At 42.9% G+C, this 144,179-nt stretch overlaps 3 protein-coding genes and 1 long non-coding RNA gene across 11 annotated transcripts; 1 reads left to right on the forward strand and 3 right to left on the reverse strand.

The window, feature by feature from the left end:
- Nucleotides 1-2,593: 2,593 nt before the first annotated feature.
- On the reverse strand, nt 2,594-32,515 carry LOC139530819 (G patch domain-containing protein 2-like). 5 transcript variants are annotated; one of them, XM_071327544.1, is made up of 10 exons: nt 31,861-32,515; nt 30,109-30,798; nt 23,128-23,189; nt 20,261-20,425; nt 19,888-19,967; nt 19,667-19,762; nt 19,476-19,567; nt 11,317-11,405; nt 10,663-10,865; nt 6,228-6,361 (listed from the first exon to the last, which is right to left on the reverse strand). In XM_071327544.1, exons 2-9 carry the CDS (start codon nt 30,792-30,794, stop codon nt 10,711-10,713), a joined length of 1,425 nt encoding a protein of 474 aa, XP_071183645.1. In that variant the 5' UTR covers nt 30,795-30,798; nt 31,861-32,515; the 3' UTR covers nt 6,228-6,361; nt 10,663-10,710. The 5 variants fall into 5 exon arrangements, with proteins under 5 accessions (XP_071183646.1, XP_071183643.1, XP_071183644.1 ...); XM_071327545.1 differs by lacking the exon at nt 10,663-10,865 and having other exon boundaries at nt 2,594-6,361; nt 11,317-11,401; XM_071327542.1 differs by lacking the exon at nt 10,663-10,865 and having other exon boundaries at nt 2,594-6,361.
- A 400-nt stretch (nt 32,516-32,915) lies between these two features.
- Nucleotides 32,916-52,571, reverse strand: LOC139530822 (uncharacterized). The gene is made up of 3 exons (XR_011666126.1): nt 52,457-52,571; nt 44,376-44,468; nt 32,916-33,555 (listed from the first exon to the last, which is right to left on the reverse strand). It is a non-coding gene; the product is annotated as an uncharacterized lncRNA (long non-coding RNA).
- A 1,677-nt stretch (nt 52,572-54,248) lies between these two features.
- Nucleotides 54,249-85,402, reverse strand: LOC139530820 (Intraflagellar transport protein 43 homolog). Of its 4 annotated transcripts, none has more exons than XM_071327548.1 (9): nt 85,290-85,402; nt 84,886-84,990; nt 71,909-71,979; nt 67,997-68,035; nt 66,712-66,758; nt 56,310-56,382; nt 55,247-55,322; nt 55,012-55,074; nt 54,249-54,538 (listed from the first exon to the last, which is right to left on the reverse strand). In XM_071327548.1, exons 1-9 carry the CDS (start codon nt 85,332-85,334, stop codon nt 54,428-54,430), a joined length of 630 nt encoding a protein of 209 aa, XP_071183649.1. In that variant the 5' UTR covers nt 85,335-85,402; the 3' UTR covers nt 54,249-54,427. The 4 variants fall into 4 exon arrangements, with proteins under 4 accessions (XP_071183649.1, XP_071183651.1, XP_071183648.1 ...); XM_071327550.1 differs by having other exon boundaries at nt 55,012-55,106; XM_071327547.1 differs by having other exon boundaries at nt 67,997-68,047.
- Nucleotides 85,403-98,434: 13,032 nt separating this feature from the next.
- On the forward strand, nt 98,435-112,690 carry LOC139530823 (transforming growth factor beta-3 proprotein-like). Its single transcript, XM_071327551.1, has 7 exons — nt 98,435-99,247; nt 107,859-108,022; nt 109,278-109,407; nt 109,555-109,662; nt 110,437-110,608; nt 111,069-111,222; nt 111,570-112,690. Exons 1-7 carry the CDS (start codon nt 98,902-98,904, stop codon nt 111,726-111,728), a joined length of 1,233 nt encoding a protein of 410 aa, XP_071183652.1. The 5' UTR covers nt 98,435-98,901; the 3' UTR covers nt 111,729-112,690.
- The last annotated feature ends 31,489 nt before the right edge of the window (nt 112,691-144,179 follow it).

The raw sequence follows: 144,179 nt of genomic DNA on the forward strand, positions 1-144,179 counted from the left end.
TTAAAAAATTGTCATTTTGCGTTTCTAAATGCCTGCGCAAGAGTGAAGGTTTCCCTCGAGAGAGTAATGGTTAATGTAATTGGATGTTAATTATTTGACGCTACCTGTATTTGACATTATGCTGTTATTTCGCTGAATACTAGATGGTTCAATTTTATTTTTGCCAGTGAAACGAGGCTACTCAGGCGAGAAAAAAACCTCACCCAAATGTATAGCCCCGTTGGAAAATATAAATGTACTGTTTGAAAATGTGAAGAAAATTATCATATTTTTTTTATTTTTATGTGAATCACATTTTTATTTGGCATACCCCTGATGGCAGTACCCCAGTTTGGGAACACCTGATGCACACTGATTGAAGTGGATTTAACAAGTGATATCAATAAGGGATCATAGCTTTCACCTGGTCAGACTATGTCATGGAAAGAGCAGGTGTTTCCCTTATGTTTTGTACACTCAGTGTGAACATGGGTGCCATGTTCTCAGAACATAATATATAAATTAATGGGAACATTTATGTGTCCGAAGAGAAATTCATTACACTTGTTCCTGAGTCAATCAAGGCCCTGATTGGTGAATAATTTATCCATTCATAGCTCTTTGTCTGTTGGCAAGGTGCTTCTAACTTAAATATTTGACATACATGAGTACATTTCTACAGTAATTATTATTCACCATGTCCTCAACTTGGATTTGAACTCACAACCTCTTGGTTCATGCTACTCTGATCTTCCTCCCATGCCCGTGTCAGGTATCAGTTAATTTGACTATTCTCATCATTCATTTGATTTACTTACTTCAGCAATTGAAGGGCTTTCTGTATAGTTGTCTAATGTTAGTGGGGCATATTAACCTGTTTTAATGATACTCCTGAATCACTATGATCAATCAAATATTTTAGTGTACTTTTAACAGAGAATCCCTGTGGAATGCTTGACACCTTGTAAAACCATGCCCTGATGAATTGAGGCTGTTCTGAGGGCAAAAGGGGGTGCAACTCAATATTAGGATGGTGTTCCTAATGTTTTGTACACTCAGTGTATATTGCTAAGAATGTGAGTAGGGTGATTCCTCTAGCAGGTCTCTAACCCAGTCCACCAACACCAATGACGAACACCCTAACCACTGTGCCAATAAGGGATATCTCTAGGGCATGTGCTTATTGGCCCAGGATAGTTAGGCCCTGTCCAGCAGAAACCCTAATCCTCCTCCATCAGCACTTATGTTGATCTGAAACAACTTAATAGGTGTAAGCAATAGGGTGCATGCACTTTGAAGTACATCTCAGCTCTGTTAAAAGTACACTCAAAATGTATTTTTATTGACCATTGTGAATCAGAAGTATCAGGTTAACATGCCCCACCAACTATACAGAAAGCCCTTACATTTTTTTTAATATATAAGTAAATTATTAAATCAATGATGAGAGAATAGTAAAATTATGCCAAATATGTACATTGAAAACACTATGTTAAAAGCACTTTGTGTGCTAACCTTGCCAACAGACAAAAAGGGCTGTGAATGGATCAGTGGTTCACCAATCAGGGCCTTGATGGGCTTGGCAACAGTAACAAGGCGTAAAAAAAAAACACAGAAATGTTCTGGGAATGTTCCCATGAAACATTAATATCGACCATTAATATCATCTAAAACATTAATATCTTACATTCTGAGAACATGGCAACCATGTTCGGTGTGTGTTTGATGCATCTGAATATTCTCCTAACCCACATAAAACTGGACACAGGAAGGTTCTTACAACTTTCTCATGAAATTCAAACATTTATGTTGTATATTTTGAGAACATTGTAACCACGTTCTAGATAAGTTCAGCTTGACATTAAGAAAATGTTTTCTTAACTTTAAACACCAAAACATGCTTAAAAGGCTCTCAGAAGATTTTTACTAACATAGATAGAATGTTCCACTAATGGAACACTGAACACTCAAACATTAGGGGAACATTATGGGTAAGACTACAGAAACATTCTCTCTCCCTAGAATTGTTAGCTGGGTTGGGAGAACGGAGAGAATCTACTTAGTCACTGTCAGTGTGTTCAAACACTACTTTCACTCCGAGAGCTGGGAGGAGAAAGCAGGATAGGGAAAACATCAAACTCCTAAACATGACAGAGCAGGAGAGGAAACCATTGATTTTTCCTCCATTTGGCCATGAATCTGCTGGAGAAGAGGTGGCTGTGGGTGCTCAGACAGCTGATGATGTGATTTGTAACACTGGACCACTGGTGAGCAGCAGAGAGAATTGCTCGACTCTCAACACATGGTAAAGTGGCTGCTGCGACTCTTTCACCATCCAGACAAGATTAACTAACAGCGGGGGACCTACAGTATCGATAAGCTCCACAACAATCCTACAGAGTTTTTCCTCTGTCACAGCAATCTAGGAGCCACTGTTCAATTAACAGTGACTAGAGCGATGGGCAGACTGGGGGGTTTACAAATAGTTAGTGCTTCCTGTTGTGACAAACATGTCAGAGATCAATAATAAGGACAGAAATATGTCCAAATATGTTTTTCAGAACCAAGTGAGTCATTTTGCTTCAGGTGAAAATGAATTCCCAGAGACATCATCCCAGATCCCAAACATTAAAATGCATGTATTGAACACACTCAGTTACAGCCTTTGGGATAAATATATTTGAAAGGCATGGACATTGAGTATTGAAGACACACAGTGATAAAAATACACATGGGTATATGATTAATGATTCATAATGTACTAATTTGTTTAACTTTCCTAATGTTAATTTAACATTAAATGAGTCATGGTATGGAAAGTTGGGCATAAATACTGTATACAATATTAGGTTTATCTATCAACTACATAAATACTGTAATGTATTTCTGACATCAACAGAACGACAAACACACAGTGCAGGCTTTCTAAGGACAGAATAAAAATAATCCTCCTTAGATCATTTGCAAAGCAATTACGAAAATATAAACATAACAGCTTACAAGATAAGATGCTATTAGTGCTATTTGTCATATGGGATAGCTGCCTACGACAATAGTTTAAAATCCTTGTAATAAAACTACAAATATAATCAAGACAGTTTCGTCATTCTGTCTATCACGGTATATCTAGCACTTAGCATAGAAGTCATGAAGATGCCATAATAAATGCATATCTATATACCAGGATCTATATCTATTGATGGACCTTTCGTCTTTTAAAGCATACAATATGTGTGCAATGTAATGAACATTATGTTTATGTTTAAGGTTTCATAGAGTATATCAACATTCTGACAATCCATGCAAAAAATATCAGTCTATTCAAGCAGCCAAGAAATACAGGACGGATAATGTACAATAGTATTGACCCTTGATAGTGCAGTACCATCATCACAAAGTCAGGAGATCCTGTGAACAGAGTGCTTGGAACTTATGGATAAGAGCGCCCAGACATACAGAAACAAAATATACAGTTGTTTTCTTTAACAGATTACCTCTGAATAGAACACTTCCTATTGACTGACTGGATCACTGATGTCATTGACATAGGTTATTTCACCAGAGCCAACCATTGTGACCCACAACATCTACATTTGTCAGCAGGGACTGAACTGCGGTAGCCAGATACCACAGATGTGTTAGCAATCAACACATGCTGTATCTGTGTTTCTGCCATCAACCATCTACAAATACAATTCATAACTAAAAAAATCTTTAAATAAAAAAGCGGCCCAAACAGCGAGTTCACAAATGACCTCTGACCTACAGGGATGAAGGAATGAGCCTTCCCTGCTTGTTCAGAGAGTAGGTTCATGCAGAGTTTATGACTACATTATCTCTCCTCATCCCCCCCAACCCGTCCCATCCACTGTTCAGTGGACACGGCCTGGAAGCCTCCCACTGGAGGAGACGGACTGGGCATCACTCATTCACTCGCCTCCTAGGTGCCTTTGTCAGGTGATTGCTGCCGGAAAAAGGAAAACAGATCAATACATCTCCCGTGGGCCTGACAGGTAATCTTTACCCAGGATGAAATATGAGTGGTACCAGCCCGCTGGATTCCTTAACTGTAACAGGGCAATTGACTGGGTGCACGTAACGCTCTCTCTCCCCACTTCCTGTCTGCATGGCCATTGGAAAATCATTTTGGAGAGGGGCTGGCTGAGACATCACATCATGGTGAACACGAATTACTATGGAGGAAGCCAGGTAAGGCATTCCCCCTGCAATTGACGAAACTTGATCTGAACATTCCTTTCTATCTGTCAATTCCTTTGGCACCAAAACACAGAGTGACGGATAAGGCATTAGGGAAAGGGAGCTCTCCAGGAAAGACCAAGCACTTGTTAAAACAGAGCTGATCTAGCAAAAGCTCTGACTCACAATATCCTTTAACATTAGCATATTTTTGTATGACATGTAATATTGTTATCCAACAGTGCTGTGGTTCCTTGAGAAGCTGAGTAGCCTCTCTTGTGTCCAGATACCCACTGGTGTGTTCTCTTCAGGATGGAGCTGGCGGTCTGAGGATGGAGGTTACTTCTGTCTGTCTGCAGACTGACAGATTCCTGTAGCAGGATGTCTTGGGAGAGGCATCCATTTAGATGAGTATACACACACAGCATTTATAAAACGTCAGCTAGTGCCGACATGATCACACAAAGCCTTCTCAAAAGGATCACTGCAGATCTATATATCTCACACTAAAACTGTGACTATTCCACAGAAGTGTTATCTGCACCTAATATTTATTAAATATTGTTTCTAAAGCGTTGAAAAATAGCTATGTATTTACTGTGCACAATGACCAATGAAAACGATCCAAGATTATAATCATACTGCATTAGTGACATAGTTATCTAGCCGAATATAGTTAATAAAGAGCGGGTCCTCTGTGATGAAACACCCCTCGGTTTCCTAAATCATACCACTGATAAATCAATGTATCACTTGATTCCTTTGCATAAAAATAAATTGTTCCACATAACTAACTACCTTGTCTCATCTCTGAAAAGCGTGCACAATGTTGGTTAGAGTGAGTGTGACTGGGCTCATGTGACTGGGCCGTGTGATATAAAACCACTGAGGGAGCGGAGTGTCAGTAGGGAAAGCTGTCCTTTCATTCTCTTACAGTTATTCATTATCACTGATCTCACTGGCATCCAGGAGTAAACCCTCTGCTCTCTAATGCAGGGACTCCTGAGCCCTGTACTGGATGGTGAGTGTATGCTATCATGATGCTACCACACTGATCTCTCTGTGCCCCTGGCACTGCCCATTTATCTGCTGCGGGCGGGCGGCCAGGGAATGCCAGGTAATGTCAGGGCAGACAGTCACAGCCCAGCCTCACAGCTAGCTAGAGACACCAGGGTTCCTCTTTGTGTCACTTAAAACACGGTGGAGATTACTGTTATTTACCCTCCTTTCCTGCTCCCCCATCCCTCTCCACCTGACTTTCAACACTCTCAACATTAGCCCAGTCAGTCACAAAACAACCGCTTTCCACAAAAGAAAATGGGTTTTGAAAACGGATTGTGCGACTTGCCTTGAACTTGAATGTGTTATGAAATTTGAATAAGGAAGGTGAGCTGAAGAGAACAAAGAGGCCCCTCCGAGGAGCGCAGCCACAGCCCCTCTCTGTTGTGCTAATGAGAGACGTTGTAGCCAGTGTAGCTTTTCAAATCCATGCTAATAGGAGACCTGTTCTTTGTGCCGCTCTCTCTCGGTGGTCACCTCTCTGAACCTTGTACCAGCATGAGGTAGCAGAACATTCTGATGCTCTCCTATCTGTCAGCTGCTACATACGCTGCAGAGCAGACCTGTTGGTCCCACTTCTCCCAGGCTTTCAGCAGAGCAGATCCCCAACCACTCAACCCTCCCTGACCATCATTTCAGTGTCCCTGCTGATAAATGCCAGGCAACTCAAAGAAGACATAATTGTTGGGCCTGAGTAATGGCCAGGTGGCCTGCAGACTGTGTATTGTAGAGACAGGAGGAGGTGCCTGGCTGATGCTGCAGTCTGGAGTAGCAAGACGAGGAGGCTCTTCAAGGAAATGGCTGGCTACGGAGTGATTAACTGGGCTTGATTGCATTAACATTATTCATCCTTTAAATGCTAGATGGAAAGACTTGATCCAGCAGCACAATGCTGATTCAGAGAGCAATGGCGTGCTCTCCCTCTCTCTCGCTCTCTCCCCCTCCCTCCCTCCCCCTCAGTCCTGCTCCTTCTCCCTTTGGGGGCTAGGTCTGAATAAAGTCCCAGGCTTGATGAAGTCCTGCTTGTCAGACGTGGAGGGCCCAGGGCCTGCAGACTCCATACTCAGAGAGGTGGAGGAGGTGGAGGTGTCCTCTCCCAGGTCATCTTTATGGAAGGGGATGCATGCTGTAGAGTAGAAGGACACACAAATAAATGTTAACTTGTCTTGATTTTAGAACTCAAAGACGGCTCTTCATTTTATCTACATTAATGCATTATCACTATAAATCTACAGTTATCATATGGCCTAATAGTTAATTATGTATTGTTCAAGCGATCTCAATCCTATTTGGCCTCATATGCCTAGTGGCCACGGTTGTTAGAAGGGCAATCTGATTCTCCTATGACTAAAACTCTCCCTTTGAACATGATCTACTTCAGTGAGACATTGTGTGGCTGTTATGTAGTACCATTTTACTGAAAATCTTGACTCAAAACAACTTCATTCTCACCATCTTCATCCTCCTCACTTTTTTAGCCATTCTGTCTCAATAGGCTCAAAGAGTTGGAGGGAGGGGAAATACCTGAAACACTTCTCGAGCCAATTTACACTGAAGTAAAAAGAACTCTAAAACAATTGCACTTTCTAATATCTGCTCTCCTTTCCTACTTTTCGTTAATAAATCAATCTGTGTTGGTCTCTCCAGTCACACAGACTTTTTGTGAGGCAGAGTAGGAGCAGAGGACACAGGAACTGGAAGTGACATTGTGGCTCTGGGTTGTCTCAAAGGATTAGGCATTACAGCATTCACTGGCATGTGCTTTTGCTCTTTCCCATTATATCTGCTTGTGCCTCTTTCCAGATGACTTCTTCCCCAAACTCATCCGGCGGGCTAGATAATTGATTAATATTTCTGGAGGGAATGATGACTAACTGTTGCTGTGGTTGAGCCCAAACACTTGGACATCTCAGGTTAAACACGGTCAAAGTTATGAATACAAATTCCGTTTTTTTTTCTTATTTGATAATGCCTTGGGAACAGATGACAGTGTATCCACTGAAAGATTGATCATGCGGAATACAATAGTATTTAATTGTAACTTTTATCAGTAGTGATATTTCATCAATATTTTTTTCCCAGTATTGTTTGTTTCATTAATAAAAACAAATCAGTGACCCCCATGAATAAATGTCTCAGTCCCCCTGAAATATACACTGTGAAATATGTTACCTAGATAACAACATCTAATATGACACATTCAACTGAGATACTGTGGTGGTCAATAAAAATGATACAAAGCAAAGATTTTGAGTCAATGTGAGAATTACATGCATTTGTTTTGTGCAATAATGGGTGGAGTGAATGGAACCATCTTGGCATCTTAACAACCTCTCATGTGAGGCTGTTCAAAAACAATCATTACAGCACTTCCTGGAGCCATTCCCTCCCCTCCCCTCCCCTGTTTATTAATCAGCTAATTACACATTGACAGTAATGGGTCTGCTGATTCCCACAGTTAAATGAACAGCACTGAATGGTCCTTTAATCATTAGCCTTTGTGCGTTTCTCCCATACACTCCAGGCTCCATCCATTTCACTGGACCACAGGAGGACATTCAAATCAAATCCCTCAGAAGAGGGCTGGAACACTTAAACACTACTAGCACCAGACTGTTCAAACCAGCTACTCTGTAATAGTGCAGTGTAGTCCTGTAATGCAGAACTGAACATAGTAGAACCAGTAAAGGATGGCAGCTCAATGAAGAAAACAATCATCCATATGATCACATTTTGTTTTCTGTGATACATGTGAAGCAACAGGAAAAAGTCCCCCACCAAAACACCTGTAACCAAACTGTGAGGACTCATGCATATTCACCCCCACACAGCAGCCAGCGACTCTACCCTGAAACATTGGTAGAGCGGTGCTAGTGGCAGGGGCAGGTGGGTTTTTGAAGGACACGACAGGGTAACTGAGGGGAGCAGAGTGGAGCGGTAGAGGGCGAAATAGTGCGCTGGGCTGCATTTCTGTCAGCAGAAGTGATGGCTGAGTGGTGGCGTTATTTGTCTTGTGCTGCCATACGGCCGTCGCACCAACCTGGGCATTAATGAGAGGGGGCCGGACCGGCGGGCAGGAACATGCAGGGTCTCAGACGCAGGTGATCTGTCACACAACAGCCCTGCTCCGGCTCCACCAAGGAGACACACAGAGATGGAGAGGCAGGGAGGTGGGCGCCACACAGGGAGGTTGGGGGGTGAACCCACCATGGGCATCCACTTGGGTCCCATGATAGAATGTAAAGTTGCTAAGTTACATGCCAAGCAGCTGCCAAGGTTGAAGGAGGGTGATATACACAAATGTTGGTTGCCGGCAAATTATGTAATAAATGGTTTGAGTAAACCAATCATTTACACAGATGTAAAATGGATAGAAAACAATACAACTTCAAATCAAACTGCGACGTACACAGTCAGGATACATGTACTAGCTTCTTTTAAAAAGTGCACTGTATGAGTGTGTGAGTTAGTGCTTATTATCAGCCCTCGTCCCTCATTTCAAATGAAGGGCACTGTGCAATACAGTGGGGGAGGGGGAAATTTGAATAATTAATTAGTCGGCATGTGAAACAAGCAGAGGGTATTAAAATCCATCAGGACCTTTATACTTACTGATTTATCCCTGCCAATGCATACAATGAATTCTCTTTTACTCTGAATGTAGATTAACCAAATGAAACTTGCCCAACATAGGTATATTTCTTGGAATAGTGTACATTGAAACCTTTTCTTAATTTTCTTTTTCAAAATGTATGTAGTAAAACGTCAATAAATCTCCCCCGCAATGATCCGCTTTCTTAAATCTAGAATTGAGGTTGAGATCTGAACACAGTATGCAGCTTAAAGGGCCAGTGTCTACATAATGTGAAAATGACACTTTTTTACGTTCTGTAGAACGGATCCTAAGCAAACTACTCCCTGTGATGTCTTTGGTCACACATTGAAACCAGGTATTTGCATTTTCCGTTCAGTTTTTGTTGGAAAGATGTGGTCTTCTTCTATTGTTGGATTGATGGTAGTGAGAAGTGTACTGAATGGCCAATTTGAGCCTGACAAGTGGAGTGGTCGTCCTATACAAACAGATACCTGGGTTGACAAGTTCTTTCACAGCCAGCTTCAACACTTGAGCTGGTAAGTGCTAAGCGTGTAAAGATGGAGGACACAGCAACAGCTGGGTACCATCTCAGCAATACCCTTAGGAACCCTGGGAGACACCTCCAGCTACAGGCCATGTTCACTACTTATTACAGAGTTTAAAATCAACCACAATACAAGAAACTCACTTCCCAAACTCTTCTACACTGGGGGGAAAAAGACCGACAAACTACACATGTATGTCTAAAGGAATTCTTGCAAATTCAAGGGAAAAAACGCATTTGAATGATAAACTATGAAAGAAAATAAATGTGTATGAAGAATAGTTCATTCCAGCTATAATGAGAATATCTATTACTATTTCTACAAATAAACTGCTAAATCATTTAGGAGCCGATGTGTATCTCCTGGCTTCTGTGGTATGACCAAGTAGAGGCATGGAATACTGTAGCAGGGCGCCAAAGTAAAGATTTATACAGAGCAGTAGGAGCCGCAGAAACTGCCATTGGATGACCATTCCCTGCATGATAAATCACTCTGGTAAGGGGGCATCAGACTCCAGAACCAGGAAAAACAACTTGGTACAGGGACATGGGGAGAGGAGGAAAATACTGTAAACTTAAGCATTAAACTTCAAAAAGGTTGTGAAAATATGTTAATAACTTTCATTAGGCCTATTAAGAGTTTTAAAAAATCTGCCTCTTAATAATAGTTATTATTTATTGAGAACGAGCAATCCGTTTTTCATTCCGGATCGAGTTGCCTGTTTGCACCTAGTCTACTTCTTTATATTGAGTGGGAAATGTATCCTTTGATGATTTTATTTGGCTTTTATGTTTACAATATTTTCTTCTGTTGAACATAAACCCCATGTTTCAGCTCCAGCAGCTGGTTGTGATGTTAACTGAATATCTCTCCTGGGGGGGATGTTGAGGGATCCCCATGCCTGCCTCTACATGGTGAATAACATGGAGAATATGAGGGGTCTTTAAAGGCCAGGGGTGAATCTTTTTGAATCTTTTTTTAGTTTTATGGGAAGTGGCTGAGCGCTGGAGAGGTGAAGGACGGAGTCGTTGGCCGTTCCATCACTCAGTGCAATAAATGGATGCAATCTGTATCCCAGTAAAGCATTGGCTGGTTTTAAATTCCACCTCTTTTATCCAAATGAATGATGGACCCCGGTACAGTGCACTGTGCGGCAATATCAATATACATCAAAGGCCAGCGCCCCTCACTAAATCAGGAAACCACCGGCATTTGTTATTTAAATGACAAACAGCGGCTGCATGAGCGGAGCAGGAAGAGGGGACTTTGGAGAAGAGGTGGACAAACCAATTCAAATTTCAATCCGGTAAAGACGCCAGGCCCGGAGCCATCAGTCTAATGAAAAAAGGCAGCTCTACGAGCCCAAACGGACAAGGGGGCTGCTGCAGGGTGCCACCTCCAATACGGTCTGCTTCCCATCACGCTTCCCTCAGACTCAGTCAGACCACTTCCACATGGGAGGACAGACAGGAGGCCCACAGAGCCCTGTTCTACCAACAAAACAGCACACACTAGTCAAGACTGAACTCTTCCCTCAGCTAATAAACAGTAAATATGTTGCTGTCTCACAAATACTGGAGACAATATTTGTAAGAAACTCAAGAATTCACATGTATCCTATATTCCTATATTAATGGATGTGATTCACATGCATCCTATATTGGTGGTTATAAAGGCTAATCTAAAGTAAAAGTTTAAAAAAAAAATATATTAAACATTTATTTGAATATAAATGTGACAAGCATTGTACATTTTTGTTGGGTAGTAGCACAATATTTTGGTCTGTTGTTTTAAAAAGGAAATATACTCTGTTAACCTGAAAGTGGTCTCGGGGATTAGTTACTGTATTGTCAGCAGGATGTGTAATAAAGTAAGCGCCCCGATGAGAGGTTAGGTGAATGTTAAACAGGTCAAAGGTGCAGTAGTCATGGCGACAGGTACCTGATGTTGTGGTGACAGAGACAGCAGTGGTCTTCCTCCTCCTTTTGATGTCCCCTGTGCACAGCAGTCCCAGATGGACGTTAGTCTGCCTAGGTCAGAGACACAGAGCTGTAACATTAATCTCAGACAAAATCATTCAAACACCATCCTTTTCTAATTTCTATGGATCTGTATCCTGAAATGTGAGGAGAAAATAAAATAAAAATACTTTGTTTCAAATCATTATTCATTTATCTTTTCTGTTTGAGTCTAAAAGAAAAATACGAGTGTTGAACCTTTCTGCTATGGCTTTTCCATAGGCAGTTAGAAGTTTCTAGAACACTGCTGCAAGGGAATATCCAACCCTGGACCCAAAAGGAGTTAAAAATACTACAAACTGTTTTTCTTTACTGGAGGGAATCACCAGAATTTTGTTCCATTTTGTTCAGAGTTTTGTTGAAACGTGGACAAAAAATATCAGCGGAAGAAGGAGTTGTAGGGGTTGTGCGTCTGTCGCTGCCGGGTCCAGTTAAACAAATTACCCCTGCTGTGGACCTCCTGTGTCATATGTCAGTAGCCTCCAAACGGGGAGGGCCCCCACAGCCCCCCACAGCCCCTCCTAGCCATGATTACTGGGATGTAAAGTTAAGGTCAAGGTCCCCGCCATGGCTGGGGGGGAGGGACTGACGTTACCAAGAGCAGGCGATGTGATGAGTTGACTCAGTGTGTGTGTGTCTGCGCTCATATGGTGCCAGTGCATGATATCACCCACGAAATGGTGTATCATCTCACACGTTTCACAACACTATATCCACTTTGACAACAGTGTTTATTGGTTGAAAGCACCTGTAAAGACGCATCTATAAAAAGAAGAAATCTCTGCAGTGCAAAACAACAAAGGAAGACCATAATACAGCAGACCCCTGTTAACCGTGGTGTTTCATCCTGAGCAGTCAGCTACATAAACCTCCCTGGTCAAACATGTGCTGAGATAGGATAGGGTCCTGTCATGGCAGCCTTTTAACAGCCTGCATGTTCCATCCATGACCTCAACACCCATTAATCACATGACGGCACTGCAGGAGAGGGTGCAGAAAGCTGTGTATGGAACGCTTTGAGCCAAGTCTATGTTGTATAATCAATAGGTATAAAAATAAATGTCTTGACTGTTATTCTCTCCCTGCTGCCCCACTAATAAAATCCCAGTAATGCATATTTCATTTACTTTTATACTTATTGATTACCTGTACTCCAGTTAGTAAATCACGCGCCTATCGATCCCTCAATCGTACCTCTGTCGGACAGCACATAACCAGCCATTTGTGCCCCTGATAAAGAGCTCAGACATTGAACTCCCCACAGTAAATCTTTGCAAACTAACTTTTTAATTCCAAAATCGATCCGTGCTTAAACGTCGCATTATTTCACGAGGCACGCCCGCGGTATTAAAAGTAATACCCTGATGCATTTGGTCTTTATGCATGGTAGTCCATCCTTCCATCGCTCCCCTCATTACACAGAGTCCTGATCGGGCAGGTGCTCTGGGGCCCAGGCTGCAGCCTGGCGGGAGAGATCCTGTGGAGGGGAGGCTGTCTGGCCTCTCCCCTCCAAGGCCCAGACTACAGGCTGAGCAGGGAACACTCATGGGCCACAAGGAGCCCACAGAGACACTCAGTCACACGCTAATAAAACATTAGAATACCATTAGCTGGCTCATTAAGGAAGGCTAAACGGGACAACTCGTTTAAAAAATGGAACCAAAAGGCCTCTGGTAACAGGCTTGTTATGCATCGTTTGTAGCTGTTTGAGTAGCTCGCTGCAGGATAACACATTTACAATTTTACTCAAAGGTGTAATAAAAAGCTATTTTGGAAATTGGTTTGCAATAGAGTGGGTTTAAGATGTGATAAAGGGAAGCAGTTTGACAGATAAAACACACAATACATGTGAGTGATCTTCCTGCAAGATTTATATGGCAACATTACAAAATGAGCAGCTAAAAAGTCAGGTGAAAAGTTATGTTTCCTTGCACATGGGAACGTTTAACATTTCAATGTAATGTAACGGTAAACTAGAAGAGTCCCACAGAAAGAAGGGAAAGTCATTTAATTAGGGATCACCAACAAAAAATAGCAGAGCTGTATTGAGCCATGGAAAAATAACCCAATATCCAATAAAGAAGACGAACAAGAACTAAATTCTCGCAAAGACACATCAAGGACATTCAAGAAAATGTCTGAGCGATACATTTTACATGTCACATGGGTCATACAACAAAAAATACACTCTTAAAAGCAGCGTGGTCCCTTAGGTAAAGAATAAAACAAAAGTGACACAGGGTCAATTATAATTCAGGTGCCCACAACCAAAAGCAGATATATCAACTAAAAAGAACACCTCAAAAGAAGAGGAGCAGCGGTAACAAAATGGCCACCTATTTTCATTAGGGTACACAGTACTTCAGGTGTGAACAGGATCTCAAGATGAATAGAGGTATTCAAATGAATCAGAAAGGATTAAAGTCTCCTGGGAAGCCGATCAATAGCCCCATATCAATAATCAATAGGCCACTCACACCAATATACTTACTGCTGACACCGAGATCTCACAATTAAAATTAAAACTGGGAGAGGAGTGGCGTAAGAATATGATTTATCTTGCGCCGCAAATGTCATTTATAAATGAAAAAAGTCAATAGATATAACCGAAGTGCGGGCGGCTCAGGTGGGAGGCAGTTATGCATTTTAACATGGCCACAATCCCAAAACATTAGATCCAAATCCTACTGTTCACTGTGCCCATTCACACGGCCATACTAGGACAAATAACATGGAGTCCTATACAGCCTTTAGCCCTTCCTATCAAATCCCTGATGGTTGCCTCAACTCTACCAAAACAGGAGATGACAGGTTTTATTAACACAGTATTATTTCAACCTCTGCAAGATACAAGATTAATGTTTATACTTTCCTTACAGACCAAAACACTTTTCTTTCAAGGGTGATCAGTGAGAGCTCAGTGATAAGAACTGATCATTTGAATAAGTTCCTCAAAATAAATGAAAATATAGTGAAGCCAATTATGCGAAGTGTAAACTTTGCGATGAGCAAGGTGTTATTTAATACATTTTCTGAATCTGAGTATCGATGCTCTGTGTTAGAGACACAGCACTATTATCCCCACCCTGTCAGTACCATGCTGATGCCCTATATAAGAATATTGATGAAATGTTAGCGCGTACACCAGTAAGCGTACACCAGTAAGCGTACACCAGTAAGCGTACACCAGTAAGCGTGTGTCATGTACAGTGCCTTCAGAAAGTATTTACACCCCTTTACTTTTTCCACATTTTGTTATTTTACAACCTGAATTTAAAATTGATTACATTTAGATTTTGTGTCAATGATCTACACACAATGCCCCATAATGTCAAAGTGGAATGTTGTTTGACGATATTTAAAAAAATGTATTTAAAACATTTTAAAGCTTAAATGTTTTCAGTCAATAAGCATTCTTATGGCACGCCTAAATAAGTTCAGGAGTAAAAATATGCTTAACAAATCACATAATAAGATGCCTGGACTCATTCTGAGTTCAATAATAGTGGTTACCATGATTTTTGAATAACTACCTCATCTCTGTACCCCACACATTGTCTGAACTGTCTCTGCTTCTCCTTCCAATAGGACACTTCCCCTTTAATTCCCAATTAAATAGCCAGCATCAGCTGCGCAAAAGGGGGTTATGATGGTGGTGTGAATGAGGGTGTGTTCAACCCTCAGTTCCGAAGCTTCTTTACTCTGTTTGTTTTGTTGTATTTAAAAGTGTGCTTTGTCTCAAGTTTAACCAGGATCGGATCCACTCATTTCTTCCTTTGGACTACACATCTCATTTGGTCTCCGCAGTTTTGTCGTGGCCTTTCTCCGCTGGAGATCTGTTGGCGGATTGTCTGACAACTTTTTTTGCAAACTTGTTTGAGTGTGATTTATACCGTCAGTTGTAGTTGAAGACTACTGAGATTTGATACTGTTTATGGTTGTTTGATATTTTGATTGTATGATTGAGACTGGGTTTACGCTACACTTTTATGAACGGACAAACATTGCGTGACTAAAGTCACTTGAGTTCACTGAACTCCTTTACCGGGCTGGACTCTTTTAGGCCAGAGGTATGGGACTTTTCTTGAGGAACCAGAGCTCATTGTTTGTTATGTGTGTGATCATTTATGTTGGTAATACAACCCACGCAAAATAAGTAGTTTTTTTGTTATTTCCAATGTTTTAAGGGTTTATGAAAAGTGTATGTCCATACTGACTTTTACATAAGTCTTCGTATTGGTGTAGACTTGACGGACCAGACAGGACTCATTCCCTCCCAAACAAAAAGGAGAAATCAATATTTTCTCTGGTAGGCAAGACCTATCTGGCACCCCTACAAACAATAACTGCAAGTCAAAACCGTTACAACATACAGCTAATTGTAAGGTCCCTCAATTGAGAATGAATTTCAAGCAAAGATTCAACCAAAAAGATGAGGAATGTTTTTCAATGCCTTGGAAAGAAGGGCACCGATTTGGAAAAAAAGCAGACATTGAAATATCCCTTTGAGCATGATGAAGGTATTAATTAGGCTTTGGATGGTGTATCAATACACCCAATCACTACAAAGATACAGGTGTCCTTCCTAACTCAGTTGCCAGAGAGAAAGGAAACCACTCAGGGATTTCACCATGAGGCCAATGGTGATTTTAAAACAGTTGCAGAGTTTAATGGTTGTGATATGAGAACTGAGGATGAATAAACAACATTGTAGTTACTCCATAATATAAAAAAAATTGTCTGAGAAACCTTTTTTTCCTGAATACAAAGCTTTATGTTTGGGGCAAATCCAACACAATACATCACTGGGTACCACTCTTCATATTTTCAAGCATGGTCGTGCAGCATCATGTTATAGGTATGCTGCTCATCGGCAATGACTAGGGAGAATATTTAATTTTCTAATAAAATGAAACAGAATACAAAAAAATCCTAGAGGAAAATCTGGTTCGGTCTTCTTTCCAACAGACAGTGGGTGACAAATTCACCTTTCAGCAGGACAATGACCTAAAACACAAGGCCAAATATACACTGGAGTTGCTTGCCAAGACGACAGTGAATGTTCCTGAGTGGCCCAGTCAAGTTACCTTTTTGACTTAAAAATCGGCTTGAACACATATGGCAAGACTTGAAAATAGCTTTCTAGCAATGAGCAACAACGAGCCACCCCAAAGTAGTGGTAGGAAACATCACCTCCACTTCGCTGATCCTCAACACAGGGGCCCCACAAGGGTGCGTGTTCAGCCCACTCCTGTACTCCCTGTTCACCCATGACTGTGTGGCCACAAACGCCTCCAACTCAATCATCAAGTTTGCAGACGACAACAGTAGTAGGCCTGATTGGCAACAATGACGAGACAGCCTACAGGGAGGAGGTGAGGGCCCTGGCAGAGAGGGGCCAGGGAAATAACCGATCCTCTCAACGTCAACAAAACGAAGGAGCTGATCGTGGACTTCGGTAAACAGCAGAGGGAGCACGCCCCTATCCACATAGATGGGACTGCAGTGGAGAAGGTGGAAAGCTTCAAGTTCCTCAGCATACACATCACTGACAATCTGAAATGGTCCACCCACACAGTGTGGTGAAGGTGCAACAGTGCCTCTGTAACCTCAGGAGGCTGAAGAAATTTGGTTTGGCCCCTAAGACCCTCTGAAACTTTTACAGATGCACAATTGAGAACATCCTGTGAGGCTGTATCACCGACTGGTAAGGCAACTGCACCGCCCGCCACTGCAGGAGTCTCCAGAGGGTGGTACGGTCCGCCCAACTCATTACTGGGGGCACACTGCCTGCCCTCCAGGACACCTACAGCACCCGATGTCTCAGGAAGGCCAAACAGATCATCAAGGACATCCTTGACATGGTCCTTGCTGTTGTTCTGGGATTGATTTGCACTTTTCGCACCAAAGTACGTTCATCTCCAGGAAACAGAACGCGTCTCCTTCCTGAGCAGTATGACGGCTGCCTGGTCCCATGGTGTTTATACTTGCGTACTATTGTTTGTACAGATGAACGTGGTACCTTCAGGCGTTTGGAAATTGTTCCAAAGGATGAACCAGACTTGTGGAGGTCTACAATTTTCTTTCTGAGGTCTTGGCTGATTTCTTTCGATTTCCCATGATGTCAAGCAAAGAAGCACTGAGTTTGAAGGTCGGCCTTGAAATGCATCCACAGGTACACCTCCAATTGACTGATGATGTCAATTAGCCTATCAGAAGCTTCTAAAGCCATGACGAAATTTTCTGAAATTTTATAAGCTGTTTAAAGGCACAGTCAACTTAGTGTATGTAAACTTCTGACCCACTGGAATTGTGATACAGTGAAATAAACTGTCTGTAAACAATTGTTGGAAAAATGACTTGTCATGCACAAAGTAGATGTCCTAACCGACTTGTCAAAACTATAGTTTGTTAACAAGAAATTTGTGGAGGGGTTGAAAAACGAGTATTAATGACTCCAACCTAAGTGTATGTAAACTTCCGACTTCAACTGTATGTATATACTGTATTTAGTCAGTGCCACCCGACATTGTTCATCCTAATATTTATATATTTCTTAATTCCATTCTTTTACTTTTAGATTTGTGTATTGTTGTGAATTGTTAGATACTACTGCACTGTTGGAGCTAGGAACACAAGCATTTCAATACACCTGCAATAACATTTGCTAAATATGTGGATGTGACCAATAAAATTTGATTTGAAGGCACTGTATGTGTTGGGTGACTTGTTTAGGGGTGTGACTGTGGAGGGGGGTGACCTCCAGTGACTGTCCAGGGTAAGTCTGGACAGTCACTAGAGGATGGATTTGAGCTGCTTGGGGAGATGGATTCAGGCTTGTGCCGTCCGACGGGATACATCTGAAGCACCACTCGTCAATCCCCCTCTCTCCCTCGTTCATTTGGGAGTATGATTTATACTTTTTGAAGTGAAGGGTCTTGAATCCCTCTATAAAGGAATTAAGAGGCTTCCCCTGAGACGGCATTCAAATGAGAGCATGGTAGGGATATGAGGGCTTTTTAATAGATAGAAATTAGTATTCACAATGCCTCAAACTGGAATCTGAAGGAACCTTTCAGGTGGAGAAGAAAGAGCCAGTTAAGAAAATAAATCTAAGAAGTTTAGCCTTTTCATTGCATTCGTGTTTTTGCCCATCAAGAAATGGTGGAGGGCTTTCTGAACTAGCCCAGGAGAGAGAGCGAGAGAACTTGAAACAGAATAAAAAATGCTCTGTAAATAGGCACTGTGGAACTGGAAACAATGCAAGGAAGAGTCTCAGACTGAGGGCTGTTCAGCTCCTCAACAATCCCCATGCCATGCAGATCCAGCAGTACAGGGGCTGACTTGGAGCTAGAGGCTTTGAGAAAAACTCGTTAGATAAACTTCTGCAATTATTTATATATTTTTTTGCGTTTTCAGAAACACTGGAAACCAAAGATTCTACAAGAATATATTCTATGTTCGAGAAAGACAACCTTGGAAAAATACATCAGTTATTATTCAGCGGAGTCTTATATCCCAGTGAGGAGTTGTCTGTTGTATAGACCAGGGGTCAAGCTTGCGCCATATACAGTACCTGACTGTGCTAGCTAGTCTCACAGGAGGCTGTGATGGGGATGTGGCTAATATCACACAAGTCTTTCTACAGCCTTACCCATGTCCTCATCCTAACATGACCTTCTATGACACCACTCCTCTCATTCACTCTAAAGACCATGAAAGCCCACGCCAATAGCACCAAAGCACAACTTTAACATGTTAGCCCAGCTGCTTGATGTGATGTCATCTGTATGCCCACCCGAGTCTGGAGGTCACGATGTCACACTTTGAGCTCCTGTCTCTGAGGAGTTGGTCAATGTTCTCACCCTCGCACATACTGAACATGTCTCTGAGGTACAAACTTTGATGTAGCATGCATTGGTTAAATCACGACTTGTGTTTAGCGACTGGTTCATTTAAGAGTTAACCATGTCTGTCAATATATTGAGCTTCAGAATGGAATGGGCTGAATGGCTCCAATAGGCCCAGGAGAGGTGGAGTTTAACCATGCCAACAATAATGAGTGCTGTGTGCATCCCCTACCTGGTTTTGCAGATGGAAGAGGAGCATCTCCGATGGGAGCTGTCTGGCACCATGTCAATGGGATAAACAGGTAACGGACACAGAGGGTTGAACTGGAACACATTTACAAGATGTTAGGAGTTCACCCAGACGCATCACAAATAGGGCTAGAGAGCTGAAATGTCTTATTCAATAATTCAACACAAATATACCTGGCTCCGGTCTCTTTTTCCAATGGAAGGCAGCCATTGATAGGGGTCCTGAGAGAAATGCTTCATTCTCTCCATAGACACTGACATACTGTTGTCCTGCAACACATAGAATGTGGTATTTTAGAACATATCACATAACATGTAAAATACATGCATTAAAAGCCTGGCATCCATTAATGTTTGTCAAGGAATGTGTTTCTAGTGTGCCACTCTGCCCTCACCTTGCTGGGAAGCCTCCTCCGGCCTTTCCTGATGCAGCGGGCAGCCACGCCAGGCAACCGGTTCAGACGGGCATGGTAACCTGCAACACGAAACCACACTGTTACTCAATCAGAACTGGAGAGTGACATTTCTGTTGTTTTCTGTTATTTCACAATGTAAATGGGCTCCCGAGTGGCGTAGCGGTCTAAGGCACTGCATCTCAGTGCAAGAGGCATCACTACAGTCCCATAGGGTGGCGCACAATTGGCCCTGCGTCGTCCGGGTTTGGCCGGGGTAGGCCGTCATTGTAAATAAGAATTTGTTCTTAACTGACTTGCCTAGATAAAGGTTAAATATTTATTTTTATGTATAGTATTTTGATTAGCTCATCACCTCTCTGAGTGGGCCGTGCAGGCTGTAGGAAGGTGGGTGGAGCTGAGTCTGGTACTTCGAGGACAGGAGGAGAATCTGGGTCCCAGCTGGGCAGCAGGCTGGGAATGCCCATCCCCCCCGCTCCACACTCCCCCTCAAAGAACCAGTCACTCTGCTCATCATCACCTACAGCACAGGCAGGAAATTCAACACTGTTAGTCGCAATGTATACATTGGGCAATTCCATAACCGCTCAATATGATTCTGCATGACATTTAAACAATGATACAAAAGTATTTTCACGGATGGGCTGCACCAATTTATAATTTAGTGCTGTACAATTAACCATGGAATGAAGTACTGACTGCATGAGGGCATCTTTCCTACTTGGCCTGCATCAATCCTCTCTCTATTTGTTGACAGCCTCTCCACCACCACACAGCAGACCACCCTGGTCCCCAGACACTGCTCTCTCCACAGACCTGTCAGTCAGCGGGGCGCATGCCTCTCACAGTCAAGGTGTAGTGACAACTGTTAAATCAGGGGCCGCCTCGCCCCACCACGGCTAATGAGATTAGCAGAGGCTTCAGCGCTCATTAACACGACATGACAACGCCTTATTAGAGCCGCCTGGGTGCCCGGCAACCAGCCTATTGTATCAGAACCTCTTTCTGTCTAGTCTTAGCATTCTGTTACACTTACAAAGAGCACAGGCATAGCTCCATCCTTTGAACATTCAGGTAATGCTAGAATTAAAAGGCTTATTACATGCTTTTTGTTTTCATTTTGCACCATTATTATCTTTGCCATCTTATTTAATTTGCAGATACATATGAAAATGACACAAACCACATTTTCATCCACAGTTTGTATGCGAGGAAAGTCATACCGTATAAAACAAAATCACGATAGCTGTGATGGAAACAGGAAGTTTTGGTGTAATTTTATAAATGCTGACAGAATTTGTTCCTTCGACATGGTGGGATATTTTTGTGTCTAAAATCTATTATGCGGGAAATGGCGGTGGAAACACATGTGCGCAAATACTCTGAACAAAAATATGAACGCAACATGCAAAGATTTTACTGAGTTATATATCTCCTTCACATAGAGTTGATCAGGCTGTTAATTGTGGCCTGTGGAATGTTTTCCCACTCCTCTTCAATGGCTGTGCGAAGTTGCTGGATATTGGCGGGAACTGGAACAAGCTGTCGTACATGTCAATCCAGAGTATCCCAAAAATGCTCAATGGGTGACATGTCTGGTGAGTATGCAGGCCATGGAAGAACTGGGACATGTTCAGCTTCCAGGAATAGTGTACAGATTCTTGCTGAAACATGAGGTGATGGCGGCAGATGAATGGCACGACAATGGGCCTCAGGATCTTGTCGCGGTATCTCTTTGCATCCAAATTGACATAGATAAAACACAATTGTATTCGTTGGCCGTAGCTTATGCCTGCCCATACAATAACCCCACCACCACTACGGGCACTCTGTTCACAATGTTGACATCAGCTAAATGCTCACCCACATGACACATCTGCCCGGTACAGTTGAAACTGAGATTCATCCGCGGAGAGCACACTTCTCCACCGTGCCAGTGGCCATCGAAGGTGAGTATTTGCCCACTGGTCGGTTACGACACCAAACTGCAAACAGGTCAAGTCCCCGGTAAGGAGGACGAACACGCAGATGAGCTTCCCTGGGACGGTTTCTGACAGTTTGTGCAGAAATTCTTCAGTTGTGCAAACCCACAGTTTCATCAGCTGTCCGGGTGGCTGGTCTCAGACAATCCTGCAGGTGAAGAAGCCAGATATGGAGATCCTGGACTGGCGTGGTTACACTTAGTCTGCAGTTGTGAGGATGGTTGGACGTACTGCCAAAAATATTTAAAACGACGTAGGCTTACGGTAGATAAATGAATATTCAATTCTTTGGCAACAGCTCTGGTGGACATTCTTGCAGTCAGCATGCCAATTGCATGCTCCCTCAAAACATGAGACATCTATGGCATTGTGTTGTGACACATTTTAGAGTGGCCTTTATTGTCCCCAGCAGAAGGTGCACCTGTGTAATGATAATGCAGTTTAATCAGCTTTTTGATATGCCACACCTGTCAAGTGGATGGATTATCTTGGCAAAGGAGACATGCTCACTAACAAGGATGTAAACAAATTTGTGCACAAAATTGGAGAGAAATAAGCTTTTTGTGCATATGTAACATTTCTGGGATTTTTTATTTCAGCTCATGAAACCAACACTTTTACATGTTTCGTTTATATATGAATCAACATATCGAACTAAACTCGGAGTCACACAATGATATGGTGTGTGGTTCTCCCACTACGATTCGGAAAAGAATACAGTTTATTAAGCTACATATTAAATAACTTATGATGGACTTCACAGGGGGATCTTGATGCTCCTTTCCAATAAATATTGACGGTCTTATTCTGGTGACATGAGGATCGATGCTTGACTGCCATTTGACAAATAAAAAAATATTCTAGCTCTTATCCATAATAATCTCATCATGTAGACTAGCCTACATCCACCGCATCTGCGAGCTGTTGGCTAGAGAGACCAGAGTAGGCACATTTGCTATTTAAGGCAACAGTTTGTGATAAAACTATCGGTAGAGTTTAAAATGCGATGGAAACACATTGAACTTTACATTTTATTCAGTACATGAAAAGTAGATTTTGTGAGCACTACGTCACTACACACTCATTTTTATCTGCAATAAGTCAATTTATTGAAAACACACTGCTGAGAGAATGCACACATTTTCTTTATGCAAATTCTACAATATCTGCATGAAAATCTGTTGCCAACTGGATGGAAACCTAGCTAGTGAGAAATAAATATTATGCTGAACATTAATACCTTGTCTTCCCTCGTCGTTAGTGAAGAGGCCAGGATCACTGCTGCATATGCTGCTAGTTTCACTGCAAACAGAGGAAGAATAATATAATTGTCAGTATGCATTTCATGTTGAAACTTAGCCATCTTTTTGTAGTGATAATACTGATGTGTAACAAGAAAAATAAATATGTTGCGATGGATCATTTGAAAATTGGTGCATTTTAGGGTCAAAGAAGGTTGTGCATTTGAAAATAGAACAATGTGAAGCAAAAACGTGCAAGCTCACTCCAAAAATGTTAACATGCAACATTCAATAACAAAATAATGAATCAGTCCCGAGCTAGAGGTCAACATAAATATAAAATGACACAAAAAGAGGAGGGGCGCTCTCCCCACTGGTTCCCATCCCCAACACAAAGGCATGGGGAAGGACTCTGGTCGAAGCCACTGAGTGACATGCACAATCTAATTGAATATCCTCCGCTGTCAGCTCCAATCTAATCTGTGCTGCGTTCTGGAGGATGACAGGAGTGCGGCAGATTCCCCTGCCTTCTCAGTCTGTGAGCAGGACCCGCGGACGTGCCTCCACACAACAACTGGCCAGCATCTGCTCTGAAGGCTGGTCCAGCCCAGGCTGCTCCATGGCTGGCCCTCTCCATGCCCCCAGGCGTCCCCGTGTCACCCCTCCACCCCCCTCTGCCCCGGCCCATACCCCACCCTGGGCCTCTCTGCCTCTGTCACACCTATGCCACTTTGGGCTTGGAGCTCAATAGACCCGCCAAGGTCACACAGGAGTCAGGACTATTTGTTTAAAACAAAAAAATATTAAAACAAAATATTGGCTTAATGAAGTGGACATTAATGGAGTAAATTTTAGAACTGTGTTCTGTGAATTTTAAGAATGAATATGTCTGTACATATTTCGTTTTTTGTTGTGTATCACTTTTTTAGATTATTACATTCAAACTGCCATGGATGGTCACTGATTTTGTCTTAAATTCTCTCACAGCATGCCAAGTAGCAACTGTAACACAATCATCCATGCTCAGTCCTTTGAGGCCATTTGTCCATTGGGTCAGAGGAAGTCTGAGGGTCTTGTTTGCGTTGCATTTTGCTTTGTGGTGATCAGTGTTGACCTTGGTGACGAGGGAGAGAGACTGGCGGGGTCAGATACACGCTGATATGGTTCTTTGCCATATTGCACAGGAGTGGCGGTGACGGCAGGCTCAGACGAGGCTGCTGCCAGATGGTCCAGCACCATCTCACTTCACACACCCAAGAAGCAGATGTGAGAGGGACCAGGCCTCTCCAGGGAATGTGGAAGACGTCTGGCCTAGCCAAGAACTCCAGGATCATCCCTCCCTCCCCACCCCCAGACCCTGGTTCCCCAGGCCTCTACTCAGCTGTCCTCCACCTCTGGACACACGGCTGAGCATCTGGAGCAGGGCTCTCTGTTCCACAGCAGTAGAGGGCATATCTCCTCACCATGCATCCTCCTGGCTATAGGCAGCAGCCCCTATAATAAACACTAATAGCCCTTTCAGGACGATTGTTACTCATCCTATAGCCCTTTCAGTTATCTGTCTCTGTCTCGCTATTATATACAGTGCATTCAGAAAATATTCAAACCCCTTCCCTTTTTCCACATTTTGTTAAGTTACAGCCTTATTCTAAAATGTTTTTTTTTATTCCCCTCATCAATCATAATGTCAAAGCGAAAACAGGCAAATTTATTAAAAATAAAAAACAGAAATACCTTATTTACATAAATATTCAGATCCTTTGCTATGAGACTCAAAATTGAGCACAGAATTGTTTCCATTGATCATCCTTCAGATGTTTTTACAACCATGGACAGTGCATGTCAGAGCAAAAAACAAACCATGAGATCGAAGGAATTGTCCATAGAGCTCCGTGACAGGATTGTGTCGAGGCACAGATCTGGGGAAGGGGGGTACCAAAAAATTTCTGCAGCATTGAAGGTCCCCAAGAACACAGTGGCCTCCATCATTCTTAAAATGAAGAAATTTGGAACCACCAAGTGTCTTCCTAGGGCTGGTCACCCGACCAAACTGAGCAATCGGGGGAGAGGGACCATGATCAGGAAGGTGAACAAGAACCCGATGGTAACTCTGACACAGCTCCAGAGTTCCTCTGTGGAGATTGGAGAACCTTCCAGAAGGACAACCATCTCTGCAGCCCTCCACCAATCAGGCCTTTATGGTAGAGTGGCCAGATGGAAGGTACTCCTCAGTAAAAGGCACATGACAGCCCACTTGGAGTTTAGCAAAAGGCACCTAAATACTCTCAAACCATGAGAAACAACATTCTCTGGTCTGAAACCAAATCAAATTTTTATTAGTCACATGCACCGAATACAACAGGTGTAGTAGACCTTACAGTTAATGCTTACTTACGAGCCCCTAACCAACAGTGCAGTTTCCAAAAAATATGGATAAGAATAAGAGATACAAGTAATTAAAGAGCAGCAGTAAAAAAAAATATATATATATATATATACAGTGGGGTGCCGGTACAGAGTCGATGTGCGGGGGCACCGGTTAGTTGAGGTAGTATGTACATGTAGGAGTTGCGGTTGGAGGCTGAGCAGTTACCATACCATGCAGTCATGCAACCAGTCAGGATGCTCTCGATGGTGCAGCTGTAGAACCTTTTGAGGATCTGAGGACCCATGCCAAATCTTTTCAGTCTCCTGAGGGGGAATAGGTTTTGTCGTGCCCGCTTCACAAATGTCTTGGTGTGCTTGGCCCATGTTAGTTTGTTGGTGATGTTTGTTGTCCTGGCACCACACAAGCGTCACGTCCTTTGGCACTATCCTTACGATGAATCATGGCGGTAGCAGCATCATGCTGTGGGGATGTTTTTCAGCGGCAGGGACTGGGAGACTAGTCAGGATCGAGGGAAAGATGAACGGAGCAAAGTACAGAGAGATACTTGATGAAAACCTGCTCCAGAGCGCTCAGGACCTCAGACTGGGGCAAAGGTTTACCTTCCAACAGGACAACGACCCTAAGCACACAGCCAAGACAACGCAGGAGTGGCTTCGGGACAAGTCTCTGAATATCCTTGAGTTGACTAGCCAGACCCCGGACTTGACCCCGATCAAACATCTCTGGAGAGACCTGAATATAGATGTGCAGCGACACTCCCCATCCAACCTGACAGAGCTTGAGAGGAACTGCAGAGAAGAATAGAAGAAACCCCAAATACAGGTGTGCCAAGCTTGTAGAGTCATACCCAAGAAGACTCGAGGCAGTAATTGCTGCCAAAGTGCTTCAACAAAGTACTGAGTAAAGGGTCTGAATACTTATGTAAATGTGATATTTCAGTTTTTATATTTTAAATAAATTTGCAAAAATGTCAACTTTTTTCTTTGCGGGGGAAAAAACGATTGAATCCATTTTAGAATAAGGCTGTAACATAACAAAATGTGGAAAAAGTCAAGGGGTCTGAATACTTTCCAAATGGTCTTAAGGAGAATATTTTGAGTACAGGTTACACATGCACAATAATTATCTTTCTCTATAATAGAGGAACATTTAGAAATATGCACCCTTATCAAAAATAAGTTATGGCTCACAGATGGCAGCGGTACAACAGTTTCTTCCATTTCTGAGTTAAAAAATGTGTTTGCTTCCTATAGGGGGATTTAGAGAAAAGTTTGAAAAAGATCACAGGTATAAACAATTAATTAGAGCCACACATTAACTATTTATCCGTATTAAAGGTGTAATGTGATGTCGCTGGGAGCAGCCCTGAGCCAATGTGAAACCGTTTCCATTAAGTACTGCCTAATTAATTCCATGAATAATTGAGGCTGCCATTTTTCTTGGGACCAGTAGAAACACCTCTCTCTTTCATCTCCTCCCATGACCTTTGTCAGGAAAAGTTGACAGACCTTTTAGTCAAACTTAGCCTGTTTCAAATGCACTTGCAAGAACAAGGATCATTCCTGTGTTAGTATCAATTACAGGTAAAGCTCATCAAAACACTTGCCTGATGACTCAAACTTGTTTTCTTCCACTGCTCAGTCTGAGATTGCCATCATTGAAGTCGTTTGTGGTGACGTCAAAATAAAGGGTGTTGTACAAAACAAAGTCATCAGTGATCATCTCTAACCAATCAGAGTATCAAAGCCAATTTCTAAATGCAGCTTTACCCACGTGTGTTCTGACTGGCCCAACCCATCAGTTTATGGGACTAATCAGAATGGTTAGAATGTGTTTGCGTTCTAGAAATCGTTGGATAGGTACTCAAATCTAGACTCACTGCGGAAAAGAAACGAACGTCTGTGGGTGTGGTGTAGCATTTGGCTAGATCAAGGAGTTTGGGTAGCCAATCAATCAAAACACACGCCTCCCATTTCTTCCCAGAGAAATACTATCACGTACTTTGCATCAGGCTCCATATCACTAAATAAGCCTTCACACTGACGTTCCCTTCAACCATGGTGGCACTCAATTAAGACAAGGACAGTTACGTGTTCTAAGACACAACAACTGCATTCCAGTGTGGAATAAAAGCTCCCTTCTGACAAACCTCTGTCATTTCTGGTTGAACTAATCATTTCCCCACACGGCCCCATTGTCTGCAGACAAGCCAGTGAGGTGAAGCAAAAACACAGTATCCAGATTAGGACTAATCATTAGGATATAATCCCTGGCTCCTGGGAGAGGCAGACCAGTTTGCGCAGAGATTACGGGTCGGCCGCCATTTATTGAGCCTGGGCTAATTCAGCAGAGGGGGGACAGAGACAGAGGGGGGCAAAGCACAGATAACAATGGCTCTGTTGGCTCTTCAAACAAGCCGCCCGAATCCAAATCCATGCCCTCTTCCATGGGCGTCTTGAATATAAGGTTATCCCACCCTCCCTGAGCTCCTGTAATTGGATTAGTCACAGAGATTTATGAAAATGAACTTCAGCAAATGGAATACAGCTCTAAACCAAAACTCTTCGTAGAGTTTTCAAAAAATCCAAATTAGAAAGTGAATGTGTGGAGTGTGACAAATGCACACACAATGGTTTGTGCTTTCCGGTGGAAAGGTTGTCCATGTTGAACACACCACCAACAGTACCAACACCACAGCTGTAGACAGAGGCCATGTCCCTGTTTGCCTCCACCCACAGGTGAGGCCTGCTCTCTGGGCCAGACTGGGCACCAGGTGGCCATCCTGCCAGCAGGCCAACGCTGCTCTAATCAAGGATGTGGAGCCCAGCTGGAGTTGCCAACATCTGCTCCCAATGCACTTGGGCGGCTAAAGGCAGGCTCTGGTCTGTGCATATACTGCATGAGCTGTGACCTTAAGGCAAAGGACGTTTAAGAGATCAAACACAGAATATGAAGAGGTTAATGGAACGAACAGAGAGAGACTACTGAAACCTAAAAGGGTTCAAATACATTTTAAGAAGTAACTGAAGTCTAAAATATCAGATGGATGGAGCATAGCTTTTCCTGGTGTCTAAATATGGCTGTTGTACCACTGTCAACCCCCCATCACTTGCTACCATTTTCCCATTTCCTTGGACTCCAGCAGGACTTAACCCAGAGATTGTTTAGTCCTCAGTACAGAGCGGCAGTCTACTGAGCAGCAATCAGCAGCCTTCTGTTGTGTAAGTGAGAAATGATTGACAGCGTGCCACGGTGTTCCCATTTATTTCTTCTCCCGAGCTGTTTTCTGTCAGAACGGCTATTGATTTTTCCATAAAGTAAGAAAACAAGTACCGTTGAGGGGCCAGGGAGGTCAGGACAAATTAAACCAGAAGATGTAAAGCCCTCTGTCTCCCTATTATTGGTTACCACAGACTTCTTCTCCATGTTTTTTGTATTGGGCCAACAGATAATGAGATCATCAAGGGGAATAACCAGTGGAGGCAGGTGTCAAGCAGTGGGAGGGACATTGGGGAGAAGAGACCAAACAGCTTTACACACAGGCAGCACTATGCACTTTTTGGGGACGTCTATGGAACTAGCCTATTCCTCCATGGTCCAACTTTCTATTTTCTTACTAGTGTAGTATACAGACACTGATGATTTCCACTCCGTTGAGGATAGCAGAGGTTAGGTTAGATTATTCACTGTGAATTTTTATGTCAAACTGGCTCAGCCCTAAAGTGTCCAGGCAGGACTGAATAGGCCTATTTAGTAAACCCATTATTGTAATTAATATGACAGCATGGTAATTGATTGGTTCCAATGTCACTTATAGGCAGTCACAGTAGTATATCTAATTTAGAATTTTTTTTTTTTTTATGCACACATTGCAATGCACTCAGTTGAACTCAGGACAGACATAGCTTCAAATATTAAGAATAAGATAGACATTTATTTTGAAACGAATCAATACCTCACCAAGCGACTTATTTACTTGTGACAATTTCTCCCAGCAAAGTAATGAGATGAGTGATGCCTTGCGGCCACAGTATCAGAGATCCCTCCCCACTTATCACCTCAGAGAGAGAGCAGATGAGCAGGAGAAGGGAATATCATTCATTTTTTATGTCAATTCAATACTTGAAGGTGCAGAAGCATCAATGTGATGCACTTTTTGTTTTAGATGGGGCCACATTGAATATTGACAACTAGATGAAGACAGGCAGTATAGATCATTTTAAATGCCGCTGTGTTTAATTGCCTCTGTCAGATAGTAGTTATGCCCATGACTTTTATATTACGGGCCAAACTGCCTCAGTAACTTCACCACCCAAAGGGTAAATGGAACGTGATATTTAGGGGTGATTTGTAGTTTGACTAGGTCTGTGTCAACAAAGGCCAGCAATAACATATTTTACAATTGTAAGCTATATTGTAAATATTGCAAATGTTGCAAATATTATGTAATATTTAGGAAATGCCAAATGAAAACACTTAACGTAAAAAAAAAAATATCCGAAAATATTATATCCTTTCAGATGTTATATTATTGTCCTGCCCAACTTGATATTTTCTCACACAAAAATTAAATTGATGTTTAGAACATTACCCTTCAGACATATTCTCATCAGAAGCCTCTCGTTGCTCCTTGGCCTCCAGGACCAATGGGATCTTATCCTTCCAGCACTCCTCTGCCCTGAGGCCCACTCCATCAGCCTCCCTGTCCACTCCCACCCAGCCTCCAGCGCCCTTCTTCAGCCTGGACAGACGCTGCTTTTTGGATGACCTGTGGTTTCCCCCCCGCTCGCCATCCACCCCTGACACCGTCAACTTCTGCTGCAGGCTGACCGTCACATCAGAGGTCATGCGTTTGACCTTCCGCCTCCTCCTGAGTGGCCGTCCCGGGGTGTTCTCTGTGAAGGAGTCTGACTCAGGCCAGGAGTGCTGCTTGGTCTTGATGGCGTAGCTGTTGCTGGAGCAGGAGGGCCAGCGCTTGGCCATTACCATGTCGTCTGAGTCACTGTAGTTGGCGGCGGAGGGGGCCGGGGCAGCATTCTCCCGGCAGTCCTTGGCTGCTTCGTCCAGGCTGGACTCGGAGGCCTCACTGAGGCAACGGCTGTGCTCCAAGGGGTGGAGGGAGGAGTCACAGCGGCGTTTACGTCCCCGGCGCCGTCGGATCTGCCTGCGCTGTTGCAGAGGACTCAGAACCATCTCCTCCCAGAGCTCCTCTAGCTTGGTCTGCTCTGAGGTCTGCTCCAGGGCTGACACCAGGTCGTGCACCAGCTCATCCATCATGCTGCTGGGGGACAGGGGGAGAGGAATACTGGTAATCTGGAGCAGTACAGCTCCAGTATACTGTAGATGTGATTGGCACATGAATAGAATGAGTATGGTATAAATTGACACTAGCTTATGGTGCGTCTAGGATAAGAGGACAGTGTATGCTGCTGCTGGTGTCAACTACAACACTCCTACTGTTAAAGCATAATGTACATGACTGTGAAGATGTTTGTTCAACTAATTGAACAATGATTTGGACCCATTTTCAATTAACAACAATTGTGTTAGTCTTAATACAGCCTTCACAAACCCTTCATAGGGCCAAGGTAGATGCTTTACAACTTATTTATATAAAACAAACTTGCAGGTCTGGCATCTGGCACTTTGCCACAAGTATCTCAAAAACATTTGCTTAGGTTTTCTATAAAATGCTTACTGATCGTTTAAAGTGGAACCTATGATTTTTTTCAGTTTAAAAAAAGTAATAACTATAACTTTCTCTTCTAGTGCAGTTTGTTTTCTGTCAGGCAACCTACAGCGTTCCTCGATCCACTACCCAGGCATAGTAACAGCAGTGACTGCATAGCCTACAGAATGAATCTACTCACAACTAATTCCTTATTACAGCACTGCTACTACTGAAACACTTTTGAATAGAACATGAAGACAGAGTAAAAGAGATCATTTGACCATTAGGCTATAATCAGGACTGAATATGACCAATTGGACAGGGGAAGAAAACTATTATGTAATATATATTGTGTGTAGCCTTCAGCACTTCGGCAGACTCCAAATAACTAGAAAGTTCATATCGTTCTTCAATTTTGATTGTTTCTTCTATCGTTCTAAAACTGACCATGATAATTAGATAACAATAGGCCTAGCCTGGGGAGCGAAATGTGCTAAGAAAACCACAAACCAAAACATTATCGTTGCGAAACCTTGATATCTCTTACAACGGTATCGTGACACAATTGTTGTTACTGCACTTAAAATGAGAACGCTGTCTGAGATTACATACTCCGTTTCTCAATGAAATTATATCCTTATGTTATGTAACGATGCTGTTGTTTCCACTCACCAGTCGCAGTTCCTGCTTGTTTTGTTTTCACAGCTGTAAACACGAGACGTACTTCCGCCCCGCTGCCAAACGAATGAAGTAATTTCCGCCCCGCTGTCTTTTTTCGGTCTGTGCTCTCTAAATCAAGGCGGAGTTGAGTATTGACAACTGCGGTGCTGAAATTCATACTTTAAAAAAACACTTTTATCGGAAACAGCCACCGGTGGCTGTATTCCTTAAAAGTATAAACTTAAGCAAATCGCGGGAGGACCGCAGTTGTACAGGGCAGTTATGCATTTTTAAAATTAAAATTTTACAAGTATCGACTCATGTTGCTAGCAAATCGCGCGACTAGTTATCAATACTAAACTCTGCCTCGATATAACGGAGTTGAGTGTACCACGGCTAGCGCTATCTGGGATCCTTGGGACGTCTCTATCCCATTGAAGTTAACATTTTAAACGATAAGGTCCCAAGGATCCCACAACCCAGATAGGATCTTTATCCCACCCATAAAAAAAATCTACCTTAGTTGAGCTCTCTGCACTATGCTTAAAGGGACAGTGCAGTTAAAAACGTGATCTTTCACATTAAGAGGTCTAAATAACACTGAAATTGTGAAAATGGTGATAATGCCCTTTTTGTGTAGGAGCTGTTTGAAAAAAATGCCTGGAATTTCAGCCTGTTCAGATGGGATGGAACTTTTAGCCACATCATGGTGTCACAAAGTGATCTGATTATATATTAGACCAATGACTGTTCATCTGGGTAAGGGGGTGGGCTCTTGACCATCCTATCAGCCATTCAGAAGATATGTAAATATCATCAAATGTGCTTCCTAACACCCATACAATCAGACTGAGCATTTCAAGGGCCAATGGAGGCTCAGGGAAATAAATGATAACAAATATATTTTGGAGTTAGTTTCATTAAATACACACACACACATAGATTTATTAGACATACCGTGATGACTTAAAACATTTATTACAAAGACTGCATGTAAATGTAATGCATGGGGGCTTGAAGCACATAGGCTACCAGAGTCTAGTTATAGACATCATACAACAAGGGAATAGAATGAATATCTTTATTTTGTATTTTTTAAAGGAAACTTCCCAGAGGGCAATATAACAGTACATCATGTCAGGTAAACTGTTTTCTTGACCAGGCAGGCAATAGATGGGCCTATAATACAGCTAGTATGAAAAAAGTATTCCTAGTGGTTTGCAGAATAGTTCCCTCAAAGTGGCATTGTTCCTTGTGTGTTGAGAAAGACCAATTCTAAATGTATTAGATACTTGCATACTTTTTAAAACAATAGAAATAAGTGTTTTTAGACAATGTCTGACAAGTGCCAATAATGGAAGTTTTCTTCAAAGCGAACGTGTGGCTGAATGAAAAGTCATTTACCACTCCTTTCAACTCTCAAATGAAGCCAGGCTAAGTAAAATAAAACATTTAATTCTCTGAGAAAATTAGCACAAAAGCCATTTAATCTCTCTCATCTTACTCTTAATAACTGCACATTTCCCGTTGGGCCCATGGGAAAGGGCCTCTCTGTGCCGCTGCCACCTTATCGGTCCTCTCCATATGTCAGCATGCTGAGCGGCTCCCTCAGTACCCAGCCCCCGGCCTCCTCTCACCGGGCCTGTGGGAGAGCTGGGCTCCAGGGCCCGCCATTGTTCTGGCCTGGGAGGCAGTCCGGGGAGAGGCCTGAAAGCCAGAGAGGGGGAATAAAAAAAACTCAGCCACTGCTTCATTAAATGCCAGCCTTTCACAAGCAAACATATCAGAAACAGCCCCCTTTCAGAGGCGGTAATTAGCAATTTGGAAACCTTGCCCCCTCAGGATATACAGTTTCAATTTAGTCGGCAGGACAGCTTTAGATTCTAAGGCACTTAATATTCATTGTTTCTCCCATCTTCCCAATTTCTCAACGTACATTGTCTAGCCTTTCACTGGTGATAAAGTTTTTTTTATCTGTCATGTAAGTCTTCTTTTCAATGAGCCTTCTGCAAGAGAAGTAAATTTTTCTAGATAATTTTCAAAGGGATTTGTCAAGAATGTGTGGGATATGATAGCAAAGTGCTTTTCAAGAAGCGCCAAGCCGGAAATCCTGTAGAGTTGTGCATGCTTGATTAAGTTGAGAAGTAAATAGTCTGTAAGAAAACTTGGGGCAACTCTGCCACAGAGGAGACTCTCCCCTCCACAGGAAAGGGCATATGGGTCTTTGAATGTCAGGCCAACAAAAGCCTGAACAGACATGCAAGAAACTTGCATCACATGTTAAATATGACTGTGATGACCAATGGAGATTGTAAAAAAGGCCATCTTCAGACAGCTATTCTAGCACGGCCTAGGCATCCTTATGCTGTAGCACTTGCTGTTGCATCTGGCATGCACAACTCTACAGGATGTCCGGCTTGGCGCTTCCCGAAAAGCACTTGCTATCATATCCCACACATTCTTGACAAATCCCTTTGAAAAGAATTTATAAAACAGTATAGCTGAAATTATTACCATTACTTTTTTGACCATTGTTTGGTGGTGCTATAATTCTTATTTTGCTGCCTGGATGAGAGGGAAAATGTTTGCAAAGTGTTTAATAACCCAGGACACACGCTTTACCTCAGGGGGCAAGAATAACACTTATCAGGGCCTCTCCGGATCCTTTGTTTCTTAATGCAACCCATTCCATTCATTTGCATTCTGCTTTGTCTAATAAAAATAATTGATTTTTGCCTCTTTCACATAAATGAAAAAGGAATGTGATTAAGAATTTTGTCACCCCCCCAAAAAAATCTAAATTCCAAGATCCTCATCAAAAATGGAAAAATACATAACTCATTAAAGCCAAAAAGAAATAGCTTAAATTGTAAAAAGAGGGACAGGGAATGAAATAATTAATGGAGTCCGAGTGAGCTATCTTTCCCAGGCAGAGCGTCACTAGGGAAGCAAACTCCCAGCCAGCAGAAATGAGCTACCTATCTGTGAAAAGAGTGACTGCTCCATCCTATTTGATTTGGCTTCCCTATCATCTCTTAAGAAGATGTCAGCCTTGCTTCGTCTATTGCTCTGAGCCTTTATCAACCCATAGACGCTCCGCTGCAAAAAGGGGAGCCTCATTTCAATGCCTTTCAAGGAGCAACACTAAAGAATAAGTGTTATGTGATAAAAAGAGGGTTGTTAAATAGATCTGTCTATTTGTATGGTAATAATGATCGCTTAAGGACCTGGGGCTCCGTGACTTGTAGAACAAGGAAACAAATCTGTATTCAGGTGTTGGGTTAACATGGCTCTCAAAACGACCTTGTGAAACTTTTACACAGTAACAAATGAGTTGCATGCTACGTTTTTTCATTATTTTCTCTGCAGCTTTGTATTGGAGCATCCTGTGGCCGCTCAACACAACTCACTGATTTGATATAAAATGGGGCCCTTGATACCAATGTTTCCCACAATCATATCATTGTTTGTTTTGGTCACATTCAGGGCTTGAAGGCCCCTGATTTCATTGACAAGGTCAGAACCATTTTCATCAAAGAAATACATCCTGATGTTTCCCATTCCTTCAAAATAAAGGAAACATTGTTGACCGTTATTGTTGATCCAGTCACTGCTAGCTACAACAACCACTGTAAGACAAGAAACACCAACATAAACAACATGACAAAAGCCAATAAACATCTCTCATTAGGATTCAAAGGATTCTGTTTTTCTGGCCCCAGATGGCCACATTATTAACAACACAGACCTCAGGAGCATTGTTTTTGTTGTCAAGGAAATTAAACAGTGGTGAGTGGGTTTGTTGTGTCTCTGTACCTGGAGACCTTATTGTAGCACATTGTTCCAGTTGTGTTGTTTCCTACAGTTAGTGATGTCAGCTTGTCCCAATGAAGGCAGGGTTGACATGTCAATTTGGCAGAGGGGCGGGCCAGGGTTCACCGCAGTCATTTGATCCTTTATCTCACATTTTGATATCTCAGTCTTGTGTCAGTACAAACAACAACAGTCTGCCAGAGAGATGCTGATGAACATGATTGATTCTTCAGGCAGACCAGGGGATGAGTAGGGCCCCTCCACAGACACAACAATGACATGAGCATTTGATGGAAAAGCTCCCCTCTATCCTCAGAGTAGCTGGAGTGAGTCAGGGTGTACTCTTTGTTGCCAACCCCCAATAGAAATTACATAATAAATAGAAATACACAATAAAGTTCAAGTCCATTTATTCAAATATCAATACACCTTGTGACATTCTTCACTGAAAAGCAATGGGTTCTCTATATATTCGGTGTGGCCCTTACATGTCTCCAAAGAGTGAATTGGTAATGGAAGGGCTGGGGGTAAAATAACTAATTTCTCCATTAGCAGCCCCTGGTTGACCTGTGAGTATTCACAGCAGGCAGTCATGTTGGCCAACTCAGCTCTGCACCCCATGCCTGGCTCCATTATGGCCTTCCCCAGCCTGGTCACCCGCTTCCATTTATCTGGTGGGATAACTATAGAAATCTGTCAGGAGGCAGGGGGAGGTTTTTTCGCTCTGCTCCAGCCGAGCTGGCAGATTGAGAGCCTCCCGTAATGCACAAGTCTGTTTTTATTATTCTTGCTGGGGGAACACTATTTCATCAAGCGCATGATTCCACAGAAGAGAGGAGATAGCCCCAGCCGGCTATATTTCTTCCAATCAAACATTCCAAGGGGAAAAAATGAGTGGGTGCCATCAAATCACAGAATAATGCTGCCAGATTTTATGTAAAAAAGAAGGACTGATGGACAAATACAGGAAGGCAAGACAAGTTAAATGATGTGTGTTCAGGAGCTGAGATTGGAAAACTGACAGAGAAAAGCAGCCTCTTTGCTGGAATATAAATTGTTGTGCGCTGTAAAAAGGCTTTTATCTGGAGTGAATATGGGACGTAATACAAAGGTCAGGGTTAAGTCATTTTCTACGGCAAGTTAAGCGAATAATGAAGGCGAGCCCGCCTGGAGAAGGAGCAGTGCTACTGCCAGTTTGTCTTCATTTATTATGCCAAATCTCATGATTTTGGCGTTGCCACGGTGGGTGCTCTGGCGCGCACCAGTGGACGACATATCGCTTAATTTACACAAGGTAATGAAAGCAGGGAATGGGAGGACAAAACAATTTACCTGCTGACACAGGAAGAAGTGATTTGCGAACATGGGGGTGAACGGAAGAGCAGGCAGAGGGCCAAGGCAGAGGGGTGGAAGAGAAAGGGAGAGAGGGAGGGGGCGAGGAGGAAAGAGAGAGGCGTAGAGGGATGAAAGAGAGAAGGGGGACAAAGAAAAAACAATAGAACAGGGTTGGGAGGATAAAGGAGATAGTTGGGTGTTAATAGTTGGAGAAAGAGAAAGATGGAAGAGGGTGTTGGTGGGGTGCTGGGCTCTTTTGATCACACAACTATTCTGATCAGTTCTGATCACAGGCATGATGATGGCTCTGGTAACTCCAGTTTAAACACACACACACACACACACACACACACACACACACACACACACACACACACACACACACACACACACACACACACACACACACACACACACACACACACACACACACACACACACACACACACACACACACACACACACACACACACACACACACACAAGCTGTAATTGACTTCAAACCTGATAGAGAGTCTGTTCTGAAAAGGCCTTTGATTTACTCCTTCCCAATTTTAATCATTTAAACTACGCCACTCCAGTGGAGGGGGTGGGGAGGGTAACAATAATCATCACACTGGCAATACAACAGGTATTTCTACCCACAGACATCATACGTTTTTGTAAGACTGCTATCTCAAACTACTCTGTTTGACAACCACATTACGGTAGTTTAACACACTCACGTTATGTAAAGTTTGCCGCACACATTTTGAATCTTGTGTGAATGTTGGCACAGTATTACAGATTGACATGTGTTCCCTATAAAATGAGCTGTTCACTTACAGAGGAGCTGAAACCTTCAGACTTGCGCTGATGTTTCGTAACATTCTCCTACAGAGTTTACAGACTAAGCGTTCTAGAATTGCCAGATGGATGGCGACAAAGATCGAAATTGAATGAATTGCGACCATTCAGCTGATGTTCGTTCACTTGAGCAGACAAGAGTCTGACTTGTGACAATGCTTGAGGAGAAGCCCTGTAATTTTCCAATCACTACCTTTCAGGCCAGGCCACTCTTTAGGGCCGTAAGATCAGATGAGATCCAGCATCTTCTTTTATAAGAAGCCACAGTCTATTTGCCTGCACACTGTAACAATCAGACAGAGAATCAGGTTTTTTCAGTCTCTCTGGAGAGGGACCATAGGGAGGGGAGGAGAAGAGGAGAAGGAGGGGTGAGAGTTAGAGAGGCGTCTGATTCTCGTCCCACTGGCCGCCCACAGTGGGTGGTTGTGGTGATGATAAACGGAGTGGCGGCACAGCACTGGGGCTCTGCTGGCACGGCGCGCTGCAGGACCAGACACTGAGAGGAAGTGTCACTCTCCACAGGCCTGCTGGGTCAACCTGGAGTCTGCTGTGTCCTGCTGTTTGAGTCTTCACAACAAATCAAACACCATAACACCGCCTCCCTGAACACAGCTGGGGGCCCTCCGCTGTCTGGAAGAATGTGCTAACAAACTCTGGTGCTCATCCAGAATGAATTGAGCAGCACAGCACTGCTCACTGAATATCTGAATGAAACATAACCATTCAAATGCTTACAGCTGGGAGCCCTGTTCTCCCTGGGAGGGTAACTGATCTTTGGGCCCTGGGCCTGAGGGTGCTCCTCCCACAGGCTCCCCTCTCCTCCACCCTCCGTAGGCTCTCTTCTTTCCTCCTCCTCCCCTGCCCCCCTCCGTAGGCTCTCCTCTCTTCCACCCTACCCTGGCCCCCTCCACAGGCTCTCCTCCACCCTCCCCTGCCCCTGGCTCCCACCGTAGGCTCTCCTCTCCTCCACCCTCCCCTGTCCCTGGCCCTGTCTGTAGGCTCTTCTCTCCTTCACCTTCCCCAGCCCCTGGCCCCCTCCGTAGGCTCTCCTCCACCCTCCCCTCCCCTGGCCCCCTCTGTAGGCTCTCCTCCACCCTCCCCTCCCCTGGCCCCCTCTGTAGGCTCTCCTCCACCCTCGCCTCTCCTGGCCCCCTCCGTAAGCTCTCCTCCACCCTCCCTTGCCCCCCTCTGTAGGCTCTCCTCCACCCTCCCCTGCCCTGGCCCCCTCCGTAGGCTCTCCTCTCCTCCACCCTCCCCTGCCCTGGCCCCCTCCGTAGGCTCTCCTCTCCTCCACCTTCCCCTGGCCACGGCTCTCCTCCACTGGCTTATTTCCTCTCACAATGAGAGGTGACAGTGAACAGCGGAACTCGTCAGTGTGAATAACACACAGTCACGCTCTGCGAGACCCTATCTGGCAGCGTGCACACACACATGTGAGTGTCACATGGGGCTGGGGGGCCTGGTGCAGAGCAGCACAGCGGCAGGCAGGCTGTCAGCCCCACTCCGACCCCTCCATTACAGCTTAACCAGGGACAAATTGAGCGATTTGACGTGTTACTGTATATCGTTTGACTCACTTTGTTGTCTTACAATGCTGTAGTGCAATTATAGACTCGTGTTAAAAATGAAATAACTTCTACTGGATGGAAGGGGGTCATCAATACAAAAGTGCAGTGTCTCAGCTCTATACCAAGGGCATGCCAGTCATCTTTGGTTTAAACTTTACAGAAATAGCTAAGCTCACATTACTATAAATTCCCATAGTTGCATGCTCTCAGTCTCTTCAGTCTTCCTCTGTCCTTCTGTGACAGACAGCCAGGAGCTGCTATAAGACGACCACTGGTCTGGCTTAATTTAACCACTTTCCCTGTCCACTGCCACATCAGTATACAGTATTACATAACTGCTAATGGGCTAATAGCAAGAGCGAGAGAGAAAGAGTGAGAAAGAAAGAAAGATAGTTAGGTAAATGGAGCTCAGGTTCATCCAAACATTTAATAATTTATCCAATCTGGAGCGTTCACCTCTTACTGGGCTAATTATATAATTTAACTGGCCTGGATGAGTGGCCAATGCTGCCACTCTCTCTTACACTGTCACCACATAATTATGACTTATGCCAGCACAACCTAGCAACCTGGATGAAGTCAGCTTGCAATACATTTTAATGATCACTTAGACGATACGGACATTCACGTGGCTTCCACCACATTAACAGGAAAATATGGATGCCATCAAAGTCAGACCAGAGACAGGAGGAGAGATGAGAGGAGATGTGGGGAGTAGGAGACAAACAGGGGAATGTGACAGAAGCCCTGTTTATACCTGCCGTTAACATGAGTCCTTTGTCCTGATGTTGTCCTGATCTTGAACTGATCTTGTCTGTTTCACAATCAGAGCACATTTCATCTTTTAATCGTCCACACTTGTCTAAAAAGGTGAGCACAATCACAATGTGGACAAGATTAGGATAAAGGCTGCATGTCAGAACCAGGTATAAACAGGACTATAGGGACAGCTAGGCCAGCTGATACGGGGCAGATACATTTTCTTGCGTCTGTGGGATAGGTTTCTGTCTGTGGTCACTGCTCGGCCTGGTTGGGGAGTGACAGGGCTGGTGTGGCGTCAGTTCAGGGCTGTCAGAGAGGTAGACACTGGTTCAGGAACCAGAGCTGCTGTTGCTGTGGTGTGGTGCGACCTGTCCCATCCAGCAGCAATGGAAAAACAGCAGCTGACACTCTACTCCTGAGGCGCTGCTGGTGACCTCATTTAGAACATGGGCTTTTGGAGGAGGGGTGGAGAGGAGGTGGGGTACTGTATATGGTGGACAGGGAACGCTGGCTTTGGCTTTTACATTCCAAACCTCAAAGCACTCGCACAAAGTTTCAAATAACTTTCAAAGGTTGAAATAAAGAGAAATGTAATAATGAACAATGGTGATATAAAAATAGATTGGACATAATGAAAAGGGCTGCATGTCTTTTTAATAGCTGTAAAATGGCTAATTACCCTACTATGATTGATCATTGAGAGGCACATTTGAGACCCCTGAGTTTTTCTACTGAAATAATTCAACATTTCTCATGTAATTAAGAGATGTTATATGACTTTACTGACCTTAAAATAAGTCATGTAAAAACACAGATACAACAGAAAGGAATAGGCCTCTCAGATAGAAAGGGACTTGACAGTGGTAGATGGCCTTTCTAGAGAGAGAGAGAGAGAGAGAGAGAGAGAGATGAGCTCTGTGCTGTAGCTGTTTTTGTGGCTATCCTATTTCATGACCGCGCCTCGCCGTGGAGCGATTGAATGACAGAGATGACCTGTTTGGAAAGCACCAGTCTGACCACGCGCCACTTGATTTATGCATGTTTTTGTTTTCTTTCCTGGCTTTGTGGACTCTGTTGTTTTTCTGCTGTAACTTGACTAACTAAACCTGAGGAGGGTGATTCTTACCTGAGGGACTCAGGCCAGGGATCAGTCGGTTCCTGATTGAGAGTTAGCTCAGAGTCTTGTTGGCTTGTAGCTTTTCTGGACCAGGGGTTCACCACATTTTTTTTAATTTTTTTATTTAACCTTTATTTAACCAGGTAGGCAAGTTGAGAACAAGATCTCATTTACAATTGACTTAAAGGGGGTGAAACAAAATCTTTTTTAAATCTCCCCACCACAATTCCATTCTTTCCCAATATTAAATGAGATTGAAAGTTCCACTGCGCACTTTCCCGGGGCTGTCAAATGAGATGTCAGTCATGTGTCAGAACAGTCCGATGCTCATCTGCTCTAATACATCACAGCCTTTTATATGGACCAGGATCAGGGAGGCTCCCCTCCCCTCACCAGCCCCCCCTGGGACCCAGCGTGATTGATAACAACATCCAGGCAGGGACTGATTCATACTGGTGCCCATTTGGAGAATGGGGTGAGGCAGAGACCACTTCCTCCTGTACTGGTGCCTACCACAGCCCTACTGGAGAACATGACATTAGCCTGTTAAATACACAGCAGCAGCATGCTGAACCCCTGGAGTGTTCTGGAGACAAACTCAACAAGGTTTTCATTCATAAAGTATGCTTTGACAGCCATTGATAAATCGTATTCACCAGATGCTGATATGATTTTCTTTTTTTATGTTTAGTATAAGGTAATCATCTTAGAACACAGACACCATGACATGCCCACTTTAAAATCCAAAGGGGCGGCAGGTAGTGGTTAGAGCGTTGGACTAGTAACTGAAAGGTTGCAAGATCGAATCCTCGAGCTGACAAGGTAAAAATCTGTCGTTCTCCCTCTGAACAAGGCAGTTAACCCACTGTTCCTAAGCCGTCATTGAAAATAAGAATTTGTTCTTAACTGACTTGCCTAGTTAAATAAAGGTAAAACATTTAAAAATATTCCTGTCCATGCTCCACTCTAAATGAAATACAGACATCTAAACTATTCTTCCTGATTAGCTGCTCTCTTTCCTTTGGAGGTCCGGTGCTCCAAATTTGTATTGAGGGGAACCAGTTTTGAGTACAGTATTATTAGCATGTGGTGGTGCTGCCAAGCTAATGACCACTTGGCACATAGACAGCTATCCATCCCAATCTCAGGTCACACTAATCCAATTCATGCGACCTGCTTGGCATCAGAGAGACTCATCTGTCTTTACTGTTCATTAACAGACTAAACGCATTCACATTCCTCTTCTGGATTTCCTGAAAGGGAACACTAGCATATAACCCCTGATCTAATCTGAAGAGTCAACAGAAGGGATGGATACACAGCATCAGAGATTCTACATAAAGCTAAAAACCACATTCAGTTCACTAAAGGGATATGTTTTTCGGTAAAACTGAAACTCGTTTCTGGACTGTTACAGTACATGTTCCTTCAGACCAGTATAGGAAGATCTTCACTCAAACAAATCTAATCCCTCCATGTGATGAGCAGCAGGAGCAGCAGCAGTGGAGGGGTATGTCAGAGAGTCTGGAAGTGATAAGTACATCAGTTGCGGCTGTCGTGAGTAAAAGTGTGTGAAGCGATGTAATCATGGCAGTCACAGGGCTGAGGACCTAATCCTGGCCTAGCATCACAGCTATTGACCATGCTATGATAGGACGCTGTGGGTAAACAGACCTGTCCTGATAATCACACACACACACACACACACACACACACACACACACACACACACACACACACACACACACACACACACACACACACACACACACACACACACACACACACACACACACACACACACACACACACACACACACACGTTCCATCATACATTACATCAATCCCTGAATCCAGATCCGGATGACAGGGAATTAATGCTTTTGACAGGAAATCATGCTCACTTTCTCTCTATATCTCTCTCCAACTGAGACGCTTGATCTAGACACTGTCACACATCCAACTGTCTCTTTGAATATGCTCCATTCAAATAGCATGAAAAAGCTCTTCTGTAGATTTCCCCCATATCCTATTCGAAAATATATCAGAATACTTGTATTCACGTCAAATCCTATGCGTTTATTCCACACCATCTCAGTGTTGTCACAAGCTGAGTGGCTACATGGGATCCCCCCTCTCTTCTCTCCTCTCTCTCAGGCTGTGACAGGGACTTTATGTCTGGGGGTGGAATGATAATAATGTTTCTAATCTTGTTACATTGCACACAGAATTGTGTTCCATGTTAATGAACTGGCCCCCTCCCGGCCCTGCCGATCTGCTTACTTTCAATTTGTGTACTGTCATCTCCCCGCGACGCTGCTGAAATTGATGCACCCTCTTCCTTTTAATTAAATCAAACCCAGTCGGGGGCCGGGCAGGGGGGGGGGGGGGGGCTGCGCCCGTACATACCTCAAAAAGACCTGCCTGACTTCACGCCAAACCTGAGTGCTGGTAAAACTCTGGTTTGGGTTTGGTAATCCATTAGCTAGTGTGTACTTCACTGTTCTCTCTAAGTGTGTTTTGCATGGCAGTGCCTTTGAGGCAGACAGGACATCCAGCATACTGTAGTTTACCATAGAGGTGTAACCCACTGATTCCATGAAAATCTATTCAAAATATAGACAGTTGACATCCCGTGCCCATACTAACATGTAAAGATTTAACACAAAAATTACCTTTCTTGGTCTTTCCCAATCAGCCAAAATAAGTAATACGATGTTGGTAGGGTAATGAAAATCTAGACTTTCTTTAATCTGGAATTATGTAGGCTACATCACAATACAATAGTCATAGAATAATTGATGGCAGCTGAAACGATCCAGTTTCCCAATCTCAATTCACACATTTTGGAGTTCTATGGACACTGCTCCTAATCTACAAAATCTCTGCTAGAAAAATAGTCCCTCCAACCTGCCTTGTAGCTTGCACAGGTACAGTGGAATGTTGGAGCCAGCCAGAGCATAAAAAGGGAAGCGTAAAATTCCCACAAATTATAGGGAGGATAATTGGATTCCGAGCTTTGTCCTGTACGGTGGGCTGTGGGCGGTGGCGCTCCTGAAGCTGTGACATTATCAATGTAACATAACCTGAAGGCTGCGGTGCTGTGGCGCAGGGCCGCCGGTATGGCCCGTCCTCCAGGTTCCACATCACTGCCTGCTTGGCTATTCATCCCGTGGACCCTGCAAATGAAATTATGGGAGGAAGAGCAAAGGACATTGTTTGGGAATTAATCCTATTTATGCCTAAACCCACTTCAAAATGTTATAGTGAGGTACTCTTAAGATGTAAGGCGCATTTACAATTAGACAAGGCACTGGGAGGATTGGAGCACACAGTATGGCTGTTTCTTGGTAAGTAGAACAGATGTGAGAGATATAGCAGAGTGTCTGGAAATAATCAAACAGATGGATAAACACTGAACAAATAAAGACATTCAACATACTGATTTCACACTCAAACAATCTGAAAGAAAGATTCTCACCAGGTGTCCACTAGACCAGGGTTTCCAGTCCTGGGGTCCCCCCTTGGTGCACATTGTGGTTTTTGCCCTAGCACTACACAGCTGATTCAAATAATCAAAGGGGAGTTTGGGAAACCCTGCTGTAGGTAACCTTCATTTTGGACTGTATCTGCACCGGTTTGAACAGTTAGAAATGTATGTTTTGTCTTCTCCAAATCTATGCCTACACCAAATTAAATAAAAAATGTTTTTTCAAAGGATAGTCATCTCAAATATTTTGTCACTGTCATTTCCCAGACACACACCTCAGTTCTGTCAGAGCAAAATATTGCCCTCTACAATTATAAAAATGTTTTTGTTTTCATATCTAGGCCTACCTTAAACTCCAATAATCTTCTTCCTTGATCAGAAAAGGTGTGAGCATTGTTGTCGGTATTTATGGAAGATTTTTCATTCAATGGATTAAATTCATTAGATCTAGTCTACAGTAGAGGCACTTTGATGTGAAGGCATGCCAAAGTAATCAAAATGACCGCGCAACACATCAACAAGCACTGTCTCGACACCGTGCTTCGTTTTAGCGTCTGAAATATAACACTGTTTTCAATTAAATAATGTAAGAAAAAATATGTACATAGATTTTATGTTTGGTCTAGGCATTTGATTTGTTTAGCCCATAGGCCTATAATTGTATTTTTATATAAAGTTTTCATGTATACATTTGTTCAAACTTCTGTCATTCTAAGAATAACATTGTTGTTTTGGTGAAAATAAAACAATCATTCTAAAAAAAGTTCCTCAGTCTCGATGGGCCTGTAGTTTGCAAACGTTTTTATAACGCATCAGTTTTACAGCGCATAGCAGTAGCCTAGCTGGTGGCCATACACAATCCACCTGGCTGTCACTACGAAACAGCGCGTGCTGTATATAGACAATATCAATGCATGGACTTTCTTGCATTCAAATGAAACACTGTCAAAAAAAGTAGAGCGTAAACGGTCACAATTGTTCCATTTGTTGAAATAATATACCTAATTATATTTAGGCCAGCTGTGGAAATCCGACAAAATCTGACATTTTGAATAAAGGCTACCGAACATAAGTAAATGTCTGCTGTTTCGCCATTCTTTTTAAATACATTTGGCCATGCAAATTATACAATTACAATAATATGACTATTACAGTAGGGCCTAATAATTTAAATATGAATATGAATGAAGCATAAGAGCAATGTTAGGCTTATTGAGACTGCTGCAATTTTGAAATAAAGTTGCAGGATTTACCTGTCATTTAACAAAGAAAACCCCAATCTAACCTGTAATTATGTGATCAGAATGTATTAAATCCTAAATCAGCCAATTTACGTCAAAACACAATATACTGTTAGAACAAAACGATTAAACTGAAGCCAGAAATAGGCTACGGATTTTGACATGCCACTGCGTTATACGAAGTGAACCACACTGGAGCGTCGTCCGACCCTCTCGGAATTGCAGATAAACACTGCCCCCTGCTGATAAATACAAAAACAATGACGATTCAAAAATGCCTTTTAAAAAATCTGAAAATTGCACATTGTTTTATTCAAACATAATTGCACACATTATTATATTTCCATACACAGCAGCTTTGAAAGCATTCATTAAGAAAAAGCAAATCGAGCCTATATACCCAGTAGGATTTTCACTATAAATCTCATTGTTGTTTGTAACAACGATATGACTACAACATACATTTCTGCCTGTCCAAAAGAGTAAAACATTATTTGATGGGGCTTATATACTGACAAATTACTATTACCTGTCCCAAAAACATGGAGGTGTATATTGTAAAATATAAGATGAGGTATAAGCCTATTGTCAGCAGTGAGAGGTTTAATATCAGGTATCCTTGTATTTACAGTTAATTTTATTCCAAAACATTTATATATTCTATATATTTAAATAAAAATCATGTTAGACTAGAAAAGAGAACAACATAAACACAGATATACTATATACACGTTCCAGGGAGGGCAGTGGCCATAATGGTTCTATAGCCTAATTACATGATAGGTCCTTTACCCTCCTCATCAGGAGCTGCACAGACCCCAGCCAGAGTGAAGAGGCCACACCACAGAGCCTGTCTCTTCTCCCTGGTTACACACTATCTCCCCCACCCACCGCAAACACACACACAAGATGCACAGGAAAGAGGATACTGACACATACACACACGCAGATGTACACACGCACGTGTACAAACAAACAATAAAACACACACACACACACCAGAGGAGGCTGGTGGGAGGAGCTATAGGAGGACAGGCTCATTGTAAAGGCTGGAATGGAATCAATGGAATGGTATCAAACATATGGAAACCACACATTTAACTCCATTTATTCCATCCAGCCATTACAATGAACCCGTCCTCCTATAGCTCCTCCCACCAGCCTCCTCTGACACACACACACACACGAACACTCAGTCAGACCCACAGCTACTGATTCACCCTGCCATTATCCCCTCCTCTACCCCAAACACACAGTTTTAATTTCAAAGCTCTGATTAGCTGATGATTGCATGACAGCCGCCGACCAGGTTCCCTTTTCGCCTGGCTCCCAGACTGCAACTCAATCATGCCCAATTAGTGGGTCCCCAAACACTCTCTCTTATTAGAGGACTCATAATCGACTCATTGTGTCCTGATTTGGCAAATAAATCACTCTGGAGGCTTCTCTCTCTCTCTCGCTCGCTCTCTCTCTCATTCCCCCACCTCTCCCACTATGTCTTTCACTGTCCCCCCTCTTTACCTTGTCCAGGGGTACAGTGAACGTTTTCAAGCAAGCTTTTCAGTGGAGGTGACAGTTTGAGCTACTCTGCTGGAATCCTTTTTTATTCCCCCAGAAGAATAAATAATCATTTAGCAGCGAAGGCAAGGCAGCCAGCATGCGGGTGTCCTTGTCCTACAAGGTTAAGAATCCATTCCGTCTGAGCAAGAAAGGAGTGAATTAAAATAAATGACGGCCAGATATTTATTGCGAGTTTGTAGATGAAGTTAAGTCACTCCAGCGGACCAGCGAGGGCTGGGCTGCCAATGGCTCTCCGTCACTGCATGACCTGCTAGCTCTTTTTGCGTGGGACAAGGGAATAACACTCAATGTCACATTACGCATTTCCTGCTTTTATATATTTGTATTTATTTATATGTATATAAATGCATGTGTTGCTGCGGACGTTAGGGGGTAGACGTCAAATGAGATAGTAAGGCAAATGAAATTATCTAGTGCTGGATGCTAAACATATTTGTAATTTGATCGAATGAGAAGATCGTGAGAAATGTAAGCTTGGTAAAAAGACAGCACTGGCGGCTGGCATAGACAACGAGATATAGAATGAAGGGGACGGATGGGATAAAAGAGGACAAAGTTTCCTTGATATTGTCATTGAATGTGGAGACACCAAACTCAAAGCCACTGCTTTCGTCCAGTATCTGTAATTGAACAAATATGATAAATGTTAATGTTCAGGAACAAGGAGACAGGTTGGTTGGGAGGGGGTGTGGCCCCTTGACACTGTCCATTCATATAACATTCCAGAGACTCCCAGCAGACATCTATATACAGTATGTTAGCCCCAGATCTCAGCACAAGGGTATAACAGCCTAATTAATTAAGTGGAGATGAAGTAGCTTCGTCATAGTAAAAATACCTCCTGTGCCAATAATTAAAATAAGGTTTTCAGTGTTTCCACACAGTGATCATGTGCTATGTTCATAGATAGTTGTGTTCTGTACGTCACTGAGCTTCACAGGCTCTGTGGGGTGTACTGGGTTGAGCTCCAAGAGCTTGAGGAGCAGGCAGGAGGCCTATGAAGTGACAGACTTAGAGGGAACCGTCGGACTCTGATGTAGTGGACTCAGAGCCCCATCTTACAGAGTGGAGTCAGCGGTCTCCTACTGTGATTCTGAGCCTGGCTATTGGGCTCAAACGGCTTCTGCCAGTACGGAGGATTTGAGCATGCTTAGTGGGCTCTCAGAGTGGTTTGTGAAGTAACCTCTGAATTGTATGTACCTGCTCAGAGACAGACAGTACAGTAGTCCCCTACAGGGTGTAGCTGGGGGGCTGTGCATGTTCAGATACCTTAACATGATGATTGTGTGAGCGGCCTTTACTGTCACAAGCCTCATGCTCTCTACTGTGTCCATATCGCATCATAGTCTTTACTTTAACCACTTGACCCTTTGGCATGTGTGTCTCCCTTAACTCTGAACCAACTCATTTCCCCTTAACTCTCTCTCTTTCACACTTCACCTAGTGTGTGTGGATTGAGGCGCTGTACTTGTGTGTTGTGGTCATTAGTCTCTGTATAAAAGGTAAAAGGAAATGTCCTGGCCAGCTGGCGTGGTGTGGGGTGCAGCGTGGGGTGCAGCGTGGGGTGGTCTGCCACTGTGAGACTCCCACGGCAGAACCACTGAGGCCTGGTGCCCCCCGCCCACTGACGGACCGCTGTGACCACCACAGGCGCTCAGCAGATGGAGCCTCCTGCTTTCCTCTCTCTCCTCTCTTCCACAGGAAGGCAAGGAGATTTGGGCTAGGACTGGCCTAACTAACCTCCGTCACAGATGCCAGAAGAAGCCTGGGCCTCCAGTGGAGCCCTGCTGGGGAGATGCTGGGCTGCAGCAGGTGTGATCTCAGCCCCTCTCTCTCCCCCCTGTCAGCACCTCAGTGGTGGAGCCCACACTCTGCACTCTCTTCCTGCCCTCGCTCCTCCTCACTTAGACACCGTCTGTGCTGAGGTAACAGGACCACATCCTCCCACTCACTAACCAAAGACATGTTCACTACAGTACATTTCACATCTCTTTAGATCCAGATATTCTGACAAACCAGGCTTTATCATTCACTAAAACGATGAACGGGGGCGAACTGGGACCAGAAATCGGCTCTGCCATTTCTAACACCCTGGCAAATTTCTTCCCAGAGGCCCCCACAACGGTCAAATGTTTTCGCCAAAAAATCATTTTATAATTATCACTTTCGCCACAAAAAAAACAAGTTAAACAGGTCCACTTGGCAAAAAATGGACCACCCCTTCTGGCATTTGCCAGATATGTCAGATGGCCAGTCCGCCCCGACGATGAAAGATGAGAGGTTACTGACAGATGACTGACTGACTCTGGCTGTGGACTGAATTGGATATAACACATGAAGCATGAGGTATGGCAAATAATATGAAGTACCAAGATCAAAGTACAATAACCAAAGTAGATGTTTTTGCCCCTTTTGAGGGCAAACTGTCTGCCTGTTGACTCAAGTGTTTTCCACTGCTGGTGATGATAAGCTCTCCTTCTGACCTCACCACCGCCATGGGGCCCAGCCCTCACTACCACTCTCCCTTCCATCAGCCCCTTCTTTATCGCCAGCAGCTACAAGACAAACAGGTTCTGCTGCAGGTCACACACTGCTGCAGCCAGTGTTCTCTGTGATGGAGAGGGTTTACATGGGGGTGCCGTCGCACCACGCGGCTGAGTCCCCCACCTTGACCTGTCCCTGTCTATAAGGCCTCAGTGAACGCTGTCCCCTGCCCCCCCGGTCCCCCCAGCCTCTCTGACCGCCGCTGAGTTATTATCATAATTTCCCAGAGAGGAATTGCGGGGCCTCCACAATGAGAGTGTCGCCCGTGTTTTACAGAATGTTTTGTGTTTTATTGCCTTTAAGTCACTCGTAGGCCAGTAGAGAGGCCCACAATGATAAGAAAACCACTCATGTGAAAAATGAAGGGCCTCATGTCCTGGACTGAGAGAAGAGAGGAAATAATAAAATCCATGGCAAATGTGGACCCTGACTGTAATTCATGTTCACACCTCCCCTCCAACCCAAACCAATTCCCCAAAATTGTAGAAGAATGAGGAAAAAAAGCATAATTAATTCAGCCAATCTCTGCGTTACAAAAAGAACAGCGGCTTTTTTCTCGTTTGGTTTGTACTTGAAAAAAACTCCCATAAAACGCCACCCGCCCCTCTCATTCCCCCTCCCGACTCCCAAGCCCTTGACAACATGACACCTGTAAAATGCCCAGGGGCATTCCAAGCTGCCACCGTCCCAGTCATTTCATGTCCAAGCCCACCTGGGGTAAACAAAAAAGGACCAAGAGCGATAGAATATTAACAAAAGAGGGGGGGGTGGGAAAAGCACTGTCGAAACTGAAAACACCAACTCACACAACTCTGGACTCTTAAATATAAAGCCTTTGTCTCTAATGTGGTCAGGAGAGCCCCCCCCCACAGGCCCCTGTGGCTCCGCAGGATAAAGGTGCAGCATATCTCATGGAAAATAAAACATCTGTTTAATCTATTACTTTCAAACGCAAATCCCCTTTTGATCAAAGAATGATATTGATCTGCCTGCCTCTGTCTATGACAGGGATTTCTCTTTCAAACTTGAAATATCATCCAGTCTGTGTGGCAAATTAATACAGGGGCTAAACAGCTCTCCTTTTTCAAGTCATTTTCAAAGTGCACTGAAACCATTTGAATATAGTTGCATTTGCATTTATTTCAACCATATAAAATACAAATTCAGCTTGCCCATGTAAACAGAACGTATGTATTGTGGTAGACATTTGCCCTAGAGTTAAAACACTGCTAATGTTTCATCCTACATAGAGCCTACAAAGCCTAATAATGAACAGACTCAGGGTCTGATGACTTATTTACTGCATCTCTGGAATAATCAAACCAACATCAGAGATGCTGGACATCCAGGCTTGGTTCATGGCACCTGACTCAGCTTGTAAAGCCCTGATCAGGCCAGTGACTGACTGAAGACCTGTGACAGGCTAGGCGCCTGGCCCCTGGTGGAACGAGCAGGTCAGGTCTTAATATCCCGTGAGCTTTGGCGTGTCTGTCCTCACCCGTCACTCTGTGTGTGACGGGCCCTGGCTGAAGGCCCCGGCTATCTTCACATCTCCCCATTTTCTTAACACTTTAATTACACATCAACATATTGCTTTTGGGCCATATGGAAGGCAGATATTGAGACCAGATAAGATGTATAAACTTCTGTCAACACCACAGCATATTAGGGAGAGTTGGAAGCATAGTACCTCTATTCCTTCTTCCAATTAGCGCCCTGTATCAAAATACATTAAGACAAGCCCATCAACCCCGAGCAGGAAAATACATTTTTTAGGAGGCCTTGGCCCAGTTTTATTAAAATTGTATTACTTCCCCTGTTTGTTTCTTTGCCACAAAATGAAAAGTCATTTCCACACAGGGATTCAATAAAAACTCAGATAAAGGACCCAGTAAACTCGACGGCCTGAGAACTGGTCCTAGTCCGCTGGCTCAGATTGGACTCTCAAGGTTCTACAGTTGGACTACAAATATAAGAAAACAACCATAAAAAAATAACCAGTAATAATTCACATGAGAATAAATAAATGCCGGATGAGAACTTAACTTTTACATAACTGATGTATATTTACATTTTATATGGGACCCTGACAAAGAGTTCAAACGAACAGTTATTTATTCCAATCTGCTGAATAAGGATATCATATTCCACATTAAATACTGTGTATTTTTTTCTGTACTAATGAGGTCAGAAGATCCCACTACAAAATCATTCACCATTCCCAAAGATGACCTCAACAGAAATGAGACCTAATCCTCCTAAAATAGCTCCCTACGTTTTATCAGAGGCACACAAAGAAGTCTCTGCTCACCTCTGCGTGACACGGTGTTCTTCTGGAGCTAAATACATCTACACTGCGAGGAGCTCTAGGAGCAAGGGCCGTCTCTCTTCGTAGAAATAACGTATGTGTTACAGTTGGTTTGACGTGATTCAATTCAGTGCGCCCAGCTACCGAGAGGTCATTCTAAGCCTTGCTGCATCAGGATATAAGAGAGAGGAAGAGAGATGGAGAGAAAGAGAGAGGGAGGGGGAGCACGAGAGCGAGAAAGAGGAGAGTATGAGGGACAGAGAGAGGTCACTTTGAGGAGCTGGATGCAGGCACATGCCAAACAGCGTCTCCTCTCCCTCTCTAATCCCCACTATGATCCACTGGTGTTCCAGCCAATCGTCTGAGACAGGCCACAACCCGTGATCACTGGGCCCTAATCTGGGTCCTCCGCCCGTAAGCCGTCCACCTCAAACGCCAGCGGCCCGGCGCCAGCAGAGGACTGGCAGGCACAGCCATCTCCAGAGAGACAGCTAGAGGTTGTCTCTACATGGCTGGGCACTTCGCAGCTCCGCGGGGGTGGGAGGAAGGGGCAACGCGGCAGCTGCTCGGGGCATATGGGCAGAATTCATTAAGGCTGGCTAAATAAGCCAATTGTGGAGAGACTGTAAGTGTGTGTAAGTGCTGGAGAGAGAGAGTGAGGGAAAAAGAGAGATGGAAAAGGGAGAAAGGCTGACCACTCGTTACAGTAGTTCTGAACATCCCCTCCATCTGTAATACCCATGAAGACTGATTTGAGGCCTACGAAATGACTGGCTGAATGGTTATCTATGTGTGACTGGAGATAATTGAGCTGTGAGCTGCGTAGATTGTGTCCTCCAGGCCGTTGGCGTATCCCCAACTGTCACGAGACCTCTCTCTGCTTCAGGGAGAAATAAACCTAATCACAGTCTGTAAATGTTAAACCTGTTTTCCCAATAGTCTCAGTGTAGCTTTGGAGGCCTGCGTCTTTATTCACACACATGATCCAAAGACCAATCCAAGTGGAGACAAGGCATAAACACACACTGATACATATTAAACATTTGTGTGCAAACTATGACAGTGAGAGGATCTTAGGTATAAATGATTCCATCCTTACATATAAAAAGGTAAAGAGCAGAGGACATACTCCACTGAGGGCTTCTTTGCTACTAATAATCTGTATTATGTTGAATTGGACTCATGTTCAGGCCCATAGGCATGTATAGTATTACAGCCTCTCCTAAGGCCCTGTGGTTTGGGTTTGATGCATGGTTGTTATGTAAGTTTGGAGAGAGCATGCATCTGGACACCTCCAGCCATCTCCAAAGGAGGAAGATGTCTTCTTTATATAATGTATGCTAATCCCCCATTTGTCAATAGGAAGTGTGTTCAATTCATTTGAGATAATAGTGAAGAGGGGGCAGCTCTTGTCGAAGAGCTGGAAGATAAAGTCAATGGCACAGTCAATAACAATAAAGTTGTGGGCTTTAATGAAGAACTTTAATTTGACCACAATCAAGTAGATTTCAGCTTAGGTGATTGTCAACCTTGGACTAGTATCTGACTGAGGATGTAGGGGGGTAGATAATGCAGGCGGGAGATGAGAGGGCATTTTGATCTGTATCAGACCATTTAGGCATTCAGCATTTTTAAACAAAAGTGAGTTGTCTTCTAGCAGTTTTGGTAGATTCAAACAGATAGCATTGCAGTGAAATACGTGTCGTTAAACTTCTGTGTCTTAGAGAAGATAATTTAATTTGCAACCTACTATAGAAATTACAATAATTAATTTCACAATAAATATACCTACAAATGTGGTGTGTTTAAATTTATTTGAAAGAAAAAATACATTTTGCATTGAATTTTGAATATGAACAACAAGCTACATATATTTGATGGTCCCTATGTTTGGACAGAGCATTGACATGCACCCACCCAGGTCCCAGAGGAGGCGTCCTGGTCCACCCTATCCCATCCTGGGGATGCTCGTCATCATAACACAGGCAGCGGAACCTGCTCCTCCTTCTCTCCTTGATCCCATTCCGTCAGCAGCTCTGAGGACACCTCCGTAAACAGACGATCCCAGTCCCAACCCACGTCCTCCTGATAGATAGATAGATAGAGAGAGAGAGAGAGAGAGAGAGAGAGAGAGAGAGAGAGAGAGAGAGAGAGAGAGAGAGAGAGAGAGAGAGAGAGAGAGGAGAGAGATCGAGAGAGAGACAGAGAGAGAGAGAAAGAGAGAGAGAGAGAGAGAGAGAGAGAGAGAGAGAGAGAGAGAGAGAGAGAGAGAGAGAGAGAGAGAGAGAGAGAGAGAGAAAAAGAGGGAGGAAGAGCAGATGAAGAAAAAGAGGGAGAAAGAATAAAGCGAGGAAAATAATAGAGGGGGAGAAGCAGAGCAAGACAGAGCGAACATCCCAGGGAAGGTGGGAGAAAGATAGTAGAGCGTGTTAATGCACACATCATAAATCTTGATTACCTAGGAGAATGGAAGGCAACCTCCCCTGGTGCTTCAGAAACAGCTGGACACCCCCCTCACAGGGAACACAGCAGCTATATTTACAAAAAAACTCACTCACCTCCCGCACCTCCTGCTCTGGAGCCAAAACCTTGGTGAGGAGCTTCAAGTCAATCTCCCCATCCTAGGGAGAGGCATTGACCTTATGAGAACACCCTGTCAGAGAGAGGGGATTGATATTGGATGCATCCTAAAAGGACCTCCTTAAAAGGCAGGCTGGGTAATCTATTACAAAGAAAAATAAATGAGCAGTTGAAACCTGGCTGTGTGTGTGGGGCCCATATGAGTTGTCTTACCAGGGTCTGGAAGGCAGAGTACTTCATGAGGTCATTGTCCAGATCTCTGTATGTCATTACCCGGTTCACCTGGATGCTGAGGAGAAGAACAAACACTAAGTAAACAAAAATCCTATAGTAGACGTGCTATACTAAATGTTGGCATGCTTTTCCTCATTAGAGGCTGTCTATTCAAATACAGTAGCCACTACCTGCATCAGTAAGATATCACCAGACCAATCGACAAACTGTATCATAGTACAGTACAACTTGCAAGTATAACTCTGTGAGACAGATAGCTTCTCAGAAGTTTAGGGTAGTGCTTACAGGGCACGGAGAGTTCATAAAGGACAGAGAGATCAGGAGATGGGCGCCAAGTGGTAACCGCCTCAAATTGAAACCCAGCTGCTTATCTGTAGTTGGAATTAAGAGGAGGGCTCTGAAAGTGGCGAGGGCCTAGCAGTGCATGCCAGTCCTACTTACTGCACATTACACGCTACATTGCCCCCTCAATAAGTTCAATGTGGATATTATCTCGTACAGAGCGGGCCCCAGCCTAATAACCCCTGCCGCTGTCATAGCCGCGCTACATAGCGGACACATGTCGGCACATCTCTCACTGCCCTGTAAATCAAGGGCCCCACTAGTAAGGGCCCCGCTAACAGCCGTGCATAAATCACACCTTAACTGTTATTTCTGCATAACGGCCCAATATGCCAAGACACCTTCATTACCATGATGAGAGGAGGCAAGGTAACAGTCAAGACACCATCTAAGACCAGTGTATTAGTATCTTTAACTCTCCTTGATGTTAAAATGTATCCCAGGTACTGTACATGGCACTGAGGATGGGCTGGGTCTGTAACCCTCCAGAGGTATCTGAACTCAGCTGTCAGGTCCTATTAGGTCACTTCAGAGACATGAACAGTTATGCAGCCAGTGAGGGTGAGGAGGCATGTCTGTATTCACAAGACAGACCAAATGGATACACTTCATCAACTCTGAAAACAGAGTGATGGGATACCATCTAGGAGTTTGAGTAACTGGAGTCAACTAAAGGGGAGGCTGGTGTTGTTTACAGTACCTTGGAGGAGCAGCAACTTGCATGGTAAGGTCTTCCTCTTGTACTTCATCAAGGTCTGGGATCACTGGTATATCTTAAACACAACAAAACATACAGAACATATCAATATCTCATCAATGTCACCCTCTCCATTATTTAGTCATTCAATCTGTACATCTAAAGTGTTAAGCAGCAGCATACCACTGCATACCACTGCTGGCTTGCTTCTGAAGCTAAGCAGGGTTGGTCCTGGTCAGTCCCTGGATGGGAGACCAGGTGCTGCTGGAAGTGGTGTTGGAGGGCCAGTAGGAGGCACTCTTTCCTCTGGTCTAAACAAAGATCCCAATGCCCCAGGGCAGTGATTGGGGACACTGCTCTGTGTAGGGTGCAGTCTTTCGGATGGGACGTTAAACGGGTGTCCTGACTCTCTGAGGTCATTAAAGATCCCATGGCACTTATCGTAAGAGTAGGGGTGTTAACCCCGGTGTCCTGGCTAAATTCCCAATCTGGCCCTCAACCATCACGGTCACCTAATAATCCCCAGTTTACAATTGGCTCATTCATCCCCCTCCTCTCCCCTGTAACTATTCCCCAGGTCGTTGCTGCAAATGAGAACGTGTTCTCAGTCAACTTACCTGGTAAAATAACGGTAAAAATAAAAAACTGAGACGCAATAGTGGTCAATCACATAAAAACTGGACATGGATTACAGAAACACTCATTTCAAAGATACAGTTTGCTTTGTGTTTAGTATGACCGTTTGTGTGTGTTTGTGTGGGTATGTGTGAGTGTCTCAGAGTAAATTGGCACCTGATTCATCCCCTCCCTCTCTCCGTAGAGCTGCCCTGTCACAATAGCCAGGCGGCCATGAATATTCAGGAGGCCAGGCAGCAGCTCTTCCTGCTGCGAGAGGAGCGCTGGCCAGGGGCTCCCCGGAAAGCACCCCCCGCTACCCCAGCATTTGGGTCCTGTCAGCGCCGCCCACCCCCAGGACCCGCGGTGGCCGACCTCCGTGACCACTCTGCCACTCGGACCGGGGCGGCATCCAGCCATGTGCAAGAGTATTTGCTGGCGGGCCCATCTGTGTGGGGTCGGAAGTCACGGTGCGGCCTGGCAGGGGCTGCGGTGCCAGGAGCCACCAGCCCGCTGCTCAAACAGTGGGAACTCGCTTTAATTGGCAAAACGCAACAGGACAGAGGATGGCTCCGCTCCCAAGAAGGACAGGGCAAACTTTCACAGCACTTTTGTTAGAGTGGGCGAAGGTGTGTGTGTGTGTGTGTGGGGGGGGGGGGCAGACAGACTGAGGAAATAGGATGAATATTGAAATGTTAAAGACATTTAAATGCACCTGTATAATTCATATGAAATTAATACATGCATTATACCATGCTAGAAACAAACATTACAAAATATGAAATAGATGAACTACAAGTATATTACATCATATTTGAGGGAAGGTGGTCTCCGCTACTTCCACAACTGAAAACAATAAATTCATACTTGTGCAAACTTGGCCATTAGAGTTGCCTGTCAACATCAAAGTCACAGAAATCTATCTAATCCTTGTTGCCATGTAACAACTCTAAATTAGCAACAAAAAAACAGACAGAAACAACTCATGTGCACTCAGAGGAGAGGTCTGATTTGCTGTTGTTTTGTCTCTTAATTCAATACTGGTTTTGGTTGAAGGCAATTGAAAAGTGCAGCTACATTTCCTTCTGACTTCCTCCAGACAGACAGTGTGCTAGGTGTCAGTGGAGAGGCTGGGAGAGAGCAGGGGAGCGGGAGGGAGAGAGGGAGCAGGAATGTCAGTAATCTCTGAACACAGCGCTGCACCCTGAGGGGAAAATCAATAGTGGAGCTAGATAGAGGCCAGGAGATGGGAGGCACGATCTGATGGGAGGAAATATCTGTAGATCTGTCACTATACCTTCAAAATACTTCTTAGAAAATACACTGTTGGTTGCAAAATACATATTTTCTCGGAGGGTTAGTCTACTATTCTCATATAACAGTTAAGCAAATATTTCAGCAATGACAAAAGAAAAAGTTAAAAAGGAAGTTATTTATGTTCCTAGAATGAGCTAAATGAGCAAAACGATTAAGGTTATGAAGGATTCATCAGTTGAAGGAAACAGAAAATAACCCCAGCAACTTTACACAGATAACAAACATCATCATCAGTTGATAACTAATTCCGTTCTCTTTTTTTAATTAAATAAAATTTAAAATGCCACACTCGTTTAGCCGCTGACAAGATTCATCTGTGTTTCTGATATCCAAATAAACGCAAGCGCGGGTATTTCATATTCATGAGGCCTCGGTGACACTTTGTCCTCTCATTTACAAAGTACAGTGTTCAGCAGAATCCATCCCCTCCGGACCCCCAATCAAATTTAATGGTCTTAGCGCAATGACATCAAAAAGCCTCGCTGTCCAGCTCTTTGCAAATAGCTTCCTGGGTTGTTTCCCCCTCCACTCTCTCAGCCAATAATGCACTATTAACACTATTCTACGAGAGTTCAACGTGAAGCAGCAAGGGTTAGGTTCTCTATATGCAAACACTTTACTTGACACCCAGTGTCATAACATGTTATAATGTCATAACAGCTGACATAACTTCTCATAACCTGTCATAATTTGGTCATAACACAGTCATGACCCATATACAGTACCAGTCAAAAGTTTGGACACACCTACTCATTCCAGGGCTTTTCTTTACTTTTACTATATTGTAGAATAATAGTGATGACAACTAAATGAATGAAATAACACATATGGAATCATCTAGTAACCAAAGAAAAGTGTTAAACAAACCAAAATATATTTTATATTTGAGATTCTTCAAAGTAGCCACCCTTTGCCTTGATGACAGCTTTGCACTCTTGACATTCTCTCAACCAGCTTCATGAGGTAGGCACCTGGAATGCATTTCAATTAACACCTGTGCCTTGTCAAAAGTTATTTGTCGAATTTGAGTTAATGAGTTTGAGCCAATCAGTTGTGTTGTGACAAGGTAGGGGTGGTATAAAGAAGATAGCCCTGTAGATCTTGTAGAATCTGGCCTTCATGGTCGAATTGCTGCAAAGAAACCACCACTAAAGGACGCTAATAAGAACAAGACTTGCTTGAGCCAAGAGACACAAGCAATGGACATTAGACCGGTGGAAATCTGTGCTTTGGTCTAATGAGTCCAAATTTCAAAGTTTGGGTTCCAACCGCCCGTGTCTTTGTGAGACGCAGAGTAGGTGAACGGATGTGTGGTTCCCACCATGAAGAATGGAGGAGGAGGAGGAGGTGTGATGGTGCATTGCTGGTGACACTGTTGGGGATTTATGTAGAATACAAGGCACACTTAACCAGCATGGCTACCACAACATTCTGCAACAATACATCATCCCATCTGGTTTGCGCTTAGTGGGACTATAATTTGCTTTTCAACAGAACAAGGACCCAAAACAAAACTCCAGGTTGTGTAAGGGCTATTTGACCAAGAAAGAGAGTGATGGAGTGTTGCATCAGATGACCTGGCCTCCACAATCACCTAACATCAACCCAGTTGAGATGGTTTGGGATGAGTTGGACCGCAAAGTGAAGGAAATGCAGCCAACAAGTGCACAGCATACAGTTGAAGTCGGAAGTTTACATACACCTTAGTCAAATACATTTAAACTCAGTTTATCACAATTCCTGACATTTAATCCTAGTAAAAATTCCCCGTCTTAGGTCAGTTAGGATCACCACTTTTTATTTTAAGAATGTGAAATGTCAGAATAATAGTAGCGAGAATAATTTATTTCAGCTTTTATTTCTTTCATCACATTCCCAGTGGGTCAGAAGTTTACATACACTCAATTAGTATTTGGTAGCATTGCCTTTAAATTGTTTAACTTGGGTCAAAGGTTTCGGGAAGCCTTCCACAAGCTTCCCACAATAAGTTGGTTGAATTTTGGACCATTCCTCCTGACAGAGCTGGTGTAACTAAGTCAGGTTTGTAGGTCTCTTTGCTCGCACACGCTTTTTCAGTTATGCCCACACATTTTCTATGGGATTGAGGTCAGGGCTTTGTGATGGCCACTCCAATACCTTGACTTTGTTGTCCTTAAGCCATTTTGCTACAACTTTGGAAGTATGCTTGGGGTCATTGTCCATTTGGAAGACCCATTTGCGACCAAGCTTTAACTTCCTGAATGATGTCTTGAGATGTTGCTTAAATATATCCACATAATTTTCCTCCTCATGATGCCATCTATTTTGTGAAGTGCACCAGTCCCTCCTGCAGCAAAGCACCCCCACAACATGATGCTGCCACCCCCGTGCTTGTTAGAGCTGCTAGGAGTACTGGGTGGAGGAGTCAAGCGCAGAGAGCAGGTATTCAAGAACGTGGATTTTATTTCCTGTAGACAGCGAAAACGATCATGCTCAAACACACGGGCGCATGAAAATACCAGTCCAAACACACAGGACTAAGCTGTCCGGAAAATATAGAATCCACATAAAATCCAACACCAAATAACAGAGAACAAGCCCGCACAAAAGCCAGCGGGCCTACTGCCCTTAAATAGCCTACCCACAAAACTAAACTCAAAACAGGTGCACCCAATCAGCCCAAACTAACAGAAACAAAAAGGGAATCGATGGCAGCTAGTAGGCCGGTGACGACGAGCGCCGAGCGCCGCCCGAACAGGAAGAGGCACCATCTTCGGCGGGATTCGTGACAGTGCTTTACGGTTTGGATGGTGTTCTTCGGCTTGCAAGCCTCCCCCTTTTTCCTCCAAACATAACGATGGTCAGTATGGCCAAACAGTTCTATTTTTGTTTCAACAGACCAGAGGACATTTCTCCAAAAAGTACGATCTTTGTCCCCATGTGAAGTTGCAAACCGTAGTCTGGCTTTTTTATGGCGGTTTTGCAGCAGTGGCTTCTTCCTTGCTGAGCGGCCTTTCAGGTTACGTCGATATAGGACTCGTTTTACTGTGGATATAGATACTTTTGTACCTGTTTCCTCCAGCATCTTCACAAGGTCCTTTGCTGTTGTTCTGGGATTGATTTGCACTTTCGCACCAAAGTACGTTCATCTCTAGGAGACAGAACACGTCTCCTTCCTGAGCGGTATGACTGCTGCGTGGTCCCATGGTGTTTATACTTGCGTACTATTGTCTGTACAGTTGAACATGGTACCTTCAGGCATTTGGAAATTGAGTTTTAAGGTAGGCCTTGAAATACATCCACAGGTACACCTCCAATTGACTCAAATTATGTCAATTAGCCTATCAGAAGCTTCTAAAGCCATGACATTTTCTGGAATTTTCCAAGCTGTTTGAAGGCACAGTCAACTTAGTATATTTAAACTACTGACCCACTGGAATTGTGATACAGTGAATTATAAGTGAAATAATCTGTCTGTAAACAATTGTTGGAAAAATTACGTATGTGTCATGCACAAAGTAATTGTCCTAACCGACTTGCCAAAACTATAGTTTGTTAACAATACATTTGTGGAGTGGTTGAAAAACGAGTTTTAATGACTCCAACCTAAGTCTATGTAGACTTCCGACTTCAACTGTATGTGGGAACTCGTTCAAGACTGTTGGAAAAGCATTCCAGGTGAAGCTGGTTGAGAGAATGCCAAGAGTGTGCAAAGCTGTCATCAAGGCAAAGGGAGGTTACTTTGAAGAATCTAAAATATATTTTGATTTGTTTAACATTTTGTTGGTTACTACATGATTCCATATGTGTTATTTCATAGTTTTGATGTCTTCACTATTATGCCACAATGTAGAAAACAGTAAAAATAAAGAAAAACCTTTGAATGAGTAGGTGTCTCCAAACTTTTGACTAGTACTGTATTTATACCTGTTGTTACATATATTGCATTATTTTATGGCTGGTACATAAGAGTGTCAAAAACCACATATTTTCAAATAAGTTTTTCCCTGCCAAGAAGTGTCCTTCCTTTCTTTTGTTGTTGTATTTCATTATTTGTCATGTTTTTTTCTTCATATTTCAAATAACTTGTAGAAAATAGATTTTATGACACTGTCAACAAGCATTATGACCATCCTGTGTCACTTTACTTGGACTAAGAAAATACACTTTAAGACACTGTCAAGAAGCATTTATGACCATCATAATCATATACGCCAGATAGACCTATCACGTACATGCTCTTATATCAGTCATCAGTAACAAAGAGGGTGTCTTGTCCTGCTCCTGAAATCTGCTCCTGCATTCATCCGTCTTCAGCAACAGGGCACTGGGGTAGGGGCATGTCTGACATTAATCTGTGCGCAATTACAATGGTAATGGAACATGGTACATTTTTTAAATATATATATATAGGTGTACCTGTGGATGTATTTCAAGGCCTACCTTAAAACTCAGTGCCTCTTTACTTGACATCATGGGAAAATCAAAAGAAATCAGCCGTTGACATGGTTATGATCGTGGTTATGATCGTGTCATAACGTGTTATGACGCTGGGTGTCAAGTAAAGTGTTACCCAAACTCTATTATTAAGTGACATTTTTTTTTAAACATTTTAAAATGAGCTTCATATTCAACCTATTACTGGACGTCAAGAGAGTATTAATAGGAGCTGCAAACAAGCTGCCGTTTTTCTTTCTGAAGGAAAGGGCAACGCCATCAGAAAGAGACGTCTGTTCCCAGCACTGCTGGCACACATTACCTGATACATTTCCTCCGTTCCCCATTGCAGCCTGGACATCTATCAAGGTTGCTTTGTCTGGCGGCGACTGGGCAAAGCCTATCCTTATTACACGGTCATGGCGAGTTTCCTCGCTGAAGCATGTAAATATCAAAAGGGGATAATTTGCTGTGAATGTAGACATACTCCCAGCAGGCACGCCGCAGTCAGCGACTTTGGGGACACCTCCACACATCACCAGGCAGGGTTGCTATAATCTAAGCAGGGAGGCTATGGGATGATTACCTAGGCACGGACTACATTTGAAAAGCTTATGGGACAATATTCAGCAGATCACTGACTGAGAGAGAGAGACAGAGACAGAAAAGAAACAGATTGAGAACAGATTAGTGTGTTTGTAATGGCAGTTCTTTGCAATGAGACTGGCAGGGGACTGAAAGCCAGCCAAGGGGGAGAGGGGGAAAGGGCTAGCCCTCTCTCTCTCTGCTTCTAGCCAGTGGACATAAGGGATAGGGTAGGGGACATAATCAAGATCGGAGGGGCTATCTCACTAACCCTCAGCACTGCAATTTCCACTGCCCCAGCCGCCGGCACTGTATTAAGAGGTGGCCCTCCACTGAGGAATTATCTTTCCAGCTGCATTTGCTGGGTAAGAACGGTACCACTGGGGTCTCAGCACAACTGACCCTTTCAGGTAGGGTGTGTGTAAGCATGTGTGTGTGTGTGTGTGAATGTGATTATGACTGTGTGTGTGTGTTATCTTGTGAGCAACATAAAAGCATTGTCAAAAACGTTTATTACCATTTGTTATAATCGTAAAAACAAAACAGAAGAACAATGAAAAATGAAAAAGGCTTTGTAAAAACAAATTGGCCATAAAACTAAAAGATGTCAAATGTTCACATTATTTTGTAAATCTAATTCCAGTATTGAAGTTCATAACATCTAAACCTACAACATCTAGAAGATGAAACGTGCAAATACACTTTATTAGGATTCTAAGCACGTATAGTGCATTCGGAAAGTATTCAGACTCCTTGACTTTATCCACATTTTGTTACGTTACAGCCTTAATCTAAAATTGATTAAATTGCCATTTTTCCTCATCTACACACAATCCCACATCATGTCAAAGCAAAAACACATTTTTAGAAATGTTTGCAAATGTATTACAAATAAAAACAAAAATACCTTATTTACAGAAGTATTCAGACCCTTTGCTATGAGACTGGAAATTGAGCTCAAGTGAATCCTGTTTCCATTGATCATCCTTGAGATGTTTCTACAACTTGATTGGAGTCCAACTGTGGTAAATTCATTTGATTAGACATGATTTTGAAAAGGCACACACCAGTCTATATAAGGTCCCACAGTTGACAGTGCATGTCAGAGCAAAAACCAAGCCATGAGGTCGAAAGAATTGTCCGTAGAGCTCCGAGACAGGATTGTTTCGAGGCACAGATCTGGGGAAGGGTACCAAAACATTTCTGCAGCATTGAAGGTCCCCAACAACACAGAGACCCCCATCATTCTTAAATGGAAGAAGTTTGGAACCACCAAGGCTCTTCCTAGAGCAGGTTGCCCGGCGAAACTGAGCAATCGGGAAAGAAGGGCCTTGGTCAGGGAGGTGACCAAGAACACGACGGTCACTCTGACAGAGCTCCAGAGTTCGTCTGTGGAGATGGGACAACCTTCCAGAAGGACAACCATCTCTGCAGCACTCCACCAATCAGGCCTTTATGGCAGAGTGGCCAGACGGAAGCTACTCCTCTGTAAAAGGCATGACAGCCCCCTTGGAGTTTGCCAAAAAGCACTTAAAGACTCTCAGACCATGAAAAACAAGATTCTCTGGTCTGATGAAACCAAGATTGAACTCTTTGGCCTGAATGCCAAGCATCACGTCTGGAGGAAACCTGGCACCATCCCTAAGGTGAAGCATGGTGGTGGCAGCATCATACTGTGGGGATGTTTTTCAGCGGCAGGGACTTGGAGACTAGTCAGGATCGAGGGAAAGATGAACGGAGCAAAGTACAGAGAGATCCTTGATGAAGCCCTGCTCCAAAGCCCTGAAGAGCTCAGACTGGTGCAAAGGTTAACCTTCCAACAGGACAACGACCCTAAACACACAGCCAAGACAATGCAGGAGTGGCTTCAGAACAAGTCTCTGAATGTCCTTGAGTGGCCCAGCCAGAGCCCAGACTTGAACCATATTGAACATCTCTGGAGAGACCTGAAAACAGCTGTGCAGCTATGCTCCCCATCTAACCTGACAAAAATATCTACAAACCTGCTTTTGCTTCGTCATTATGGGGTATTGTGTGTAGATTGATGAGGGAAGAAAATATATAATCAATTTTAGAATAAAAGGCTGTAATGTAACAAAAAGTGGAAAAAGTCAAGGGGTCTGAATACTTTCCGAATGCACTGTAAATCCACAGAAGAGGGCTATAATGGTGGGTAGGTGTTTCATTAAGTATGAGAGTAGTAACTACAGCCGCAGACACAGTGCTTCTGTTCCTCATCAATATGTCAGTTTAATACCTCAAAGAAAACCTCCTTATACAACGCCATCCAGCCCGGCCATTGGCATGTACAGTGGGGAGAACAAGTATTGGATACACTGACGATTTTGCAGGTTTTCCTACTTACAAAGCATGTAGAGGTCTGTAATTTTTATCATAGGTACACTTCAACTGTGAGAGACGGAATCTAAAACAAAAATCCAGAAAATCACATTGTATGATTTTTAAGTAATTAATTTGCATTTTATTGCTCTTATTAAGTTCTGCTTTTCTGATGTATCAAATACTTATGTCATGCAATAACATGCAAATTAATTACGTAAAAGTCATACAATGTGATTTTCTGGATTTTTGTTTTAGATTCCGTTTCTCACAGTTGAAGTGTACCTATGATAAAAATTACAGACCTCTACATGCTTTGTAAGTAGGAAAACCTGCAAAATCGGCAGTGTATCAAATACTTGTTCTCCCCACTGTATATAATATAACTTCTTAAATAATCAGGGGCTCACCACTCCTATCTTTGCTAAGGCAATTTCACCCTTATTTCCCCTGGTGCTTTGCTCCGAAAAATGGAACAATTATCCCAAGCCGTGCTTTGTTGAAATGTCTACTCTGACATTGTTTGTGATGCGGAGAACCAGGCCCTGAGGTGACCGAGTCAGAGGCTAGCGTTGAGCGTTTACCGCTGGTTCAACGCTCTGAAGCACCTGCCCCAACATGTAGATGGGTGTGTTAGTGTGTGTGTGTGTGTGTGTGTGTGTGTGTGTGTGTGTGTGTGTGTGTGTGTGTGTGTGTGTGTGTGTGTGAAACGCTCAAAGGGAAGAGACACTTAAATCCTGCTTCAGCCACTGAATAGGATAATTCATTTAGTGAATACTGTATTTGAGGTCTGTTATGGACTGTGAGTGATGTGATTGAATGAGGGGATAACCAGTGATCAGCTACAGTTCTCTAAACTTACCAAATTAACATATTCACCTGTCACTTTCATCTAAACGATTGTGTTCTCTGGTAAATTTTGGGTGTCTCACAGTAGGTGGTCAGAAGCAGATTTGCTACAGAGGATTCCTCACTAGCACTGAGAACAAATATGTTGGGAGTGTTAAAGAAAGCGATAAGACGAGAGGCAGCTTATCTGCTCTATTTTGGATGAATGTGCTGTGGAGGGACTGGAGGACTTAGCTCTGCCCGCCAGAAGAGACACGGAACTGGGATACAAGGGTGCTCTCACCTCCTTCATCATCCGAGCCCTGGGGGGTTTGTGGTCGAAGGCGTCGGCTGCAGAAACAGGAAGTGGGAGAGTATGAATTATTGAAGGCTTTCAGTGGTGAGGTCATCACAGGGAGCCAGACTTAGACCGGGCTGTTGTGCTTTGATGATGGGCCGGTTTCTGTGGGCTGAGTGAGGCTCTAGATCAGCCTGATAGGAGGCTTGCTCTGCCTCTGTCTGTCTGCTGCAGACTGACTGGGACTGTTTCTACAATACAGCAGCAGACACCACCTAAAAGCATCAGTGGGACTGCCTGGCTGATTGTCTCTGTGAGCAGCCCAGGGCTTCAGTGAACTCAACAGTATCCCTCTAAGAATGAATCAAAAACACAACGGAGGCAGCAAATAAATGGAACTAAGATGGGCTGGTGGTGAAAAGAACATAGATCAAAAGGACTATTTTGTAGCGCTGCCTGTGTTTCTTTCAAAGCCTGTGTCTCAACAAATCAAATCAAATTTATTTATATAGCCCTTCTTACATCAGCTGATATCTCAAAGTGCTGTACAGAAACCCAGCCTAAAACCCCAAACAGCAAGCAATGCAGGTGTAGAAGCACGGTGGCTAGGAAAGTCCCTAGAAAGGCCAAAACCTAGGAAGAAACCTAGAGAGGAACCAGGCTATGAGGGGTGTGCCGGGTGGAGATTATAACAGAACATGGCCAAGATGTTCAAATGTTCATAAATGACCAGCATGGTCAAATAATAATAATGACAGTAGTTGTCGAGGGTGCAGCAAGTCAGAACCTCAGGAGTAAATGTCAGTTGGCTTTTCATAGCCGATCATTAAGAGTATCTCTACCGCTCCTGCTGTCTCTAGAGAGTTGAAAACAGCAGGTCTGGGACAGGTAGCACGTCCGGTGAACAGGTCAAGCATGTTCCTCCAGCCGTGATGAGTAAAACACACCATGTCCTCTAGTCTCCTTCCATCTCACTACTGTCTATTCAAGGCCTAATATGCAAGTTGGCAACATGGAAGAACTAAAATAACAGGCTAACTTGGCTCCCAACAACAATAAAAGTGATGACAACTCAGTCACACTGGCTTTTAATCATGTTAAGTGATTGTCCTTGGAAGGCGAGGATTAGTTGCAACCAAGTACAGCAATTTCCAAATCAGAGCATCGGGCACAAACATTTAAATTGGTCCAATTTCGATTCCTGTATTTTTTAAAACCAAATAGTTATTTAATTTAATCAGCAACTGAGGGAAATATTTCAGAGTGAAAAGACGAGACTAAGTGAACTTACTCTTCCACGTCCTCCACCATGGCAGGCCTTCTTCCAGACCTAAGAAACAAACAGTGAACATAATTGATAGATTATACAACAAAGGAACACAGACAAAATACTTTTGTGCCACATAAATAAAATAACTAAAATCTATTCAATTTTAACAGACAAACCAATGACCAATTAGCTTATTGAACAGTTGTTGTATTTATATTTGAAATCTTAAAACCACTAATGGTTTCTGATGTAGGCTAGTTGCTCTGTCAGATTGGAGCCTCCTAAGGCCTAGGTGAGGGATGGGCAACTGGCAGCCCCCCTTTTGTAGGCCCGTGGATCAATTTCCCAAAAATGAAAATAGAAACAGAGTCAGAGTCTTAGCCTAGGCAGATTCAGGCTCCAAAGGCACAACTTTCCTCCTTAACTCATGTTAATGGCAACACGTCGGAAAAAAACGAAGAAAATATGTGTAATGTCTTAATAAAACTACTTTCGGATTTTCAGACAATTATGCCTCCTGAATGGAGGATGCTTTATCTGTACGAGCCGGTCCATGGGGGACATGAGTGTATTACCAGGAATGCAAATCAAATTTCACTAAGGGCTCCTAAAAGGCTAGAGCTCTGACTGCATGTATAAGTATGGATGTGGGTACGCAACCCTGCGAGCCACTGCGTCCCCTCATGATGAATTCTGATTTTTTTGTGTGTCCCCAACCCCCATCAAAGTTGCTCATCCCTGTCCTAGGTTGTATTCTCTGTTGTTCCTCTTCTCTGTTGTTCCTCCCCTGCTGGACCACGGGGCTATTTTCAGACACCTCCATTTACACAGCCCAGCTTGACTGCATGCCACGCCCTACACGCACTGACAGAATCACTGTCTTTTCACACATTCTCACCTCAACACACTATTCTTGGCATAACACTGTTTCACACCAGGGTTAGGGGAGATAATATTACACAAAACAGGGCTACTGTCAAATAAATGTATCCTCACCACAAGCAGCATTAGAACGGCAAATCAAGTCTTAAAATCTTAATATTTTAGACCAAGGACAGTCTGTGAATTTTTGGCTATGAAGACAACTTTTTACAAAGTTACTTTGACATAAGAGTGTTTCAGGATAATGTTTTGGAGGAGATACACGGTACCGGCAGGTTCTACTGGTAGAGGAGTGCCCCCTACTGGTTTTGAAGAAAACAGATACTGTAAAATTCTCTGGACTGAAAACAGCTTTTTAAGGCAAGAGAATGTTGCCCTACAAATATATTTCTTATTATTCCTTACTAGTGTGTATCAATAACCTAAATAAAAAAATTGAAATTACATTATATATGTTTATAAATTGTACTTCATGAATAATCCATTCAATAATCTCTAAAGGCTCCCCTCTCTACAATAGATCAGCATATTCTCTGGGGTTGAAGCCACCACAGGTCCATAGGAGTGTTAAGGGCTCCTCCATCGAGAAGCAGGAGACCAGTAGTGTAGATGGCAGACACTGGCCAGGGTCCAGACAGAGCTCAGGGGAGACAGAGACAAAGCGGACATGCCCCCCGAGCCAACCCCCTGGCCTTAGGGCCTCGTCTGGAGGGGAGCGGAAACAGACTCAGCAGAGCCTCACACATGGTCCTCATCCACCCTCTAGTCCACACCACAACCAGCTACGCTAGGGACACTTCACTGCTGTGCAACCTGATCTCTGCTGTATTATGTATTTGTTTATTTAGCCTTCATTTATAAAGGCTATACATTTATTTATAATTTTAGCTTTTATTTATACAGCCTTTATTGATCTTTTTGTTGAGACAAATACAATAAAAAAATACTTCAGTCCAACCCACCTTAACCCACCCTGTCTATCCTTTTTTCCCATATTTGTATGCTATTCAAAGCGACAACAATAGCAACAGAAGCATCGTGATCAGCTCTGGAGCCTGATGGTCAGAGAGAGATCAGAGAGGGAGCCCACCTTGCTGCCCTTGGACTGTGTCCTGGGCTGGTGACGCTTAAGACACATTACAGGCCCCTTGATTAAGACTCATGTCGACTGAAGTAGTAGACATGGTAAAACTGTCTGGAAAAAGTTGTTAGGGATCAAATATATTGTGACAACCCGGCTTCAAAAGGTTCATCAATAAACTGACAGATCATTTAGTGTCAATTAGGAGTGATAGATCGACAAATCCTGGGATTTCTGGGCTGGGATTAGTGGGAGGAGGTGATTGAGCACAAGGGTTGACATTGAAAGGAAAAGTCCTTGCCGGTTCCAGGGGGGCCCATTACTTACTTTGTTTCAGAGAGGATCAATGCACGTGAGAAACCCTTAACACCTGCGGTATTCCAATCTCTCTGAACGCAGGAATCAAGACGAGTTACGCTAACGCAAGGACGAGACACTCTGACCTTCCCAGAGTGAGAAAGATATATTTAGTTTGCTGTTGTCTTTACTGGCTCTGCAAATAAATAATAACTATGCAAAAAAAAACAATTGAACCAGCTTGTTCGCTTCAATGTATAGATTCTCCCCGGCTCTCCTCCCCACAGAGACTGGAGTAGAGTGGTGGATGGAGCCATCTGGAAGAGTACAGAGCCAGTTCCACAGTCTGACTACAGTCACACTGACAGCACATAGGGAGACTTACAGTAACGAGCGAGGGGTAGTGCATTTTCAGTCCTATAGTTGGCCCCCCTTTTCAAATCATTAAAAAATGGACAGTTAAGAGGAATATGTTACTTAATGTAGAGACAAATAATTATGCATATTTTTGGTCATAAAGTTAATTTACGAAAATCGCTATTTAACAAGCTAGCTGACTAGCTAACATTAGCCAACTAGCTATACATTTAGCTTGCTATATGGGCGTTTGACATTTGCATGAATTGTAATTTGTAGTTGTTTAATGTTTTAGGGACTTCTGAGCAAACCAGCAAACCAGTGCCGTCATCTGTGAAAACCAGCAGATGTACATAATCTACCTAGAAAGCATTTACTGCTAATTGAATGTACAATATTGTCAGGTTGCCTTGCTGTCAATCACTTGTCAATGTTCTTTATTGTAGTAAGTAACGTAACGTTAGTGTTAGAGATTGAAGATATTTGCCATAGCAGGTACATAGCAGTAGCTAACTCTTATCTTGCTTATTGTGTCGTGGAGGATAAAAAGACCTGTATGATATGGATGTGTAGCTATTTGTGTATGGACCCTAAAACATTTGGTATAAATATTAGTTCAGAACAGTGGTTTTAATTGTTCTAGAATGCTTCCACTAGTAATGACTAAGTGAAGGAAATGGAACTGTTACATGTCAAACTGTTATGGAATGGAAGTCCTGCTTCAGTACTACTCCACATTGAACCACAGCCAGAAGATGGGTACGTTACGGGCACATTGTTGTTCTGCTGCTCTCAAATGTTGCTCATATGGTAAGTAGTAAGTACGCATTTGTTGCATCAGAAATATAAGGAAAGCTGTTACTGCAACCAGTACGGGCATTGTGAAAACACATTCCATGTGTCTGTGGAAATATTCCTACCTGTGCCTTTAAAAGAGAGCATGCATTGGTTAGACAGCCATCATAAGAGGTGATAAAGTGGCCTAACCCTGTGATGAAGTGGATAACTGACTAACAGTGCCCTCCTGTGGCTGACACATGAACCATGTCAATTGCCACCTCTCGCTCAGCTGAAGAGGATTTGTGGGGTTCACTACTCAGATAGGCTCCCTGGAATGTTGTTGATTCAGAGTGCAAAGTAGAAAAAATCTGCATTGATAAAGAACCTATTCTCTGTTTCAGCATGAGAGATCATTAGTAACAAAAGAACATTGCTCCCAATCTCAAACGCATGCCAGAGACACACATTCTGGAGACTGTGAGGTGGAGTTACCTAGTCTACAGGCTGGAGGTGAGTAGAGCGAAGGATATACTCACTTGGCTGATCCAGATCCAGAAGTCTCCTCAGCCCAGCCGCCCTGCCTGCGGGCTGGTTTAGGAGGGGGTACCTGAGGTTAGAGAGATACTTAATTACAGGCATAACAGACAACTTCTTTAAACTATTAGGCTAAATTCTACACTTCGGCTGAAAACATACAGGAGGAGGAAAAGGGGTCCAAAATAGCAAAAGGGTGTTGTGGCATGTAATGGTCTCTAAATCCATGTGAAAATTATGCTTTCTGTCAAGCTTAATCAGAAAAATAAAGTAAAAGCTTAGTTCCAAAACTGAGCAGACCCTAATACATTTTGAGACAATTCAAGAGAGGTCCCTCTTATCTTTAAAAACATAAACTGCCCCTGGAACTGTATTCTGGAGTTGTAGGCTAGTACAACAGACCAAGTAACCCTTGGTATCCCATATCACTGGGGAGAGACTATTTTATCTCAGAGATCTTTTTAAGTTACTATAGGTAATATGTCATAAACCCTAAAAGTTCCAGAATGGGGTGAAAATGGCAGTATTATTGGTCAGCGCGAAATTCACACCACTCTAATTGAGTATTTGCTAAACCCCGCCCCAGGATTTTGGACAACCAATCGCAGCACACCAATGGATAGCAACTGTTTTCGAGTCCGACAACTCGGACAAGCTCATGTTTGAAACGCATGAAAGCCAGTGAGGGCAGTGGGAAAAACAGAGTTTTATTTTTTATTATTGTTTAAATGGCTAAATAATTGTGCACCTGGGGTACTTGCCACTGTGATTCCTGAAATACAGAGCCAGTTGGAGTATTTTTCAAATAACTAGCTAGCTCTCAGTCTCATTCATTGACCACCAAATGTTGCTAACGCTAGCTAGCCCCTTAATATAAAGTTCCCTCGAAATGTGCAGTACCGATCAAAAGTTTGGACACACCTACTCATTCAAGGGTTTTTCTTTATTTTTTCTATATCGTAGAATAATAGTGAAGACATCAAAATTATGAAATAACACATATGGAATCATGTAGTAACCAAAAAAAGTGTTAAAATAAATCAAAATATATTTTATATTTCAGATTCTTCAAAGTAGCCACCCTTTGCTCTGATGACAGCTTTGCACACTCTTGGCATTCACTCAACCAGCTTCATGAGGTAGTCACCTGGAATGCATTTCAATTAACAGGTGTGCCTTGTTAAAAGTTAATTTCTGCAATTTGTTTCCTTCTTAATGAGTCAATCAGTGTGTTGTGACAAGGTAGGGGTGGTATACAGAAGTTAGACCTATTTGGTAAAAGACCAAGTCCATATTATGGCAGAAACAGCTCAAATAAGCAAAGAGAAACGACAGTCCATCATTACTTTAAGACATGAAGGTCAGTCAAGTGCTGTTGCAAAAGTGCTGTTGCAAAAACCATCAACTGCTATGATGAAACTGGCTCTCATGAGGACCGCTACAGGAAAGGAAGACCCAGAGTTACCTCTGCTGCAGAGGATAAGTTCATTAGAGTTAACTGCAGCTCAGATTGCAGCCCAAATAAATGCTTCACAGAGTTCAGATGACCTGGCCTCCACAATCACCCGACGCCAACCCAATTGAGATGGTTTGGGATGAGTTGGACTGGAGAGTGAAGGAAAAGCAGCCAACAAGTGCTCAGCATATGTTGTAACTCCTTCAAGACTGTTGGAAAAGCATTCCAGGTGAAACTGGCTGAGAGAATGCCAAGAGTGTGCAAAGCTGTCATCAAGGCAAAGGGTGGCTACTTTGAAGAATCTAAAATATGAAAAATATTTTGATTTGTTTAACACTTTTTTGGTTACTACATGATTCCATGTGTGTTATTTCATAGTTTTGATGTCTTCACTATTATTCTGTAGAACATAGATATTATAAATAAATAAAAACCCTTGAATGAGTAGGTGTGTGCAAACTTAGCTTAGCTTAATCGGCTATATTAGGAATATAACTCTCATCTGCTGTCAACATCAGCAAACGATTGGCTCCAAAAGTGGTTTGTAGCTTTGACTGCATGCACAGTGCATTCAGAGCCATTAAGAGGCTAGCCACACTACAAACATAATTTCACCTGGTTGACGTGAAGCAATTGTAATGACAGTTCACCACAACATACCCAAGATGATCCTGAGTAGTCTAGTATTAATTTAATTGTGTATTAAAAATACAGTTTGAGATCATTGTGAGCGGATTTCGCCAGTGGTTAGAAGGGGGAATTGGGCTTCCCGGAAAAATGTTGTCCAAGGATGCAACAGTAACCAAGGGGGTGGGGCTTAGAAATAGTTTATACAGGTTTTATACATGTTCTGTATAAATAGCCTCTAAAATATATGTGAACAAGCCATAAATGTCTCAATTATTGTTTTCTTGGAAAGCTGTGAGTGCTATTATATGATATAATATCAGTACTTGTTGCATCATCAACTGATTTCAGCCAGTGATTGACTGCATTGTTTTAATGGAATGTTGGCATATAGGCAGTACATTTTAAAACTTAATGGAACCATTCCTCTAAAACTGACTGGCTAGGTAGCTAACAAACATTCTTCAAAGTCATTATTTTACACATTATCTTAACACAGCACTGGCAAACCATGGTTTACCAACTCCCTGACCAAAATGGCTGACCTTTATACCATCATAAGAAGGTTCATTGTCATTCTAGTATTCTAATTCTATATTTGATCAGTGTTCTGTCATTTGTTTTATGCACTATACCATGCTACAGATAGATAGATGCATGTTTCTGGCAAAGATTACATGCCTTCTCACTAAGCCCACATACAAAATACTTAGGAATGGCATGCACAACGTCTTGCCGTCTATATGCAAACCATTGTGATGCTTATTATGGTTTTAACTCCTGTCCAATCATAGAGCCTGAACATATGGAGCAGAGTGTGGGAACTGCCACACAGAGGACAGCCCGGGTGGACTGCGAGTCTGACCTAAAATAGCTTCACATGAAAAAAATGACCCTCTCCCTCTCATTCTTTGATTCTGAAAATAGTACTGAAAATAGTGAATTGAATTTGGATTGTGGTCCTGAGACCGGGGCCCGGGGAGTTGGGGACCAGCACTTGAATGAATGAATTCCTCAGAGCACACAAGGGTAGGCAGCAGACAAATGAATTTGGAAAAAAAGCACAACATTCTCATTACCAAATTGGGTCTGCAAAGGACATATTGGTCAGGAGGAATTTCTTACTTTCGACATGAAAGAGGAAAACATCTTTCATGTCTGGTACCTTCAGCAAACCCATTTATAAATGTGAATGTCAGCGTCTACAGAGGAAGGGGAGGCTGGCTGATGGTATTAAGCTGGGAGGTTGAGGCTGAGCAAGTAATTTCATGCAAAAAGTAAGGAAAAATATTTCAACAAGAACAAGGGAGGATAAATGAATGACAAATGTGGCAACTTATTAACAGTATTAAATTCCTCTGGGTAAATACTACTTTTACAGTCTGCTACCAAAAAGAACACTCAGAGCGCTCTATGTAATTAGGAATTAATGAGGATAAATACTGATGACAAAGACGATACAAAAGCAGTTGATCTTTGAAGATGAAGGCCTATCTTTAGCTTATGATGAGTTATTTGAACATGAAAAATAACTAAACTCAGCAAGAAATATATATAATTTTGAAAGCACTTACGCCTGTAATCATTTTCTGTGTGACTGTGAGAGGTGAGGGTCCAGGAGCAAGTGCAGGTATGAATTAGTACACGGCACTGAACAAACTTCAGACTAACTGAAATCTATCCTCTCTCTTCATAACAGCCGAAGATATAGAACAGGCATCGATGTACCAAAGCAAATAGCCTAGGCCAATTTAAAAATAACATATATGGTGAGTTTCCACTGAGGATTTACCCTGGTGTTTTACCAAAAATACTCTGTTTGCATCTATGCGGACCGGCCACCGTGTCTCATGGCTTCGGCGGACCTGCCCGGACTTGAGGCCAAACCTAGGCATCTGGGTACTTTTCAGCTAGCGTTTACATAATAAAAGCTAACTGTGAACTTTAACACCTTCTCACAAAGCAACTGTCGAATGATGCAGAGGTTGTTGATTCTGTACGCTCCAAGTCTTTACTGTCACACTCCTGATGGAAACACAATTACACTAGAGCAGGGTTCCCCAACTGGTAGACCGCGGGTGATTTTATTTGGACACCCAAGTTTTCTGAGCAAAACATTTTTGGTTGTAAAAACAAAAGCAAATCAGCTCCAAGTGATTTTCATTTTGGAAATCTGTTCCAAAGTATTCCCACAGACCACACATAATAGAGATATATGTGGCCGTATACAAATGTAAGCAAAGTTTGAAATGGTTATGTTTTAGTCAAATAATTATGATATCTGTCTGGGCTTCTTGCAGTCAATTTTCAATCTACAAATAATTTGTAATTATGTTTTGGCTGAATCTACTTGATGATCCCCTGGTGTGGGGGTAAGTCTCAATTGAAAAGTACCACTAGTCCCTATTCCTACAATTTCCTATGTGATGGAACTGGGTAGCTGGGCGTTTGCATAAAAAACAAGCAACTCAAGACCACCAGGTACGTAGGACAACTTTTAAGTCAAAGAAACTGCAGGCTCAGGGGTGTAGTGCTGCTGGTGCGCGGAGGAGTGGCACTCCCTCACTTTTTTCTATTTGAGAATACACAGAGCTGGTAAAACTATTTCTGGAAAATTCATGCGGATAAATTCTAAATTCTATTTAATTACTACAAAAAATCCATGAAAAACGATAGATTGACAAACCAAATAAATATGTATTGCAGTCTTCTCTCTGGTTGTGGCAAGAATGATGAAGAAGTATAGGCTACGTGCACTTCGGAGGCCCGTCGGAGGCTTGACCACTTTCGCCAATCAGAATGTTAAAAAAATATATTAAAAAGGGCAAACTCCAAGGACCCGTTGTGCATTAGAATCCAGAACGATATGTGACCACTTGGTTAAGGCGACTACATTATGCAGAGGACACCCAAACCAGAGTGGCCACTGCAAACCCAAAGAGCCTGACCCTCTCTGTAAGTTGCTGTAGCCCTGCTTGGGATATTTAGCCTACATTGGCTATTGGTTGAGATGCAGGGCCCGTTCTAGCTTGGTATGTCAGGGTGGGAAATTGGAAATGTGAATTGGGCCAAGTTGGAGGTAATAATATATTTAGGTTATTGTTTATTGAGATGCATGAATATACCACACCAAAAGCTTGATTTCATGGCCTGTTTTAAAACAAATGTCCTACTATTCTACATAGTGATAATTTATGCTCATTACTTCTCGGAATTGATAGTTCACCTCTGTTTCCTTAAATTCTGTAATAGGGTATACTGTAACCATGAATTCAAGCTAATCAGAGTTTACTTATGATACAGCGTGTAAGATACACAATACAATGAAATGTCTACTCGCAATAAAGCGCTCCTCGCAAACAGTGCAATGATATTAAGCTATATGTATTTGTATTTAGATTAGGCTATAGCCTACAAATAGGTATACCACATAGTCGTAGGCCTATTAGGCTACAGGCCTACTGCAAATTATTGTTGTTTGTTTCTGAACTGGCCAAATGGCAGAGCTATCCTTCAGCACCACAAGTTGGTTCAACTTCTTTAGCATCATTGCGTGATCCTGGTGCTGACCTTTCAGCATCATGAAGGACGGTCCAATCGCTTAAAATTACATCTCATCAAGATCTGTTGCCTACGCCTAATAGTCATACTCATCACTTATTATTATTACAAATATAATATTATAAACTGGGTGGTTCAAGCCCTGAATGCTGATTGGCTGACAGTCGTGGTATACAGTGCCTTGCAAAAGTTTTCCCCCACCCTTGGCCTTTTTCCTATTTTGTTTCAATACAATCTGTAATTTAAATTGATTTTTATTTGGATTTCATGTAATGGACATACACAAAATAGTCCAAATTGGTGAAGTAAAAAAATTACTTATTTCAAAAGATTCAAAAAAACGTAAAACTGAAAAGTGGTGCGTGCATATGTATTCACCCCCTTTACTATGAAGCCCCTAAATAAGATCTGGTGCAACCAATTACCTTCAGAAGTCACATAATTAGTTAAATGAAGTCCAACCGTGTGCAATCTAAGTGTCACATGATCTGTCACATGATCTCAGTAAATACACCCGTTCTGAAAGGCCCCAGAGTCTGCCACACCACTAAGCAAGCGGCACCACCAAGCAAGCGGCACCATGAAGACCAAGGAGCTCTCCAAACAGGTCAGGGACAAAGTTGTGGAGAAGTACAGATCTGGGTTGGGTTATAAAAAAATATCAGAAACATTGAACATCCCACAGAGCACCATTAAATCCATTATTAAAAAATGGAAAGAATATGGCACCACAACAAAACTGCCAAGAGAAGACCGCCCACCAACATTCACGGACCAGGCAAGGAGGGCATTAAATCAGAGAGACAACAAAGAGACCAAAGATAACCCTGAAGGAGCTGCAAAGCTCCACAGCGGAGATTGGAGTATCTGTCCATAGGACCACTTTAAGCCATACACTCTACAGAGCTGGGTTTAAGGGAAGAGTGGTCAGAAAAAAAGCCATTGCTTAAAGAAGAAAATAAGCAAACACGTTTGGTGTTCGCCAAAAGGCATGTGGGAAACTCCCCAAACATACGGAAGAAAGTACTCTGGTCAAATGAGACTAAAATTGAGCTTTTTGGCCATCAAGGAAAATGCTATGTCTGGCGCAAACCCAACACCTCTCATCACCCCGAGAAGACCATCCCCACAGTGAAGCATGGTGATGGCAGCATCAAGCTGTGGAGATGTTTCTATCGTAACCAGAAACCTGCTCCTTTTGCTCTCTGTTCCGAACGTAATAGACAACCAGTTCTGATAGACTTTAGCTGTACCCTTATCCTACTCCTCCTCTGTTCCTCTGGTGATGTAGAGGTTAATCCAGGCCCTGCAGTGCCAAGCTCCACTCCTACTCCCCAGGTGCTCTCATTTGTTGACTTCTGTAACCGTAACAGCCTTGGTTTCATGCATGTTAACTTCTCTAGGGTAGGGGGCAGCATTCGGAATTTTGGATGAAAAGCATGCCCAAATTAAACTGCCTGCTTCTCGGGCCCAGAAGATATGATATGCATATAACTGGTAGATTTGGATAGAAAACACTCTAAAGTTTCCAAAACTGTTAAAATAGTGTCTGTGAGTATAACAGAACTGATTTGGCAGGCGAAAACCTGAGACAAATCTATTCGGGAAGTTTTTGTTTGTTTTGTTTTTGTAGTTTTCTATTCAATGCCATTACAGTATCCATTGACTTAGGACTCAAATTGCAGTTCCTATGCCTTCCACTAGATGTCAACAGTCTTTAGAAATTGTTTCAGGCTTGTATTCTGAAAAATGAGGAAGTAAGAGCAGTCTGAATGAGTGGACCCTATAAAGTGTCACAGAGCTTTTTCATGCGCGCGACCGAGAGAGTGCCTTTCTTGTTTACCTTTTATATTGACAACGTTATTGTCCGGTTGAAATATTATCGATTATTTAGGCTAAAAACAACCTAAGGGTTGAATATAAACATCGTTTGACATGTTTCTATGAACTTTACGGATACAATTAGGATTTTTTTGTCTGCCTGTTTTGACTGCGTTTGAGCCTGTGGATTACTGAAGAAAACGCGCAAACAAAACGGGGGTTTTTGGATATAAAGAGACTTTATCGAACAAAAGGAACATTTATTGAGTAAATGAATGTCTGCTGAGTGCAACCATATGAAGATCATCAAAGGTAAGGGATTAATTGTATCTCTATTTCTGACTTGTGTAACTCTTCTACCTGGCTGGTTACTGTTTGTAATGATTTGTCTGCTGGGCTATGTTCTCAAATAATCGTAAGGTATGCTTTCGCCGTAAAGCATTTTTATTTATTTTTTATCTGACACCGTGGTTGGATTCACAAGAAGTTAATCTTTAAACCTATGTAAAATATGTTTTGTTTTCTGAATTTTTATAATGAGTATTTCTGTATTTGAATTTGGCGCCCAGCAGTTTCACTGGCTGTTGAAGAGGTGGGACGCTAACTTCTCACGTACCCAAGAGAGGTTAACATTAGAAGCCTCCTCCCTAAGTTTTTTTTAGTCACTGCTTTAGCACACTCTGCCAACCCGGATGTCCTAGCCGTGTCTGTATTCTGGCTTAGGAAGACCACCAAAAACCCTGACATTTCCATCCCTAACTATAACATTTTCCGACAAGATAGAACTACCAAAGGGGGTGGTGTTGCAATCTACTGCAGAGATAGCCTACAGAGTTCTGTCTTACTATCCAGGTCTGTACCCAAACAATTCGAGCTTCTACTTTTAAAAATCCACCTTTCCAGAAACAAGTCTCTCACCGTTGCCGCTTGCTATTGACCACCCTCTGCCATGGACACCATATGTGAATTGATTGCCCCCCATCTATCTTCAGAGCTCGTGCTGCTAGGTGACCTAAACTGGGACATGCTTAACATCCCGGCCATCCTACAATCTAAGCTTGATAACCTCAATCTCACACAAATTATCAATGAACCCACCAGGTACAACCCCAAATCCGTAAACACAGGCACCCTCATAGATATCATCCTAACCAACTTGACCTCCAAATACACCTCTGCTGTTTTCAACCAAGATCTCAGCGATCACTGCCTCATTGCCTGCATCCGTAACGGGTCTGCGGTCAAACGACCACCCCTCATCACTGCCAAATGCTCCCTAAAACACTTCAGCGAGCAGGCCTTTCTAATCGACCTGGCCCGGGTATCCTGGACGGATATTGACCTCATCCCGTCAGTAGAGGATGCCTGGTTATTCTTTAAAAGTGCCTTCCTCACCATCTTAAATAAGCATGCCCCATTTAAAAAATTTTGAACCAGGAACAGATATGGCCCTTGGTTCTCTCCAGACCGGACTGTCCTTGTGGTCAGCACAAAAACATCCTGTGGTGTTCTGCATTAGCATTGAATAGCCCCCGTGATATGCAACTTTTCTGGGAAGTTAGGAACCAATATACACAGGCAGTTAGGAACTAGCCCGTTCAACCTCTCTTTCGTATCGTCTGAGATTCCCAAAGATTGGAAAGCTGCCGCGGTCATCCCCCTCTTCAAAGGGGCAGACACTCTAGACCCAAACTGCTACAGACCTATATCCATCCTACCCTGCCTTTCTAAGGTCTTCGAAAGCCAAGTTAACAAACAGATTACCGACCATTTCGAATCCCACCGTACCTTCTCCGCTATGCAATCTGGTTTCAGAGCTGGTCCTGGGTGCACCTCAGCCACACTCAAGGTCCTAAACGATATCATAACCGCCATCGATAAGAGACATTACTGTGCAGCCGTATTCATCGACCTGGCCAAGGCTTTCGACTCTGTCAATCACCACATTCTTATCGGCAGACTCAACAGCCTTGGTTTCTCAAATGATTGCCTCGCCTGGTTTACCAACTACTTCTCTGATAGTGTTCAGTGTGTCAAATCGGAGGGCCTGTTGTCCGGACCTCTGGCAGTCTCTATGGGGGTGCCCCAGGGTTCAATTCTCAGGTCGACTCTCTTCTCTGTATCCATCAATGATGTCGCTCTTGCTGCTGGTGATTCTCTGATTCACCTATACGCAGATGACACCATTCTGTATACCTCTGGTCCTTCTTTGGACACTGTGTTAACTAACGTCCAGACGAGCTTCAATGCCATACAACTCTCCTTCCGTGGTCTCCAACTGCTCTTAAATTCAAGTAAAACTAAATGCATGCTCTTCAACCGATCGCTGCCCGCACCTGCCCGCCCGTCCAGCATCACTACTCTGGACAGTTCTGACTTAGAATATGTGGACAACTACAAATACCTAGGTGTCTGGTTAGACTGTAAACTCTCCTTCCAGACTCACATTAAGCATCTCCAATCCAAAATTAAATCTAGAATCGGCTTCCTAATTCGCAACAAAGTATCCTTCACTCATGCTGCCAATCATACCCTCGTAAAACTGACTATCCTACCGATCCTCAACTTCGACGATGTCATTTACAAAATAGCCTCCAACACTCTACTCAACAAATTGGATGCAGTCTATCACAGTGCCATCCGTTTGGTCCCCAAAGCTCCATATACTACCCACCACTGCGAGCTGTACGCTCTCGTTGGCTGGCCCTCGCTTCATACTCGTCGCCAAACCCACTGGCTCCAGGTCATCTACAAGTCTCTGCTAGGTAAAGCCCCGCCTTATCTCAGCTCACTGGTCACCATAGCAGCACCCACCCGTAGCACACGCTCCAGCAGGTATATCTCACTGGTCACCCCCAAAGCCAATTCTTCCTTTGGCCGCCTTTCCTTCATGTTCTCTGCTGCCAATGACTGGAACGAACTGAAAAAATATCTCCATCACTAGCTTTAAGCACCAGCTGTCAGAGCAGCTCACAGATCACTGCACCTGTACATAGCACATCTGTAAATAGCCCATCCAACTACCTCATCCCCATACTGTATTTATTTATTTATCTGGCTCCTTTGCACCCCAGTATCTCTACTTGCACATTCATCTTCTGCACATCTACCATTCCAGTGTTTAATTGCTATATTGTAATTACTTTGCCACCATGGCCTATGTATTGCCTTACCTACCTTATCCTACCTAATTTGCACACACTGTATATAGACTTTTTCTACAGTATTATTGACTGTAAGTTTGTTTATTCCATGTGTAACTCTGTGCTGTTGTATGTATCGAACTGCTTTGCTTTATCTTGGCCAGGTCGCAGTTGTAAATGAGAACTTGTTCTCAACTAGCCTACCTGGTTAAATAAAGGTGAAATAAAAAATAAAATAAAAATGTAGTCAGAATTTAAGTTATGATGGATGGCGTTAAATACAGGGAAATTCTTGAGGGAAACCTGTTTCAGTCTTCCAGAGATTTGAGACTTGGACGGAGGTTCACCTTCCAGCAGGACAATGATCCTAAGCATACTGCTAAAGCAACAATTGAGTGGTTTAAGGGGAACAAAGCCCAGAAAGCCCAGATCTCAATCTAATTGAGAATCTGTGGTATGACTTAAAGATTGCTGTACACCAGTGGAACCCATCCAACTTGAAGTAGCTGGAGCAGTTTTGCCTTGAAGAATGGGCAAAAATCCCAGTGGCTAGATGTGCCAAGCTTATAAAGACATACCCACAAGAGACTTGCAGCTGTAATTGCTGCAAAAGGTGGCTCTACAAAGTATTGACTTTGAGGGGTGAATAGTTATGCAGGCTCAAGGTCTGTTTTTTGTCTTTTTTGCACTTTGTTTCAGGTGCAAAAATATTTTGCACCTTCAAAGTGGTAGTCAGGTTGTGTAAATCAAAAGATACAAACCCCCCAAAAATCTATTTTAATTCCAGGTTGTAAGGCAACAAAATAGGAAAAATTCCAAGGGGGGTGAATACTTTCGCAAGCCACTGTATCAGACCGTATACTACGGGTATGACAAAACATTTATTTTTACTGCTCTAATTACGTTGGTAACCAGTTTATAAATAGCAATAAGGCACCTCTTGAGTTTGTGTTATATGGCCAATATACCACGGCTAAGGGCTGTGTCTCCACGTTGCATCGTGCCTAAGAACGACCCTTAGCCGTGGTATATTAGCCATATACCACACCTCCTCAGGCATTATTGCTTAATGATCACTTCTCACAATGGTGCTTGTTTAGTAGATCAAAGCTGATTCAATGTTTTGCAAGATTACATAATGATTCATTTGCGTTTTACATTACAGAACCAAATATAATACCATAGCATAGTAGGCCTACAACGTTACTGTTACACTAAAAACATTGTTAGCTGAAGCTGAATGGTCCCCAAAAAAGATAATGCAACAGAGTTTTGGCAGGATATATGCTTTGATTGAAATTAAATACAAGAAAGGCTAATCGTTTGTTAACACCATGAGCTCTAATTCGCTCACGAAACCGTAATTCAAGAAGACCTAAATGCATATGCCCATGAAACGGGGAATACGAAGAATGAAGAATTATCATTCATGATTGACAGTGATGATGGCCTATTTTGAAATGAGGTAGCATATGCCTAATTCGGTGTTTGAGAGTATTATTATTTTTTAGACAATACTGTATGTGTGAGCATATGCAGATGTTGCAATTGGAGGATCCATTTTATGCATATTCTATAATGATAGGCTATTCAATTGGCTACATCTGTCGGTAAAAACTTTGAGGAAATTATGACATTACTTACTTTTTTTGCACTCCCTCGTCTAAAAAAAATAATAGCACTATACCACTGTGCAGGATTCACTTCAAACTCATTTTACATAAAAGTTGCAGTATCCAAAGAAACAACTGTACACTAATATGCCTACATCTATAAAGCAGAATAGAGCATTGAAAGCAACATGAAGTAACTTAATACCACAGTGTGAGGCACTCAGTGACAGCTGAGTTAGTATGTAGAATGACTACATTCAAATCATATGTGTATGGATTTGTGTATTTTATTTATTTACTTTACCTTTATTTAACTAGGCAAGTCAATTAAGAACAAATTCTTATTTACAATGACGGCCTAGGAACAGTGGATTAACTGCAGAACGACAGATTTGTACCTTGTCAGCTCAGGGATTCAAACTTGCAACCTTTCGGTTACTAGTCCAACGCTCTAACCACTAGGCTACCCTGCCGCCCCATGGATTCAATCTATGAGGGTACAGTATATGTTCTTGTGGTATAAAGTTACTCTGTAGGGTTGGAAAATGAATACTGCCAAGCCATATCATTACTTAAGTGCCCTCATACAATACCTCTTCCTCTTCCTTGGTTCATGCATAAGAAATGATTCACATGTATTTAGGTGGAGTGTATGCAGTGACGTTAATGGCCATGACAAGTAATATATGATATTTGGTTTTAGGTAAATAAAAAGGCATTACAAGCAACACTGATAGTCAATCATAAATCATAGCTACCTCTCCCATCGACGTAGAAGAAGAGGATTTTCTGACGTGTCGAGACTCCTCCATTGAAGATGATTGCTCTGCAGCCTGGCGAGCCCGTCGACCTAACTTTGCAACCTGAGTGAATATCATAATTCGAGTCACTAAAAATTATCTTAAAATGACATGAACACGGTCGTAACTCTGAAGCATTAGTTAAATATTAACTTTATCACACAATTGCTGTAAAGCGGTGTTTAGTTAGCTGGAAGGCAATGCTAACGCGTTAGCTAGCTAAGTAACTGCCTGGAAAAGGCTGCCTCGACAAGAGAGAAACCATAATTCAAGTTCAAGGTTTGCAATGACATTCTAAACATTGCTAACGTTACTTATTATGTAAAGACTCTGTGTACAAGTTGAAATCGTAAATCACTTACATTCTTTCCAACTCCACTGTCTCCGAGTTGAAGATTATCGTCCATTTTCCCTTGCGTTTACAGATGGAGCTACTTCCTGGGGACCAGGAGCGTCACACCGCAACCATCTCCATGGTGACACCAATAAGGGGGAGTGGCGTAAGTAGTCCATGCTCGAGTGGCAGGGAGCGTGACGTTAGAGGCAAGCCAAAATTACATGATGGAGCTACATCCAAACCTTTCAAAAACTCTGGTCTGGTAGATGCTGAGGCTACCCATCATTGGGTAGAAGTGGCCAATAGACAGAGAGACACATCAGACAAAGATTTTCATTATAACCCTACCTACAGACGCCTCATTAGCATAACCGTGATAGGGGGGTATTTCTACTCCTGTGTAACTTCAGGTTACCTATAGTATAACTTTTTATTTTACTTTTGAGGACATTTTCTGTAGCCTACATCTAGGCTGGAAACATGTTTTTTAATATACAGTGGGGAGAACAAGTATTTGATACACTGCCGATTTTGCAGGTTTTCCTACTTACAAAGCATGTAGAGGTCTGTAATTTTTATCATAGGTACACTTCAACTATGAGAGACGGAATCTAAAACAAAAATCCAGAAAATCACATTGTATGATTTTTAAGTAATTAATTTGCATTTTATTGCATGACATAAGTATTTGATACATCAGAAAAGCAGTACTTAAGATTTGGTACAGAAACCTTTGTTTGCAATTACAGAGATCATACGTTTCCTGTAGTTCTTGACTAGGTTTGCACACACTGCAGCAGGGATTTTGGCCCACTCCTCCCTACAGATCTTCTCCAGATCCTTCAGGTTTCGGGGCTGTCGCTGGGCAATACGGACTTTCAGCTCCCTCCAAAGATTTTCTATTGGGTTCAGGTCTGGAGACTGGCTAGGCCACTCCAGGACCTTGAGATGCTTCTTACGGAGCCACTCCTTAGTTGCCATGGCTGTGTGCTTCGTGTCGTTGTCATGCTGGAAGACCCAGCCACGACCCATCTTCAATGCTCTTACTGAGGGAAGGAGGTTGTTGGCCAAGATCTCGCGATACATGGCCCCATCCATCCTCCCCTCAATACGGTGCAGTCGTCCTGTCCCCTTTGCAGAAAAGCATCCCCAAAGAATGATGTTTCCACCTCCATGCTTCACGGTTGGGATGGTGTTCTTGGGGTTGTACTCATACTTCTTCTTCCTCCAAACACGGCGAGTGGAGTTAGACCAAAAAGCTCTATTTTTGTCTCATCAGACCACATGACCTTCTCCCATTCCTCCTCTGGATCATCCAGATGGTCATTGGCAAACTTCAGACAGGCCTGGACATGCACTGGCTTAAGCAGGGGGACCTTGCGTGCGCTGCAGGATTTTAATCCATGACGGCGTAGTGTGTTACTAATGGTTTTCTTTGAGACTGTGGTCCCAGCTCTCTTCAGGTCATTGACCAGGTCCTGCCGTGTAGTTCTGGGCTGATCCCTCACCTTCCTCATGATCATTGATGCCCCACGAGGTGAAATCTTGCATGGAGCCCCAGACCGAGGGTGATTGACCGTCATCTTGAACTTCTTCCATTTTCTAATAATTGCGCCAACAGTTGTTTCCTTCTCACCAAGCTGCTTGCCTATTGTCCTGTAGCCCATCCCAGCCTTGTGCAGGTCTACAATTTTATCCCTGATGTCCTTACACAGCTCTCTGGTCTTGGCCATTGTGGAGAGGTTGGAATCTGTTTGATTGAGTGTGTGGACAGGTGTCTTTCATACAGGTAACGAGTTCAAACAGGTGCAGTTAATACAGGTAATGAGTGGAGAACAGGAGGGCTTCTTAAAGAAAAACTAACAGGTCTGTGAGAGCCGGAATTCTTACTGGTTGGTAGGTGATCAAATACTTATGTCATGCAATAAAATGCAAATTAATTATTTAAAAATCATACAATGTGATTTTCTGGATTTTTGTTTTAGATTCCGTCTCTCACAGTTGAAGTGTACCTATGATAAAAATTACAGACCTCTACATGCTTTGTAAGTAGGAAAACCTGCAAAATCGGCAGTGTATCAAATACTTGTTCTCCCCACTGTATATAAAACTAGTTAATTGCATCTGCCATGGAGCCCCATTTCATAATATTACCTTATGTCCCTGCTACTTGCCAAAGTTTTTTTAGGGCCTTTTTCACACCTATTAGTTTTATTGAGCACCGTGGCAACAACTCTTATTCTGAAAGTTCTATTTCCAGCGCATTGTTCTGCATCACAATCTCAGTTTTGCAGTTGTCACAAATCCCCTAGCAACTGCACTATGTGCCAGTGGTGGAAAAAAGTACCTAATTGTCATACATGAGTAAAAGTAAAGACACCTTAATAGAAAATGACTCAAGTAACAGTGAAAGTTAAAGTTGCTGAAACACCCAGATCCTACACTGCCATTTGTGGTGGAGGTGGCCACTTCAGAATTGGGCATGGGGGCCATCCTGTCCCTATGTCAAGGTAACCCACAGAAATTGTATCCATGTGCATACTACTAAAAAAGACGGTCTCCTGCAGAGAGGAACTATGATGTCATCGATCGGGAGCTCTTGGTGGAGAAAGTTGGCATTAGAGGGGTGGAGACACTGGCTGGAAGGCACCAAGGACCCATTTCTCATCCTCACGACCATCAGAACCTGGAGTACATACGGACAGCGAGGCGGCTGAACCCGCGCCAAGCAAGGTGGGCCCATTTCTTCACTAGATTTGACTTCACCTTGTCATATCGCCCAGGTTCAAAGAACATCGAAGCCGATGCCCTGTCCAGTGTCTACGATTCGGGAGAAGTTCCTGTCCTGAGTGCACCAATCATACCGCCCTCCCGAGTGGTTGCCCCCGTGCTTTGGGACATAGATGTGGACATTCACTAGGCTATGGGGATAAGGGATGGGCTGTTGACCTGGGCGCAAACATCTCTCGTCGCTGGACACCCAGGTATCACCCGCACATCGCTCGCTATGTCAACTCCTGCTCCGTATGTGCCCAAACTAAATCTTCCCGGCACGCTCCAGCAGGGAAACTGCTTCCCCTTCCCGTGCCTCAGCGGCTTGGGTCTCATCTGTCCACTGGCTCTGACAGTGGCTTCTTCTCTAGACTAATATCTTCCGCAAGCATGCTTTGCTCTGCTGCCTCGCTTAAAGTACAGACCATGGAGCCAGTGTCAAGCATCCCATTCATTTGGAACTGGTTATTTACAGTGACTGGGGCATAAAACAGTTTGTCAAATTGCGTTACTCTTTGTATATTCTGCGCTATGACCCGAACCCCTCCTGGTGCTGCACTACATCCGTTCACATATCATAGTTCTAAATCTTCATCACACTCTAGGGTTTGTTTCTCTTAACCCACATATCCCCCCTCCAAATGTGGGCCTGCTAGTTTAACGGCTCCGCACCATGGGTTGCTTGTGTGGGCTCCTCACTGTATCTGGGCCCAGGCGTCGGACAGTTTTTTTCCAGTGACCTGACTCAAAGCAAACACAGACCCTCCCTTCTACAGTGTGCAAACGTAGAGTGGTTTGTACCATTACACACCTTGCAGTTTTCCTGTAATAGTACCCTTGGTTAGGTGGGTGCTGCGGTCTTACTGTTGTCTGAGTGTTCTGCATTAGCACACGATCAAGTAGGCTTATCAAGGTTTGCATGCAGTTTCCCTGAGTTTGATTAGAGGGTGTGACAAGTTTTAATTTTTTTGTATTTCACCTTTATTTAACCATGTAGTCTAGTTGAGAACAAGTTCTCATTTACAACTGCGACCTGGCCAAGATAAAGCAAAGCAGTGCGACACAAACAACAACACAGAGTTACACATGGAATAAACAAACATACAGTCAATAATTCAATAGAAAAGGTCTATATACAGTGTGTGTAAATGAGGTAGGATAAGGGAGGTAAAGCAATAAATAGGCCATAGTGGCAAAATAATTACAATATAGCAATTAAACACTGGAGTGATAGATGACAAGTACCTCACTCTGGCTAGGAGACACTGGACAAGTTGTCACTTCATCTTCAAGTACAGCCATCTAGATATGTGTGGCCACCTGGCGCTTTGACCTGATCAACATTCAGGCTTTAATTTCAGACTGATAATCCTCTAGACGTTCTTGTATCTCGGCTGCCATCCAACTATCAGCTGTTTTGAACTTTTAAAACTGCAGAAAGAGAAGGATCTGGGCAGTATTTCACAAACATCATCGTTACCTCTCGGCTGGAGTCCTCAATGTTCCGACCCTGTCTCCTCAAACACATCTACTACCTTGCTCAGAAGGATCCAGTACTCCATGGTATTTTCTCCTAGTATGGGCAAAGTGTTATAAAAATCGTGAAGAGGCATAGATGAATATGTTGACTCACTGAAATGCTGTTTCAGTATATCTATTATCACTTTATAGTTCTCGTGAGGTTTCAGAGATGTATTGCTGCGGAGTGTTATCTTTATGATGTCTCTAGCGCTCCCCATAAGCTTGGACATGATCTCCTGTGACTGTTCTATGACCGGCACGCCCCTCTTTCTCAGGTAAACGTCGATGAGCTCCCCCCATTCATGTACTGAGTACTTGTCAGACCCCTCCCTCTGAAACATGGAGGTTCTCTCATGTCAGACTGCATGACCAACTTCATACCAGATAAATGAAGGGAGGGTGTGTCAGTCAATGTCTAGCCTGCACTGGAGCTCTGAGCATGTGCTCCTCTATCCTCCTTCCTCTCACCTTCCTTCCTAAATTGAGCTGATATAGACTGTCCTATCTGATGAGCGAGTTGTGTGATAAGATTTCCCAAGTCAGGATTGGCCACCTCTGAACTATCTGAGGGGGTGTCACTAGGCATAATTACAGGAGCTGAAGGTGTGGCGTTAGGCACCTGAGTAGAGCAAAAATGTTGTGAATCTACAACATCTATAGTTGTAGCTGGGGTCTGAGGCAACTTCCTGAAAAACCTCCCTCTCCCAAGACCCAGTTCAAGCTCATCACTGGCTACACGGTCTCCTTTTCCAACAATATAAGTCATATTCACTATATGATACACAAATAAATGGATCAGTAATTAAATTAAATATACAGTTGAAGTCAGAAGTTACATACCCTTAGGTTGGAGTCATTAAAACTCGTTTTTCAACCACTCCACAAATTTCTTTTTAACAAACTATAGTTTTGGCAAGTCGATTAGGACATCTACTTTGTGCATGACACAAGTAATTTTTCCAACAATTGTTTACAGACAGATTATTTCACTTATAATTCACTGTATCACAATTCCAGTGGGTCAGAAGTTTAAATACACTAAGTTGACTGTGCCTTTAAACGGCTTGGAAAATTCCAGAAAATGATGTCATGGCTTTAGAAGCTTCTGATAGGCTAATTTAGATTATTTGAGTCAATTGAAAGTGTACCTGTGGATGTATTTCAAGGCCGACCTTCAAACTCTGTGTCACTTTGCTTGACATCATGAGAAAATCAAAAGAAATCAGCCAAGACCTCAGAAAGAAATTGTAGACCTCCACAAGTCTGGTTCATCCTTGGGAACAATTTCCAAACGCCTGAAGGTACCATGTTCATCTGTACAAACAATAGTACGCAAGTATAAACACCATGGGACCAGGCAGCTGTCATACTGCTCAGGAAGGAGACGCGTTCTGTCTCCTAGAGATGAACGTACTTTGGTGCGAAAAGTGCAAATCAATCCCAGAACAACAGCAAAGGACCTTGTGAAGATGCTGGAGGAAACAGGTACACAAGTATCTATATCCACAGTAAAATGAGTACTATATCGACATAACCTGAAAGGCCGCTCAGCAAGGAAGAAGCCACTGCTCCAAAACCTCCATAAAAAAACAGACTACGGTTTGCAACTTCACATGATGACAAAGATCATACTTTTTGGAGAAATGTCCTCTGGTCTGATGAAACAAAAATAGAACTGTTTGGCCATACTGACCATCGTTATGTTTGGAGGAAAAAGGGGGAGGCTTGCAAGCTGAAGAACACCATCCCAACCGTGAAGCACGGGGGTGGCAGCATCATGTTGTGGGGGTGCTTTGCTGCAGGAGGGACTGGTGCACTTCACAAAATAGATGACATAATGAGGAAGGGAAATTATGTGGATATATTGAAGCAACATCTCAAGACCTCAGTCAGGAAGTTAAAGCTTGGTTGCAAATGGGTCTTCCAAATGGACAATGACCCCAAGCATACTTCCAAAGTTGTGGCAAAATGGCTTAAGGACAACAAAGTCAAGGTATTGGAGTGGTCATCACAAAACCCTGACCTCAATCCTATAGAAAATGTGTGGGCAGAACTGAAAAGGTGTGTGCGAGCAAGGAGGCCTACAATCCTGACTCAGTTACACCAGCTCTGTCAGGAGGAATGGGCCAAAATTCACCCAACTTATTGTGGGAATCTTTTGGAAGGCTTCCCGAAACGTTTGACCCAAGTCAAACAATTTAAAGGCAATGGTACCAAATACTAATTGAGTGTATGTAAACTTCTGACCCACTGGGAATGTGATGAAAGAAATAAAAGCTGAAATAAATCCTTCTCTCTACTATTATTCTGACATTTCCCATTCTTAAAATAAAGTGGTGATCCTAACTGTCCTAAGACAGGGAATTTTTAGTAGGATTAAATGTCAGTAATTGTGAAAAAATCAGTTTAAATGTATTTGGCTAAGGTGTATGTAAACTTCTGACTTCAACTGTAGCTAATGAACTGATTTCCAGTCCCAAAGAGAGAACTATGACAATACAAAAACTAAATTACAACAAAATATCAAATGTTATATCACTTGAGAATAATGAAGCAAGTCCTGGTCTAATGTCTATGCTTCTAATCTCAGATACAGAGACCTGTGAAAACTGCTTAACCTTGTGTGGATGAAGGTCCCAAAGAAAGCATCAAGTCCTGGAGAGACTGAAGGGTGTGTGTTCATCAAGTCCTGGAGAGACTATCGCCATGTGTTATATATGCATGGTGATCCTTGCTTCTAGAGATCTAGCTAATGGTTGTGCAGGTTTCTCTTCCACCCTATCCCTGACATTCTGCTTTTTATTTGTATTAAACACTACTCATTTAACTATTGTTTTTGAGAAAGATGAATGTCTAAACCCACTAACCATTTACATAGGCATTCTTTGTATGATATAAAATAAAGTTTTGATTATTTTATGTAAAGTGTATTTTTTGGTCATTGAACATTCCCTGTTTGTCTGTTTTATTTGGTTGTTACTCACTTTCATTTTGTCTGATGATACTGCACAGATTTGAGCAGCAGCTGATGTCCTTGATCATTGGTGTGGGTGTAACAATCCCTGTATGACTGACCTAGGATGCAACCCCTGTCCATAGCAGCACTTCATACCCACAAAGCACCATCCATTATCATTCCAAAACCAGGATCTTGGTTGGTCTAGGATAACAGTACTTTACGTCTCAGGGTGGGTAACCTCACCACACGATGGCTACTAGGGCATTCTCACTTTGTCTTTCCTTGATTATCTCCTCACCTGTATTGTATTGGAGGAGAAGATACAAGATCTCTCCCCTCTGACCTTCTTCTCCAATGGGTTTTTAGAAGGAGACGAGGAGAGGAATCAAGGAAGGATGAATTGAGAAAGTGACTAGCACTCCCCTGTCAACTAGTTCACGTGTGCTACACACTCACCCTTCAGCTACACTTACTGACCTCCTTCTCCTCATCAATCTCAGCAGCCAGCAGAGCAGACTTTGTGAACTGAGTCAATCTAATTTAATTCTGCTACATTGAGTCAGATCAGAGTTGGTGGCGTAGGAGGAGGTGAAATGGGTGTCACTGTAGCAGAGGTGAACTGCAGATAAGTTCTGGTAGCCACTGTGATGTAATGTCATCCCCCTGAGACTTGAAGTCGTGTCTCCTCCAGTCTATCATGAATTGATCTATATTTTAATGCTGTAAGCATCTCGGCTGCTGGAGGATGTCCTCTAATTTTGCACTGATTTGCTTCATTTTGCTACACTTATTGTCCTCCTTCTCTAGTTGTTGGTATGCTAGCTACAAGTGTACTCTGATTAGGGTTTCTGGCCCAGTCAGCCATACAAGGATGGAATTTATACATTACATAGCTACTTTGCAGCCCATGTAAAGTTTACATTTTGCTGATATGTTTTCTCCATTTAAAATGATACTGTAGAAATAGGAAAAACACTCACACATCTGAGAATGTGTGTGTGTTAATCATTTGCTAATAACTTGAAAGAAAATACAAGTCTGGTTTGATACTGGCAAGATCAGTGTGTGGGTTTTTCTTTTTTTCTTAGACAATTAACAAGGCTAACCATGTTGAAGGACAATTAACAAGGCTAACCATGTTGAAGGACAATTAACAAGGCCAAACATGTTGAAGGATACCAGATTTGACTTCTATGGCTTCTGTGCACCTCTCTGATTCAGAGGGGTTGGGTTAAATGCGGGATGACACATTTCAGTAGAATACATTCAATTGGAGAACGGACTAGGTATCCCATTTCCCTTTCTCTTTACATGCCGTCAGAAAATGTATTTGTGCAAGCACAACCCTTGTAATGAAGGTAGGCCTTAAAACCTCTACAGGATCAGTGCCCCCCCCCCCCCCCCTTAAAACCTCTACAGGATCAGTGCCCCCCCCCCCCCCCCCCGGGACGGTTGAGCTAACATAGGCTAATGTGATTAGCATGAGGTTGTAAGTAACAAGAAAACTTCCCAGGACATAGACATATCTGATATTGGCAGAAAGCTTAAATTCTTGTTAATCTAACTGTGCTGTCCAATTTACAGTATATAGTACAGTGAAAGAATACAATGCTATTGTTTGAGGAGATTGTACAGTTATGAACTTGAAAATGTATTAATAAACCAATTAGGCACATTTGGGCAGTCTTGATACAAAATATTGAACAGAAATGCAATGGTTCATTGGATCAATCTAAAACTTTGCACATACACTGCTGCCATCTAGTGGACAAAATATAAATTGCGCCTGGGCTGAAATAATACATTATGGCCTTTCTCTTGCATTTCAAATGATGATGGTACAAAGAAAAGAAAAAAAGTTTTTTTTCTTTGAAAGATCTAATGTGTTATATTCTCCTACATTAATTTCAAATTTCCACAAACTTCAAAGTGTTTCCTTTCAAATGGTATCAAGAATATGCAAATCCTTGCTTCAGGTCCTGAGCTACAGGCAGTTAGATTTGGGTATGTCATTTTAGGCAAACGTTTGAAAAAAAAGGGGCGGATCATTAGGATGACATGCTTAGGAGAGAGACATTATTAGCACATATTACTATCAAGAGGGTGTGCAGAAAGGAATATTTTAGGGTTCATTTGATTTAATTTCAAAATACATGTTGCTTGAAATACAGTTGATATTTGTTTGCTTCACGTAATGTATCATCCTGGTGTAATTCATATACAGTTCAACATTATCACCACAAGGTGTCAGCGCTAGCATTTGTTTTACTACAAACCGCTAGCTTGGTCTCGTAACGTAAGGTCAATAAGACATGCCTAGCACAAGCTAGCGGTTCATTAAAACAACAGTATTGTAATGAAACAGGTCTCGAACCCTCGACCTTCTAGCCCGAGGTCCGGCGCGCTATCGACTGTGCCGCAAAAGCATGCTCGTGCGGTAGAGTCGATTTCCGCGCTTATAAGCCCAGGGTCGTTACACTATATTTCTTAATTGAAACTAGCTAAGTGGGCAATATACCTGGGTAACATATAGTTGCGTTTTGGAGGAAGCAGACGAAAAGCTAGGAGAGAGATTAGTGAAGGGGAGAGAGGTTGATAGTGGGGTAATTAGTGCTGCTAGACAACTTTGATGTAAACAATGCGGCCGTCAAACATTGGACTCGAATGCTAGCTACGTTTAGTTTAATTATATTGTTTGCTGTCGTGAGAGAAATGTATCTAACTGGCTATCAAGGTAAACTAATCTTTCTCTACCTCACATTACGCTAGCTCGACTGTGGTTATTTGATGTGCTAGCCAAATGTAACACCACCAGAGCAAACGGGAAATAAACGTTGTCTGATTATTTTGTTTAGTGGATCTGGTATGCATATTCTTGATACCATTTGAAAGGAAACACTTTGAAGTTTGTGGAAATTTTTAATTAATGTAGGAGAATATAACACATTAGATCCTTGTTATTCAATTATTGCACCCACACTGCTTGCGCGCGCCAACGAGCGTCTGCGACACCAAGGGCTAAAATGGAACTCATTCCTATTTCTGACGCAGATCGCGCTGCAAGTCCTGCCTCTCCCATCTCCTCATTGGTTTATAGAAGCAGGTACCCACGTGCCATCTCCTCATTGGTTATACCCACAATGTGTGTGTATATAATTAATGTGTGAATTGTTTTGGTTGAATCAAGACATACGAATTTATAAATGTGTTCTAGCTAACCAACTAAGTAGCTAGTTAGAAATTATGGCGCTGCAGCACATGATGTAGACTGGGGAACCTGGTTGCGCGTGCCTATAGAACGTGTTATTGTTTTGACAGTTGAAAAGGTTTATAAACACTAGCTAAGGTTACCTAGCAACAATAAAATAGCTTAAGGAACGCTATGTAACTTGCTAGCGCCCAAATGAAATGTAACGTAATGTAGATAAAGTCAGCCAATTAGCCCAGAAACAATATGGAAACGTGCTATGTTGGCTTACATTGTCTTTTTCATCTTCATAATTTGAGCCAATTATCAGTCAGGAAAGGAGCCCGTATTAACTTTGTTATCCTTAACACGGAACCCAAACCGGCTGCGCGTATCGTGCACACATTTATTTTGCCCCCCCACACCAAACGCGATCACGACACGCAGGTTAAAATATCAAAACAAACTCTGAACCAATGACATTAATTTGGGGACAGGTCGAAAAGCATTAAACATGTATGGCAATTTAGCTAGTTAGCTTGCACTTGCTAGCTAACGTTAATTTGTCCTATTTAGCTAGCTTGCTGTTGCTAGATAATTTGTCCTGGGATATAAACATTGAGTTGTTATGTTACCTGAAATGCACAAGGACCTCTACTCCGACAATTAATCCACACATAAAACGGCCAACCGAATCGTTTCTAGTCATCTCTCCTCCTTCCAGGCTTTTTCATCTTTGAACTTATATGGTGATCCATCTAAACTTTCATTGTATTACCACGACAACCGGCAACAAAGTTCGTCTTTCAGTCACCCACGTGGGTATAACCAATGAGGAGATGGCACGTGGGTGCCTGCTTCTATAAACCAATGAGGAGATGGGAGAGGCAGGACTTGCAGCGCGATCTGCGTCAGAAATAGGAACGACATCTATTTTAGCCCTTGGTGTCGCAGACGCTCGTTGGCGCGCGCAAGCAGTGTGGGTGCAATAATTGAATAACATGGATTTCTAAATTTATTTTGCGGCGCACGTGACGTGTCCGGTCTGGTCAGCATGTTACATGGAACCCAAACCGGCTGCGCGCGTGCTGCGCTATCGTGCATAAATGTATTTTGCCCCCGCACACCAAACGCGATCACTACACGCAGGTTAAAACATTGAGTTGTTATTTTACCTGAAATGCACAAGGACCTCTACTCCGACAATTAATCCACACATAAAACGGCCAACCGAATCGTTTCTAGTCATCTCTCCTCCTTCCAGGCTTTTTCATCTTTGAACTTATATGGTGATCCATCTAAACTTTCATTGTATTACCACGACAACCGGCAACAAAGTTCGTCTTTCAGTCACCCACGTGGGTATAACCAATGAGGAGATGGCACGTGGGTACCTGCTTCTATAAACCAATGAGGAGATGGGAGAGGCAGGACTTGCAGCGCGATCTGCGTCAGAAATAGGAACGACATCTATTTTAGCCCTTGGTGTCGCAGACGCTCGTTGGCGCGCGCAAGCAGTGTGGGTGCAATAATTGAATAACATGGATTTCTAAATTTATTTTGCGGCGCTCGCGCACGCGACGTGTCCGGTCTGGTCAGCATGTTAGCTTTATATGCCCTGTAGTCTGGCATCGCTGTAAAAGTTTTGGTATAGCTCATATGAGTTTATGGCATCTGAACCGCAGTATATTTTTGTTAGTCAATGGATAGTTGGGTGCATGCCAGCAACTGGAGGTTCAGTATTGTTTACTAGATTATTTCCAGTGAATGTTGATTTAAGGCTCTTGGAGTTCCATATATAGAGATACTGATATGGAATCTCTCCCTGCAACTACACCAGTGACTTCATACCACTATATATGTTCATGTCATTCATGACCTAAAATAAATCATGCTACGTCTCAATACATTTTAGTGGTAGAGATTTCTGCAATGTAAAATATCCTATCATGCAGTCCCAAGGGAAGCATGCTGAGAATAGTTTTACACCAAAAGCGACATTGCTGACATTTGATTGTATTAATAATTCGACAAACAACTTTAGCAAAGTTGAAGGACATAGGCACTTGTTGGACATTATGTCTCAGAACCAATAACTCAAACTTTTATTTTATTTACCCTTTATTTACACAGAGAATCCCATTTGAGACCAGGATCTCTTTTTCAATTGTGCCCTGTGTTATAACAAACAACAATCCAAACCGAGATAAAATTACATAAAACGTTAAAATTATATAGGCCTACAGAGAAACATGATTAGGCTTTCAATCACAAACAAATACTGTCAGCATACAGGTTTATTATAAAGGTATGACAGAAGTACGCCCATTCTATCACTAAATTATCTGAAAATCAAGTAATATGCACTGGTTTGGTTTTCCCCTCATGTTTTCCACATTAGCTTCACATATCCACTAGGGGGCATACTCTCACTTCTTGAAAATGTACACTGCTCTTGTGTGAACCCAAACTATTTTGTGACCTGACGTGCCAGCGTAGGCTATTATTTGGATAAATTGGATAAATACTACAAAGTTCAATCGCAAACAAAACAAGTTGTTTATTTATCTGTAAAACTTGGCACATGGCCTCCAGATAGACAGACATAAACATAGTGTGAAATGCTTCTCCCCGAAATGTACTTCTGCAATGATGATCTGCAGTCCCTCCTTCCCAAACGTCACAACTACCGTTTACTATAAAGTATCAGTGAAAGGTCTGCGCGCCCATTGAGTACGAGACTCTGGTTGTGCAAAACGGGCAGGAGCGCGAGGGAGACCGGCACTGACTTAACACCAGCAACAGTTGATGAAAAATAAAAAGCAATGGAGAAAGTGAATTTTGTCATGACGAAGAGAGAAAACGGAAGAGGTCAAGGTTGTGACAGAACATATGAAGAACAGAAAGACAACAGGTTGAATGAGAAGGGGTCTCATATAAGATACAATTTCAAGAATGATCTGGACTATTCTTGGAATGCACAGCCGGTTAGCACCCAGATGACACTAGCCCTATCTTGACAAGATGGGATTCCTCGGGGGAAAAAACTCGTTGACCACTTGAATGCAAAGAGATAGAGGGTAACATTTCTCCTGGAATTTAGTCCAAATTATTTGGTGTATTTTTCTGTTTCCACTTTACCATACTTTTAAAAACAGATTTCATCATATTATTAGCTAAGCAAGGGCAGATAGAAATATGCATTTGGGCAAAGCACTTCTGTTTTTCCTCCTGTTGAACTGTGTGACAATGACTTTGTCACTATCCACTTGCACCACTGTGGACATAGACCACATAAAGAAAAAGAGAGTAGAGGCAATCCGAGGACAGATTCTTAGTAAACTTCGAATGACCAGCCCGCCGCAAACAGTGGGCCCGAATCAGGTACCGTTTCAGGTGCTGGCGCTCTATAACAGTACGAAGGAGCTGATCGAGGAGTTGGGGAGAGACAGACATCAAAGTTGTGGACAGGATAACACGGAGACTGAATATTACGCCAAAGAGATTTACAAGTTCAATATGATTAATGGACCACCAGAAAACAGTAAGTAATGTTCATATATCTATTTACGCGTTTTACTCATGAAGGCCATTTTTTCTATCATAATCCTACCAAACAGCTGATCGTGTTGCCACCGTGGCTTCTATTATGTTAGGTATCCTACTGATCAAAAGCCTGATTAAACGTAAATAGCCCATTGTTCCATGGTGAAAGTCTAAGCAGTCCAGGTCTGATGATGCGTCATTTCTTAACCTGGATGCCACAGCTGGTGAGCAGCGCATGCATGTAATATGAATTTATAGTGGTTTGCCATGAAAATTTGTGAAAATAATCGAGGAGCATACCTCTCCAATAAAGAAACAAGACAGTAACTTTATGATTTCCCGAAGAAGCCAATTTAGCCAATTTCTTTTACTCCGCTTTAAAATATAATTATTCTGACTCCCCTCCAGAGTACAGAGATGTGTCTGTGTGCAATGCAATTTGTCTGTGTTTTATTTATAGAATTTGTCATTGTCTCTCTTCAACTGGCCATATGTTAATTTCAGCGGAATTAAATTATAAAAGCATCCGTAGATCTGCAGCATAGGCGAAATACTGCAAACACTTAGAGGAAATGTTAACAAATTATACTAAAGAACGCAAGAACACCTTCGCTTGGGGAGCGTTCCATCCGTCTGAAATGAATTGGCCAACACAACTTAAACGCACACTCGCGTCTCTGAGCAGTGGAAAGACCGCGCGCATTGGAGAGGGCAAAGCAAACAGTCTAATTGGCGTAAGCGCCATTCCTCCCTCATACCTCACTCAAAAGCCATGGGAACTCCCAATAGCGTACACGACCATCTGAGATAGCGTACACGACCATCTGAGATGCCATTGGAACCATTTTTTTCTAGGACTCCATCGATTTGAGCATTCCTCCAACTACTGTACCAATTACCCTTTCTTTCCCAAGTCCAAATATGCATTTATCCAAAACCTTTTTTATTAATTGTTTGATTATGTATTGTGTACAATACAGCAAAAATATATAGATATTGTCTCTATTGAAAAGTTAAAACACAGCTAATTCAGCTGCAAATTGGCTTGTGCACTAGAGCAAAATTGCTCATCCTAGTTGGCATTACCTGTATAAACCACTCACAACTGATTTTTCCAGTCTAATCAGAGTGAGACGTTTATTGGAAGCTTGCCTCTCTATTGCAGTGAGTTTTCTCAGGAAGGGAGTTGTTTACTAAGTGGAAGACTTGGAAGCAGGCCTATTCGCTGTTCAGGGGCTGGATCATTGCATGTTACTACTTTAAGATCAACATGGCAGGTGTTTCATGCTATTCAAAGACAGAGCTGTGCTTCCTCTGGCAACAGCTCAGGCCCCTGTGTCAAATCTGTTTCCTGGGTCCCATTAGTGCATCTGACTCTGAAAATAATAACTACTACAACCACCTTGGTCAAGGGGTGTAGGGACAGGTGCTCTTTACTTGTCAGTGTTCCAAACAAGACTTTATTTGTCTTTTTATCTAAACAAGCAAACACCATCAGATCAAATTCATAGCAAGCAATTCACTGTGTTAGTCAGATTTGATGAAATATAACAGAACAGATGACCTGGAATGGCATTCACTCTCATGGGATGGGTTGCCCAAAAAAACTAACTGAAAGCCACACCCCCAATAAGCCACGAATATGACCTAGAGGCGTATGTCACAGTGCTTCTATGTCTATATACACCATACCACTGCCTATTTCATTTGTTCATTTAGCAAACAAGACAGCTCATAATCCTGTGACTTTATCACAGTCAACACAACTTTATTTTGTCTTTAATCAGCTTTAAAAATGCAACATTTTCTCTTAGCCTCAGGGCAAAATGTGTAGAATAGCATGAGATGAGCTATACAACGGCACATTGTCCTCTCTGCCCCATAGCAAAATGTGTATAATTGTAGGAAATTTGATTTTAAAAAGCAACATTTTCTCTCAGCCTCATTGCAAAATGTGTAGAGGCCACATGAGATTAGCTATAAAGCTGCACATTTTTCTATGTGCCCCATGGCAAAATGTGTACAAAGTTGGCAGGTTTTTGGTGCCCACCCAAATTTCTGCAGTCCCACCCACCAACTAATTTATGGCTAGGCCACTGCCTTAGTCAGAGTCCGCAAAACAAACAGAGGTCTGATGTGTGAGCTATGGGCTGCACCAGTCATGGTCAGGAGCCCTAGTCACATCACCCTGTCAGTCATGATCAAAGTAAATAAACAAGGCCTATAGGCTACAGTTGTCACTCATTGGCTATGGAACTAGACAAATTATTTTTCATACACTTACGTAAATGTAGCGTACAATGCACTTTTTTGTCCCTGTTTTTTGTTTGTTTAATCATTTTATTTGTTAATGTCCAGATACACCCTCCAGAGTAGACTAAGGGAGGGAGAGTGTTTATCCTCTCATTAACAAGGCCTGCAGTTTGGACGAATAACCACTTTTCTCTTCCCTTCACTTTCCATTATGTAATCTTCATAAGAAGTATCAGTGAGTGTAATGTCTGTCACCAAAATCTAATGTTATTGGTCTCGTACACATATTTTGCAGACGTTATCGTGGGTGTAGCGAAATGCTTATGTTCCTAGCTCCAGCAGTGCAGTAATACCTAACAATACAAAAAGATACACACAAATGTATGCAAAGTCACTTCACCCCCACCTACATGTACAAATTACCTCAACTAACCTGTACCCCCGCACACTGACTCGGTACCGGTACCCCCTGTATATAGCCTCGTTATTGTGTTACTTTTTATTATTACTTTATATTTTGGTCTTGGTAAATATTTTCTTAACTCTTCTTGAACTGCACTGTTGGTTAAGGGCTTGTAAGTAAGCATTTCATGGTAAAGTCTACACTTGTTGTATTTGGCGCATGTGACAAAAAGTTTAATTTGATTTGAAATCAACAAAATATAAAGAAAGGAATTAAGAAATATAGAAATATTAGAACGAGCAACCACGGTAATACAGTAAGGCATATTTTAAAGCCATTTCCATAATCTAATGGGTTATACATACTCTTTGGAAAGTGGGAATGTCTTGGATTATTGTCAGTGGTGCTTTTTCACTCTTTTTATTATTCAGTTACAGGGCTGTGTAAGATGAAGCAGAGACTTTTCCTCCCAGACTCATATGCTTTAATAGCTAGAATAATTTGCCAAAATATTCACTGTACCACTAGTTAGGTATCTCTGAATATAAACAGTGTTCATAAACAGTAAAGCTGTGGATATGACAAGTGCAGATGGGAGCCATTTGGCAAACACTGGTAGAGGAGCCAAACATCTCCATAACCCACAACACTCAGTCTTAGGTTTGGTTTGGGGAAAGAACTCCAGTTGTACTCACTCCTCCACATATATTAGTACTCATTCACTGTCTTTGTTTGCCGTAACATAGTAAGACTGTCCAAAGGCAACCATTGAACCATCTAAGAAAACCACCTGTTGGCTCTCATAGCTGAAAATTAGGCAGAGACAGGTTTCTTTAGAAGAAAAGCTTGTAGTGAGTGGTCAGTCTGGCATATGGCAATCATTGATTCATCGTCGGGAGGATAGAAGGATGTGGACCGGAGCTGAGGACAGTAGTGTTTCTGATATATGGAATAGTAGAAAAGTGATGTCATCCCAGGCAAACAGACACAGAGTTCTCTGGTCCATTCCGAAAGACGCCGCCTCCCCAGCCATTTTTCCCTCTTCATCCTTGATCAAGTGGAAAAAAGCTGTCTTACTTCAGCAGAGAACTCCATCACATTATCTCATCTAACGCAGTCAGCCACAGGCTCCATGTGTAGAGACTTACCCAGGACAGGAGGGCCTGGTCCACACTAAAGCATTGTGTTTAACCCTTGTGTAGTCTTAACATTCTGTATACTTCCCTTGTCCTAAGGGTAAAAAATGACTCACCTTTCACTAAACCCCTAAAATAAAGCAGCTTAATTGAATTTTAAACCCCAAATCTATTTTTCATGAAGAAACAACCTGTCATTCATCAAACTTTGTGAATATCTGGGTTTTCCCTCTTCACAACACAGAAAGACGGGGCGGCAGGTAGCCTAGTGGTTAGAGCATTGGATTAGTAACCGAAAGGTTGCAAGATCGAATCCCCGAGCTGACAATGTAAAAATCTGTCGTTCTGCCCCTGAACAAGGCAGTTAACCCGGCATTGAAAATAAGAATTTGTTCTTAACTGACTTGCCTAGTTAACTAAAGGTATAAAAAAAATGAATTTAATCAGTGGACAACACTCGTTTTTATTACAACACACCTGTCATAATTGTTTTCTTTACTAAAGTAGAGGTTTATTATTATTATTATTGCTAAAGGTACTGCATAGGTGTAAAAACATTTTTTAGCAAGAGATAGCACTTGTATACCCTAAGAAAGTAGCAGAAATGTGCATAAAGTAGTTTTGAATGCATTGTATTGAAGGGAAACAATAACAATCTTGAACTTTTTTGGCAACAGTGATATATTATTATATACTGTACAATGAGGAATTCAACTACAACATACTAGTCTTCTCCCATTTTTTAAACCATTGCCCCACCCACAAGGTGTGTAAGCAACAACAATAAGAATAAAATAATAGATACAAAAACGTGAAGAACATAAATCAGTCAACTCTAATTAGCACGTGTAAGGACAGTATGCAAATGTGTGTGTGCATGGATTTTGCAGATGTATTTCTCACATGTGCAGCACAAAGTATTTGTTTTACAGTCCTTCTTTGGGGGGAAGAATTGGCATCTCCTCCTCTTGCCTGCCCTAGCTGCAGCCTCAGGTGGATCAGGACAAGATTCAGCCCCCTAAACAGTTTTCACAAGCGCTGCAGAGGCTGCTGTGCTGGGGAGGTGCTCCCTTTGAATGTGTGGGGTTACAAGTGTCTTTCCCAGCTGCTCCAGGCACAAACCCCTCTTGTTCCGCTTATCAGGCATCCAGGTAGGGTTGATCTTGTTCCATATCACGAAGGCATTGTATGAGGACACATCAATGATGTTATGGAAGATGACCAGGGGCCAGCAGGCAGTCATCCTCCCACAGCTGTAAGTTCCAATCACCTTGTCCAGGTTGTCCACGCCTCCTTTGTTGTGGTTGTAGTCCAGGATGATGGCTGGCTTCCTGTCCTCACGATCACTGATCTCAGCCGTTTTGTGCAGTGTGCTCAGGAGGACCACATTCTTGTTCCTCTTTGGGAGGTAAGAAACTAGAGTGGTAGTGGGGTGAAGGCAAACTTTGATGAGAAGGCCTATCCCCCTTGTTGTGAGGAGTGCAGGGGGGAGCTCATGCTTGTTCTTTCTAACTGTGCCAACCATGGTGATCTTCCTCTTTAGGGGCTGCTGGCTGAGTTCAATCAGTAGCACACAATCTCAATTTCTCATTTTGTGTGTGTGTTGTGTAAATGATTTTAACTGCCAGGTCACAAATGACCCTAAGACAATCTTTGTACCCTGGTGGTGTACAGCTTTCATGGAAATATGAACAAAGGCGATGTTTAACTTTTTCAAATGTTGGGTCACTCTTGGAAAAGTCAACAAATTTCAAGTTGAAAAAATAGAATTTAGGTGGTTTTCTCTGCTGTTAAACATAGTGGCGGGTCATTTTTGACCCTTAAGACAACACAAGGGTTAAATGATAGTACCACACACAGGTGATCAAATCTTTGACATAACAGTTTGTTTCTATGAGCATGATCAGTACTTCAGTTGCAAGAATTTGGAATTTACTGCTCAAGTTATTCCAATTAGTCATCTGGAGTTAGCTATATTATTTTATTGACAGATTAGAAAGCATGATTGGTTACTTATTATTTTAAAATGGAAACGTAAGTTGAAAAACATTGTAATATTTATGGCCTGATAAGTCTTCTAAGATTAATTTGATAGGTAATTTAAATACATTATAATACCAGTTTTTGCAGCGCCGTTGACGTTTTTCACTGGTAAACAAGGTCCAGACTCCTCAGCAGCTGACCAGCACCTGCTTTCTATGCTTCCCATTTCCTTTGTTTACCTTCACATAGCTTTGGAGAGACTGACATCATGGCACTGGGAATAGGCTGATTGCTGGGAGCTTCTATGTGATGTCACCTGCCAGGGTAGGGAGGAGCTAGTGTGGTGGGGCATCCCAGACACAGGAAGCAGAGGGTTTGAGGGTGGAGGATGGAGGGGGGCGCAGGGGGAGCAGTCTGGGGTGGAAGATTTATGAGAAGTTTTAGAGCAGAGATATTTGAAGTCTGTCCCTAGGCCTTCCTATGTGGAGGGTTTCACTACTGTTGCAACCCTTACCTAATACTCTTCTATTGACCTAGAACCCTCAAACTCAACTCTGGACCTCTAAGCCAGTTCCACTGCATTTCTTCATTGTTCCCCCCAATCAGGGACTGATTTAAACCTATGACACCAGGTGTGTGCAATTCATTATCAGGTAGAACAGAAAACCAGCAGGCTCCGGACTTCGTAGGGTAAGAGTTGAGTACCCCTGACCTAGAACATAAATATATCTGGTAAACTGCTCAACATTTTGACTACATCACACTTCTGTCAAAGTGTTAGTGGATGGTTTCCAACTGGTCCTCAGAAGTCAGCTTTCTCAGCTCCACAGTCCAGACTCCATGGAAGTTATTGATGACATACTGCCAAAGAAAAGAGGTTACAAAAAGCAGGACCTCAGTTTCAGTCCCTTGGGAAAAGTGGGAGAGGTGATTGTACCACTTCATGTTAAGTGCCATGAAAACCATGTATTTACATAGTAGTTACATAGGCAGGTGATTAGTGTAATTACAGTGTAGATATACAATTCTAAATAGTACTTTGTTTGTAGTATTTAACTGTGATACCTGTTTGTGGTTTATGTCATTCCACAAAAAAAAGTTACTATTTTCACAATGAATCTCGAAAGAACAGTGAACAACCTTGAGAAATGGGGAGGGCTACAATGTAATAAAAGTTTGTCGCATTGACAAATACTCTATTTTGAGGGCCTAGAGAAGCTCTTTGGGAAATGTTTTGGTTGTTCCAGATAAAGTTCAGGTCCAGATTCCGCTGATATCAGCATCTTCACGCTGCTGGCCTTAGAACCAGATCTGATAATGGAGAGGAGAGAGACTGTCAATTATCCTGCTGTGTATTTCACTCTAATTATACTAGCTATCCCCTGCACTCACAGCCATGGAACAAATTACCTTCAGACCCTTGGCAAAAATAAGCCTTAATGCGAAATCCACCTAAAACCATTGCAATGGGAAAAATGAGGTCATCCAAAAGGAAACTAAAGACTTGATTAGAATTTCAAATCTCCTCTCAAAAGTGGGGCTTTCCACCTTCTGTGGGGGAGGCAGAGGGACACAGGAGACGAGAGAGAAAGGGTGTGTGGGACAGGCCAAGGGAGTACTGAGCCCTTATAGATTGTGAGGAAGCACAGGACAGATATTTGGCTAGGGGTGAAGAGTCAAGACTGAAAAGGTCACTTGAAAAAAGTGGGGGGGGGGGAAACAGTCAATGGAAATATCGGATAATGGCAAAGCCGCAGTGAAATAGGATTACGGGTCATAGGAAGTTTAGGTAGACGTGTAAGCTCACAATCCATTATACACAAACATCCTTCTCCATTGTTATAAACAGATCTAGATGTCAACCAAAGGTGCAATGTCCTTGTTAACCACCACAGCGAATCACAGGGTCTCTATTAAAGCTCAGGCTTGGGGTAATAAATTAGCGATGGCTTGGCTGTAAATTAGTGTTTCCACTTAGCTCGTAAAATGCTTGCCGTGTTCTTGTTTTGCTCAACACTGCATGCGCTCGGCCTGTTAAAATAAACAATTCAATGGTATTAGGATTGGAAAAAAATAAACGCTTCCTTGACTGGCAGTGCAACAGGAAGTATTTCAGAAGAGGGCCATCGAGAAGTGTTCTGTGGCTGTTACTGTACTACTGAAGCGGAGTTCACTGTCTGCCTTACACAACCACACCACACAGGTTGACAGGACTTGTTCCCCTTCCAATTCATTACTGAATTGATGGCTAAGAAAACCTTAAGGCGCTACTCTGTTATACACTCAGCCCCCCTGACAAACAGTCACCGAAGGACTATCTATCTCCCTTACAAACAACACATTGATTGAACTCGTATTCTGTATCTACATGCATGTGATTGCACATGTGCGCTGAGCTGGTTGGTTGGTTCCAGGGAATGCTTGGCTTCTGTCCTAGCTTTCTGAGCACCTGTTGAGCTCTGGATCGGGAGGGAGGAGGAGCACCCTGCCATCTTAGACCAGCCTATTCAGTACCACCAACACATTTGACATTTGGTTTTCATTTCATGACTTCAACTTGTTGCTAACTCGCACTGCACGAAGTACAAGCAGATGGCCCAAGGCTTAGTTTTATTCACTGGCAATAGTTGAAGAATGGTTAACTGTATTTTTTCTGTTGTGAACAACATTTGTTTATAGTGTCAAACACTACGAAATGCAGAAGATAGATAAAAGATTGACAAATCATTATATTTCAAAACAGATTTTAGGCTGTGTACAGTGACGACTTTAGTCACAGTCCTGCTGTGTGTAAGCAGGGACTGTCTGTGACTAAAGTGAGTTCTGCTCTGCAGATGACCTTCCCTACTGCCCCAAGGGCATCACCTCCAAGGTGTTCCGCTTCAATGTCTCGGCCATGGAGAAGAACTCCACCAACCTCTTCAGAGCCGAGTTCCGAGCCCTTCGTGTCCCCAACTCTAGCGCCAAGAGGAACGAGCAGAGGATTGAGCTCTACCAGGTGTGTGAATGTACTATTTCATTCCCACTGTACTCAAGCATACAGGGGGGTCGTGATCCAATTATCCCATATGGCTCAATGCACATGGGACAGTGTTGGTCTACATGTAGTGTTGGTCTACACCTATTTATACAGTTCCCCTAATTCCCCTCTCCTCTTTAAGTGATGATCATTATTCCATGTGCCTCAAGTCAAATGGATTCTACATAAGTCCATTTGTAAAACTTTGAGTGTGCTACAGCAGACTGAGAAACTCAAGATTACCGTTTTGCTATCTCTCCTCCTCCTTTCACAGCTGTCAATCATCCAAGCTTTTGTCCAACCAACCTTTCTTCAAGTTCCGTTAGATGTTTTCAACAGGGGATTCAGACATCTGCACCTGGATTTGTGTGTTTAAATTATGTGTGTTTTTCCTGGGATTGTGGGGTGGCAGGGATGGGTCTTTGCTCAGTTTTCTCATTCATCTCCAGTGAGAGACTTGGAGCCATGATCAGGTGCCAACATTTCCTGCCAGGGAGACAAGCGTCTCCGGCCCACATACTGCCTGAGGCGAGCTCTGCTCTGGCCAGGGCCGAGCTCAGCTTAGATTGACTGGGGGAGTAAACGGAGCGGCGCCCCCACACATAGCTGGGAGCTGATTGGCAGGGGCTGGCACTGGCCGCACTCTCTCGCTGGGTCTCCTGTTCCCACAGGAAGCCAGATTAGATGCTGACAATGTTCAGGAACCTGGTTATCCAGCCTGCTGTGGGACTAGGCGCTGAGCCCCCAACTTCACTGGCCTCTCCCTGTTCACAGAAACCTTAGGTGTTGTTTAAAGTGTGGATCTCTACATCCTATGCCTCAGTCCCGCAATTTGAGACGTAGAGTAAAGTACACTTTCATGCTGGTATACAGCACATACTCAGAGAGGCTCAGAGATCTGAATCAATGGCGTCTCTAGCACCATATGCAGTGCCTCATCCTGACTAGACCAGTGTAAGGAAACCCAAAATGTTGAGAGCCCAATTGTTTGAAGTGCAGATGGGAGGGACAGCCAGGTTCTCATTGGCAGTAGAGCTACACACAGGCATTAACTTGCAAAATGGGGATATCAACACAGGGAGTCACTTTTTCCATGAGGAGAAGACATTTGGCCCAGGGCATCCTGGAGCGTCTGGCTCAGGCAGAGCTGGCTGGGTTGCCGTCTGGTGTGTGTGTGTGTGGGAGAGAGAGTGAGCATATGCAGCTGGGTCACTCTCTTACCTCTGGCTGGCAGATCCTGCGGCCAGACGACCACATAGCCAAGCAGCGCTACATCGGGGGCAAGAACGCCCTGACCAAAGGAATGCCAGAGTGGGTCTCCTTCGATGTCACAGACACAGTCAGGGAATGGCTTATGTACCGAGGTGAGTGGACTAAAGCCCCAATGTTCCCTGTCTCATACCATATGTTGCATATCAAAGCATGAGCAAAGGGTATTTGGAAACTCAAGTTCATTTGGACAAAGAAAAATGGCCTCAAAGTTAAATACCACTTCCTCTTCTTCCCCTCAGAGACCAACCTGGGCCTGGAGATCAGTGTGCACTGCCCCTGCCACACCTTCAACCCCAATGGTGACATCATCGAAAACGTCAACGAGGTGCTAGATGTCAAGTTCAGAGGTCAGATGACACGAGGTGCCTCATTTTGTATGACAATCCTTTTTGGCTTTTCCACTGCTCTTCACAGCCCCTCTTTCTTTCCGTACGAGCTCTGATTTAGAAAAAGACCCTCTGAAGTCTTATCCAGTGAACATGGGCCTCAATGGTTGATAGTTATTTGGCACTTTTTTATGAGAGAAAGAGAGAGAGAGAAAATATCATGGGAATACAATTGGTCTGGTATCTCACTTAGGATTGGGGGCCCCTGGTCCTGGGAACGCTGCCTTGACTGGCTTGGCCACAAGGAATGTGCTTCCACGGCGCTCAGATGCTTGGCCCCGAATTAAGAAGGGCGTCCGTATCCACCGGCAGCGTCTCTCCTGAGTTCTCTACTGCTTTTGCTATCAGGGGAAGATTGGATGAGCAGACACTAACCCAGGGGGAGGACAGAGGGACCAGCTCTGACTGGTGGAGGAGGAGGAGTGGGGCTGAGTGGGTGATGTCTCAAGTCCAGCCTCTCACCAGTGAAGACAATGCTTTTAAAACTTTACAGAAAGTACTATGACTAAAACAGCAGTGATGAATTGAAATTTGGTATAACTGACTCAGACACACTTATGCACAATTTTATAATGGACTAGGACTGCACTTCAGCTTGAATTAAACAAATTATCCAATTTTGTCCAATTTGAATATGGAATATTGCAATGGAATGGTCTTGGTCTATGTACCATTTCATCCACTGATGACACTTCCCTCTGAAACGTCTGACATCCCTGGATCATCCTCCTGTAGGTGTGGAGAGTGACTACGATGAGAGTCGCTGGGACCTGGGCAGCAGACTGAAGAAGCAGAAGGAGCAGCTCTTCCCTCACCTCATCCTCATGATGCTGCCCCCTCACAGGCTAGACACCCAGTCCTCATCCCGCAGACGCAAGAGAGCCCTGGACACCAACTACTGCTTCTCGTAAGTAACCACCTCACTCTAGTAATTCAATCACGATTTTAGAGTGCATGTCATATATTTAGATGAAAACTTGCTGCAGGATGAGTAGACATGTGTCCAATAGATGAATAGCCCCTAATTACTCCTGTAAGCAATATAGTAGGTCAAGGTGGATTTCAAATGGCAATGTGTGTTCTCTCATTTCTAATTTACTTGGCAGAGGAGCATTACGCATACGAATAAGCTGGTTAATTTGCTGTCAGATAGTCTCTGGAAAGGCAGAGGCATCACAAGTCGAGATCTGTCCTTGTGTTAACGTGTCTGACAGTGAAATAAGGACACACCTTCCAGTGGTATTTCTGGGCTTCTCAGACTGCATGCATGTAGTGAAATATACCCAACTTGGAATAGAGTGTTTCTCCTTCAGGTAATGTATGTAATTTCTTCATAATTATCACTCTCTCTCCCCTGCCTGCTGTAGTAACTATGAGGAGAACTGCTGTGTGCGACCCCTCTACATTGACTTCCGCCAGCATCTGGGCTGGAGGTGGATCCACGAGCCGAAGGGATACTATGCCAACTTCTGCTCCGGGCCCTGCCCTTACCTACGGAGTGCAGACACCACACACAGCTCGGTGAGACACGACTTGTACACCACTAATGACTCATTACCCTGTGTTACAAATATTATTACCACACAAACACTAATTGACACAATGGAATGCAGGCACTTACAAGCATGCATGTTGGCACACCTAAACAGACAACACTCACCTAGATACTCTCACAATTTGATACCCTGCGCTTTCCCATGTCAATATGACCAAATACCTACCCATAGTTCATCATCACATTTCCTAGTCTTAGTGCAACTTACATGTCTAACTTAGGAGTCTAACACATGTTTTATCCAAATGAAATGAAAAACATAGATTTTTGTAGTGATTGTCCCTGGTCTGACATCCCCTCTATTCCTCCGTAGATGCTGAGTCTGTACAACACCCTGAACCCTGAGGCGTCTGCCTCTCCCTGCTGTGTGCCTCAGGACCTGGAGCCCCTCACCATCCTCTACTACGTGGGCCGCACCCCCAAGGTGGAGCAGCTCTCCAACATGATAGTCAAGTCCTGCAAGTGCAGCTAAGGGCCCCAGCCCAGCACACTGGGATCTGACAGGGCCTGCACGGCACTGAGGGAGTGGAGGGTGGCGTGCCGTCTGTCCCACCACAAGAGTACCTCTGTCCACCCTCATAACACTCTCCACCCTCCTCATTCCTTAGCTGAGCACACGCAGAGGGCCTGCAGAGAGAGACGCAGCCCACCACTCTACCCACAATCCCCAGGCTGTGTCCAAATGACTTTCAAATACCACTCCAGACCCAGCAATCTCAACATAACTTTTTATTGGCCTTTTACAATGGCTTTTTTCTTTTCAACGTCAAGTGTTTTCCTCATTCTTTTATCAATATTTCAGCCTTCTGAACTGCCTGTACCTTTTTGCCATATGACCACGGGCATTCAAAGCCAACCTCTGAACAGAGGAAAAGAACAGACGAAAGCTGTTTGACCACTGCCTACTCAAGGACATACAGTAGTTGCAGTCAAAAAGAGAGACCCACTGAGAACCTGAACTTACAGTGCAAATGAATATATCAAAAGGGCTAAAGCAAAAGCTCTGTCAGGCTTTTGCTTCCTAAAGAGAACCATCCTTTTTAATGGAGGCATAACACAAGGCCTTGACGCACAGAACAGACTGTCTATGCTGGAAACTAGCGCGGTGCGCACCACAGCTCCCTGACATTGTTCATCTAGGACACATGCTGATGGACTCAAATTACCGGTATCTTAGGAAAAATACTACATGCTGGAAAACAACTTTTATTCAACAACGTATCTTCATGGTTATGTTTACCTCTAATATGCAACAGAATCATGTTTTTAGGGATTTTTTCTCAAATGAAGCAGACTTTTCTGTTGTATAAGACGATAAATGTCACTAAGTGAACACGTAAATGTTTTTATTGCTATTAATCTTAAACACCTTTTTTAAATAAAAAAATGGTCTTGGAAGAAGAGATGTTATTAAATGTTTTTATCTGAAAGTAATCATAATTTGTGGATATCAGTGTAAATTCTGCATTTAGGCTCAGCTCAACAATACAGCTATTCATATTGAGGTCCTAGTCCTGAAGCGTATTGATAAAAAGTGTTCACTTTCTGCTAGAAACTGATTTGATTGACAACCTTTTTTTAAAAGATATTACTGCAACCATTTAGAGTACATATAGACACTGGCATGATCAACATATTGCTACCGATATTAATGTACTTGCTTTGAAATGGTCACTATTGGTCACCACAATGTTTGGTCCTTACAGTACAACAGTTGGGGAGACACAGGCAAAAGGCTATTAATAATCCACTAAATTAGTATTACCTTGCAATACATGCACAACCCACTGTTTCTACTCTAGATAACAGCATGCTGTCATAGGTTTCGTACTTGTCAATCAACACCAATCACATTTCTGAATCTAAATTAAATATTGAGAACATTCTCCATCTGTGTAATGGACAGTACTTCTGCCAAACATCAAACCCTGAGTACGTTCACTACAAAAATATGCTCTGAGCATAGGGGCCATGAGACAGACATTCAATAGCTTTTTACCTCTCAGGTTGTAAAGGTGCCAACGCACTTTAAATGGTCAACATTGTCATTGCATTACAGCCAGAAACTACTGGGTACTATGTAGCCTACAGTAACACAAAGTAATACACTATAAAGTTAATGCCGATTACAGTGCAGGGTTCTAACATTATACCTACAGTACAGTTCAAAAAATTTGGGGTCACTTAGAAATGTCCTTGTTTTTGAAAGAAAAGCAAAAATTTTGTCCATTAAAATAACATCAAATGTATCAGTAATACAGTGTAGACATTGTTCATGTTGTAAATGACTATTGTAGCTGGAAACGGCAGATTTTGAATGGAATATCTACATAGGCGTACAGAGGCACATTATCAGCAACCATCACTCCTGTGTTCCAATTGCACGTTGTGTTAGCTAATCCAAGTTTATAATTTTAAAAGGCTAATTGACCATTAGAAAACCCTTTTGCAATTATGTTAACATAGCTGAAAACTGTAGTGCTGATTAAAGAAGCAATAAAACGGGCCTTCTTTAGACTAGTTGAGTATCTGGAGCATCAGCATTTGTGGGTTCGATTACAGGCTCAAAACGGGCAGAAACAAAGAACTTTCTTCTGAAACTCGTCAGTCTATTCTTGTTCTAAGAAATTAAGGCTATTCCATGAGAGAAATTGCTAAGAAACTGAAGATCTCATAAAACGCTGTGTACAACTCCCTTCACAGAAGAGCGCAAACTGTCTCTAACCAGAATAGAAAGAGTGGGAGTCCCCAGTGCACAACTGAGCAAGAGGACAAGTACATTAGAGTGTCTAGTTTGAGAACTGGTTAGAGCCAGTTTACGCCATTGGAACACGGGAGTGATGGTTGCTGATAATGGGCCTCTGTACGCCTACGTAGATATTCCATTACAAATCAGCCGTTTCCAGCTACGATAGTCATTTACAACATTAACAATGTCTACACTGTATTTCTGATCAATTTTATGTTATTCTAATGGACACATTTTTTTGCTTTTCTTTCAAAAACAAGGACATTTCTAAGTGACCCCAAACTTTTGAACGGTAGTGTATATTACTACTGTAAGCCCTAACGCACAAAGAATGGCGAAATAACTGGTGCACATCACTACAGTTCATAGTGGAAAATGCCTGGTATATACTGTTCCTGGAGAGCTACCCTCCTGTAGGTTCTAGTTCCAACCCCAGTTGGAACTAACCTGATTCAACTTTTCAACCAGTTAAATATTAGAATCAGGTGTGCCAGGACAGTATCTCTCAATGAACATGGTTGGAGCCATGCTGTAGAGTATAGACAAACCATGGAGTGAAAAAGTGAGAACTGTAAAGGCAACAATAAAACTCATTCAAGCCAATGTAACAAGTCTTCGTGAAGAGAGGAATCCCTTCAGTATACATGATTGGAAACTGTTTGTGATACTCTCAGATAAATTAATTAATGAGTGAATGGGGGGTGGTTGGTTCCCAAACTACTTCAAAACTGCCTTACCTGACAGGAGTTCCTTTCCTTGCTCATTTCTCAATAATACAAGAGATCATTGAGACAATCTCTAAAATACTGATCAATTGCAGGCGATATCTATTGCCATCCTAAACTTACATAGCAAACCTGTTTTTAAACGGAGAATGAGGGGAGTGGTGGAGCACTTCTCCCTGGATGTACAGTAACTGCTATAAAGTATAAAGACTATACTCTGAGATCCAGTATTAGTGCCCATGGGGGCTCTGGTGGGAACCAGCTGTTGCTGGGTGTTTGTCTTTCTATAGCATAGACAAAAAGGGAAGAATGAGAGAGGACAACTGCTGCGATAGGGGTTATGGAGTGGAGGCCGGGTGGTGGGGAGATACAGAAGGGCACTGGAAAGTATTGGGCTGTGCAACGGATCCCGACCTGCGTCAGGCAGGGATTCCTGACAGGGTAGGCTATCTTTCATGTTTGCGCCTCCTTCACATACTGTAGTAACAGGCCCTGATGTGATGTCAGACATACTGTCATGCTGTCACAGTGGTGGTATCTGTCTGTTGTTTCCTACCCAGCATGCACTTGTGGTCATATGCAGATACACCTCTGTCGGCAAAGTGGAGTGGCGTCGCTCCCAACCTCTCTCTGTCATCTGAGCTTGGTCCTCTGGCCCTAAAACAGTTGGCTGTACACAGAAAGACCTGCAGAGGAAAGAAGATAACTGACATGAACACAATAACTACATTGGGGTTAACATCTAATGTTGCGATTTCAAGGCCCGCTCTTCATTGTGCAGTAGTTAGAAACTATACTACCGTGGGAGCAGGTCAGGGCAAAAGCTGAGGAAGAATGTACTCCATAGTGATGACTGGTGTATCTTACACTTCAAAAAGGAGCATTTGGAGCCAATTTCAAAGACAAATAGTGTGAGGAGTTGAGCCAAACTTGAAAATTTCTATATGGAATTTTATGGTTGCAACAGTATGCTAGATGTTTAAATTGTTATAGCCAGAAGAATGAGTCTGAGAACTATTAGAAATATAATAGTCTGAGGTATTGGATATAGAAATATTTGCTAAACATTATAAAGTTTCAAAGGAACGTGCAAAACCAATGGAGAGAAAGAGAGGAATCAGCTGGCACACTGTCCTGGTAGGGCCTTGTTACTTTTCATGGCCAACGCAAGTATCACTGGACCTGCCCAGGCAGCCACTGGACATCAGCCCCTGTCCTGCTGTCCCATCACCCCGTGCCCTCTTGCATATCACCTGGCCCAGAGCCAGGCATCCAGTATAAAAGGAATTCCAAGTACAGTTGGAGCTGCTGTGTTTGTGCTCCTAAACAGTATTCCCTTTCATTCCCTCTCAGCAGACTGTTTATTTTGGTGCTCTTTTACACCGTGGGGCCTGACGGAGCTGGAAAGCCAAAACATCTCCCCAATTTCCAATCCGATGACATGACCGCTGGAAGCGTCTTCTTCTAGCTCAGCAAAAGAAAGAGAGAAAGGCCAATATTCCCCTTCCATTTCCCCCTGATAGTAGCCTAATGCAGAACAAAACCTAATGAAACACAAAACAAAACAGATACTAGATTACTGTGAGAAACCAGGACCTGAGAATTTTCTGAATTGAACATGACAACTGGGTAAAAAATTTGCCAAGTGATGTGTCTTTACTTGGTTGAAGGGTTGGAAATTAACACCGCCACACACGGGTAGATTTTCTCATTGGCAAGTAAGAATGTATATTAAAAACAAAAAAACAACATTTTAAATTAGAATAGGCATTGGTCTGAAACTGAAAAAGAAAGAAAATTCACATGAGTACCACAATAACTATTCCACCTATGCTCTACCAAGATTTTCCAGCATGCAGCTTTGACCTACAGTAGCTGTGTCGGTATTGTACTTCAAACTACACTAACGTTCAAAAGTTTGGGGTCACTTAGAAATGTCCTTGTTTTCCATGAAAACATTAATGAAATGAGGTGCAAAATGAATAGGAAATATAGTCAAGACGTTGACAAGGTTATAAAAGCAAACAGGAAACAGCTCACCCAGAGGTGGCGCTCCTAGTGGCCGGAGACTTTAATGCAGGGAAACTTAAATCAGTTCAACCTAATTTCTATCAACATGTTAAATGTGCAATCAATCTGAGGGAAAAAAATTCTAGATCACCTGTACTCCACACACAGTGACACGTACAAAGCTCTCCCTCGCCCTCCATTTGGTAAATCTGACCACAATTCTATCCTCCTGATTCCTGTTTACAAGCAAATATTAAAGCAGGAAGCACCAGTGACTCGGTCTATAAAAAAGTGATCAGATGAAACAGATGCGAAACTACAGGACTGTTTTGCTAGCACAGACTGCAATCCGGGATTCTTCCGATGGCATTGAGGAGTACACCACATCAGTCACTGGCTTTATCAATAAGTGCATCAAGGACGTCGTCCCCACAGTGACTGTACATACATACCCCAACCAGAAGCCATGGATTACAGGCAACATTCGCACTGAGCTAAAGGCTAGAGCTGCCGCTTTCAAGGTGCGGGACTCTAACCCAGAAGCTTATAAGAAATCCTGCTATGCCCTCCGACGAACCATCAAACAGGCAAAGCTTCAATACAGGGCTACGATTGAATCGTACTACACCGGCTCCAACGCTCGTCTTATGTAGCAGGGCTTGCAAACTATTACAGACGAGCTAGCCAGTGACACAAGCCTACCAGACGAGCTAAATCACTTCTATGCTCGCTTCGAGGCAAGCAACACTGAGGCACGCATGAGAGCATCAGCTGCTCCGTACGACTGTGTGATCACGCTCTCCGTAGCCGATGTGAGTAAGACCTTTAAACAGGTCAACATTCACAAGGCTGCGGGGCCAGACGGATTTCCAGGACGTGTGCTCCGGGCATGTGCTGATCAAATGGCAGGTATCTTCACTGACATTTTCAACATGTCCCTGATTGAGTCTGTAATACCAACATGTTTCAAGCAGACCACCATAGTCCCTGTGCCCAAGAACACGAAGGCAACCTGCCTAAATGACCACAGACCCGTAGCACTCACGTCCGTAGCCATGAAGTGCTTTGAAAGGCTGGTAATGGGTCACATCAACACCATTATCCCAGAAACCCATACCACCCAAACAGATCCACAGATGATGCAATCTCAATTGCACTCCACACTGCCCTTTCCCACCTGGACAAAAGGAACACCTACGTGAGAATGCTATTCATTGACTACAGCTCAGCGTTCAACACCATAGTACCCTAAAAGCTCATCACTAAGCTAAGGATCCTGGGACTAAATACCTCCCTCTGCATCTGGATCCTGGACTTCCTGATGGGCCGCCCCCAGGTGGTGAGGGTAGGTAGCAACACATCTTCCACGCTGATCCTCAACACTGGAGCCCCTCAGGGGTGCGTGCTCAGTCCCCTCCTGTACTCCCTGTTCACCCACGACTGCGTGGCCAGGCACGACTCAAACACCATCATTAAGTTTACAGACAACACAACAGCGGTAGGCCTGATCACCGACAATGATGAGACCGCCTATAGGGAGGAGGTCAGAGACCTGGCCGGGTGGTAAAAGAATAACAACCTATCCCTCAACGTAACCAAGACTAAGGAGATGATTGTGGACTACAGGAAAAGAAGGACCGAGGACGCCCCCATTCTCATCGATGGGGCTGTAGTGGAGCAGGTTGAGAGCTTCAAGTTCCTTGGTGTCCACATCACCAACAAACTAGAATGGTCCAAACACACCAAGACAGTCGTGAAGAGGGAACGACAAAGCCTATTCCCCCTCAGGAAACTAAAACGATTTGGCATGGGTCCTCAGATCCTCAAAAGGTTCTACAGCTGCAACATTGAGAGCATCTTGACTGGTTGCATCACTGCCTGGTATGGCAACTGCTCGGCCTCCGACCACAAGGCACTACAGCGGGTAGTGCGTACGGCCCAGTACATCACTGGGGCTAAGCTTCCTGCCATCCAGGACCTCTACACCAGGCGGTGTCAGAGGAAGGCCCTAAAAATTGTCAAAGACCCCAGCCACCCCAGTCATGGACTGTTCTCTCTACTACAGCATGGCAAACGGTACCGGAGTGCCAAGTCTAGGACAAAAAGGCTTCACAACAGTTTTTACCCTCAAGCCATAAAACTCCTGAACAGGTAATCAAATGGCTACCCGGACTATTTGCATTTTGTGCCCCCCCAACCCCTCTTTTATGCTGCTGCTACTCTCTGTTTATCATATATGCAGTCACTTTATCTATACATTCATGTACATACTACATCAATCAGCCTGCCTAACTGGTGCCTGTATATAGCCTCGCTACTGTATATTGCCTCGCTACTGTTATAGCCTCGCTACTGTTATAGCCTCGCTACTGTATATAGCCTCGCTACTGTTATTTTTCACTGTCTTTTTTACTGTTTTTATTTCTTTACTTATCTATTGTTCACCTAATACCTTTTTTTAACTTAAAAATGTAACTGTTGGTTAGAGCCTGTAAGTAAGCATTAATAAGGTGTTGTATTCGGCGCAGGTGACAAATACACTTTGATTTGAAATAATGATTTATGTCCTTAAAACCTTGCTTTCATCAAAGAATCCTCCATTTGCAGCAATTACAGTCTTGCAGACCTTTGGCATTCTCATTGTCAATTTGTTGAGGTAATCTGAAGAGATTTCACCCCATGCTTCCTGAAGCACCTCCCACAAGTTGGATTGGCTTGATGGGCACTTCTTACGGTCAAGCTGCTCCCACAACAGCTCAATAGGGTTGAGATCCGGTGACTGTGCTGGCCACTCCTTTATAGACAGAATACCAGCTGACTGATTCTTCCCTAAATAGTTCTTGCATAGTTTGGAGCTGTGCTTTTGGTCATTGTCCTGTTGTAGGAGGAGATTGGCTTCAACTAAGCGCCGTCCACAGGGTATGGCATGGCATTGCCAAATGGAGTGATAGCCTTCCTTCTTCAAGATTCCTTTTACCCTGTACAAATCTCCAACTTTACCATCTCAAAAGCCCCCCCAGACCATCAAATTGCCTCCACCATGCTTGACAGATGGCGTCAAGCACTCCTCCAGCATCTTTTCATTTTTTCTGCGTGTCACAAATGTTCTTCTTGTGATCCGAACACCTCAAGAGATTAGATTTGTCTGTTCATAACACTTTTTTTCCAATCTTCCTTTGTCCAGTGTCTGTGTTCTTTTGACTATCTTAATCTTTTATTGGCCAGTCTGAGATATGGCTTTTTCTCTGCAACTCTGCCTAGAAGGCCAGTATCCCAGAGTCGCCTCGTCACTGTTGACGTTGAGACTGGTGTTTTGCGGGTACTATTTAATGAAGCTGCCAGTTGAGGACATGTGAGACGGCTGTTTCTCAAACTAGACACTCTAATGTACTTGTCCTCTTGCTCAGTTGTGCACCGGGGCCTCCCACTTCTCTTTCTATTCTGGTTAGAGACAGTTTGCGCTCTTCTGTGAAGGGAGTTGTACACAGCGTTGTACGAGATCTTCAGTTTCTTGGCAATTTCTCTCATGGAATAGCCTTAATTTCTTAGAACAAGAATAGACTGACGAGTTTCAGAAGAAAGTTATTTGTTTCTGGCCATTTTGAGCCTGTAATCAAACCCACAAATGCTGATACTCCAGATACTCAACTAGTTTAAAGAAGGCCAGTTTTATTGCTTCTTTAATCAGCACAACAGTTTTCAGCTGTGCTAATATAAGTGTAAAAAGGTTTTCTAATGATCAATTAGCCTTTTAAATGATAAACTTGGATTAGCGAACACACCGTGCAATTGGAACACAGGATTGATGGTTGCTGATAATGGGCCTCTGTACACCTATGTAGATATTCCATTCAAAATCTGCCGTTTCCAGCTACAATAGTCATTTACAACATTAACAATGTCTACACTGTATTTCTGATCAATTTGATGTTATTTTAATGGACAAAAAAAAATAATATTTCAAAAACAAGGACATTTCTAAGTGACCCCAAATGGAAGTGTATGTTTAGGCAGGTTGCTAAGATTCAAACCTTCTCAAACTGCCTGATTCAAACTCTTAGAGGAGGTGCTTCCACAATAATGTGATTTGTAACGCATACAAGGTAAAGTATTGGATTCTTCACACACCACAGTAAGACATTTTCCCATTACACTACCTTTTCATGCTTTTTTTTATTAAATGAAAGCAAGCGTTGCTTTTATACTTACAAGCCCATCAGGCTTGATTGAGCTGTTTTGTGTTGTAGTAATGCGGTGCATGCCTGTATTTCCTTAAACCTACGTGTCATTGAAAACAAGTAATCATAACAAAATCCTTTTTTGGTTAGTAGGTGACCAACATTACAACAGGGGGTGGTGTGTTGGACACAGTAGCTCAGATAGACAGAACCTGTCTGAATTCCTATTTTCTGTAACTGTTAGCTTACCTGTGCAATACTGGCATAAGCTCAAAGCCACTTGTGTTTCAATCATGGTCCCCGTTTTATCAATTGCTGTGCTGATCAATGGACAGTTCATTACCACTGTCAAAATAATGTGTAGCTTTAAGTTATGTTTGCAATACAGATGGTGACGCAACAATAATACACATTTACATAGGCCTACATCTAAAAATACATAAAGCCAAATAATATATGTATATATACTGAACAAAAATATAAACGCAACATGTAAAGTGTTGGTCCCTTGTTTCATGAGCTGAAAAAAAAATCCCATACATTTTCCATACGCACAACACACTTATTTCTCTCAAATTTGGTGTACAAATGTATTTACTTCCCTGTTAGTGAGCATTTCTCCTTTCCCAAAATAATCCATCCACCTCACAGGTGTGGCATATGAAGAAAGTGATTAAACAGCATGATCATTACACAGGTGCATCTTGTGCTGGGGACAATAAAAGGCCACTCTAAAATGTGCAGTTTTGTCACACAACAAAACGCCACAGATGTCTCAAGTTTTGAGGGAGTGTGCAATTGGCATGCTGACTGCAGGAATGTCCACCAGAGCTGTTGCCATGGAATTGAATGTTAATTTCTCCACCATAAACCGCCTCCAACATCATTTTAGAACATTTTGCAGTACGTCCAACCGGCCTCACAATCGCAGACCGCTTGTAACCACCCCAGCCCAGGACCTCCACTTCCGGCTTCTTCACCTGCGGGATCGTCTGAGACCAGCCACCCAGACAGCTGATAAAACTGAGGAGTATTTCTGTTTGTGATAAAGCCCTTTTGTGGGGAAAAAACTCATTCTGATTGGCTGGGCCAGGCTCCCCAGTGGGTGGGCCTGGCTCCAGTGGGTGGGACTATGCCCTCCCAGGCTGAACCCCTACCCAGTCATATGAAATCCATAGATTAGGACCTAATACATTTATTTCAATTGACTGATTTCCTTATATGAACTGTAATTCAGTAAAATCGTTAAAATTGATGCAGTTTGTGTTTATATTTTTGTTCAGATAGATACGGTATATATACAGTGGCAGTCAAAAGTTTGGACAAACCTACTCATTCAAGGGTTTTTCTTTATTTTTACTATTTTCTACATTGTAGAATAATAGTGAAGACATCAAAATATGAAATAACACATATGGAATCAGGTAGTAACCAAAAAAGTGTTAAATAAATCCAAACCACTGTGTCTTTGTGAGACGTTGAGTAGGTGAATGGATGATCTCCGCATGTGTGGTTCCCACCGTGAAGCATGGAGGAGGAGGTGTAATGGTGTGGGGGTGCTTTTCTGGTGACACGGTCAGTGATTTATTTAGAATTCAAGGCACACTTAACCAGCATGGCTACCACAGCATTCTGCAGCGATACTCCATTCCATCTGGTTTGCGCTTTGTGGGACTATAATTTGTTTCTCAACAGGACAATGACCCAACACACCTCCAGGCTGTGTAAGGGCTATTTGACCAAGAAGGAGAGTGATGGAGTGCTGCATCAGATGACCTGGCCTCCACAATCACCCAACCTCAACCCAATTGAGATAGTTTGGTATGAGTTGGACCGCAGAGTGAAGGAAAAGCAGCAAACAAGTGCTCAGCATATGTGGGAACTCCTTCAAGACTGTTGGAAAAGCATTCTAGGTGAAGCTGGTTGAGAGAATGCCAAGAGTGTGCAAAGCTGTCATCAAGGCAAAGGGTGGCAACTTTGAAGAATCTCAAATATAAAATACATTTTGATTTGTTTAACACTTTTTTGATTACTACATGATTTCATGTGTGTTATTTCATAGTTTTGATGTCTTCACTATTATTCTATAATGTAGATAATAGTAAAAATAAAGAAAACCCCTGGAATGAGTAGGTGTGTCCAAACTTTTGACTGGTACTGTACCTGCCATGGTGGCTGGTGGACCAACAAGTTCATTTCCGACCCTGCTTGGTTTCATTATAATTGTCTTTAAGTGCAAAGTGCCAGCAAAGCAAAACTAACAAAAAACCTGGCTAGCTAAGCAACAAAAAAAGAAGCTATTGCTCTTGACATGATCGGTTTCTCAGTAAAATGACACAAGTGCAGCATTAATTTCCTTCTCAAACAGAATGCAATACATCTCCCTTCAGCTGCCTTCTGTGGCACACCACCCACTTCAGGAGAGATAGATCTTACACATTTGGGGCCAATTAGTATAAATATTTTCATAAGCTTTGATAGGCCCTCATTTGTGGAGGATGCACAAGAGAGTGGTGGTTGAGAGAGAGAAGAGAAAGTGAGGAAGAGAGAGAAAGAGAGTGAGAGTGAGTGTGCGATTAATATTGGCTGACAGCTGACCAGAGAGAATGCTGTCTGTTTGGACCCAGTCTAACTCCCTGTCAGAGTGGATCAGAGGAGGCCAGTCATCTCACTACAAACGGACACTGGGCAGGCAGTGTTCCTAAGCTCCACTAAAGCTATGTCCACTCGAAAAAACAAAGGGCAGAAATCCAGCAATACCAGCGCTTGCCTCGGGACTGCTCCATTCTCAATGCATGGCTAAACCTGGTCTAGGGCTGGCTTGTTAAGCGGTTTGGTACTGAAGTTTTTTTGTCCTCTCTCTCCCTAGCTAACTGCTTTCACGTTGTACGTGAGGAGCCAAGCATCTCCCCCACCCCGGTGACATAAATAAGGATAAATAGGCATTCATGAAATTCAGGAGCTGCTCCCCACGGATCAAGTTACAGTTATCGATGACTTTCTAAGATGTTTGTTAACCTACGCCAACCTTCATACTTTGAAGAGAGAAAAAGAGAGAAAGAAATGTTCTGGTTTACAGAGGCACACATTTTTGGGTTGGTGCATAGATGCTGTCTTTTTCCAGCTCCGTTTGGACAGATGCAGGCTGATCTGGGTTTCTCTGGGTCGGCTCAAGTGTGACGCTCACATGATGAATGGTGTGATACGCTAATGCTAACGTATAGAAGGACTATGGAAAAAGGCCCTGATCAGACAAACAGATGTGCATCCGGAAAAACTGCTTAATATCACCATTACTGCAATAAACTCAAAGAGTTCCACCAGTCCCTTTCTCAGGCTCCAGGATGGAAAGAGTTGAGCAACTGCAGGATGAGAAGGCGGTACACACACACAACTTACTGGAATTATGGCAATCAAATGCAGGGTCTGTTGACTGCAATTTAAAATAAATAATGCTTTTCAAAATAATAATATAATAATATGCCATTTAGCAGACGCTTTTATCCAAAGCGACTTAGTCATGTGTGCATACATTTTACGTATCTAAGCAATAAGGCCCAAGGAGGTGTGGTATACGGCCAATATACCACGGGTAAGGGCTGTTCTTAGGCACGCTGCTAAATGGAGTGCCTGGATACAGGCCTTAGCCTTGGTATATTGGCCATATAACACAAACCTTTGAGGTTCCTTATTGCTATTATAAACTGGCTACCAACTTAATTAGACCAGTAAATAGGAATTTTTGTCATACCCATGGTATACAGTCTGATATGGCTGTCAGCCAAATCAGTATTCAGGGCTCGAACCACCCGGTTTTGAATATGAATATATAGCAGCAATAAAATAACAGGAGAAAATGTTGAGCAATGAATACCACAATGAATACAGCAATGAGACCACAATGAGTACAACAATGAATACCACAATGAATACCACAATGCACCTACCGTAACTAAGGTGTTTTCCTATGGAAGGCATGCTCAGTCTTGTGTGTGATTTCTGGGACACAACTGGCCAAGGATTTAGGTGGCTGGGCAGCGATTAGGATGGGAAGCACGGCCAACAGCTGGGAATGCCCAAACTATGTCTATTTCCCACCATTACAAAAGAAAGATGGCCATCACACTAATGCTCCTTTCTACGCCAGCAGTCATGTGACCTCTACAGTTAGAGATACGTGGAGCCTATCTGATCAAACAGCAGATCATCAGACTAGTAGAAACCTAATTCAGAGACGCCGCCTGTCAATCTTTTGAAACAGACCCGTCAGGCCTGGGATTGTGTACACTGGGAAGAGCCTTGCAATAGTCATAATCTGGTGTGAAGCAGTCAGGCCAAACGGGATGAAAACATCCAAATTGTGTTTCTCAGTCCTCGATGAAGGAATGACGTTTTCCTCAACACTAACGCTCCAACAGAACACATAGCTTAACTAGTAGAAAGAAGAGGAAGGGAAGCGCTACTAAGGTACACAATAGTACATTTTGGTAGACAGAAGGTGCTCTTTGGTAAAAGGGGTGAATTGGTCATCAAAAAGAAAGGAGTACCAAGGCTGCAGCCGAAACGCATCGGATTTTTAAAACTTTGTTTCTTTTGAACATGCCATACAAATAAAGGCATTTTAATTCATTATATGAAGAGTGCCTTGGTCCTCCTTTCTTTTTGAGAACACATAGCTTGTAGGGTTAGCCAATATAGTTGTGGTGTCAGCTGTGCCATTTGTGTAATTACCTGTGTTTTTTTAAATAGAAAAGTCATGAGGACAGGAGATGATTGTGGATTACATGAAAAAGAGGACCGAGCACACCCCCATTCTCATCGATGGGGCTGTGGTGGAGTAGGTTGAGAGCTTCAAGTTCCTTGGTGTCCACATCACCAACAAACTAACATGGTCCAAGCACACCAAGACAGTTGTGAAGAGGGTACAACAAAACCTATTCCCCCTCAGGAGACTGAAAAGATTTGGCATGGGTCCTCAGATCTTCAAAAGGTTCTACTGCTGCACCATCAAGAGCATCCAAACGGGTTGTATCACTGCCTGGTACGGCAACTGCTCGGCCTCCGACCGCAAGGCACTACAGAGGGTAATGCGTATGGCCAAGTACATCACTGGGGCCAAGCTTCCTGCCATCCAAGACCTCTATACCAGGTGGTGTCAGAGGAAGGCCCTAAAAATGGTCAAAGACCCCGGCCATCCCAGTCGTAGACTGTTCTCTCTGCTACTGCACGGCAAGCGGTACCGGAGGGCTAAGTCTAGTTCCAAGAGGCTTCTAAACAGCTTCTACCCCCAAGTCATATGACTTCTGAACATCTAATGAAATGGCTACCCAGACTATTTGCTCTGCTCCCCCTTTCTTTTACACTGCTGCTACTCTCTGTTATTATCTATACATAGTCAATTTAATAACTCTACCTACATGTACATACTACCTCAATTACCTCGACTAACCGGTGCCCCCGGTTAAAGGTATTTTTCTTGAAACTGCATTGTTGGTTAAGGGCTTGTAAAAACACATTTCACTGTAAGGTGAAACCTGTTGTATTTGGCGCATGTGACAATTAAATTTGATTTGATTTGAGGTCCCATTGTGGCTGATACTGTATGTTTCATGAAACCAGGGACCAATGGAACTTCTATCCAGCAAGTACTACCAATCTGTACATGGCACTGCATCTCACAACACTGGCTCTCACAGAAGCAGACTACACAGGGAGAATGTGTGTACAGCTTCTCAGACTAAATCAATATGGGTGGAAGAATGGTGTAAAGCAGGGGCTAACAAGCCTGTAATTCTATACATTAAATCTGTTAAGCATTTTTGGGGGAACAATAAATAACCTTAGCTGGTATTAACCTCTCACCCCATAACATTGGCTTGCCAAAGCAGCATTAACAAGGTAATAAAGGCACACACTGCTTCCTTGTAGGGGCTGCACAGTTTTTCCTTCATACCATTATGCAACCACAAATAAGACTGGCCCATTAAAGTGTGGCATAACTATACAGGAAGAAACCCTTTAATATTTGGAGAAAGCTTGACCTTCTTCACATATCACTTTCTTTGTCAACAGTCTCACTTCGCCGTCATAAAGTGTACATCGGCCAGCGCCACAGTACGGAAGGGCTCAAATGCTGAACATGTATCTCATCATGGAGTATGCACCTACAGTTGAAAATTTAGTAAATAACTGTAATGCCTTGTAAGATGCTTGTTCCTTGAGAGTGGCTTGAGTGGATTTCTCCAGATAGACAATGAACTACAGGAACATGGTTGCCTGTGGTTGTGTTTCTTTGTATATGGAGAAAGTGAGTGTTTCTTTATGTTATCTGGACGTTTTACTGAGGGGGGGATTAGTGTTCATTTACAAACAGAGTTTTGGCAGCATGGTGTGTTTATACTATCAAGTCTTTCCTACAGCTGACTCTAATAGGCAGTGAAAGCAGCAACCGGTCCGACATTAATGGTGCTGCTGTGATTGTCACCCTATTAAGAATGCCATACGACAGCCTGGGTTTCCGTCGCTACAGTGGCAAAACTCGTCAACCCTTAAACAAAATAACAAACACACATTTATTTGTGTCACAAATCGTGCCTTTCAAATTTGTAACTGAAGTGATACCCAGTCTGAGACCATACTGTACAGTCTGTAAGTTGGTAACCATGACAGGCCAATACACACTTGAAGGTCCTCCCCTACTGTATGTCACAGCTAGCAATTTGGTTAGTATATGGGTGAAGTTTGGAATTTGATTGACATTGTCCATAGCCATAGAGACAAGCGTTGATGCTTTGGTGTCCTCTTAGAATATCTCACAGAGGCAGTCATTGTTGCGAAACTAGTGTGTGGTTCCATTCGCGTTTTTTTGGTCTTCTCTCTCTCACCAGTTAACATTTAATGAGACAGAAACAAGTGCTGACAAGTCTGTCCAATCAGTGGCTGAACTGAGTTGGCATTTCCTCATGATGTTCTGCTCTGATTGGCTGGCAGCTTGGTGGTGGGTCCAGTGAAAGGGCTGTTCTCTTCTCACATCTCAGCCCTCGGACAGAGAGAGGAGACGGTTTGGCTGCTCCAACATATAAATCCCCTCCCCTCTTTATTTGACTCCCAAACACAACTGCTAATCTTTATCCTTGTTAGTCACCATTGTCAAACAAATCTAAAACGGCATGTCATTCAGATCCTAGATTCAATAACAAAGACTAACTCTCTGAGTTCATCAATTTATGTATCGTCTTGGGGGAAAGCAGGCAGGGGCAACGTTTTGAGATAAGTATCTTAATGTAATGTGTTTTTGAGTTCAGCAGTTGGCTTTTGGAAGGGTGTTTTGAAGATGAAATAACCTTGAACATTTCTAATACTTACAGTATTACAGAGATTCATTATGAGTTGGACAAGCTAAGGCTAAAGTGGAACAGGTTTCAGATGTTTTTCAACCAAAGTATTGAGTTGCCCCTGAAATTAGTTTAAAATGAAAGGAAACAAATGATTATACTTTTTCTGCGAACAATCATCTCTTTCTATCTGTCATTCTTTCTTCCCACTCTCCTTTCTTTCGTTGTTTCCACCAGTGCATTTTTGGTCTTGAAGCATTCGTTTTTCCCACACTCTCCCCTGTCACACAGGCCGACCACAAAAATGCAGGACAGTGGAGAGTGTGAGGGGGCTCTGGAATTCTGCATGCAGAGGGTAAACACAGAAACTTCCAGGAAGACACACACAGAGGAGCAAACAGTGCACCTACCCTGCCCTAACCTATCATCCCTCTGCCCTTAACTCTTCACTGCCCTCCCTCCCCTCTGACCGTGCAGTTTGTCCAGGAGAGCTCTCCTCACACATCAGCAGCATAACACAGCCACATCCCTCTGGCCTCTCCTGCTCCCTGGCTGGTATCAGCCGCCACATCAAAGCTGCCTCTGAGACGGCCACTCAGGCTTTGTGCCATTACCTAAATCCTTGTAACCCTGATAAAAAGGAATCAACACGGATCCTCTGATACAGACAGAAAGACAAGTGGCATGCACACGTGCCCACCCACACAGTAGGAGCAGACACATAGAGCAATGGCTTTACCATACAGTTCTATAAATATGCATACTTAGCAAAAAAAGACAACAACATCTAATGTCCAGGTCCTTATAAATCTCACTGATGCTAATACCAGAGTAGCACACAGCAGGACCGGGGGGGGGGTGCTCTGCAGAATGACAGAGTTAGGACCGCTGCGCCTCACAGGGGCTGGAGCCCTGTCCTCACACTGGGAGAGAGGAGCCCTCCACCAAAGCCATGTGCTTTAAACAAGCAGCCCTATCGCCGAGGTCTGCCATCGTTGTGTAATTTGGCCAGATGTTGGGTAATAAAGTCATACTGCAGCGTGGGAAACAGATGGCAGTTTCAGGCTCCGCTCCGTTTTCTCGCTCCCTAACTTTTCGTTCTTTCTCTATTTTTCCTCCTCTCTTCTTCTGTTAATCTCCAAACAAAACAGGGTTTAAATGGCGCTCATAAATAGGGCCCTGCATTTGAACCGCAATGTGTTTACTGAGCAGGCACAAATCAGGCCTGTGATGAGGTTGTTTACTGAAAGGGCAGATACAGCCTGAAGCCAAGGGACTGGGACCGTACGCTTCACGCTTCAAGTAGTCTAACTCTCATTACCCTCACCACCACCTCCTCTTAAACTCTCTACTGCTGCTGGACCCTGGTTCACCCCTCCAGCACAGCAATAGTCCTCTAGACCCACTAGCCATCACACATACTGCATATTCATGGTCCAGTCAATGTGGTAATAATGAACTCTTTAGTGATAGAGTATTGAACAGCAGCATCCCAGTGCTGTGCTGTTGTGTGGTGTAGCGTGGTGTGAAGGCAGTTCTAGCTCCAGGTCTTACTTGTTGAGGCTCTGGTTGGCTGGGGCCGAGGGGCCGTCACATGATAGGGTGGCATCATGGCCTGAGCAGCCAACATGGTCTAGGGAGCAAAAAAACCTACATTTTAGCTTCAGATTCAGTGTCCAGTAAGTTATAAGGACATGACAGTTGTGAGGAATTATAGAATAGGGCATATTATGTACACTATATCTACAAAAGTTGCTGACAGGTATATAAAATCAAGCACACAGCCATGCAATCTCAATAGACAAACATTGAAGTAGAATGGCCCATACTAAAGAGCTCAGTGACATTAAACATGGCACCGTCATAGGATGCCACCTTCCCAACAAGTCAGTTTGTCACATTTCTGCCCTGCTAGAGCTGCCCCAGTCAACTGTAAGTGCTGTTATTGTGAAGTGGAAACATCTAGAAACAACGACTCAGCCGTGAAGTGGTATGCCACACATGCTCACAGAATGGGATCGCCGACTGCTGAAGCCCGTAGTACGTAAAAATCATCTGTCCTCGGTTACAACCCTCACTACTGAGTTCCAAACTGCCTCTGGAAGCAACGTCAGCACAAGAACTGTTCGTCGGGAGCTTCATGAAATGGGTTTCCATTGGCCAAGTAGCCGCGCACAAGCCTAAGATCACCATGCACAATGCCAAGCGTCGGCTGGAGTGGTGTAAAGCTCGTCGCCTTTGGACTCTGGAGCAGTGGAAACGCGTTCTCTGGAGTGATGAATCACTTGCGGTAATCATATTACCACCACACCGGCGGTCACGAGTCATGAATGCAGTCAAATTCCAAGTGATAGTTTAGTCATGGTAATTAGGTGTCATGACTCTCCTGTGAGGATCCAAAGATCATGGTTTACAATGGATCTGACTTCCACCAGACCCCTCTCACCTGCAGAGGGGAGGAGGGATTGATGTGGGGGTTTTATGACACCTCACGCCCAGTCGTAAATTGTATGCAGCAGAGGACTCTTTTTTTGGTCTTCAGTAGGGGCGATTAGAATCTCTTTGTTATAGAGACGTTTTGCAGCCAAAAACTCTAACGTCCAAAAGTGAACACCGGGAAAATATTTTTAACATCCAAATGTGGGGAATGATGAGAGATGGAATATGGGAAATTAATGTCTATTTTGTGATGTCATTAAAAATGGTATAAAAATTATATTACAAAAATATTGTAACTTGAAGAGTTCGCACTGTATGTCAGGTTTTCATCCTTTACGTTGTGTAGGAAATACCAGGGATGAAGAGAATATTTTTGTTAACTTCTTATGGCTGCAGGGGCAGTATTGAGTAGCTTGGATGAAAGGTGCACAGAGGTGCCCATAGTAAACTGCCTGCTCCTCAGTCCCAGTTGCTAATATATGCATATTATTATTCATATTGGATAGAAAACACTCAGAAGTTTCTAAAACTGTTTGAATGATGTCTGTAAGTATAACAGAACTCATATGGCAGGCAAAAACCTGAGAAAAAAAATCCAAACAGGAAGTGGGAATTCTGAGGTTGGTAGATTTTCAACACAGCCCCTATTGAACACACAGTGGGATATGGATGAGTTTGCGGCTTCCACTAGATGTCAACAGTCTGTAGAACCTTGTCTGATGCCTCTACTGTGAAGTGGGGCCGAAGGAGACAGGAAATAGTCAGGTCTACCATGACCTGGCCATGCTCTGACCATGCGCGTTCACATGAGAGGGAGCTCTGTTCCATCGCATATCTGAAGTCAATGTAATTCTCCGGTTGGAACGTTACTGAAGATTTATGTTAAAAACATTCTAAAGATTGATTCAATACATCGTTTGACATGTTTCTACTGACTGTTACGGAACTTTTTGACATTTCGTCAGCTTTTAGTGAACACGCTTTCTGACTTTGGCTTTGTTTAACAAACTCGCTAACAAAAATAGCTATTTGGACATAAATGATGGACATTACCGAACAAAACGAACATTTCTTGTGGAAGTGTGAGTCCTGGGAGTGCATTCCGACGAAGATCAGCAAAGGTAAGTGAAGATTTATAATGCTTTTTATGAGTTTTGTTGACTGCACAATTTGGCGGGTAACTGTATGGCTTCCTTTTGTGGCTGAACCCTGTTCTCAGATTATTGAATATTGTGCTTTTGCCGTAAAGCTTTTTGAAATCTGACACAGCGGTTGCATTAACTTCTTGACGCTAGGGGACATATATATATATATTTTTTTTTTAAATAACGTTCCCAAGGTAAACTGACTATTTCTCAGGTCCAGATCGTAGAATATGCATATAATTTACAGATTAGGATAGAAAACACTCCAAAGTTTCCAAAACTGTCAAAATATTGTCTGTGAGTATAACAAAACTGATTCTGCAGGCGAAAACCTGAGAAAATATAACCCGGAAGTGATATTATTTTATTTTTTATCTGTGTTTCCTGGCCAGTCTTTCTTCCATTTAAAGGGGTATCAACCATATTCCTTTTCCAATGGCTTCCTTAGGCTGTGACCAGGCTTTAGACATAGTTTCAGGCTTTTATTTTGAAAAATGAACGAGATTTTTTAAAAGTAGTCAGGTGTCCTCTGAATAGTTCCTGCGCGCGAGAGGGGTGCTCTCCATTTTCCTTTTCTCTCTTATTGAATAGGTTACGGTCCGGTTGAAATATTATCGATTATGTTTGTTAAAAACAACCCGAGGATTGATTATAAAAAACATTTGACATGTTTCTACGACCATTACGGATACTTTTTGGAATGTTCGTCGAACGGAACGAGGCTGTAGTTCTCTGAACATAACGCGCAACCCAAACAGCGTTTTTTTCTTATAAAAGTCATATTTATCGAACAAAAAGAACATTTGTTGTGTAACTGGGAGTCTCGTGAATGCAAACATCCGAAGATTATCAAAGGTAAGCGATTAATTTTATTGCTTTTCTGACTTTCGTGACCATGCTAATTTGGGGCTAGCTGTTGTAGCATTGATTGATACGCTCACAAAAGCTTGGATTTCTTTCTCTGTAAACGCATATTTTCAAAATCTGACACGATAGGTGGATTAACAACAAGCTAAACTGTGTTTTGGTATATTTCACTTGTGATTGCATGATTATAAATATTTTTTGTAATATTTTTGAATTTGGCACCCTGCAATTCAGCGGTTGTTTAGGGAAATGATCCCGTAATCGGGATCTGTGCGCAGAAAGGTTTAGAACAAGTGTATCTTTAATTCTATGTAAAACATGTATCTTTCATCAAAGTTTATGATGAGTATTTGTTATTTGACGTGGCTCTCTGCAATTTCTCCGGATATTTTGGAGGCATTTCTGAACATGGCGCCAATGTAAACAGAGGTTTTGGGATATAAATATGAGCTTTATCGAACAAAACCTATATGTATTGTATAACATTAAGTCCTATGAGTGTCATCTGATGAAGATCATCAAAGGTTGGTGATTAATTGTATCTCTATTTCTGCTTTTTGTGACTCCTGTCTTTGGCTGGAAAAATGACTGTGTTTTTCTGGGATTTTGCGGTGACTTAACATAATCGTTTGTGGTGCTTTCGCTGTAAAGCCTATTTGAAATCGGACACTTTGGTGGGATTAACAACAAGATTACCTTTAAAATGGCATAAGATATATGTATGTTTGAGGAATTCTAATTATGAGATTTCTGTTGTTTGAATTTGGCGCCCTGCACTTTCACTGGCTGTTGTCATATCATCCCGTTAACGGGATTGCAGCCATAAGAAGTTTAAGACAGGAATGTGATTTTAGTTTTCTAATGAGATCATAGTTTTGATGATACTTTGCACAGGAAGTAGCCATGCCCGAGGGAGCTCAGAGAGCGTGTCAGCATGACGGAAACGCCCCCTTTTTACAAGAGTGTATAAAGGATGAGTTGAGAATTAACATATCAGACCAGAAGGACTCAAGCTGGAGCTTAGGTCTCCATTGGTTACAACCCTGAAAATCAACACGAGGTGAAGACGACAAAGTAGCCTCTCTAACAATCAAGGTTACGGTTGAGTAGCTGTTCTAAGTACTGTATCTAAGAAAGTCAATTTAAGTAAGACCATCCTGTTACTCTCCTCAAAACATTGTTGACAACACTGCTCTCATCACACCATTGTGGATCATCGACCTGGCTGATTAGCTGTCTTCAGAGGACGACTCTTCCAGAACGCGTGAAAGTAAACACCATCCTGTTATTCTGCTAAAGACTACAGGACAAGGCATTAAAGCCACGGACAACTAAGAAGAAGGACATTGTGACCTCTTGTGGACAATCAGAGCCTTACACTTAGAGTTTGGGAGAAGGCCCAATGGTACCCTTTTCATGAAGGCCTGGGTCCAACAGAGATACACGACAAAGGAAGACATCCAAACACGTAAATACATTCATTAGTTCTTTAGCCCAAACGGGCGGCGGTTCGGCGCAAAGTATTATGATTACTGTGAGCATAGTTCCAAGTGTATAAGTTTGTATCTCTTTCTTTCTCCCTTTGTTCCTCTCTACTCCTCCCTCTTTTGATAAACAAGCAGTCATGTTGTTGTTAGTCTACTAGGGACCGGTTTCCATCGTATTATGTTTCTAATCAATAACCTATACCGTGTGTGTGTGTGTATCCTGTGTTATCCTTTAGTTAGTTAGTAAATAAAGAATTAAATAAATTTGTGTGGTACGGAATGATCAGTAAAGCTAGGGTTAGAGCAAATGCAAGGAGTATGCGACATTCAGAATTATGAGACTGATATGAGGTAATGATTAATAAATGACTTATCGATATTTGTCTTATAATACATCTAGAGTTTAATTCGGGAGATGGTAACTCGTTAAACAACTTCTTCCGTGGTGCCCCAAATCCTAATATGTTAATTGTTACATGATTAATTGAATCGAGTAACAATTAAACATAGTTAGTTGATTCGATACTTAACAGTCATCAAGATTAATGAAAGTCAAGTCACAGGCTTCTCCAAGCTCTGATGCTGCTGATGGTCATTAGTAGCCTACCAAACTTGCTAACTGCCTGGTACTCAGCACCCTATTGTCCCTCTAATCACTCTGACATCAATGCAAATGTATTCGAAAATCGAATTAAACACTTCATGAGAGACTGAGTTCATGTTGCGCAGCATTTCTATAGGCTATGCAATTGCGCGAGAAAATGGCCTCTACTACAAAGAGGAGGATCCCATCAGCTTTCTATAAGCTAGGCCTACTATATTTATTTCTCAACTTTCCTAATACTAAGCACATTGTTTATCTTTACAACAGGTACCTGGCTGGCATGAAAATGAACCACGGGAAAAGCATCCTCCATTCACTATTTAAGTGCATAGATGACATGTATTTTTTCCTGCTGTCCCTGTTTCGAAATTGGACCGTCACAAGTGTAGAGAGGAGTAGGCAGGAGGCTGTCGCAGGTTTAGAACTACTGAATATATTAAAGCACTATATACTGTATATACAGTGGGGCAAAAAAGTATTTAGTCAGCCACCAATTGTGCAAGTTCTCCCACTTAAAAAGATGAGAGGCCTGTAATTTTCATCATAGGTACACTTCAACTAGGATTTTTAATGACTTTATTTGCAAATTATGAAACCCAAAGTGCAAAATAATAAAGTACTCAGGAAATAGTAGGAGAGATTCCTCTCAGGAAAACAAGCAACATTTACAATGACCGACAAAGACAAATGACAGAGGGAGTATATATACAGTAATAGAGTGGGGATTGGAACCAGGTGTGTGTAATGATGACGAGACAAGTCCGGGGTTGATGAGTGAAGGGCGTTTGCCAGCAGCAGCTAGAAGGCCAGCGACGCCGAACGCCTGAGCTGGACAGGAGGGAGAGCCAAAGTGAAGGCTGGTGTGACAAGTATATGTAAAGACAAAATTAAATCAAGAATAGTCTGATTGGTGACAATATTAGCCTATCACCTGTGAATTATATATCACTTGTGAATGATGCCCAGCATAAGAAGCTGCCTTTTATTTTGTGTGGCTTTTCGAATCATAGTCGCACACCTCATGTAGCCTAGCCCATAGGCCTATATGTTTTGATAAGGTTTGTATCACAACTAAGCACGTTAATCTGCTTTACAAAAGGATTAGAGCCTAACTGGCATACATAAGCAGCATGTGAGTTTCAAGTTTGGGGAAGATAATTTTCACCACAAAAATGCACCTGTTTTCCTGCTAATGGAGCATTCGTGCTTATAGCCTACTACCATGTGTGCATTGCTGCGCTTATAATGTGAAGAAATAGCCTAATAATTTAGCAACATTTTAAACAAAATGTTCTGATCTGTTGCATCAGCCACATTGCATCAGAAAACATTGGGGATGCTAGTGGTTGTATTCATTTGGGATCTATTGCATCCCACAACTGTCCCAGACTATGTTTGGAATATTTATTTCTCGCAAAGAATAGAATAGGTTGACTTTTGTATTATGGGAGATAGTAGATTGACACAGGCTAGGGCTTTTGCTGTTCATTAGGCTTACTCATCTTGTTGGCTGACGAAAAGTGAATGTGGACAGTTCATCCAATATCTTCAATATGCACCTCGGAATTGGATAAGGATGCACACAGATGGGTCCCCGATGTGTCTGTCTTCACTTGTAGCCTGTGAGAAAGACCCGATCACGTGATGGACAGCCATGTGAGTGAGAGTTACTTTGGAGCGTGCAGCACTCAGGCATAAGGGCACACCACAGCACTCCGGCCACTGACTGCAAAAGGCATGGATTATGGCCACAAAGGGGATGCCGCCTTGAAATTCGAGGCATTATCAAGTGCTTGTCAAATTGTGAATGAGAGACTGATGTATAATGTGTGCAGCCTGCACAAAAAACAAAGCAGAACTCATGCCTTTCAAGCAACTTTTTTCAAATCGTCATTAGAGTCGCATCATGCAGCCTTACAATGTATTAAAAATCTAAACATATAGCCTAACGATTGTATAACAAATAAAGTTACATTACAACTCTAAATTAAGCATATAGGAGTACCTAAACACAGAATAGCCGCATGTGCGCTTAATAAAATATTAATATTTTATTCAGCTTTGTTCAATTGTATTCTTCATACTATAAAATAATGCCATGGAATTCTAAGCAAATCCTGTCTTCTAAATTAACTAGTGTAGCCCACAGCCAATTGGCATAGCAAATCCTGTCTGCTAAATTAACTAGTGTAGCCCACAGCCATTTGGCATAGCCAGATCAGGACCCTAACATAAGGACAACTCAGAGTATGCTATGCTGTTCTTCTGAAATAGACTACATTTTCTTCATGTCATGCTTCTTTAGACCTGTCTAAAATAAATAATGGATTTATTGTGAAGGTGTAGGCTATATTACATGGATTTATTACACTTTTTAAAATGTAGATGTTCCAAAGGTCATCATCAATGGCTTGAATCCAGGAGATGCTAAATGTGTTTGTTAATTAGCGGTCAATTACCACGAGAACAACTTTTATTTGCTTGACAATCCCCGGCTGACAAAATTTTGCGACCGCCACAGCCCTAATCACGCTTCACCATCTGCCAGTCCGACGGATGAATCTGGGTTTGGCAGATGCCAGGAGAACGCTACCTGCCCCAATGCATAGTGCCAACTGTAAAAATTTGGTGGAGGAGGAATAATGGTCTGGGGCTGTTTTTCATGATTTGGGCTAGGCCCCTTAGTTCCCGTGAAGGTCAATATTAACGCTACAGCATACAGTGACATTCTAGACAATTCTGTGCTTCCAACTTTGTGGCAACAGTTTGGGGAAGGCCCTTTCCTGTTTCAGCATGACAATGCCCATGTGCACAAAGCGAGGTCCATACAGAAGTGGTTTGTCAAGATCGGTGTGGAAGAACTTGACTGGCCTGCACAGAGCCTTGAACTCAACCTCATCGAACACCTTTGGGATAAATTGGAACGCCGACTGCGAGCCAGGCCTAATCGCCCAACATCAGTGCCTGACCTCACTAATGCTCTTGTGGCTGAATGGAAGCAAGTCCCCGCAGCAATGTTTCAACATCTAGTGGAAAGCATTCCCAGAAGAGTGGAGGCTGTTATAGCAGTAAAGGGGGACCAACTCTATGTTAATGCCCATGATTTTGGAATAAGACGTTCAACAAGCAGGTGTCAACATACTTTAGGTGGTTAGGTACACTACATGACCTATCTATCATAATTGTAAATGTTCTCAGTACAACAATAAAATGATCAGACTTTGATTTCAGGTCCAGGTCACATAAGGTGAAATATCACCGATCTAAAAGACCACTACATCAATTAGCTTTGAAAAAAGTGACATCCTTTATCAAAACACGCTCTACATATTTTGAAGTTGGACGCAGTGCAACACATAGTTGTTTAGACAAGACGTCTCTTTAATGACTTCTAGAGACCAGGTAAACAACATGTTCCTCCTGACAATATTTAAGAGCTATCTTTGCTTGTGTTGCTGGGGAATGCTTCACGGACATTCCTTCCACATCTCATGTCTATGCTATTTTCTCTGCCACTTTATATATCTATCTAACAACCTAATGGTTTTCCAGCTTCCCAGCGTAGGATTTCAAAGGGCCGGCAGCTTGACAGGGAATATTTTGATGTAATTTCTGCGTTGATAAATGAGAAGCTGAATTTCCAGGTTGGAGGGTCTGCGGCTGTGCAGCAGTTGAGCAGGGCCAGGGAGGGCACCTTTCTTTGGCTGCCAGGTGGCCCCAGGCCAAGCCTGTGGAGGAGCCGCGCAGTCTGCACCCAGTAACTGGAACACGAAGTAGATCACCGGAACAGCACATGCGCACACGCACACACACAGCTCCCCTGGACACACACACACGCACACACGCACACACACAGCTCCCCTGGACACACACACGTTTTTGTGTTCAGTTAAGCCAAATACTTAAATCAATTCTCCCGTAAGGCCACAAGGCAGCGGAGGTGAGTGCAGGGATGTAGAGAGTATTTGTTTCAATAAGACCTAAACCCTTGATGGTTTTTCACATCATTACAGAGCAGGGTCAAGGCATTGACTTATTTTCTGACCAATTGAGGGACACAGTCTGGGAAGGAGGGTTTACTGGGCAATTCAACTCTGAGCCCAAGACATGAATGAGCTTTAAGGCCATGGAACACATGGAAAAGCTACAGGATTGCAGGGCATCTGTTCGTATAGACTCCCATTCAGGCCAAGCTGGCCAGAGTGACTGAGGATCAGAGCAGGTGGATCAGGGAGAGGAGATTAAAAGGAGGGTTCCCTGATTGGGTAGTGACTCAAGGCGCACAGTAACCCCTCCCATGAGCTCAGTAAAGGGCTCATGGGAGGGGTTACTCGAGATCAGAACAACAGGTTGGGTCTCTCTATCTCTCAATTCTGCGCCCTTCATGGCATATGATTGCACACAGCAATTAATGCTGCAAACCATTTCCTGCAATTTAGCATCACAATCAGGGTTAGAGGTGGGCCCTGCTCCTCCCCAGTCCCTACCTGGTAATGGTGGATGGATGGATGGATTCTGTGTGGCTGGCTGTGGGTTGGTGTGGCTTGGTGAACTGGTAAACTGTGCTCAATCAGAGAGCTGGTAATTGGAGTGGATGGAAGGGGAATGGGGATCAGGGGATCACTTTCACAGGGGATCACTTTCACAGAGAGCCTTGTGTAACACAGCCAGTCTGGGCCAAGAAAAGTATCACCTCAATTGCATTAATTAGACCCAACCTGGACCACAAAATGATTTGAGAGCAACTGCATTAAAAACATTTATTAAATGAATGTGCGCATCCAATCATCCCACCCCGAAAGCTGACTTCTCTCCCCAGCCTCCACGCCGCCTTGTCCATAGAACGACTACAACAAATGCTGCAAGAAGAATAAACACACATTTCCTGTTTGCTTTGAAAGGATCCACTTTCAAAGCAAACATACAGATAAACCAAGAACCTATCTGTTTTCTCAGTGTCAAAATAACTGTCAAGTAACCCAAAGCTCTCAGTTTAATCTCCTTCAGCAAATGGCAGAAATCACATCTGTCATGACGACTAGTCAAGCATGACTAATAGGTTTTGTAACTACAAAGGTTTCGAATAGTTATGCCTGGAAAAAAATGTCAGGGTTGAAATGCGAACCAAAATGAATGTAGAATCTGATATGAACTGTGAATGATGGTATTAGACTTCTTATTCGCTGTCGAATCAGTGGCGTGGCCTCACCAGAGCCCTTGTGGACAGCCAGCCTTGATTACTCACCTTCCAATTTAAGCACAGCCAACAGTAGACTCAGCAGAACAAATAGTTCTCTTGGTGTGAAAATTCATGTTTGCTTTCAAGGAACGAGCTCCCTGTGAGGATGTTCCCACCGGGCACCATTTTGTTCGGCGGTTGGAGGACAAATTCCCAGAATAGCTTTGCAAACGCTAACTTCAAGGCTTTTGTCCACGAGTGATGGGGGACCTTTTTACAGAACTTTTAGACAGTATCCTCATTGCTTAACAAAAACAAGCAGTTGATATTGCCCAGACAAAAAGAGATGAGGGTTTTCCTGATTTATAATCCAGTAGTAATCAAATGCCCAGCTAAGTGTTTACATCTATGCTTTATTTGAGTAAGAGTGAAACATCAAGAGAGGAAAAGGGATAAATTGCAACTTCTAATGTTTCTCTGAACCCCAATCAGAGAAAATCACAAAAAGTCTCTAAAATGGTTTTGGCACAAAGCTGAACACAGGTTCCAAGGATTGGATTGTGTGCAGCTTCCAGCCCAGTCAGAGAAGGAGAGTTTCTAATGCATGCTCACCACACTGTATATAGTCTAGCAGGGTTTATAATCTGGGTCTACCTGAACATGAGGTTTTCCATGCTCAGAAGGACAATGTCTCTTCCTTGCAGAAGGACAAGGTCTCATTTTATTGGGCTGAATAGTCCCAAGGAAACCAGAACTACACTGTTGTCTCTCATATCTTAAGCCACGAAGAGCAGTAATCTTTCTCTCTAAACTCCACAACCTGAGTTACCCTATCATCCAGTCTGTGATTTTGTGGTCTGCAGCTCACTGACCTGGTGGAGGGTGTGGCTCTGGCCCAACAGTTGGAGGGACTGGAACTTCTGCTGCTGCAGGATGGCGAACTGGAGCTGGTATCTGCCTGGAGTGGGATGCTGCTGGGGGCTGACACCTCTCACCAGGTTGTAGGGTCTCTTGGTTTCCCCATCCCAAAGACCCTCCTCATCTCGCAACTGCCTGGGGCTATGGGAGCAGAGGAAATTAGATCAAAGATAGTTCCAAAGTTCATGTGTACTGTATGCTTGACAAATTAAGAGTGCTTTTTCTGATGCAAAAAGTTAGGCTCAGACAGCAGTGGAACAGAAATACCACTGCTGTGGGTTAGTCAAGTGAGTATTTAGGCCTTCTACCATCTTCTCATTGTCAGTCACTTGACCATGTAACCAAGACTGAAATGTGGTATTAGCTCATTAACTGGCCTATTTCTCTCCACATTTGAGTAGTAAGACGGCGAACGAGAGGTAAAGGGGACAGGACAGCGTGTGGCACCCCAGCCACTGCACCCAGATGTCTTCCTGTCAAAACTGACCAATCACAGAAGCAAAGCAGAGAGTAGACCCGTGGCAAACATGGTGCTCATTGAAAACATTGAAACCTCTCCCGCCTCACAAAGGCACAACCTGGAAAGCCAACCTTTGAACGGCTCCACGCGTTTCTAACTGGATTAACTCTCATTAGTACTAAGCCTTTTGTATTTTTGGCAATGGGGGAGTCAGGGCTCGCCTCCCAAGTTCACGGCAGAGTCTGTGACAATGAAAAGCACCCCTTCAGCCAAACAAATTATGCCCTAAAGAACAAGGAGCTAAGAGAAAAACATGTAAAGGAAGAAAGAGAGAGATTGAGGGAGAGAAAGAAATAGAAGCCCCAGGGTCTCATTTCACACAAAAAAGTGAAGAGTTCCTGGAAATTCCTCCCATAAGATGCAATAACATTTGCATACAGTAAGAGTTAAAGAAAATATTATCAGACTTGAAATATCACAATTCGACAAGACATTTTTAGAACAGAACTGAGATAAGGTCTGAAATTAGAATTCAATTAATCTTGAATAACAACATGCGCTGCGGGAAAATAATCCAGTGTCGCTCACAAAGGCTACATGAAAAATATTCCTTTCGGGCGTAACCAAACAAAGACACAAGGGATCTGAAAGTCATGTGAACAAGCTATCCGCCCATGCATTTCTCATTTCACATAATGGCATGTATATTGCAAAAAGAACTGGTGCAATCCAGAGCCATTCAAACTTGTTTCCCCCTCTGCTGCTATCAAAGGTCTGTCTGTGAACCCTTTAAGACCACAGATTGTAGATGACCACAAGACAAGAACAAAATCCTGATGGATGGTTTTATCTTCATTCATTATTATTTAAGTATTTTCCCCCAAAACTATTCCAAGTACTGTATGCTTCCGTTAGTCTTTATCAGTATCGCTCCACTTGAGCTACATGGGAGGCCAAATCACACATCCCCGGAGTCCCACATCAGGAACCTCAGTTCCTGGCTATTCAATTCCAGCACAATAAATAACAAATAGGGAAGGGAAAAAACAGCCACATCTGAGTTTCCCATCACTGGTACAGTACAGTACACTACATGTGTGAGGCTTTAGCAGCCTGGGGCCTTCCCTGCCTGGTCTGCCTGTAACATGTGGGTGTCAGTATGATCCCTGCTGCGCTCACCGTACTGTAATATGCTGATATGACTTACAATAACACAGCAGTGCGAGCTGAGCACATGTGCAGCCTCAATCTAACTCAGCACTGAATGTGGGAAAAGGCTGTTCTGAGATGACATCATGCTGCTGCAGCCCATCATACCTCTAAGACCTGGTCTGGTCTAGCTGGCCAACATGGACATCGTCAGGCTCAGTGGTATTTCCAGAACTTATTTATTTTCTCTTCCCTGTCCTTCGCCTAGTGGGGTATGATAGCTATGAAACACAGAGTACTAGAGCCTAAAATGTTGAGAAGCACAGAGCTTGTGGATGGGTTCAGAATGGTAGTGTGCATCAGCCCATCTCTGATGTGTGTGACTGACATTCAGAGTTAGATGGATGGAGAGAGGGGTTTAGTCCATGCTGCCTGCTGAGAGGGGCAGGGCTATTACCAGGGTGTCTATGTCGACTCATTAGCATGGCCACCTTATCCCAGGGTGGATTTTCACTCTCCCCTACTTCAGGGGATGCCTCACTCCCGGCACTACATCTGGGTCCAATTTAGGTTTTTATTAAAATGAGGAAGACATCAAACCATTTTTTCTGTGCATTTTTTTTACCCAGTTCATTTTTAAGTTTCTCTTGAGTTTTCTGGTGAGCCGAATTGGCTCTGCAAATGGACAGTCACACAATGTACTGGAATGAACTGCCCCTACAACTTTCGACCAAGTAAAACAACAGTCTGACAAAATATTGAGCAAAACCAAAAATACCAGTATGTGTGTTGCAGTGACCAGGGTCTGACATGTCCTTGAGTACTGCAGAACCAGAGATGGTGGCCCTGTGGATATCAAGGAGGAGATGGAGTTAAGAGTGTACACACGTAGAAAAAAAGATGCTATCTAGAACCTAAAATGTGTCTTCGGTTGTCCCCATAGAAGAACCCTTTTTGGTTCTAGGTAGAACCCTTTCTGGTTTAAGGTAGAACCCTTTTGGGTTCCATGTAGAACCCTCTGTGGAAAGAGTTCTTCATGGAACACAAAAGGGTTCTGCCTGGAAGCAAAAAGGGTTATTCTATGGGGACAGCCGAAGAACCCTTTTGGAACACTTTTTTTCTAAGAGTGAAGAGGTTGGGTGCCAAGGTAGAGAGACACACATCACTGTTCTCCTCACTGAGGGGAGTAGAATGCACCAACCATGACGTATTCCAAACCAAAATACACAATAATCATGGTGCTCCATCACAATTTTAAACCACAACTATTACCAATCCAGAGAAGTACCCAATAACTTACTGGAAATGAATTCTTACCTGAGCCAAGAGTCTGATCCAGGATCGGGTAAAATTACCAGAACACATCAGAGGCTGTAGACAATCTGTCCGTCTTTTACTGCATATGCTGGTCGTAAACGAGCAAAAGAGAGCTAACAAGACACCATGCACCTATTGGTCATTCAACCTGATGTTGGAGATTTTCAGGTCAATATAATGCCTGGGAGAAATCAAACATAATAATTTCAACTATGTGGTCGGGAATATTCAAAAACCGGGAAGTCAAGCGTTTCTCCTGACAGCAGAGTTGTGAGTGGTGCGGTGGGTAATACATAGTAGAGGGATAATGGTGTTTATGAATGTGAGTGTAGCCAGCAGCCCCCTGCCCCAGGCTGTCAGCA

Source organism: Salvelinus alpinus, chromosome 9 (genome assembly GCF_045679555.1).
Source record: "Salvelinus alpinus chromosome 9, SLU_Salpinus.1, whole genome shotgun sequence".
Taxonomy (NCBI): domain Eukaryota; kingdom Metazoa; phylum Chordata; class Actinopteri; order Salmoniformes; family Salmonidae; genus Salvelinus; species Salvelinus alpinus.

Bases quoted from the DNA above. Each gene is read 5' to 3' on its own strand.
- LOC139530819 (XM_071327542.1), bottom strand. From the start codon at position 30,794: ATGATGGATGAGCTGGTGCACGACCTGGTGTCAGCCCTGGAGCAGACC. The intron at 19,763-19,887 runs GTGAGGGCAGAG...TATGTGTTGCAG, and splicing joins GGAGGAGGCTTCCCAGCAAG to GACAACAGTATGTCAGTGTC. The intron at 6,362-11,316 runs GTACCTGTCGCC...TCTACTCTACAG, and splicing joins CTCTGTCACCACAACATCAG to CATGCATCCCCTTCCATAAA.
- LOC139530823 (XM_071327551.1), top strand. From the start codon at position 98,902: ATGCATTTGGGCAAAGCACTTCTGTTTTTCCTCCTGTTGAACTGTGTG. The intron at 99,248-107,858 runs GTAAGTAATGTT...TCTGCTCTGCAG, and splicing joins TAATGGACCACCAGAAAACA to ATGACCTTCCCTACTGCCCC. The intron at 109,408-109,554 runs GTGAGTGGACTA...TCTTCCCCTCAG, and splicing joins GGAATGGCTTATGTACCGAG to AGACCAACCTGGGCCTGGAG.
- LOC139530820 (XM_071327547.1), bottom strand. From the start codon at position 85,334: ATGGACGATAATCTTCAACTCGGAGACAGTGGAGTTGGAAAGAAT. The intron at 68,048-71,908 runs GTGAGTATATCC...TTATGTTCACTG, and splicing joins TCTGGATCTGGATCAGCCAA to TTTGTTTCTTAGGTCTGGAA. The intron at 66,759-67,996 runs GTAAGTTCACTT...CTGTTTCTGCAG, and splicing joins ATGGTGGAGGACGTGGAAGA to CCGACGCCTTCGACCACAAA.